This window comes from Peromyscus maniculatus, chromosome 21, assembly GCF_049852395.1.
Source record: "Peromyscus maniculatus bairdii isolate BWxNUB_F1_BW_parent chromosome 21, HU_Pman_BW_mat_3.1, whole genome shotgun sequence".
NCBI lineage: Eukaryota > Metazoa > Chordata > Mammalia > Rodentia > Cricetidae > Peromyscus > Peromyscus maniculatus.
Window position 1 is genome coordinate 51,310,173 of NC_134872.1, and position 144,179 is coordinate 51,454,351.

The 144,179-nt window shown below is 46.6% G+C and overlaps 1 protein-coding gene and 1 long non-coding RNA gene across 2 annotated transcripts; one reads left to right on the top strand and one right to left on the bottom strand.

Moving 5' to 3' along the window:
- Positions 1-1,511: 1,511 nt before the first annotated feature.
- Positions 1,512-99,349, bottom strand: Clic5 (chloride intracellular channel 5). Its single transcript, XM_006991503.4, has 6 exons — positions 98,944-99,349; positions 48,511-48,620; positions 44,230-44,355; positions 37,171-37,277; positions 9,683-9,864; positions 1,512-6,121 (listed from the first exon to the last, which is right to left on the bottom strand). Exons 1-6 carry the CDS (start codon positions 99,004-99,006, stop codon positions 5,954-5,956), a joined length of 756 nt encoding a protein of 251 aa, XP_006991565.1. The 5' UTR covers positions 99,007-99,349; the 3' UTR covers positions 1,512-5,953.
- On the top strand, positions 45,553-48,121 carry LOC143269958 (uncharacterized). Its single transcript, XR_013046769.1, has 3 exons — positions 45,553-45,935; positions 46,723-46,963; positions 47,521-48,121. It is a non-coding gene; the product is annotated as an uncharacterized LOC143269958 (long non-coding RNA).
- Positions 99,350-144,179: the final 44,830 nt, after the last annotated feature.

Consider the following 144,179-nt stretch of genomic DNA (forward strand, 5'->3'; position numbering starts at 1 on the left):
ACACAGTCATTAGTGGGACCTGATGCTTCTGTTCAGTAACTTCTAAGATTCTCAAAGGTTCTTTTCACTGCACAGAGTCCCTACAAGATGGCCAAGACCTTAGCTCATAGGTGGCCTCATCGGAGATCATGTTGGCTTCAGAGACCCTGGGAACCTCAGTCCTGAATCAGTGATGTTCTGCTGAGGCTGGAGGCTTAGAGCTGGAGATGTGATGGGGCTCATGAGAGACAGAAGGGAGATTTGGGAACAAGCAGATTGATAGTTGAACTCACACTGGGCTCTAGCTTTCTGGTCTACCTCTGGTATGACAATGCAGAGTGGAAATGAGAGGTGTGGCTGCTAAGGGTGTAGTGTTTTCCCTCACCCACGTGCTGTCAAAGACCTTACAGTCTGCCTGCTTTAAAAAATGGAATTGCAACAGCTACATCTCAAGCCTTTCGATTCCCTGCTGTTCTCTTCCCACTTCCTCTCCTTCCTCCGTTTTTCCTTCCCCCTTTCCTCTTTTCCTTCTTTGTTCCACCCTCCTTCTTCCCTCTCTCTCTCCCTCCCTCCCTCCCTCCCCCCTCTTTTTCTTTCTTTCTAGCCTGGGGATCAAACCTATGGCATCTTGCACTCTAGGGCTCTACCACAGAGCGGCATCCAGTCCCACCTTTATATTTGTTTGGGGGTTTAATTTTTTAAAAAATGAGTACATTTCATGCGAAAGGAGAGAATCTTTATTTGAAAAAAAAAATAGAGATTTTATGCTGTCATTTAAAACAGCATAACCCCTCCCCTCAAAGAAGTCCAGTGATCTCTTTTGTAATATTTGAAAATAAACCAACTTTATTCAGTCAATACCAATCAAGGCTGGGAAATGCATCTACAGCTGGCTGGAGATAAGAAGAAAACACTCGACAAGGTGTGTACTCCAAGGCATGTTGCGTTTTGTAAGGCTTGAAAGCAAGGCCTGTTCTCGCCACAGTTATGGGTCTCAAGAAAAGTGAGTTACCATCACTTGGAGTGTCTACATAGCATTAATTAGAATTGCTAAATTCGTTAATTCTTCAGCTTATAAAGTGGAAAAACTAGGTGATGAGGGTGGGGGTGGGATGGAAGGGGTGGGGATACAAATGTAAACAGCAGCTGAGCAGTTTGCCTGTTTTTATTTTGTTGTTTTGTTTTGAGACAGGGCCTCACATAGCAGGCTGGCCTCCAACTTACTATGTAGCCGACCTTGAACTTCTGACCCTGCTGCCTCTGCCTCCCTAGCGCTGGGATTACAAGTGTTCACTACCAAGCCTGGTTTCTGCAGTGTGGCAAACTGACCCAGAACTTCATCCATGCTAAGCAAACACTCTACCAACCAAGCCAGATCCTAGCCTGATATTTGCTATAAATCTATTCATAGTTAATGTTGGGCCATCTTTAGCTATATACAAAAATACCATGTCTTCAAAACTGTTTTGCCGAATATCAGATTGATTTTATAGAAAACACAGTTTAACTCAAACCTCATATGGAAACAATGCTTTGTTTATATTTGGTAGTGTATGTGGTGGTGGTAAAGAATAGATCCATTTTTCTTTCAACAACATTAAATAGGATTGTGTAGTTTGACTCATACTTAATAACAAGATGAAAGTGTCTTGAAACTAGGCTGAAAGAGGAATATTGTAAAGGGGGAAGAGAATGCAGTTGTAACTCTGCACAAGCTGTTAGTTTGAGTGGTAGAGAGCAGTAGATACAAGGTCACTGGCCCGTTTGTAGACGGGCCCCCAGGCCAAAATGACAAGATCCCCAGGGTTCTCCCAATGGCAGAATCTGGTGCTTCATAGGCACACTTCTTTCCTTCACATTCCATAAAGACCTTTCTTAATGTCATATAGAGGTATATATAATAGATATGAATATATATGTTACAAATACTTAGGTCTCAAAATATAACCTTTGAGAATCACTGAACTTAGTTTCAACCCCAAGTTAATGTTTCGCGTTTCCAAGCAAGGCCACATTAATTTCCTGACTCATTTTGCAGCTGAGCTGAATGGAGGGGAACCCCAGAAACACCTGCCAGACACCTATTGCTTCCAGAATGATTTTATTGTAGATGCAAACACTTTTAGTGATGGTGAACTCCTACTAGATGGACACACAGCTTCTGCCTTGGCTTCCTTTTTAACAATTTGCCAGGGCCTTTCAGGTTCCTGGGACTCTAAGACATTCAATATCTGTCTGTAGTGGACATGCTCCACTCCACGATGGCTGTCTGTCTGTCTGTCTGCGGAATGCCCACTTCTAAGCACAGGCACTGTCTTTGCTACTGTTGCCTCATCTCACAAGAACCAAGAGGTACCAGAAACACGCCCCAAATCTCACTCTAAGAGCAGCTTCTTGTTGATGAAAAGATCAAGATGCTGTCTGGTCCCACCAGCACCAAAGGACTCCAGGGACAGGGCCATTTACCAGCAAGCTGAAACTAGTTTGGGATTGTTTGGTTGACTGTGTCCTACTCTGCAACTGATTTGTTTGCTGCCAGGAGCCTATCTGAATCCTCCGTTTAAGATGTGAGATATACACACGTCTGTGATCCCGAATTTAGCAATATTTTTTTCTTTTTCAGGGGAATATGCAATGTTCTGGAACAACAAAAAATTCACTTTCTATCTTATTGTGTATAGTTCCTAATACCTTAACAAATGCCTTCTCTCTGGGTCAACCTAAGATGTAGGCAGTTTTAAATAGATAGATACACTCAACTCAGTAATTCTGAGTCTGAATCTAGCTGTCTGTCTTGCCTTCCACTTCACACACACACACACACACACACACACACACACACACACACGGTGGGTAAAGTCACTCTGTATGCTGTGAATGTGTTGCTCTGATTGGTTCATAAATAAAATGCTGATTTGCCAGTAGCCAAGCAGGAAGTATAGGTGGGATAAGCAGACAAGGAGAATTCTGGGAAGAGGAAGGCTGAGTCAGGAGTCGCCAGCAAGACACAGAGGAAGAAAGATGTGAAGGCAGAACTGAGAAAAGGTACCAAGCCATGTGGCTAAACATAAATAAGAATTATGGGTTAAGTTTAGTGTAAGAGCTAGTCAATAGTTAGCCTGAGTTAATGGCCATACAGTTTGTAAATAATATAAGCCTCTGTGTGTTTACTTGGGTCCGAGTGGCTGCAGGACTGAGATTTGTCCTGACCACGGGCCATCAGCTACACACACACACACACACACACACACACACACACACACACACACACGCATGATTGTGTCATGTGACAATCCAAGGTGAGAAATGAAATCGCTCCATCAAAATAGTTTTTCCTTTCTCTGTTATTCAAATGCTTCCTGAGGGACTGGCACTTACCAGAATAACTCCTACCCAGTCTTTGCAGGTAGTGTGCGCTGCAGACCCTTGCACACAGTCTGAGCTGGGGCTTGGAACCTCACCACAGGGTGGCTGCAGATGGTGAACCCTACACATGACAAGGTTAAGGCCAAGGTCCAAAGGAGCTAGAGGCACGGGAGAAGCCGGAGGTGGGAGTGGGGTGCAACCATCATTTACTTTATTGCTCTTTGTATATACCATGACAATTATGCCCTAAGACACTGGTCAGTCTAATTATGATTATCTGATAACATTATGATTATCTGATAACATTAAAATTATTTTTGAATTCAGGTACTTGGAAGAGGTCCCTTCTATAATCTCACCTCTCTTTAAAGGGGTTATGATCAATCCTATAATATCCAACATTGCCTAAATATTGTTATTGATGTAAAACTAACTCAACCACAGGAGGACCTTCTAGAAACAGGATTGACTCAGCTTGAGCTGTTTATTTTTAAAGACTTGCCAATTTCTGGGCTCGGAAGATCACCCGCGGGTCCTGAGTATTCTCCCCTCCCTCTGGGACCCCTCTATATGTATGTATACTGGTAGACTCATCTTCAACATCAGCCCACCTGAAGGACATAGGGATGTGAGCTGCTTGGGGTTCACCCTGCTTGCTTGTGAGATCTGGGAAGGATTCCTGAAAGCAGCAGGGGTTTCCTATTAATTAAACAGCCTTCCGGATGGTTCCAGAAGCTCAGGGAGGCCCATTGGGGGCTCCTCCCTGCAGTAAAAGGGCTGTTCCCTCAGCAGTGCTACACTTCAAACATCCCCCGGGGGCAGCTTGCCGAGAGCCTGTGGAAAGGTTCCTGTAGGGTGGAAATGAATCAACTCATTTTGCGTCTTCAAAGCCCTTTCAGGTTTATAAAATGGCCTAACAGGCAGAGTCCTCTTCCCCAATGGGCTAGGGAGACCTCCGGCTTCCTCCCTCCGCGGATCAATGGCCACGCTTTGCTTTGGCGATCCCTAGAGGCAGGTGGGTCCAGTGACTGTTAGCACGTGTTGATGTTTCTATGGAAAGGACCCCTGCTCCCCACCCTCCAGAGTAATGAGCCAAGTCCAGGGGCTTTCCGGCCCTCAGGAGCCTCGCCCTCCACTGGCAACACAGAAAGCAGGATTGTTGGAGTTGAGGCCCCGCAGATGGATTTCTCCCAGGCGCTCACTAGCTCACTGGTCGAGGAAGAGCTAACGATGAACTCGTTTGTCATAGCGCTTGGTTAGCCTAGGTTCCCATGTTCAGGCCCCATGAGCTTTGTAGGTAAAACACAAAGAGAATGACTAAGGAGAGAAATAACAACTTTAAAAAATACAGACCGTTTTTTTCTTAAAAATCTGATAGAGAGTCTGATAGTGGGAAAATGAGCCCAGGACAGCACATATTCTCCAAATTCAAGTGGTGGCTTCCCTGTCAGAAAGACCCATGGACCTTCTTCCTAAGGCAGCCCTTGATCACACCATTCCCAAAAGAGAATTTCTCTTCCATCAGAGGCTGGGGCTGAAGAAGCCGGGAGCCTGTGCACACCCAGGTGGCAACCCACATCCAGAAGTGACTAGGAAGGGCCTGGAAGACATTTTTTGGCCGATGTTGGAGTCTGCTTTATGGTTGATAGAGTTAGGTAATGAGAGAGAAGGCGGGTCTAAAGGTTTCCTAGGCTACATCAAACGCAAACTTTATCTCCTCCCGTCTCCCCTCCCCCTCCCATCTCTTTCTCCAACCCAAAGCCAGGCATTGAAGAACACAGTCACACCCGTTCATGTGATCTCCGGTGGATGACAGCTCTGAAGTCAGTGCCCCTGTGGCTGTAGACCCTGGCGGGCCTTTTGGCATCAACATTGCTTCCCAGAAGCTCCTCTCCATTTGGGTCACCTCGTCTAGAATTATCGGTCAACTGCCTTTGTGGATGGAGACAGACGGAAAGCTGGGGTCAGTGCTGGCCGGGACATAACTGTATTGCACCAGGTCCCAGCACAGCAGCAAATTGGGGTGCACCCAAGGGGTCCTTACAATATGGCCCTCTGTCAGAAACAAGTGAGCAGCGGGAGCTGCTAGGCTAGGTTCCCAGAGCCACACCCAGTTGAGTCCCTCCCCCCCCCCACTGTCTCCCAATCAAAGCATGGATCACTCCCTAAGGATGAGATGGTCACATGATGATATTTGACTGTGGCCTTTCGGGTACTGAGGAAGAGGGGGGTGGGAGAGAGGCTGACATTGAAGTTGCTGAAGCATCTGAGAAAGCATTATGATATTGGCAGAAGGGACCAGTGGCAATCCCAGGGAAGCTCTCCAAACTGACCCCAGAGACACTGACCCTAGATCTGGCCAGCAGGTGGGAAGATCAGCCGCCGAGTCCCTCCTCTTGCCAGGCTCCTGCGGGCCACGGCAGAAGGATGGCACTAATCTTAGAAGGTAGTAGGCTGGAGTTGAGTTCAGGGGTGCCAGCAAGGTGTGGCCTTATTTTTTTTCCTTTTAAATGTTTCCTCGAGGCAATGAGGAAGAAGTGTCTGGAGAGCTGAAGGCCTTTAGGAGAAGTAGAATTCCTCTGCTGCAGAACTGGCCAGACAGCTAGGCTCAGGATCGGCTGAGGCGCCTGGCGACGTCGGCGTAGGCCAGCTCGATCTCGCTGTCAGCCGCGCAGGTGTTGGTGAACTCGTCCCGTGCATAGGCATTCTTGAGGTACCGCCACAAGCCCGTCATCTCAGCCGGGAGGTCGTAGTTCCGGTATTTCTTAGCCACAATCTGAACAAAGATGACAAGATGGAGTTGGTGTGAAGGCAGGAAACAAATCATTAGGAGGGATTGGAGCCACCATTTCAGGAGTGGCTGTGCCTATCAGGCACATCTGCGTTCAGCACAGCTGGCTAGGAAGGAAAGAGGATGAATCTACTAAGAACTGCTGTGCGCAAGTTTGGCCTGAAGGCATGAACTTGTAATCCAAATACTCACAAGACTGAGGCAGGAGGATCTCAAATTAGATCAACTTTACACAAATTTGTCAGCCTGACACAAACCAGAGTCATCTGGGAGAAGGAACTTCATCTGGTTGCACTGTGGATGTGTCCGTGGGGCCATTCTCTTGATTGTTACTGGATGTTAGAGAGCCCAGCCCACCGTGGGTGGTGCCATCCCTAGGCAGGCGGGCCAGGACTATGTAAGAAAGGTAACTGAGTAAGCCAAGGGGAGCAAGCCAGTAAGTGGTGTTCCTCCTTGGCCTCTGCTTCAGGTCTTGCTGCTCTGACTTCCCTTTACGATGGACTGTGATGTGAAAGTGGAAGCCAAACGGACCCCCAAGTTGCCCTTGGTCTGGTTTTAACAGAGCAACAGAAAAGCGAACTAAAACACATATTCTGGGTTATCTTTATCCACTTGAAAAGAGCAGACATGCAACTAAAGAATCTATATTTGCATTTATATGTGTTATCTCTCTTCCAAGTTGTCCCACGGAGAGCACCGTCCCTGTTGCTGGGCCAGGAAAAGCCCACCCATGGAAGTTTAGACCAGGCTGTCAGTGAGTGTGGGCCACAGCCACTCAGCATCCTGGGATGGGGACAGACTTGACAGGAAGGGATGCAGGAGCGGGGGTGCCCAGAACTCTGGCGTCCCGAGGACCTTCATTGCTTACGCTCTCAATTTGCTGTTTCATATGAAAACAGTTAGCTCCCACCACCCAGATTAAATTTTGGCATCTGAGGCCAAACTGCCTTGGCTCCCCTTCATGCTCTCTGCACCACAGAGTTTTGCCAGGTCCCTGGATCTGATAAGCTGGATCAGCAGAAATCCAAGGAGACAGGAGTCCAGGCCCAGCCTTTGTTCCCTCCTAGGCCATCCTCCCTCTGATCCCCAGCTTCCCAGAGCTAGAAAGCCACTGAACTGTCTCCAAGGACAGGGGATTAACTTGGTCATTAGGGCTGGATGGATCTGAGGCATTTGGAGGATAGTGTAGAAGCCTGAGAGCGCCTTGTGTTTGCCTGCTTTGACAAAGGATGGATGCTTGGGTGAGTTGCCTGTACATGTCGGATAGAGGAGAGAAGGAAGGAAAGAAAGGGGAGCTAGGGAATTTGATCCACACCTCTCCTTTTAGGCACAAGAAAAATGAAATCCTAAAAGATCAAACGACTTGCCCTACTCTGCCCTGCTAGTTGGTGGCAGATGATGAATTAGACTTGGGTCTTCTGATCTTTCCATTATATCACGGTGACACTGTGTGACTGGGTGGGCACCACACATACCTAATGGTTCTGCTTATTCCTCTGGGACAGGAGAAGAAAGCGCAATATGGTGGGTGGGGTGTGTGACGACAATTAATGACTTCAAAGGGACACACTTGGCTGATCCTCCAAGGGATCTTTAGCTTGGCCCTGAGCCTAAAATGTCTTCATATTAAAGTGTTGTATTGGCCTGTGCTAGGAGCGTGTAATCCCCTCCACAGTTTTAGCTCTCATCCAGGACTGTGGGATGCTCACATGTGAATGACCACCTAAGTGACGTCACCACAAGCTGATGTGTTCTCTGATTGGAGGAGAGTATCGCTCAGTACTTCATCTAAAAGGAATAGATATACCCTGAACAATAGGCTCGCCTTCTCCTCATTGAGGGGCAGAAATTACGTGAACATCCTGAAAGACACATAGCAGCTGATCATATTACCTATAAGTTGGTATTTATTAAAGGGCCATCACACTTGGAAAAGGTCCTGTTTTCACAGAGATGATTGGCAGAAGGACATGGTAAGACATGGACAGGGTAAAAACCAGGGACTGTTTGGTCATAAGACCCTATTGTATGTTGCTTTAGTGTCTAGAGCGTGTCTAGAGTCCAGACAGTGAGCATCAAAAAGGATGGGGGTCAGGGTGGACTAAGGAGAGGGTTGACTCAGTAAAGTGTCTGCAAGCATGAGACCCTGAGGGCAGATTCCTAGTGCAACCCACAGACAGAAACAGGTGTGGCTGTGCACACTTAGAATCCTAGTGCTGGGATATGGACACAGGGGGGTCCCTAGAGCTCACTGGTCAGCTAGTCTAACCAAATTGGTGAACTCTGTGTTCACTGAGAGACTCTGCCTTAAAAGAATAAGGTGGAGAGGGATTGAGGAAGATACCCAGTGTTAACATGTAGCCTCCGTGTGCATATACTTAGATGTGTGTATGTGTGCACGTGTGTGCATGTGTGCACGTGTGTGCATGAGCACACACATGCACACGAGAGAGGAAGAGCAAGAGAGAAAGAGAGGTGTCTGTTTACAAAATTTGGGAGAATCCAAATGCTGTCTTCCAATTAGATAGAGGAACAGAACTGACCCATGTTGCTCTGGAGAACGTGCTTGAACTCCATGTAAGGAAGGATGCTTTAAGAATCAGAGCTGTGTGCAACAGTAAGATGGCGGGGGGACGCTCCTCATCACTCAGAAATGTGCCACCTCACTGCACAGAAGACTGTCACAGACACAGCAGGAAGTAGACTAGTGTGGGTTTGGAGGTTGCTTGAGATAACCCCTAAAATTTCCTCTTAAAAACTTCCAGACTGTGACTTTTGTATAGTTAAGGACGGGTGTACATGGTGCAGACGGGCAGTAAGTGCCCTGAGAGCAAGCGGGTACTCTCTGCTCCGCTCCTATGCAGCCTCTGCTCCTTCAGCCAATAGGGAGGGAAAATGACAGCTGGGTACCAGAGGGAGCGTCTACAGAGTCTGCGCAAAGAGATCTATGAGGTCCCACCTAATGCAGGTAGGAATGCATGGTGGGATAACTCCAGGACGAGGCTGTGACGCAACTGTGTGTACAGTGGCATTGCACTAATTATACAGTGAGCCCCTATAGTATAATAAGCAATTTCATGCCTTGCTGAGTCCCACAATAACCCTAGAGATAAACAACATGTGACTATTTCATAAATGAAAAGGAAAGCCCAAGGGCTGGAGAGATGGCTCAGTGGCTAAGAGCACTGGCTGCTCTTCCAGAGGACCCAAATTCAATTCCCAGCATCCACATGATAGCTCACAATCATCTGTAACTCCAGTTCCAGGGAATCTGATACCCTCTTCTGGCCTCCATGGGCATGGGGCACATATGTAGTGTACACGCATACATGTAGGTAAAATATTTTTTTTTCTAATTTAAGAAAATTGAATCTCAGAGAGGCTATTCACCCAGCAAGCAGGGCAGCTGATCTTGGGTCCCTAAAAGATCTGACTTCAGAGCCCAGAGTTGTCTTGGCTCCCAGGAGTTAGTTACTTCCCTTGATTCCTTCTCCCAGTTGGCTGGGCCTGAGATACGGACACTATCCATGCACAGACCTCTCTTACCTTGACCACATGCAGCTTCGGGAGCAGATTGCAGTCGGCCAGGGTCAGCTCATCCCCATCCAGAAACTTGCGCTGAGACCCTTTCTCATCCCCACGGGTGTTGGAATCAATCTCCTCTGGCAGAGGGGTGTTCAAGTAGTCATCCAGCTTCTGCAATGCCTTCGTCAAGCCTCTCTCAAGGGCTGGCATGGAAGAACAAAAGGAGGGTCAACTCCCCTCTCCCAAAACACAGCCGCAGGGACTGCAGAGTGGACCAGGTGGACGCTGAATCACCTGCCATCACTACTCTGCTGTTTCAACACACACAATGGAACCCCTAGTGGCTATGAACATGACTCAATCCGAGTGTACTAAATACCCTAAAAAGGCAAACCGTAGGGCTGGAGAGATGGCCAAATGGTCGCTGCTCTACCAGAACTGGAATTTGTTGCCCAGAACCCCTGCCAGGCAGCTCATGGCCACCAATAACCAGCTTTAGGGAATCTAACATCCTCTTCTGGCCTCTGTAGTTACTTGTGTGTATGCATGCATGTGCACATGCGCGTGCGCGCACACACGTAGAAATGAAATAAATTTGAAAAATTAGCCAAGAAGTAAACACTAGTTATTTCTTTGATTAAAACACCAGCCATTCCTTTAACTGATTAAATTCCTTTTACTTTGATTAAGATGTGTCTTCTATTAAGCAAAGAATTTCAGCAGCCAGAGCACATGCCGAATGTTCACAGAGCTTATCTCCAGCAGGTACATTAGGCAACTGCTATTTTCTTATTTTATCTATTTTTATTTTGTCAATGATTGAAAAAACACACACACTATAATTTTGTAGAAAGGGCTGATTAAGTGATTAAAAATGACACAGAAGTCCTAAGACAGGGCCAGCTTTGTGGTAGCATTAACTCTGACTAACCTAGCTGGAGAAGGGGAGGGGACCTTCAGGGGACAGGGCATAGGAATGAGAGCAGTCCTGTTTAGGGAGACTGGCAGAGGTGCAGTGGGTATCAGAGAGACACTGGAGGTTCATCTAGAGCGGACAGCTCACAGCAGTCCCAAGTGGCCAGGCCACTGCACCGGACAGGAGTGGCCATTGGCAATGTGCATGAAATTCCACTTGCATAGAGACCATCACCTGCCGCAGATGCAACTCAAAGAATGAACACCTAAAGGAAGACGAGATGGCAGAAGATGTTTATATTCCAATCCCAATGAATTAGCAGCTAATTCATCTAGCCACACACGAGCATAGAGCCCCTTAGTCACAGAGAGGTGACGTGGAAACTGGACACCTGAATAGACAGGGTCGCTGCAGAATAGATGGCCGGTTGGTCATTGACCACTGTCCCTGTGACGTCAGCCCTGCTCCTCGACACCCCCAACACCCAGACTCTGTTAGACATTGTGCTCCTGAGATCCCGGGAGTCCAGCTGATCCACATGGCCGCAGATACAAGGGGCATATGGCCATCCAGAGGAGAAACTGTGGGGTCTGCCCTCCTTTTCGTGGTTTCACAGATGTGCCTTCTGTAATTAGCCTCTCCCACGTACCTAACCCACTTTTGTCTGTTCATAGGAGGCCTTTTGTTGGAGACAGTGGAAGGACACCAGTGTGAGACAATGCCGCAGAACACTTCCTGGAATGTTTGGAAACCAGCTAGAGGCTGGCCGTTAGTGTCTCAATCCTCCCTTCTCCCTGGTGTGGCATTTGAACTCGTCTTCATCATCTGCTTTGTGTTTCCAGTTTGAGAGAACAGAGCAAGAGGGCTGGGAAGAATGCTTGAATTCCCTTCAGCGATTGTCTAGACTGCGATGGGATTAGCAGACTATTCAAGGGCTAAGGCAGAGGGTGGGCACTAGACAATACTTATTATGCTTTTCTCCCCAAAGCAATTGGGCTTCGTGCTGGGTTTGTTTGCTTGCTCAAATCCCTGTACTCCTTTCAGTGGCAGAGTAGGGCAAAGACCCAATCACAGCGGGAAAGGGAAAAAATAACACAGTATTCTAGTTTCATTTCTGTCGTCCTGCTACAACATCCTGATACAAGGCCATGTTGGGGAAGAAAGGGTGTATTTGGCACCCTACTAAATTGTAGATCATCTTTGTAGGGAAGTCACAGCTGGCCACACCACATCCATGGTCAAGAGCAGAGTGAAACAAATATTCCCTGGCTGCCATCTTGCCTGCTTGCTCTTTTATGCAGGTTTCCCCTGTCCTGTATAAGTCAGGCAGCTCCCCACACACTCTGCACCCCCCACCGCTGCCTAGGGAATGGTACCACCCACAATAAGCTAAAATCTCTTCATATCAATGGATAATCAATATAATTCCTGGTCAACCCAATCTAAATAAATCCTCAATTGAAACTCTCTTCCTAGGCAATTCTAGGTTGTGGCAAGTTGACATTTAAAAATGACCATGACACATGGTATACTTGCTAAATTTTGGTCGATTGATATCAATCAAGGGATACGAAGGAGTAGGAAAAGGGAAAGTAGACATTCCAAATCCTAACTCCAAATGTCTCTTGGAGAACTTGCTGACCAATAACAATGGATTTTGGCAAATGGATGTGAAGCAATGATGGAGATTTTGGGAGACTAGCTCTGGATGGATTCCAGCTATCTGTCAAATGAGCTCTTGAAATGGAAGGGGTAAAGTTTAATAACAGGTGTAGCTGCATCCGCTCCATTATGACTACAACATGACATACGACATGCACATGCTGAGCGTGCTCACGGCTTGTCGGTAACTTAACCTGCTCCTGTATATTCTTGGTCCAGAGTGTTGAGGTTGCAGTTTGTGTCAGTCATGATAGAAACATGAGATGAGAAACCAGAAAGAAGCCACATGAACTGCAGCTACCCTGGATTAGGATTTGGATTTTGCCTAAATACCTCACTATTGAGGTTATAGCTTCAAGGTCTCTTAACTGAAGAGCCCTCTCCAAGACCTTGGGCATGATTTTTTTTCACATCCCTGTTTAAGCTTATTGAATTAGCATTGGGCACCATAAATCCCACCTGTGCCCCTGGTCCTGGTACCTCTCCATGCTTGGAGGTAGCTCCTCAATGGCATTGAATGACAGTTTCCTCATCTCAGAAATGACAATGAAGATCTCCAGGTTCATGCATGGACCCTTTTAGGCTCACTCAACTCAGTACAGGGAGAGTTCCTGATGTGAGGACCCGGACTGTACCAGATCGGCCATTGCTTACCACTGTTATTTTGTGACTCAGTTTAGCAGCAATCCTTCTATCTGTGTGAATCCTCCCACACTCTCAAATCAGTATATTCTCAAACATTCCAAGATGCAACAGAGAATGTGAGATTCTGAGTAGCCTCAATTCTAAAGTCAAGTCCCATCCCTTGTATATTTAATACATAGCCATAACTATGTCCCCTGTGACTCCCCCGGCATCCTCGTTTGTGACAAACCGTGGAGAAAGAGATGATCAGAGGGAGACAGGGACACTGTACCCACATGCTGAAACACTCCAGGCTAACAGATCAGCAGTGACAGTACCAAGATACTCTCTTGCAGCCTTCTCCCTCCTGCCTGCCGACTCAGTCCTGAAGCCACAGGATTGAATGATTTCTTTTGGCTGATGGCATTTGGATCATGAAACCACTCACAGTGAACTTTCCACTCTGGTAAAATGGATAAAAAGAGATCAGGATGACAGGGGATAGTAGTGTGTGTGTGTGTGTGTGTGTGTGTGTGAGAGAGAGAGAGAGAGAGAGAGAGAGAGAGAGAGAGAGAGAGAGAGAGAGAGAGAGAGAGAGAGAGAGAGAGAAACCCTCAGAGACACAGGCTGGGGTCACAAACCTTAGGCAGGCTACAGCGCCCAGTGACCCATGATGACTAATGTTCCATGACCTTGATGGATACCCAATCTTTTAATTGCTCTGTCCCCCCCCCCCCTCTGCCTCTGCTCCCCATAAAGATTTATTTTGAACTACACACAAATGTGCTGGGTAAAATATGCAATGAGGAAAAAGGGGAAGAGTTCATAAATATTCTCAGGCATATGCAAACAATCTCAAATTTATTTTTCTCTCTCTCTTTTTTTTAAGGAGAGAAAAAAATCCACCCATTCCTTGATCGCTTCCAGATTCATTGAGGTTGCTATTACATAAGAGCCAATATTGTTTTCTCGTCATAGAGAAATAATGAGTTGGAAATGGCAATTTGAGCTAAGAAAATAATATAGTCTTACCAAGGCATGGGGGCTGGATGAGGAACGGGGAGCCAAGATTCTAATCCAGCCTCCAACAAGTTTCTGCAAGCATGGCTCAGCCCTGGTTTGCCAGCATCTGGGCCCAGCATGGGGAATGACCAGAGTGAAGCCAGAAGCACCTCTGGATCTCAGAATTCACACAGAGAGGGGCCAGTGTCCAGGGTGGTCTTTGAGAAGATGGAAAGTAGGTCTGGGCTCAGGAGCTTCGTAGGGTCTCCTGTGTATTTTTCTCTGTCACGTGTACTTGGAGAAGTACACATGTGTTATATACACTCACACAGACACATCCATATAAACATAAAAAAATCTTAAAAAAATAAATCGGGGGAAGAGATGGCTCAGTGGCTACCAGCACTGGCTGCTCTTGCAGAGGACCTGGATTCAAGTCTCAACACCCACACAGGGGCTAAGAAATGCCTATCACTGCAGTTCAGGTGATCCTCTGCCCCTTTCTGCCCTCCCCAGGCGTTGAGTGGGGGGCATAGACATATAGGCAGGCAAAGCACCCATACACATAACATAAAATCTAAATTTTTATTAAAAAAAGGAATCAAAGCCCACTTCTGACAAAGGTCTGCAGCCTAGATGGGTGTCTGTCCAACTATCCCACGGAAGAGAAGAGCGTGGCCGCTGGGTGCTGGCCCCATTCATTGCTCCAGGAAGGACCGTCCCCACAGGAAGGCAACACTCACTGTTTTCTGAAGGGACTCCTGAACCTAGCACTCTCTTGCCTGAACACATGAAGAGCCAAGAACTAGCATTTATTCTCACTGAACAGTTAAGAAAACTGAGTCACAGACATACCCAAGGCATGTCCACTTGGGCTAGGACATACATAGCTAGATTCCTGAAGCATTCAAGCCACTCCAGAGGTATCCATGAACATGTGCTTGGCTTAGTTACTATTTTTTTTTACATGCTTCCTTACAGGATCCCATTCCCTGAGCAATGGGAAAAGGACAATTTATTAATCTATTCTGGATTATAACCTAGTCTGATGTAATGGTCCCTCTGGAGAATTCTCAGTCTCTTTTGCATAGGAATGCTCCGTTTCTCAGACAGGCTGTCTCTCCCTTGCTCTTCTCCCTGCGTCAGTGGAGCTGGGGTGCGAGAGGACGCTCCTGTGACCTTGTGGCCCTGGGTGCGGGTGGGAGCCCATGCAAGTCTTGACTCTTCCTAGCACGACTGTGGAGATGCTGGCCCTAAAGGAAAGTTGTCTGTGGACAAGCAGAGGATTACACGGGTCTCTTAGACACATATCTAGGTGGTTGACTTCCTCTCTCACTTTTCCTTAATCCACCAATCCTCTAGGCTAATGGTTCTCAACCTCCCTAAAGCTACGACCCTTCAATACAGTGCTTCATGTTGTGGTGATCCCCAATCATAAAAGTATTTTCTTTGCTACATCATAACTGTAATTTTGCTACTTTTATGAATTGTATCTGATATGCAGACGGTCTTAGGTGACCCCCATGAAAGGGTTGTTTGACCCCCCCCAAGGGGTCGCAACCCACAGGTTCAGAACTGCTGCTCTAAGCCTCCCTTTCAGTTCTTCTACGTCAAATCGTCTACCAACTCCACAGCAGCAAGCCTCCTCACCCAGGGGCATGAGAAAGGCTGTCTGTACTCTGTGAGCTTTCCAGACAAGGTCCTTGATGGGTGAAAATTTAAAAGAGAGACTAGAATTTAGAAAAATCTCAAGAAAGCAAGTAGCTCTGTTGAATTCCAGAAGTTAAATATCAAATTGCTTTTTCCCTCTTAGAACTCTTGTTTAAAACGGGACTGGAGAGATGGCCCAATGGGCAAGGAGCTTGCCTTGAGTTTGGCTCATCAATAACCGTGCAAAACCAAGGTATGGCAGGCAGCATGTGTCTGTAACCCCACTGCGGCAGGGTGGAGATTAGTGGGTCTCCTGAGACACCTGACCAGGTAACCCAGGGGACACAGTGGAAGGGACTCTGGATCCAAGCATAAAGAGGACCAATAGAAGAAGATAGCCAAGGTTGACCTCTGGTCCCGCCCCCCCCCCCACAAACACTAACAGAGACAGAGAGAAAGAGACAGAGAGAGAACCTTCTTAAAATATTCTAATATCTAGAGATAAATACATATAGCTTTAATTAGAATACACTCAGAAATGTAAAGAAAAGCATATTTTCAAAATATTAGCTCTAATACACAAGCAAAACTTGGTTTTAAAAACTGAGACATTAGATCTCAAAACTTAAATCTCTCTCACTCTGCATGCCACTGTGAGTGCCAAGGGCTGGTCCACTGCCTCTGGGTACCTAGATGGTCTATCACATGCTACCTACTTCTCATATATCTCTGCCTCATTGCAAAAGGGAGCATCGCTTCTTTGTGCCCTGCCTTCCAACAAATTTGAGGACACATTTGCATCCTGCTATTAATGGTTGAGTTTAATTACAATCTCGATGCTTTAAGAGTCATCCAGAATGGTCTAGAAGAAGTTGTCTGGGAGTAAAGACAGAGGCCTTTACATCCTTCCTAAAAAGAAACAGACACCATGCCTGGGCCTGGGCCCAGTGCTGTGTAAGAAAAAGTGAAATGCTGTGGAGAAAGTTTCATGGAGAAAACTGAAATTCCTCCACGAAGGAACCAACACCTAGATACCGAGAAGTACTTGGAGAATTGACAGAAGTTTCTACTTTTCCTCCGAGCTCACGTGGATACAAAAGAAAAGGTACAAATATTCAGCTGCTGTTTGAAGGAGACCCAAGTGGGGGTCTCTAGCCATCATATTGTTGGAGGCAGAATAAAAACAGCCACACCTTGCTGACATTCAAGAGTTAAAAACATAAATGAGATTTTATGAATTAGATAAGGTAATGGAGACAAATAAAATCCAATGAGAAGAACTTGGCATCACCTCTCTGGTACCTGTGGGAGGAAGAAGCTTTTCTTCCCATGTCCTGCCAGTACATGAAGGGAGACAAAGTGGAGAAGCCGTATCGCTGAGAGCCAAGCATTCAGGAATCTGGGGCTGGGGCTTGAACACGGCCCTGAAGAGCTGTGAGGTAAGTGGTGTTGATACCACCACGCCAAGTGCACTTCTGAGGAAGTCAGAGATGCTGTGAGGAGATTTTTAGGTGTTCATCTGCCAGTGTGAGCCCTCCCTGTCCTCAGCATATGGAACCTCACATAAAGGTTTGTATTCATGTACAGGTTCAGGGAATTACCCAGTCAGGTTATCTGAGTGTGGGAGACCACACGGAGGTAAACTATAAGATAGGTAGACTGTGAGGTTTGGGTGCCCACAGGAAGACACAGCAGGTAAAGTGAAGTTGACTCGTGACTTCTCTGTCTCACAGTGAGAGAGCCCCTCACTGGGTCAGAGCTGGTACAGGATTCCAGAAGTCAGAAAGGGCCTTGCTTGGAGGAGTAGTGGCTTCCTTTGTTGTCTCTGGGCCTCTGGTTATGTTCACATATCACGGGTTTCCACAGAGGATAGAGAAAGAGAGCCTGGGTCAAGGGTGTCAGACCAGGCACCAGGCTGCCTTCCGAGGAATGACGACCACAGACGCCAACCCTCCGTGACATGTCACTCACAAGAAACTTGCTGTTACCAATAGATGTTTCCTGGCTGCTGTTGGAGCAACTTCCACATCTGGTGGAGAGTAGGACCTAAGACTTGTGGTCATTATTAGGACTGGAACTGAGCTCATGAGAGGATGGGGATACCGAGTGAACTAGAGGTCAACTCAAGGTAGAAGTTCAGTGGGAAGGAAGACCGAGAACACTAGAACCTCCTGGGCATGAGGAGGGAGAATCCTAGGGACCCTGGAGGATGACACTCACTTTCACACTGGAACCTACCATTGTCTGATCATCTCCTGGGACCATGCTGTCAGTGTTCAGCTTTCTTGAGAATTTGTGCCCAATCTTCCATCAGAACACCACCACTGGACACGACACAGCTGGTCAGCAAGGTGTGTGCCACCAAATCAACCCAGCTCTGGGAGACCCAGGCACACACCTGTGGGGAGCAATCCCCGGGCCTCCATTTCCAGACCCTGGCCGAAATAGAAATGGCAGGAAGACAAGCTGAAGCCAGATGCCATGGCCCTTACACCAGGTCCCCTGCTGCGCCCTGAAGGTGTGGCGGCGGCAGGCTAAGGGAAGAGCCCACAGTTCCTACTGCCAGGGGTGTGTGGTGTTTGCCCCGGAAAGGACTTCAGTCTTGGATGGAAGATAAAATGGTTCCTTACCCCACAGGCAGGATTCGAACCTTGTGACTGTGGTGATTAGGACACTGGACACTATGGGCGCCCTAAAGATTCACAGAGGGAACAGAACACTCGCAGATATGTCTCCAAGGAAGCCAGGGACTTCCATTTAAGGAAATCATTCTCTGGGAAGCTGCTTCCCTGAGCTTTATAAAGGAACCAGTTTTTCAAAAGGAATTTTCCCATTTAGCTCCACAGGTCAATTAATCATTAGCTAAATTAATTACGAGGATAATACCAAACAACACAGGTACACTGTTTTATTTAAAAGATGCGAGCCTTTGGCGATTTTTAGCTGTGTTTAAAGCATTGTTGTAGTGAGGAATTCAGGACAATTTTGGCATGCTGTTCATATGATACATTTTTGAAGGATGATATTGATGATATAGACAAGTTCCAGGTGCAGATATTTTTGTAAATCTCCTCAAAGCCACGGTACATTTGAAGAGGAAAAAAAAAGCCATTTGCTTCTTCAAATTTAGGGTTCCATACGATTTGTACCATGCAAGCTCCCCATGTGATTATCAGTGGGGGAGGAAGGGGAGGAGGGAGAGGGGGCGGCGGTTCATTCTGACGGGATATGTTCCTGATTAGTGGCAAGCACTGACGCCAGCCATGGGACGCTGGCGACCTCTTCTGGCCCGCCCTTGAACAGAGCGACCCTGACTTACTTCAGTAGGACCTTGCGTGTGTTTCCTATTAGGCTTCCCAGAAATAAACGGCTGTAAAATCCATCGTGCTAATAGAAGAAACGACATAAATGCTGACTGAAGCTGTTGATGCTGCCGGTCTCGTTCACGAGGCCGACCGAGTCGGGGAACACCTAAGGGATGAGTACAGCTACTTTACGAAAGGTGGATTTTTAAGCGTGGGGCCACAGATTAGGTTTAGCGTGGATGTTCAAACTTAAGGAGGGAGCTGGTCAGAGGCACTCTAATTCCATTGGTTATCTGCTCCTGTAGAGACCCGGGTTTTGTCTCACCTCTCTCTCACCACAAGCATTCCATGCTTGCTTCATCCTCAAATGGCCACATCTTTAAACAGAGACCTTCTCAGATGTGGGAACAGCCACCCGGTCACCACCCTTGCCTGGGTTGGGTAATTTTGTGAATATTCTACACAGTCTCTTCCAGTTGCCTATGGTCAGTATCCACTGTGTGCTGGCCTTGGTACCCCCTGCTGCCTTGTGGATGCTGGAGTCTGGGTGCGTGGTGGAGTTGAGCCTGCTGAGTGCATTCGGGTAGCACACATGGAAATCGTTCCATGAGGACATGCTGGCTCATGAACTGATTTGATCACCGTTTTCTAAGCATCTTACTCTTGTTTGAAAACCCGGTACCACACGCATTCTTAAACAATGGATAACTTCAAGTGTGGAACACACACAAGTCAAGAGCACAGACCGTGGGGCCGGCTGCTGGGTTGGTGACCCTGGCTCTGCCTTGTACAGGCAGGGGTGGGCTACTTGAAACTCCTGTGCCTCAGTGTCCTCATCTCCAGAGCGGAGATCACAACCTGGTGCACCCCTTCTGCTTGGTGGGCATTGTAATTGAGTCGCTGACTGGCCAGCAGTGTGTGTGTGTGTGTGTGTGTGTGTGTGTGTGTGTGTGTGTGTGTGTCATGGGAGGGTACTGGTGTCTGAGAATCAAGACATGCAGAAAAGCTGATCAAAGATGTGGGGGGGGGAGTGGCTCTCCCTCTGCTGGACAGATGTGCTTGACTCAGTTTCTCCTGGGAAGCCATCCTGGACGAACTCAAGCCCTTCTTACACTTAGTAAGTGACCACTTACTAAGTGTAAGAATGAATGGGGATTCTCATCTGGCCGTGCGTGTGTGCGTGCGTGCGTGCATGCGTGCGTGCGTGCATGTGTGCATGCATGAATGTGTGCGTGCATACCTGTGTACAGGTGCTAATGAAGGCCAGTTGTCAATACTGGGTGTCTTTCTCAGTCAGCCATTTTCTACCTTTTTTTTTTTTTTTTTTTGAGGCAGTGTCTCTCATCTAACCTGGAGCTTACCAACTGGCTAGATTAGCCAGCCATCCAGCCCCAGGAGTTTTCCTCCTCCGCGATGAAATTAGAAGTTTTAAAAGCGTGGGTGCCAGGGATCCGAATTCGGGTGTTTATGTCCACCAAGCAAGTACTCCAGCCTCTGAGCCATCTCCCGCAGTCCTCATCCGATCTGTTCTTTGTAACCCTTCTGCCACAGTCTGGCCTCAATAAGCCTTCCTCCTCCTCCTCACACCATGGGGCAGCCTGCAGGCTGTGACAGCTACTTCCACAGAACTCAGATACACTCCAGCTACACCCACCCTCACAGCCCCACCTGGCCCAGGGCAATTTCCTGGTGCCCCACCTTCCCCTGGGCAGTCGGGTCTGGGGACAGAATCTGCCCAGGGGGTTTTGGATGCATGACTCATAACCAGCGGCTGTGCCTTCCGAAGTTTGAGTTGGGAACACAGAAAATTCTGTTCCCTAAAGTCTAGCAGATTTTGTCAACCCCAAAGAGCATGGGAAATGATGTATCTTTTATGGCATGGCTGGATCAGATCTGTCAACATGGGGTGGGGATTACCTTAACTTGAAAGTGAATGATATGCAAGAATCCACTCGTCCCTTCTTTGTTACTAATAGAAAACAGAACCCATATTCTTCCCCTCTTAGGATAGCAGAGTGCTTGGTCAAAATGACGCACCTTCCCAGACTGCTGTCCTTTCAGGTAGATCTGGCTAATGAGACACAGTAGAAAGTGATCACTGGGCTCCTGGAAAAGACACGTCCACTAGCAAGTTGGAAATTCAGATGTAATGTCTGGAAGGAGAGTGACCGTCTTCACGGAATGAGGACAAAGACACACACTGAGGCCTGGGGAAATGGATCCGTGCATAAGAGAAGGAAAGACAGCAGGCGTTCTGCTCTGGGTTTGTGTGTGTGTGTGTGTGTGTGTGTGTGTGATATTGCACATACCTGCACACTCACAGACTTGTACCATAGAGCATGTGTACCAAATGCAAGCACATGTGCACACACACACACACACACACACACACACACACACACATACACACACACAGAGGCATGCACGCACACACACCACACATACACCCATGCATACACAAAGCTGCAGATCCAAGATGGAGAATCAGGAGCTCTGAGGACCCGAGTCCACCATTTCTTTTGGCCCCACAATATTTGCCTAAAACGCACTGTTCTTTTGACTTCTCGTTACATGAGAAAAGCAAACTCCCACGGAGAAGTAAACATCGAGAACGCTTGGGCCAGGGCACGGTGCACAGTAACCGGCTTCACAGGTCTCGCTGAGTCAAACAGAACAAACATTTGCTTTAGCTACTGTAGGTTATGTTTCTGTTACACATAGCAAAACACACCTTTTATCAATACGAGTAGGTTTTGCAGTATTTTGTTGTTCTATTTTTAATTCTAACACTTCGCACAGCAGCTGGAACTGAATGAATAGTGTGCGTGTGCGTGTGCGTGTGCGTGTGCGTGTGCGTGTGTGTGTGTGTGTATGTGTTTGTAGTATGTAGTATGTGGGGTAGGTATATCCACATATGTGTGCAGTTGTGCACATCCATGTACACACATGCAGAGGCCAGAACAGGATGCTTGGGGGTCCTTCTCTATCGCTTTCTGCTTTATTGCCTTGAGGCAGGGTCTCACACTCCCTTGAGTAGGCAGGCCAGCTGACCAGGAAACTCTCAGAGTCCTCCTGCCTCCACTTCCTAGTGCTTGGGTTCTAGGCACACGCAGCCATGCCTTGCTTTTTCACATGGGTGCTGAGGATATGAACTCAGCATTGGCGAATACTCTAACCTACTACGCCATCTCCCCAGCTCCTGCTGGAACCTGATTGAGCCTCTGGCCCAGGCCAGGGACTGAGGCCACCTCTGGAGTTGGTCATGACTGAGACACACCAGGACTAGCGAAGCACTGTGATTGCTTGAGAACCACGAACCTTACCTCAGGCCCACTGACTCAATATCTACTCCTTTACCCTCCTGGTTGGGACCAGGATGGGAGACTCTGAATCATGAAGGACGGCTGTGCCATAGGTTAGAAAGCAGCCGTCAATGGTGCCGTCACCTCCATGTTAAGAAGACCATAGGTTTACCAAAATCAGGAACCAGGCTGACCCCTGGAGACAACTGAACAGCCTAGGATAAACAAGTTTTACTAAACAGGACTCATGTGCAATTTTTGTCCAGAGGTTCAAAACCATTTTGTCTGTCATCCCTCTGAAAATGCACTGTCCACCTGAAGACGTAGGACAAGGTCATTCAAGGTCACTTTTCAACATGACCAGGCAAACGTGAACTGAACAAGGTCAACTGCTATGGACATGCTAATGTGGAGAGGGAAATCCCAAAGCCTCAACCCTACACAGAGAACTACAGGCAGCTAAGGAATGTTGAGAGAAGGAGAAAGAGTCTTCCCCCGGGAAGAGCACTCCCACTGATTATCCACTACCAAATGGTCAGCCCTGAAAGCATACACACATCCGAGTAACATACAGACGGAACAGGTTATGTTTAGAAACATGTGTACATACATAGACATATATGCTTATAATAGCAATAATTGAAAGAAGAGGCCGTGAATATAAAAAAGAGCAAAGATACATGGGAGGGATTGAAGGGAGGAAAGGGAAGGAGGAATTATAACCTCAAAAATTAAGAGAAGTAGTGTTTTAAGAGCTCCTTTTCAGCCCTGAGGATTCATCCACTCAGGGCCGAGCATGGGCTGCAGCAGGACACAGGGAGAGACTTGACGCGCTGTTTTGGGGACTCACTCTGAATGTGGGCTCCGCACAGATTGTGGGCTGAGATACCAGACTGAATAAACATGAGAAAGTGAGCTGAACATACCCTTTGCTCATCTCGCACGACTTACTCACTGCACGTACAGTGTGACCAGCTGTCCCAATGCGCTGCCACCATGCTGTCCCTGCTGTGCTGGTTCGAGTTAGAAACGTCCCCAGATGGAGCTGTGTGGGGAGTTACGGAACCTAGAGGCAGGACATCCCTGGGCATAGGCTTTGAGGGCTACAGCCTCTCCTTGCTTCCTCTTTGGGCTCTGCTTCCTGTGTGTAGATGAAATTCGATCCTTCTGTCTCCTGCTCCTGCTGCCACGCTTTCCTGGCCATGATGGGCTCTCTCCCTTTGGTACCGTAGGCTGAATACAAGCTCTCTTTCTTAACCTGGTTTTGGTCACGGCGTTTTATCACAGCCACAGGGGACTGACAGGCACAGCGGCTGTGACAGATTGTGCTATTTGATTGCGAGTTAAAATAAATGCTTCCTTCCTCAGGAAGGTTTTGGTCCCAGCGATGAGAGAGAAAAATTAACTAATAGAAATGACTTCCTAAAATGTCCCAGATTCTCCTACCCCAGTTGGCGGACCATGTCTTCAGGCCTCAGAGTGTCCCCTATCCAATCTGTACAGGGTGGGGACAAAATTGACAGGGAGGGTTTATCAGCTGGTGTTCTGGGAAATTCATTTACACCGTGGAAAGATGTGTCTATATCTTGCCTCACCTGCCTAAGGCACCTGATTGGTTTAATAAAGAGTTGAATGGCCAATAGCTAGGCAGGAGTGGATAGGCAGGACTTCCGGAGAGAGAGAGGAACTCTGGGAAAAAGAGATACAAGATTTGCCAGCCAGACATGGAGGGAGTCTGACTGAGATGCAGAATGGAGGAGAGGTTAAGAGCCAAGCGGCAGAACATAGATTAAAAGAAATGGGTTAATTTAAGTGTTAAGAGCTAGTTGGGAACAAGCCTAAGCTAAGGCCAAGCTTTCATAATTAATCATAATAAGTGAATAATAATTATATGTATATAAAATATAATGTATAATGTAGAAAATAATAAAATAAAAATAATAATAATTTATAATGTCTCTGTGTTATTATTTGCGGGCTAGTGGTCCAAAGAAAGTCCAACAAGGAAGACTCACTACAAGCTGGGAGGTTGGCTGAGAGTCTCCACAGTCCACCAGGCTTTCACATCCTGTTATTTTCAGTCACAGCTTTTCCAATGAAGGGGAGAATTCATTCCTCACGTTAACTTCCCCAGAGCCCCTCTCCATGGAGACTCAACGGAAATGTGGGGGAATCTTTGCAGAACACTATCTCCTGATCCTGGATAAGGGCTCATGGACACAGACACCATAAAAATCAACTAAGATTTCCCAAAACGATGTGCACCCCGGAAACGTTTTCATTCGTACCCATGCAGCATTGCTGTGGTCCGGAACCCCTGTGCTCCACAGTCCAGCTGCGTTGCATGGTCCTGGATGTAAGTGAACGGAGGCATAGCTTGCCTTCATTTCATTGAGATCTAATTGACATGATTATTTACAGAGGCATGTGAGGCCTCTGCAGGCACATAAAACCATCAGAACACAGACCACAAATTGTGTGTGTGTGTGTGTGTGTGTGTGTGTGTGTGTGTGTGTGTGTGTGTGTGTGTGTAGGTAGCGAGGGAGAGAGATTAGAGAAACTTATTGGTAGACTGCACAAATTTAAGAGATCTGTCACACAGGACTAGGTAACAGTAGCCACAGGTAAAGGAACATACAAGTTTTGTGTAAATCATTTGTCTAGTGCCCCCTTTCCCCCTAGGTCTTGATCTGAGGCCAGACTAGGCCAGGAGAACTCCCTCTGCCAGACAGCGGGAAATTCCTCCACACGAATGGTGTTGGTGGTCTCCACTCGACTCTAGTCCAGGAGCCCACACAGCAAATGCTCACTAATGAATGAGCCCACCCACGCAGGACCCACCCCTCCTCCCCCTCCTCCCACCAGAGCCAGCCCCATTCAACACCCTCACACCACCGCCGCCGCCGACCACCTTCCTCACGACTACCCAAGGATTCATTTGTTTCCGGAACAAACTTTGTTAAAATTAAAATCACAGAAGCCTCCTCAAGAAGGATCCAAACCAAAGACCCTCTGGAGGGATCGCCTGGGCAGCTCCTGGGAGGTGCCACAGGAAGTCACGGCGGCGCTCTAGCTCTCAGCCTCAAAGACCCTGCACAGAAGAAAAGACTAACGGTGTGGGGCCCGCCAGATCCTGGAGGTGGGCCCACAGTGCTTGGTTGTTTGTTTTTCCTCGCAAGAATGCTAATCAAAGCACAACCTCAACCCAACCAACCAACAAAATACCCGAGCTGGCAAGTGGCGGGCGGGGAATCCAGGGACAGGCAGCCTGGAGGGCCCCTTTTGTGGCAGAGGCGTTTTGGAAGGAGAACTTTGATTGCTTTCTATGGAAGGTCTGGCCACCCAGAAACCCAAAGATAACAGCCTGATGGCAGCCCACCGCAGCCTCCGCTCAGGGCTTCTCTCAGGCTGGAGTCAGTTGTTCTGGGTTGGTACTAAGTCTGGATATCCAGAGGAGGCAGTGAATATTCCCAACGGAATGGACACAGAGTCTCCAAGCCTGCCTGGCCCCGAGAAAGCTGCAGGGCCACTGTGCTTATATTCCCGGTCTCTAATTGTCTCCTTTACCTCTTCACTAGGCCCTGGAAATTAGACGGCTGAGTGCGGACTGGTCACAGCCCCTGAGAAAAGCCAGGCTTCTATACAGGACCCAGGGCAGGAGGGGATGCTGAGGGGGGGAAGAGAAGATATTAAGCACCTTGCTTTTGGAGTACTGAACACACACACACACACACACACACACACACACACACACACACACACACACACTGTGGCGCGCCACATCGTGGGAATCCGAGGGGGGTGGGAAATAAGTCAAGCTGGCCTCTGTCCCCACCAGCAGTGGGCTTTCATGACACTCTGGGGCAGGCATAGGCTCTTTAATATTAGGGGCCCGTTAGTTCAACGCTAATAGCCCTCCCAGGCTGCTCAAATCCTTCCCGGCACTTCTCTGTTTCAGGTTAAAGACCTTTGTAAAGGTTCAGACTCGTGGTGCTGAAGCGGGAGAGAAAAGTGAGAGAGGCTTTGGGGTGCAGCCTGCCAGGGGCCTCTGGGGGTGTGCCAGGCCTCGTAGGTACATCCTTCCCTTAGCATGGGGCACAGATTGTAGAAGGTGGCTCGGAGACCTGGCAAGTGTTTTGGAACCCCCAAGTCAAGACAGAATCTGCAGGACTTCAGGCTTCTCTGGGACCGATTTCTCTCTCTGCCAGAAGAGGGCAGCACGTGCCTCTCTATCAGGGGGAGATGGCCACACAGGGCAGCCTCGGAAACCATTGTGATGGCTGTCGCAGTTAGGTGCTGGGATCTAAGAGCTCCGTGTGTGTGTGTGTGTGTGTGTGTGTGTGTGTGTGTGTGTGTGTGTGTGTGTGTGTGTGTGTGCAGATGTTTGATTGACACAGCACTGCTACAGGAGAAGGCATTTAATCTCCTCACCGACAGGGCTGGACGCAGGGAAATCAAGAGAACACGCTGCTGTAACCGTAGAGTGTTGAGTCGGACATGGACACACTCCACACCCAGACCCCTGCCCACTGCCTGTTAGGTATGCTGTCCTTGTGCCAAGATTGGTTTTTACATTTACATCATTGCAGAGTGTTGGGAGGGAGTGAAAAGGACAATATTTCATGACATGGGAAAGGGTGTGAAGTTAGTATTTCAGGATCCACAGATGAAGGTCACTTAACGCAGCCACACACGCTTGTTTATGGACTGTCTGGGGGCTTGAAGATTCCAAGGGCCTTCCCAAGCAGAGCAGAGTGAGCGTGTGCAGTTTGCCAAATCCACAGTTTCCTATCTGACCCTTCACAGAAAGATCTCATCAGTCTCTGACCTAAGACAAGTGTGCTGCATGATTCCAGGCCGGAGGACACAGGAATGGGGCGGACAGATCATTAGTGCACACAGAAGGGCCAGCGCAGCCATTCCTGAGGAATGAGGCAGTGTTGACCTGGACCTCCTCCTTTCCCACAGGGGAGCTCAGTGGCAAACAGTAGGAAGGGAACCCATCTCACAGAACAGCCTCAGTAAAGGTAGGAATCCGTTTCCACATTGGTGGAATCTAGGATGATGCAGTTGCCCACATTTTTGACATCATGATCTGCAGCTGTTCAGAGACCGTTTAAATAAATGGACCTGAAACAAACACTTCCTGGATGGATTTCAGTATCATGGTATACCGACCTAAATAGCTTCAACCAAGTGCTTCTCATGGTGGGGAGACATGGTTCCTGAACTTAATACGTTCATGCCTATTTCTTATCACTTTGTTTTCAATGAAGGCCATATGTAAACATCTGGTCTTCAATTTGGAAAACATGGTCATTATGGTTTTAATGAATACAGGATGTGTTGGAGGGATTTTCATCAACTTGACAACAACTAGAGATCCCTGGAAAGAGGAAACGATAAACGGGGCACTGTCTCCTATCAGACTCACCTCTGCACATGTCTGTGAGACTTTGTCTTGATTGCCAGGAGGCAGAAGGGGGCCTGGCTCAGTGTAAGCAGTGTCATCCTTGTGCAAGAGGCTGTGACCTTAAGGACACACATCTGCGAATCCACCTTAGGAGCTGTGGCGGTTTGAATAGGAATGGCCCCCGCATAGACTCATGTGCTTGAGGGCGTGGCCCACAGGGAGCACCACTATGGTGTGGCCTTGCTGGAGTAGGTGTTGCGCTGTTGGAGGACGTGTGTCACTGTGGAGGTGAGCTTTGAGGCTTTACATGCCCAAGCTGCTCTCAATGTGGTACACAGTCTTCTTTCTGCTGCCTAGGGGTCAAGATGTACAACTCTCAGCTCCTTCTCCAGCACCAGGTCTGCCTACGGGCCGCCATGCTTCCCGCCATGACGATAATGGACTAAACCTCTGGACTATAAGCCAGCCCCAATTAAGTGTTTCCCTTTATAAGAGTTGCTGTGGTCAGGGTGTCTCTTCACAGCAATAGAAACCCGAACTAAGACAGGAGCTAATGGTGGCTCATGTCTGTAATCCCTCCAGGCACTTGGGAAGCTGAGGCTGGATGGCTGCTCTTGAATTCCAGGTTAGCTTACGCTACATATAGAGCAAGACCCTGTCTCAAAAAATAAAAAGTAAACAAACAGACGGCAGGCAGGTTGCTGGGTTTGCATCCTACACAGAAGGGGCCAGAAAAACGAATGACACAGGCCTGCAGTTGTAGCAAAGCCTCATGGGATGTCCACAGAAACAAGAACAAAAAGAATCAATCAGGTCAGGCTGTGGAGAGAACACAAGTGGCAAGGAGAGGTGGGGAGGGTGCGGCCCACAGGCCGGGGCCCGCATGGAGAGACGACACAGAAAGTGCTAGCTAGCCTGGCCTGGAGTTGCCGCTGCTGCCGGGCAGGAAGGCAGAGCCCAGAAGGCAGAGCCAAAGAACATGGAAACAGCAGCCCCTGGTGTCTGCGGCTCAGGTCAAGAGGAGTTGTTATTCTTCAGGGAGCCTGGGGGCCTGGTCTGTTTTTATCTGCAGGGGAACTAGGTTGCACTGACCAGAAGCCTTGTTTGGCTTCATCTGCTTGGAAGTTTTAAGCCAGGCTGGTGGCCCACCATGCCTGCCTGTCAGGCAAGCAGTCCTGGGTGCTGGTCCTGGCTTAGACACACACACACACACACACACACACACACACGCACACGCACACGCACACGCACACGCAAGCACGCACGCATGCACACCAAGCTCCATTTTATAGTCCGCCTCTGCTCTTTCTCACCTGTTTCTAGTGGATGATGCTTTGCTATGAGGAGCTAACAGGCCTCCTAGAACAAATTTATTATCCATTTAAAATAGAAAAGAAGGCCCCTGAGACAGAGGAACACGGGAGTAGAAACGAGAGAGAAATGGAGACTGGAACAAGGAAGAGAACGGGGTATTCAAATTGGGGAGCGCACAGTCACCCCGGAGATGTGTGGTCAGACAGCCTGAGAAACCCAGTGGGATAAAGCACCATGGCTGTAGACGGCTTATAAAGTCCACACTCAGAGGCTACCACTGGGACCTTTTAACCCTATAGGAGGAAAAGAGAGTGCCCTCTCACCCCATAAGTGGGACCGTTAGGCTCTTGGCTGGCTCTCCCATTTTTGCGGCATGTCTACAAAGACTGGGAACCGAAGATGGTGAATGTGAACCCAGGGAAATAAAACACCAGATCTTTGTCTTAGCCCAATGCATACACATGGCCCATGCCTTGCCAGCTAAAAAGAAAACACAGAGAATCTGACACTCTTTCCCAAAACGAGGATGGTAATTCTGGGCAGGAATGTTAACTGTATCTGAGGGAAACGCGATAGGGTTGGAAGAAATAAAAAGGGACTCTCAAATGAGTTAATAAGAATAGAGAATTAAACATGTGCATTCCATCCCTTGCTAATTGCCTGGAATGCGCCATATGGTAGAAGACATGAAATGTGCCCCAGGAACTGATAGGATTGAAGTGTAAGGGAAAGAGAGATTGTGAAAACGAAGTAAAATGCTGTCTGCTATGCCTAAATTATGGTAAGTAGCTAAGAGGAATTTGTGAAGACCCAGTGATTTGGCAGAGATTTTCAGCTCCGTTCTGATGGCAATTTGTGAGATGAGTGTTCTGAGGGAGAAGCCTGGAGTGTCTTGGGAGATGGCATAGAGTGGAGGAGGGATGTGCTGAGGGCGAGTGTAAAAGAAAGCCCTCCAGGGAAGAGGGGAACCCACAGCAGGACACATGCCTTGCAGTGGGGACAGGTAGGGTTGTCGGGACTACTAACCCTGGCCCCTATCTTGGCCCATCTGGGGTTCCCTATGGCCCGGCAGCATCTCCAAGGAGGGTTCATGGAACGGAGGCGGGAGACAAGGGTTGTTCACAGTGGCACCCAGGTGGTGGTGAGGAGCTGAGCTTCACAGCTCATGGGCTCTGCACTCGGAGAAACAGGGTTTGTGTAGGGATCACAATGGAGAAACGGGATGGCGCAATCAGGCTTTATGATGTCACCCTGCAGCACTGTCAGGATATGATGGAGCATCTAGATGCCACAATTGACACTGGGATGTCACACAGCTCCTGTGTCCTCCTGAAGCCAGGTGGTGAGGGGGTGCTGGTGGAGGGGGGTTGAGGGTATGGCCTCAGAGACAGAAAACAAAGCAATCTGCTTATGCACACTTGACTGAATGTAGAATCTCATGATCTATTCATTAAAAAAAAAAAAAATCCAGGCCACTTGCGAGGCTTGAAGAGAACATTAAGGAAGGGTTGGGAAAGGTTGGAGGCAGAATCTGGTCACAGAAGGCCAAGGGGATCTGGATGCGGCAATGACAGGGACAGGGGGCTGGGCCATAGCAGGTGCCCAACCAAAACACAAAACACACCAGGAGGCGGAGGGTGTGAGATCAGGACCGTGCCAGTGGCAATCTGAGGTGCATACATTTTGGGGAACAGCGAGAACCTTCGGGAAAGGGGGAGACGGGGGAGCTGCGGGGCAACTCAGATGCAAGGAGCGGGTTAAGAACACTTCCTGTCTTTGCAGAGGACTCAGGTTCTGTTCCCAGCATCCTGTGGGGTGATCTCTAACAAGCCATCTGGCTTCCGGGGGCCCCTGCACATACACAACACAGAATTTAAAAAATTCTTAAAGAGAGGAACAAGGCCCGTGCCGGGGCTCAGTGAGGAGGTAAGAGCACCTGCCCGGCAAGCCTGGTGACATGAGTTCAATCCCCAGGCCCAGAGCAAAGGGGGAAGTAGGGGACCAACCCCACGGGGCTGTCCTCTGACCTCGACGCCCACACTGCAGCACGCGCCCTTGCCACTCATAATGTTTTTAAAAGTTAAAAAAAGAAAGGGAGAGATGAAGTTTAAAAAGCAGAGAAAAACCAGTGGGGGAGAGGCCTGCAGACGCTACTTGGGGGTGGGTAGGAAGGAAGATGGAAGGCAGAAGCAGGATTGTCTTAGGTTTCCTACCACAGTGATTATGATTAGCATGTAGTGGGCACACCCTAGATGCCAGGCACGGTGCCAAGGTGTGTATGTGCTTTGACTTAAGAGACACATGAACCCACCACACAAACCGCGGCCATGCGTGTCAGAAGGATTAGCGAGCTCATATCATAGTTTCAGAAACAGCCTTGGAGAGAACACATCTTTCAGGCACAGTTGTTCAGCTGGTTCTGCAGTTCAAACCCAGGTCAGTAACCCCGCATCTGCCTGACTTCTAGCTCCTGGAGACAGCGAGTTCACTAAGAGCAAAGGCTCTCAACTCTCTTGGTAGCTTCAGAACTTAGTTCAGTGTCTGCCACATAAGACATGCTGTTTCAAAAGAGTTCAGAGTAGGTGCTGTGTGTGTGTGTGTGTGTGTGTGTGTGTAGGCCCCAACAGGTGTCTTCTTCTATTGCCTTCCACTCTGTTGACTTGAGGCAGAATCTCCTGCTGACCTGGAAGTTCACCTTTTCCACTAGGCTGGCTGCCCAGCAAGCTCTACAGAGGCCTATCTCTGCTCCCCAAAGCTGGGGTTACAGCCACATGATGCAGCCACGCTCAGCCTTTTACATGGGTGCCGAGGATTTGAACTCAGGTCCGTATCCTTGAAGAGCAAGCACTCTTCCTCCCTGAGCCGTTTCCCCAGTCTCCACGGAATTTTGTTGGCTGGCTAACTGAAAGGGTGAATATACAGATGAATGGCCGATTCTCCTGAGCACCAGCTGCGAGTGTTTCCCACGGATGAGGTGTGGCTTGCAGTAGTCGGGAGATTTGGGATGGGAGCTATGAAAGCCAGCGAGCAAGTGGAGGGGTGATCCACCCTGTTGGACGGTATTTGTAGTGTTGGCTTTTCTCAAGCTTTCTGGGTGACGGAGAAGAACTAGATTACGACCATCGACAGTGTGTCCAGGGGAAGGATGGAGAGAGGGCTCCACTCAAGAGAGAGAAGACGGGGCTGGAAAAAGAGGTAGCTCTGCCGGGAAAGTGTTTCCTGCATAATAATGAGGACTTCCGTTTGATCCCCAGTAGTGGACACCATGGCTTGGAGTGGTGTGGTCTCACTTAGAAGCCAAATGGATTCCTGGAGCTCACTGGACAGCATTCCTAACCAATCAGTGAGTGCGATAACTAACCAGCAAGAGAGGCTGTCTTAACAAGAAACAAGGGGGACACCATCTGAAGAACGACACCTGGCCTCCACATACATGTACACACCTGTGCACACACACACCTTTCTACCTACACATGTGTAACTTCACACACAAGAACACAAAGTTAAAAAAATATTGAAAAACTGAAAATTTTTTCAGAGAAATGACACAGTGAATTAAGAAGAGGTGCCTACCCTCTGAAGTAAGATGTTGGAAACATAGATGCTCAACTGAGGAGCCAGTGAGAAAGAGGGCAAAATGATGGATTTCAGAAAGCCTAGAGCTTCCAGCCTGGAGTCCCAAGAAGACGGAGAGAGCCATGGTCTGTCTCCTGGAGCGTGTGGACTGTGAGCATAGAGCTGGCTCTGGCTTGAGAGTGTGGCTCTGGGCTCCCTTGCAGGAGTGAGGCTATCTCTACGAGGAAGACAGGCCTGCAGAAGCATGGGTCCCTGGCTGGCTGAGCCTAAGGACTTTAGGATCCTGCCTTACCAAAACTGGGTATGGGACAGGAGGAAGGAAAAAAATGAAAGGGAGTGTGGGGCAGTGGGTAGTTACAAGCCTGGGCGACCTCAGTGTGGGGCTGAGAAGAGCAGAGTGTGTGGGGGACAGCTATTGAGAAAGCAGACATGTCTGAGCTTTGAAATGTGCAAGTGAGTGTTAGGAGAAGGAGTCAGAAGGGCAAAGCCCATTACGGGGAAAACCAGGGTGAAACCGAAGAAGAGAAACAATGAAAATTGGAGAGTATTGAGTTCGTAGGAAACCGACACGCGGTATTCTGTGGAAACTGTTGCTTTGGCTTTGGGCATAACAGAACTGTAAATGTGGATAATATGTAAATACCATTTATAATTTAAAAAGTCTGGAAGATTCAAATGAGATAATCTTTCTGAGGGCGCTCTGACAAGGATGGAGGAGGATATTTGTGGTGGAGATGAAAAGACACTAGATGTACAGTCTGAAGAAACAGAATTCAAGAGACAGCCTGCCCAGGGGAAGAGGGAAGTCCCTGGTCCTCTCCTTGGCCTCTGGGCCCTGGGCCAGCAAAGTGTCAATAACTGTTCTTTTCCAGGAAGCTCGGAGGGCTCTGATACTTAATCTTGATGGACAACTTCACTAGATTTAGAATCACCTAGGAAACAGACCTCTGGGTGTGTCTACGAGGGTATTTCCACAGAGGTTTTGGGAGGAAGGAAGGTCCACCCTGATGTGGGTGGCGCCATCCCCTGGGCTGGGTCCTGGATTTAATGAACTGGATAAAAGGAGAAAACAATCCGAGTACATCGGCTTCCACCTGCTTCCTGACTGTGGATACACTGTGAGCACGGCCTTGAGTCCCTGCCCCATGCCTTCCTTCCGAGATAGACTGTACCCTCAAACTGTGAGTCAGCGTGACCCTCCTCCCTTCATTAAAAGCTTCTCTTCTCATCTGTTTGTCACTACAGTCAGAAAATACCTATCACAGGTTGTGTTAGTCTCCTCAGACTTAAAGCAACAAAAGACCACTGGCCGGGTGACTTCAAATTATGGGATATCATCTCTCACAGTTCAGGAAGACAGAACATTCCAGATTAAATGTCAACCTTTGCTTTGCTCTTTCTGTTTCTGGAAAGCCTTGGCTGTGTCTGTGCCTGTGTCTGTGGCTGTGGCTGTGTCTGTGGCTGTGTCTGTGGTCATGGCCGTGGCTGTGGCTGTAGCTCTGGCTGTGGCCATGGCTATGCCTGTGGCTGCATGACTCCACTGTCAGATTCTGTCTTCATGTGATCCTCTTACCCCTCATCTCTGTGTCCTCTTTTTATGAGGACAACAGCCATTGGATTTACTCATGAGTGTAGGATGAACTCATTTTGAGATCCTAATCTCATCTACAAAGACCTCATTTCCAAATAAGGCCATATTACGAGGGTCCAGCTGGACAGGTGCATGTAACTTTAGGAGGGGGCATTATTCAATGAACTAAAGGATCCAAACTGTAATGAAGCAAGATCATCAAGTATGCTTAAAATATTTTCCACAAATGTTTTACAATCTTTCGTCTAAGCTGTTAACACCCACTGTGCAGGATACATAGACAAGGAACTTCCCTTAAGCATTCAGGATGGTGAAACCCGGGAGGGAATTAGCATAGGGAGGATATCAAGGTCAAGGTCAGCAAGCAAGGCAACAGTTATCCAAAATGGGGCCCAGGGCCCTACAGGTCCCCCTTTTACTAATAAATGAGCTTCTGACTTAGGATGCATGGGACGTCAGCAGGTCACCTTACCCATCATGGAGGCACCTGCTCAGGCCACACAGGCACTCTGTCTTAGGTTGGAGAGCGCCCCCTAGGCATTACCCATCTCTGAATGCTCTTTATCATACAGGCTTAATCGTGTGTGAGCTGCAGAGATAACCGCTGCCAAAGATCTCAAAGTGGTGCTGGGCTTGCAATCTGTGTGTTCAACACAGAAAAGACCAACAGAAGTCCTAACCCACCCACAGTCGGTAGGCTAAAGGCAACTGAACCATTCCCTTCCTTAATGAGCCTTACTGCAAATTTGAGTCCTTGTAAGATGGTATCCCAAAAGCAAATGGAACTTGAGTTTATAAATTTATAATTTCCAAAGCCAATTGAAATGTATATAACTATTGAATTAAATTTATCATGCCCAATAGAATGAAAGATTAATTAACTGTGGTAGCTACTTTTGCTGCCAGGGTAAAACATCTGTAGCGAACTTCTGCCCTCCAGGGTTCTCCCATTGTGCTGTAAGCCTGTATTTAAGACCTCCTCCCTCCTTCAATAAATGGCATTCAGCATTAAAAAAATGCAACAATTAAATGAAGGGATGATCAACTTAAAAAAAAAAAAAAAAGAAGCCAGGTGGTGGTCCATGCCTTTAATCTCAGCACTCTGGAGGCAGAAGCAGGAGGATCTTTGTGAGTTCATGGCCAGCCTGGTTTACAGAGTGAGTTCTAGGACAGCCAGGGCTGTTACACAGAGAAATCCTGTCTTGAAAAACCAAAAAAAAAAAAAAAAAAGGAGTTCTCTTCATTGGCTTTCTGTTTAGGCTGTTACTTTTGGGGGAGGAGGGGTCAAGGGGAGGAATTGCCACAGAAGCCTTCCATGTCTCTCTCTCTCAGCTGTGTATCTGCAGTCATCGATATCACTTAAAAGGTAGCTTCTTGGCTTCTTGGGGCTGGAGAGATGGCTCAGAGGTTAAGAGCCCTGACTGTTCTTCCAGAGGTCCTGAGTTCAATTCCCAGCAACCACATGGTGGCTCACAACCATCCGTAATGAGATCTGGCGCCCTCTTCTGGCCTGCAGGCATATATGCAGGCAGAATACTGTATAGTTAATAAATAAATTAATCTAAAAAATATATTTTCCACATACTGTCTTCTGTCCTCCAAAGATTTCTCTCTTATGGTGCCTCTCAATGTCCTTCTAGCAGCTGTCCTTGTCCACGGGGGAAAACCAAAGACACACAGACTGGCACTGCAGGTTCTGGCCTCTTTTCTCAGTGTCTGGCCTTAGCCTTTGCCCACCTTCCCGACCTCCTGCACACTGTGACCTTAGCTCTAGATGAAATCCTTCTAGAAACTTCCTCAGAGGATGGACTCCTACTACAGGCACCTTCAAAGACATTGTTTTTCCTCTTGCTATCCCATGAATCAGCTCTTTCCACTCCCTTTAATTAAACCGTACTATGGCATCTGTCTTCAAATTTGGCTGTGTGTGACCTGGAGCCCTTTCTCCTATACCAACAGGCACCGGAGGCTGTGGGCACAGAGCGACCTGGCACCTGACAGTCTTGACTTTCTGCCAGTGGACTGTGTTCTCAAACTGTGAGCCAATTAATCCTTCCTGGACTTCCCCTACCTTCCTCCCATCCTGAACTCTGTCATGAATCTCTTTGAACCTCCAGGTTCAAACCAAGATCCCAGTAGCTGTAACAGGAGTATCCCCTTCCTACTATGCTGGTTCTGTTCTCACTATGCACTATTTCTTCTCTCATGGGTACTCAGAGACACCCCCTGATCTGAACTCCAAGAGTACCCAGTATATTCCTGTGCTTCACTGTGCATCACTGACTGTTTCATTCATGAAACACCCTATGGTGTTTCCTCTGCTTGGGTTGGTACTGGGTCCCAGGGATCTAGCTCTCTCTCTCTCTCTCTCTCTCTCTCTCTCTCTCTCTCTCTCTCTCTCTCTCTCTCTCTCTCTCTCTCTCCCTCTCTCCCTGGTCAAGGGAATGCTCTTCTTTACCTCTTTCCTTTAAGGGTCTCACAGCCACTCCTCAGGTCCCACACAGACACCTCAGAAATCTTTAAAGGATGCTCCTGAATGGGGGAGTGAAATTTCCATGAGCTTACATGTGGTGCACTCAGACCCCTCTGACAGGGCATCACAGGAGAAGCAGGTCCTAGAGTTGCAGCCAGTGCCAGGAAGGAAGGGCTGTGTAGAGGAGAGAGCTGGACTTTCCAAAGTCCTTCCCTAGACTCCCCACATTCATAATTGCGAAGAGAATTAGGTCCGTAGGGTTCACCAAATTTTGACCCTCATTGCCCAATGCATGTTTCCTGTCAGCCCCAGAAAAGCTTTTCTGGGACTATAAAGAAGTGGAAAGTTGTGTCCCATTGTGAACACAGGTGGAGTCATATGTCTGGGGAAAACACAGAACACCAAGAACCCTTCCAGGCCATGCCTTCTGCTGTGTGATAAGGTAGTTTCCGAAGCGAGCTACACCCCTGCCTCTGAGTCAGCAATGGCACGCTCTTGTTTCTCCTACAATGCAGGCAGCAAGTTCTGGGCCCTCCCTTCTGAGTCAGGAGGATGAGTGCAGATGAGAAAAAGCAGCATTGGTTCCAGGAGCTTCCCTGGCCTGGTGGTGTGACATGGCCATGAGCAAGCCAAAGAGGCACCGCTTGGCATGATGCAGGCCCTGGCCGGAGGGTCACTCACCCGCATTGTTCTGCTGCTTGGTGTTCTTGATGTAGGCTGAGAATTTGGAGAAGATGTCGATGCCCGCAGTGTTGGACTCCCGGTGTTTCGCAGCCAGTTTGGGGTACCTGGAAGGGAAGGCACGGTGTTCTATGAAACTGTGAGAAGAGGGGTTTTCAGTAACAAGCCCTTTGGCATCGCGGGGGGGGGGGGGGGGGCAGCATTCTCTTTCCTGGCTGAAAGCTACCATCTTCTGGGGTTTTGTAGTCATCCTACAGGAAGGGTGGGCACTCAGCCCTCAATCAAAATAAAGGAAATCAGAGGCCAGAGAGGTACTGAGGGACTCAACCAGAGTGACTCAGCCTGTTGGGCAAGGAACCAGAATGCCATCCGTAGGCCTTTTCCTGGAACCACCACCAATGGCACACAGTGACACAGGGCTGGCCTCTGTGTCAGGTGAGGGTCCCTGCTGTTTCCCCCCAGCTCATGAAAATGTCCATCTGGTGTCAGGCCTACCACCGCCATTCTAGCTGTCCAGAGCTAGCAAATGCCCAACTCATTTCTCCAAAGGAAGAGTGCCCCCTGTATGCTTCTAAAATGCCATTCTGGTGCTTGTCACCTGTGTGTGGTAATAAGAACTTAACCCGCCTCTGCCCAAAGGTCATGTGTTTTTTATCACTTGGATTTGCAAGTGTGCGTGGAGATTTACAAGGATCCCCCACTCCGTCCCTTACACTCTTTCTCATTTTGAAGTTAAAAAAAAAAGATACAAGAGATAGGGCCAGGCTTGGGGTCCTTGGCATTGAGACGGACTGAGGAGGGAAGCTCACCTGTGTGGGAATCCTTGGACTCAACCCAGCACCGTCATCACACGGGTGATGCTCATTTTTAATAAAGAACGAAACAGAAACAAAACCCAGCCATTCTTTTCACAAAGCCGTTATGTAGATGGCCAGTCAGAAGTGGGCAGAGACGGAGGCAAGTGGACACTTACATTAACTATAAGCACAGGTCTTTGTGATCTGGAGTGAACAGTTTTACTGTATGCTTCTGGTTGCTTTGTTTATTAAGCAAAATTCTTTTGTTCAGATTCTATATTTTCAACCAAAGGAGTCTTTAAAAAACCATTTGCTGTGGGGTTGGGGAGATAGTTCAGTCGGTAAAGACGGCGAGTTCAAGGCCTGAATTTGACCCCCAGAATATATGTCAGAAGGCGAGGGTGGCAGTATGCTTGTTACCCCAGTTCTGGAAAGCTGGGGATCTCTGGAGTTCTCTGGTCAGCCAGGAGAGATCCAGACAAAAGAGAAGGTAGCGCTTGAGAGATGACACCCAAATTGGCCTTGGCCTCCATACACACATGCACACATGTGTGCATACACCTGCATGTGTGTGCAAACACACACAAATCGTTTGTCATCATTCTTCCATTCCTTTGTTCTTTGATGATCTCATTAACTAGGACTGTCCTGCTCCCGGGGCCATGGCAGGTTAAATGTCAGAGACACTGCCCTTGGAAAAGTCCTCAGGACCAGGCAGGTGTAGAAGGACCCACTGCTCCCATTTTATAGCAAAGGCTGTTGGAGGCCCAAGGAAAAGGATCATTTAAGGCCCTGAGAATCGTTCAGGACCCATAAGAAGCTAGTTTTGTGACTGTAAAGCGGTGTCCTTCCTGTTTGGTGCTCTGACGACAGGGAAAACTCACTTGCACTGAGTGGCAGCTCTGTGCTGGGCGTGGTCCTAAGCCTCATGGAAGGAACTGTGCCTAACATGAATAAGAGCCAGCTTGATCTGGGGCCCCCCATCTCTGCTTCCCGAGTGCTGGTGTCAAAGGTGCTTCCGTGTCTGCCTGGCTTTGGAGTGGGTCCTGAGGCTCTAGACTTTGGAACTCACACTCGTGTGAGTGTCTCTTCTTCTCCATGATCCCTGTGTCCTCACCTCACCAAGCCCTCACCTAGAGGCTAGTTAACAGCTCTGAATATTCTGACCCTTGACTGAGCATCTGGTTGTCATGTCCATGCTTTTTAAGAATAAGAGCCCTGTGGCTGGGTGGTGGTGGCACACACCTTTAATCCCAGCACTCGGGAGGCAGAGGCAGGTGAATCTCTGTGAGTTCGAGGCCAGCCTGGTCTACAAAGTGAGTTCCAGGACAGCCAGGGCTACAGAGAGAAACCCTGATGTCTGGCAGTCTAGCTTCTTTATTAAAATCCATCTCTCCTGCAGTCGGTGGTTTAAGACCTAAGGTCACGAGTTGTACTTAGGATTGTACCCAAGACAGCCACGGACCAGGCATGAATTTGGCGTCTCACTATTTATCATTGAATGAGCTCTTCTTGTAAAGCATTGAGCTATGCAGTAATGTCGTCTACACTAGCCCTGTGAGAGCACCTTCATGGGCCTCCATTTATAGATCTGGATGCGTGTAGCGATTTCCACCAAACCAAAACCATCCCTTCCTGGAGTATGGAGGGAATCATGTAAGATTTCAGAAGCTCAGGGAGTCACATGATCCACAAGGCTCCTCTCTAAGGCTCCCATGGGGAAGAGGAAGTTCTTCCGTGGAGCTGGGTTCAAGTTGTACAGGAGTTTAGGAATGTTGTGGTCACCCAGCAGTGATTTCGTAAGCACTTACCATGCTGGGGTTCATCCTTGAGTTGCCCATGATCCTGTAAGTCTCCCTAGTGAATGGATTGGTTTGCCCAGTTGGACTTGGGTGGAGTCATTTCACGGTCTATTGTGGTGCCCTCCTTGAACTGAACAGAAATTTGTTCATGTTGCTTTGCAAAATATCACATAGTGCTTGGGAATCAAAATTAGAGAAGTGTTTTTCTGTCTGTTCTGTTTTAAATGTTCCTGTAGCAGCAAATGTGCATACTTACTAAGGATCCATGGGCTTTTCTACATTTCCCAGTGGGTTACACTGTGGTCATGTGACTAGATTCTAGCCAATGGAACCGGGTGGAGTAGAGTGATGTAACTCCTCATGGCTCCGGCCCTTGAAAGCAATGTGTGTGGCCCTCTTTTTCCTTATCTCTGCTGAAGCCACCTTGGAGGCTGTGTAGATGTGGCTACAAGGTGGAAGAGGGCCACACCATCCACTGAGACTCTGCTTAGGTGGCAAACGCTGTAGTCCTAATAAGCCACTGCACCTCATGTTACTACACGAGAGCACGACATAGACATAGCAGCATAGACATGAAACCAAGTCACAGGCTCCAGAACTCACATTCAAGCCCTGCAGCATCCTATGGGAGCCTCTGAAGCTGTGTCTCTACCTCTCAGAGGGACAGGAGAACACAATCCCACTCTTTTGCTGCAAGGGATCTATCTATCTATCTATCTATCTATCTATCTATCTATCTATCTATCTATCAACAAAACAATGTACTCACAGTGCCTCGATTTGGAGCCTTATTAATACTCAGTGCATGCCTGCCACCTGACTGATGGTGTGGCACACCATGTGACCAGCTGACTGATGGCCTGGCACACCATTTAACCACCTGACTGGTGGTGTGACATGTTCAGCCTCCTGATTCTATGCTTTCCTTCTTTAATTGTGTGTGTGTGTGTGTGTGTGTGTGTGTGTGTGTGTGTGTGTAAGAGAGAGAGAGATGTGCATGTATGTATCTATGTTTTTATGTTTGGCCTGTGTGGATATGTGTGTGCATGCATAGGGAGCCCGAGATTGATGTCTGGAATCATCTTCCATTACAGTGAATTTCCATCTTACTCTCATGTGTTCACGCAGGGTCTCTCAGTCAAACCCAGAGCTCCCCAGTATGACTAATCTAGCTAGCCAGCTTGCTCTGGGGGACCCCCTGCCTCTGCTTTCCAAGGAGAGAATTACGGGCAGCCAGCTTTGCCCGCCCGCCGGACGGTTAAGTGAGTTTCTAAACTCTTGTCTTCAGGCTTGCAAGACAAACACTCAGTGCTGAGCCATCTCACTGACCCCTTCACCCCCTGAATTCTTATCCCAATTTCTACCCACTACGATTATTTGAAAACAGTCAGTTCTAGGAAAGTCCGCTATGAGAGTCATGCAGGCACAGGTTAGGGCCGGAAGGGATCTTGGAGGACATAGAGTGTCACCCCTTCATTTCCAAGATGATGACACCAGGAGGGAGAGAGCCTTGCCTAAAGCCACACAGGATGTACACCTGGTTGCTAGGCAGCAATGCTTCTCAGTTCTGCATCCTGGACACTCTGGCTATGGGATGGAGACCACAGGCAAGGGCCAGGTATGCCTCAATAATAACTCTCCATGAGCTCCTGTACTTTTCCCCTCAGCATTAACTGAATCGGTCCACAGAAAGGAGGGATGTTAGTCTCATTTAGAAACTAGGTTTCTTCATCGTGACACCAAATTGCTCCGTGGAACCAAATGAAATTTTATTTTTAAAGTGTTGGAGTATTTGTATGCGATTTCCTCTCCTTTAGGAAACAAAACTAAGGGAGAAAAGTCTTGGCTCTCTGGCAGTTTTCACAAACAGCAGCATGATGAAAAACACATGGCTCCGCAGCATCAGGAAACAGGGAGTTTTGCTGCCCCCTGGAGAAGCAGAAGGCCAGACAACAGAATGGCATGGGCCTCTGGGTGCAAGCCACCCCACCTGCCTGCCCAAGTTAGTGGGGAGGTTGGCCAAGCTGCTGGCTTGAGGGCAGACTGGCAGGACGCTGAGCTGAAAACTGAGGCACAGGCTTGGTGATATTTACTGGCCGGCAAGTGTGGCCCCTGCCCCAACCTGATGGCACAGAGGCGTAGACGGACCCTGGATGATCTTGTCACTAAGGTCCTTACTTTAAGAGGCCTCTGGAGGAGTTCACTTATCGACCTCGAGGACCTACTGCCTAGATAGGCATATCACTGGCACGGCAGGAATGCCCTTCACCACACCTCCTACACTTAACTGAAGTCCAGAAAAGGCCTGGGTGGGACGCAGCACTCTCAGCACCCATAGCATGGGTGAGCAGCAGGGAGAGGCTGGAATGGTCGCGCCCAACACTGCTAGGTCCTGCTAGAACTGTTGAAACTTTACAACCTGATTTAAAAAAAAAAAAAAAAAAGACAATGAATCTGATAATGACCTTCTTCAGGAAGAATGTTCAAAAAATGTACATAATCCCAGGGTCTTTGTGCCCCTTGTGGACATTGGCTGAGGTGGTGAGAGCCAGGTGTCTTGGCTAACCTGACTGTGAAGAACCAGGATGGCAACTGTCTGAGTGGGGACGTATTCTTTCATGGAGGAGGCCTGAAGCCAAGCACAGAGATGGGATGGGTAAGGTGACACGAATGTCCCCTGGCAGAGGGAGAAGCCTATCCCACCTATCAGCATGACAGAAAACCATGTGGACATGTCCTCCTTGGCAGACTGGGTGGAAGACATTCCTGCACGGAAGGATTTGTTCCAAGGAGACAGGATCAACCTCCCCAGGCGATGTCTGGACCTCACATGAGTTACTGAAAACAGTTATGCATGTGGGATTTTTGAGCAGCGCAAACAGCAAATGAGGTTGAGTCCCAGGGGAGCAAGAAAGAGGAGTCGGCCCCTTCAGGACACTTCCACCCTAGTAGCTGGCTGGCGTTCTGTTCACAGACATCTGCGGCTTCTGGCTGTGGCCTGCTGGGTGTTGTGTGTGGCTGCACTAATTGAACTAATGCCCTTATTGAAAGTCTATACCCAGCCGCTTCCAACGGGCTGCAGGCAGCTTCCCCTTCAGTGTGAAAACAGCGAGCTGTCCTAGCGTGGTGACATAGGATGTCCCTAAGGGAGGCCGTGCCCTCGCTCAGGGCTTCATCAGAGCACCACAGAGAGGAGCAATTTCCCAACTGTAAGGTATCATCAGTTGCCGTGGGCTATCCCACGGTGCTACTATAAAAACATGAGGGTAAGGATAAGCCCTCCTCCCTGGTCCCAGGGCTGATGAGAGGATGACATGATTCGGAGAGTGTGGTGCCTGACACACGGGAACTACATACGCTGACAGGTAAACACAACTTCGGGAAACACAGAGGGGGGTGGGTGGTCCCACTCCACTGCCCTTACCAGTCTCCTGGCTCCCCTCCCTTGGCCGAGCCTTTCTTTCCATCTTGCCTGAACCGCTACCAGTTAGCGCCCCCCACCCCACCTGACTCTGAACCTATAGCCTTTTTGTTATGGAGGTTTTCATTTTAGACAAGATTCCCACGAACCCCAGCTAGTCTTGAACTTCCTGCGCTCCCAAGAGTGACTTCAAAGCCTCCTGCCTCTACCTCCCGAGGGCTGAGAATACAGGCGTGTGCCAACACACTTGGTGTGTGTGTAGCTAGGGATTGAACTCAGCGCTTCTCGAGTGCCAGATAAGCACCCGCCAACTGAGTTATGTCCTTGGCCCTTCACACCACTTCCTTTCCCAGCCCCCAGGGCAAGTCTTAGAGCTGAATGTCCAAGGTGTTTGCTGGAGATCTTCCCTCGGCTACCCTGAGTCCACGCTGAGTTCTGTAAGCAGGGCCAGGTTTCAAACAATGAGGTATGATTGCTTTAATCTCTGATTACAGTATTCTCCAAAGAATGAGCCTAGGCTCCGACATCTTTTAGACTGTGTCTCTTCTCTCCTCTTGGATAAGTAGCAGCTAATCTGCCCCTGGGAGGTCTTTCAGCTCTGGCACCTGCCTGTCCCAGTCAGTATTTGTCTGTTTACCTGTGACTTGGTCAGACTTGTGACTCCTGGTGTGGTTTCAGGAGCCAGCTGTCCCTTTCCTGGTCTGCTGTCATTACATCACCTTTCATCTCACCTCTGAAGATGAGGGAGTCTACCCCATCTCGAGTTTTTCCAGGTATGGTGAGCTAGAGTCAGGAAAACAGGCCCAATGGATGAAGAAGAGCTAATGATCTCCCCAGAGCCCCTAAAGTCCCTCTGTGTAGGAATTGACTGGCAATACCTCCTGGCATCTGGCCTTAGTGGACCCACTTTGAGATTGGCATTCCACACTGCTGAAAAGGGGAGGGCCCTGCTCCAAAGTGACGGAGCCCCTTTGGGAATCTGCCTTCCCACAGCTACCCCTCTCCCTTCCCATAGCTCTGCAAAGAATCAGTTCATTACTTCTCAGGGGTTAAGGTCTCCTCCAGGAACTCTTCTATCTTGTTGACATCAGTCTTCACATCCCCGTTGAAGGTCAGGAAGGGCGGATGCGCTCCAGGAGCGAGGTTGTGCAGGTCAGCTGGCTTTCTGTAGAGAGAGTGAGATTTAGGGGATGGCGGGAGCCAGGGGCCCTCCTGTTCTGAGATGCCTTTAACTCCAGTCTGGCGCTAATCAGCATGCCCATAGCATAACCAGGTTTGTGGTAAGGGGGGATAAGACAGTAGAAGCTGCATTGAGCTCTGCAGGCCTATGATGTGACACAGAAAACTCATCTGGGGGAAGGAAATGGCAGAGGGACCTCACAAGATGATGCTGAACACAACCGGAAAAATCTGGAGGGAATCATGGTGACTGTAAATTAGTTCCCTGCTTTAACTGTGCGGGGGCTGTGCTTCTAAGCCCTGCCTCACCAATCAGTCTAACGAAACACACAATTCCAGGCTCGGCAAATCAACACCCTGGGGCTGAAGAGCCGGCTCGGCGGTTAAGGACACACCGGGCCATCCTGAGGAACTGATGCCCTCTTCTGGCCTCTTCACGTAGTGCACACACAAAGTAAACACACATGGAAGTAAAACACTCGTACATGTAAAATAAAATTTTAAATAAAAAAAAAACAATGATTTTAGCTGTGAAAATAGAGTTCAAAAGTTGGCCTGATATTGATAAAAACTCCAACCCAATTATGAAAGTTTTGAGCTTTCCACTGCATGTGGGAGAGGAGGAGGTAGCTGTCCTACTGGTAACCTGTTAATCCACCAGAGTTCACCTTTGCTGTTTTTAATCTTAATTTGAGCACAAAATGTTCTTAAAATATGACTATTATGATTTTAATCTTACTAATTTTTATTAGTTGTTTTGTGAAGTATTTTTAAAACTCTGTTCAATATATGTCACTTTCAAATCTCCCAAGTCAGAAATGGAATCTTTTAAAACAAACTTTGAGAGCATTCAGATAATAAATGATCAATTTCCCAGGAATTAGAGTCTCATTCTTCTAACAGGACCTGAGTAAATGCAGCCTGTGCGTGGGGAAGCTGATCCCTTTTGCCACCGGTTTTCACGGTCCCTCAGAAAAGAGAACACAGGCCCATCACCCCAACTAGACGGTGAGCTGAGGCAGGAAGATCTCACGTTCAAGGCCAGCCTGGGCTCCAGGGTGAATTCAAGGTTTAGTCCGTGCAACTTAGCAAGACACCGTATCAAAGCAGAAAGCGCCAAGAGAGAGCTGGGATTCCGACAGAGCGTGAGCCTAGTACGTGCGAAGGCCTGGGGCTCATTTCCTACTTCCTCACCCCAAAACAGTGAAGAAAGAAGGCCTCTGGGTATGGTGCTCACAGTCACAACCAGGTGTCAGTGAACCCCACTGCCTTGGAGGCACACAGTGGGGACAGGGAGGTGCTGAAGTTGCCCCACGATCCAGAGAGGCACAGATGTTGGAGAAGAGTCTGGCAAATGTGGAACACACGTCCAGCGGGTGAACAAGTAACCGACTGAACTTTCTGGACTCTGCCCTCAGTAGTGCCTGGTGTGGACCCCGTTGGTGCTGGACAGCCTACTGACAGCCACCAAGGAGTACCTTTGGTGACAGCGACAAGGGGGACCTGACTCTGTTCCTGCCAGTGATGTGGTGTGCTTCTGCAACGTCTCCTGCCAGGCTGTCAAAGGTGAGAGCAAGGATGGATGAGGGAGGGGAACAGAGAGTGGGGGACCAGAGGGCGGCACTGGGGAGGGAGGGAGGGGCTGATGGCAGCAGTCTCTGGGCCCGGGAAGTATCCACTGCCCTGTGTGTTCTCTGAGTTCGCAACATTCCTGTGGACACTGGCGCAGAAAATACGAGATGGAGGCATTGTAAGACGTCAACAAGAGGGGCAGAGGCGTCTGTAATGAGACAAATTCCTGACCTAATCAGTTAGGGAGGGGACAAGAAGAATTTCAATGACATGCTGCTCCCATGTCACTCCCAACAGGCCGCTCTCCAGACTCACTCTGTGACACTTGGAACGCAGACGACTGAGACTCCAAGTATTTTTAAAATCTAATTTACTTAGAGCCTTTGTTGACTCTGTGTGTGTCCCTCCCCTCCCATAAAGAGAGGACATTCTTTGCCGGTTCCTCCTGTTTAGCAGCTGACACTGACAAGGAAGGAAGTCCTCACTGGCTTTATTTTTGAGCAGTTACTGTGGCTTAAAGATACAGCGATCTGTTGATAGGGTGGTGGTGTGGTTTTGTTTCTGGGATACTGAATACACTTTGACTGCTGGATTCTGACACCGTGGGGACATGCCCCTCTGCCTTCTGAAGCTTAGTTGGGCGTTGTCCAAAGATTGCTGGCCAGTCACACTCCTTCTCTAGGTGTAGACCTCTTATTAGCACTTAGAATTGAAATTCCAGAATTGCGTATTTCCAGATCTGATTTGTAAATTATTTCATGTGCCTCTTTTTGTTCTTTAGCTCCTTGGATTGACAGTGACATAGGGACAGGAACATTGCTAAGATGTAACATTACTGCTGGGTTTCAAGTTCATGCAGTAGGCCAAGTAGAACCCCAAACATAAAGGCATGACCTTTTTAACCCCTCAACAGCATTCCAATGGATTATGAAGGCATTGCTTTTTAATCATCATTGGACAGATAAAGAAACTGAGGCTCAGAAAAGTTCAAGATCACTCAGCCAATCAACGGTGATACCAGAGTAAGAGATCATTTTTCCTAGAAATTAGAATATATGTGCATGTAGATGGTACTGTAAGCTATGATGGTGCTACTCACACGGCCTGGCTCAGAGAGGTGTTGGCAGGACCAGGTCTGGTAATGTGAGAGAGAGAGTCAGAGGCATCCCTAAGATGTGGGAGGGACTCCCTTCCCCAGCATGAGCTCCAGCTGGAAACTCCAGAGAGCTCCACAGGTGAGAATCTAAGGACTCTGGTCTCTGTGGAAGCAAGCTCCTCCCCAGGCTCTGGAGTCGGCTCTTTTCAGTTGTTACAGACATGAGCTGCATGGCAGACACATGTTCCCTTATTGCACTAAAACTAGGATCTTAGTAGGAGCCTTTTTCTAGCTGGGCACGTGGGGCAGGTCACCTTGGTGGGTCAGTGTCAGCTTTTCTGTATAATATGGAGTCATGGACTTTCCCTTATGAATTAGTACAGGATTTTGCACAGGAAAGCCCTCCATGCTTATAAAGCACTGGGACTGTGGATGATGCTATAACTGTGTGAAATGTTAAATAATGATTATGCCTAATCCCAGATAATAGGAGCTAGGTGAGTTTAAAGGGAGGCCACTCCGGAGAGTGATGGGGTACAGAGACCTTACCAAGGAATTGGGGCTGAAGTTGAGCCTGGAGGTGGGTACTCTGCAGTTCTGAAGAGAGGAGGAAGAGAAGCCTGTCTACACGGAAGAAACCTCCCAGCTGGGAGCAAGAGCAGCCAGAGGTAGGCCAGCAGCCTACAGGCTGATGGGACACAGTGAGAAGCAGTGAGAGAACTGTAAAAAGCATAGACTGTTTGGGATGCTTTTCCACTCTGGGCAGAGGGATGCTGTAAAGGTTTTCTGGGCACTGGTAGCCCCAGTGGAGTAAGAAGCCTGTTAGGATTCAAGACTTCTAGTCAGAGGACCGGGACTATAGCTCAGTGGTAGAGCACTTGAATAGTATGCACGAGACTCCAAGTTTGGGCATCAGCACAATAAATAAATACGAATAAAATAATACTCTGAAGCTCAAATGAACAGACACAATCAAGCCATTTCTTTCCTTTCAGGACCTCTACATGCAGGTCTCTGGTCTAGAACCCTCACACTGTGGATTCTGAGAGTGAAGGTAAAGGATCAGCAATGGCCTGGATTCCAATTCCCTGAGCACTCAGTTGTCACTCCTCCAGTCCCACCAGGGTCCCACAAATGCAATGTCTGTGCTGTTGTAATAAGTATTGTGCTTTTAGATGCCTGTGCCCATCTTTGAGACCTACTCTCATTGAGTGGCCATATGCTTTCTTTCTTCTTCTTTTTCTTCTTCTTCTTGCTAATCAGTTCTCGACAGTCCTGGTAGTGAAGCACAGCCCCAAGGGAGGTCCTGACTTTTTCAACCTTCTTTGTGCCCTGGTCTCTGGGAACAGTTGTGGGCAATGGGATGGAATCCATCAGAGGCTGCCTGGAGCCAGAAGATGGCACTGGCTTCCTCTCATCCCACCTGAATCTTCCCTGTGCTGGGTGCTCCCTCATGAAGATACGGTCCTTTACCTTTTCAGGTCCACAGTGGTGACATTGAACACGACTCCTTTCAGCCAGAGGATCATGAAGAGACGCTGAGAGAAAGGACAGTTGCCAATGCTTTCCCCATCAATTCCAGCCTGGAAAAGAGAAGGGGCAGATGCCTGAGGCCCAGGGTACAGAGAAACAAAAAAGAACATGGACGCTAAGGAGCAGACTCTGGGCTTACAGCCACATTCCAGCTGACTTTAGGAACCCGTTGTATCAATCTCTGTTTCCCTAACATCTGTGTAGAGCAATGCCTTGTACCTTCCATGGTCCTCATAAATGCTGAACTGGAGTTTCCAAGATGAGATGCTCTAGAATCAGAGCCTTTGGAAACTGCTGAACCTTGACATCAGGTTAAAACCAAGACCTGCAGCCACCAGAGAGTCTGACACATGCAATATTCTGTACATCCATATAATCAGCTGGTCTATGCTTGGACATCCCCATGGACCAGAAAGCTGCCCATTCTGAGGATGCTCCAGTTACACCTGCATGATTTGTGCTCATCCAAAATACATTCTTCTGTTGTTTTGGTCCTTGTGATAGGGACAGAAGGGATTGATAGCAATGCCTTTGCATTCTAGATCATAAAGGTGTATTTATACTCCACCTTCTTATACGTCTACCTTGTAGAAGGGACTCTGCCTGTACATGTTATGATAGCTTAGCACACACCATGTTAATGATTTGTTTGTTCAGAGTTACCCCCTTTGTGAGGCCAGAAGCCCATGAAGGAATACAAGATTGATTCCAGCAGAAACCACCAACCTGACTCAGTGTTTCAAGAAATGCCTGAACCTAAATATCCACAAAATGAAGGAAGAATGCAAAGGCTGAGGAGAGAGGCACAGACATTGAGTCTCAGGAGTGTGGCTGACCACCTGACCAGAGTGATGTGACTGAATTTCAGAATGACTGATGGCCTTTGCTCCGCCCCTTTCTCCCTTTCCATCTGCTGGCTGGAGACGAGCTAGAAGAGAGACTCAGAGGGTGCTGATATATTGCCTTTAGAGACTATGAGCTCTGTAGATAAAACTCAAGTAACAAGGAATGTGGGCTCTGGGGCTCTTGCTCCTTAAGGATGTCACAAGGACAGAACCTTGGGCTGTGATTCCACCTCCTTCAGCCTGGATAATCACCAAAAGCGGCACTTTAATCTCTATGGCACTTAGCTTTGGCTAGTATACGTCCAGTCCCTTTTATTCAACAAACACATATTGGTGCTTAGTGGTATGTTAAGGGTGATGGGGGAAACTGCCCTGAAGAGTTTTATTAAAAAATGTGTGTGAGCTGGGCAGTGGTGGCGCATGCCTTTAATCCTAGCACTGTGGAGGCAGAAACAGGCAGATCTCTGTGAGTATGAGGCCAGCCTAGTTTATAGAGTGAGTTCCAGGATAGCCAGGGCTACACAGAGAAACCCTGTCTCAAAAAACAAAACAAAAAACAAACAACAAAGTGTGTGTATGTGTGTGTGTGTGTGTGTGTGTGTGTGTGTGTGTGTGTGTGTGTGTGTGTGAGCACCGGTGGAGGCCAGAAGAGGACATTAGATTCTTGGAGCATGAGTTACAGAGAGCTATGAGCTGTCCTGTGTGGGTGCTTGGAACTAAGCTCAGTCTTCTGGAAGAGCGGCAACTGATCTTAATTACTGAGCTATCTCTCTAGCACCAGATGAAGCTGATGTTTAATCTTTTTTTTTTTTTTATTTTCAGGAGTTTTATTTATGTGTACATGTGCCTGTCTGGGTGGATATGCCCATGTGAGTGCATGCACCCACGGTGTATGTGAGTGTCTATGGAGGCTGGAAGAGAGCATCAGAGCCGCTGGAGCTGGAGTTCCAGGCGCCTGTGAGCTGTTGGAGATGGGCATCGGGATCTGAACGAGGTCCTCTGAAAAAGCAGCAACAAGGACTCTTAACCACTGAGCTGTTGGTCTAGCCCCAGGGAGGGTTTTCAAATGCATTCCCTCTGAGAGCACGTGGCCTTCAGCAGGGTGGGTCGGGGTTGACGGACTGTCTGCAACAAGAGCAACAGCACTGAGTGCTGGCATTTCTCCCACCCACCCCTCTCATGGTCCTCCTCAACAGAGCGACCAACAGGCAAGTTTACCTCCACCCCGAGGGGACTTCAGAGAACTGAGCTGTATGGAGCACTCATTCCCAACAAACGAGAACAGACAGGAGAGGCTGGCAAGCTGGTCTCTGTGTGACTGATTTCCAGTGGTTCTTGCCCCTTCCTCAACATGGCACTCTGAGGAAGAATTTTCCTACAGACTCCAGTCTCTGATGTTGACTTCTCTGGAGCTCTCTCCCCTAGTAGCCGGGCACAGAACTCTGCAGGCAGCAAAGACCCTTAGGATTTCTCCCAAAGCTAGAAACCATGCAAATAACATCCAGGAACAAGGACTATTTTGATGTTTTGGGTCTTTTTTCCATTTTCATGTGGTGTGTGTGGTGTGTGTATACATGTGTTGCATACTTAATGTGTGTAGGGATACATACATATACATGCATGTGGAGACCCGAGGTTGATGTCTGTCAGGAATCATCTTTGATCACTCTTCCACCTTATTTATTGAGACAGGCTCTCTCAATCAAACCCAAGGCTCACCGATATGGCTAGTCTTGCTAGCCAGCTTTTTCCAGCAATCCTGTCTTTGCCTTCCAGAGCTTCCAGAGCTGGTATGCCGCCATGCCCGCCCACCCACCTGGCATTTTTGTAAGTTCTATGGCTCTAAACTTCAGGCCTCAGGCTTACAAAGCCAGCACGTTAACAGTGGACTGCCTCCCCACAGCAAGGTTTTTCTTTTAAGAGCAGAAAAAGTGCCTTTCCAAAGTGCAGCCTTCCTTTTATTTCCCTCTGAAGTCTGCACAGCTGTGGTGCCCAGATGCCAGGCATGGATGCATCCTCTCATGATTAGAGCATGATCAACTATTCCTGGCTGATGTCTACCTTGCAAAGATTGAGAACCCAGCAGAGGGCCCCATGTATCACAGAAAACTGAAGCCTTTGACAGCTTTGGTTGGGAATATTTACTATGTCTTTTACCTTCTTAACCACACCAAGAGCTCCCATCACTATCCAGGTCTCACTTTCTCCCTTGGGTCCATCCCCAGGGCCCAAGACAGCCTGGGCCACTACCACCAGAAAGGGCACCTGACACAGAACTAAAAGTCCCACAACACATTCATCACAGTCCAGTGCAAACGTGTCTATCATGTTCAGTCCCTGAGAATTCCCCACACAGCACCCAGCAGGTCCATATCTCCACCCCAAGGGCAGCTATATGTAGGTGACAATGGACATGCATTTAAAACTTGTTCTGGAACCAACATCCGAGTACCGTCATCTATTTTCCTCTTGTGCTGATGGGAGCATGAGGAACTGAATGAGAGACAAAGAGAACACTGGATTTCGCCTGGGTTCTGTGGTGCTTGCTATAATTCCAGCAGGATAGAGAGGTCGGGGTTAACCTGGGCTTCTTAGGGGGTTCACAGCCAGCCTCTACATGCTAAGATCCTATCCCAGTAAATTTATTTATTATTTATTTTTCAATTAGTTGTGTGCATGTTTGTGTGTATGTGTGTATGTCACAGTGCATGTGTGAAGGTCAGAAGGCAACTTATGATGAGTAGGTTCTCTCTTTCCACCACATGGATCCTGAGCATCAGGTTGTCAGACTTAGTGGCAGGCATTTGACCAGCTGAGCTTTCTTACCACCACCACCACCACCAACACCCCCCCCCCCCCCCCCCCCCCCCCCCCCCGCATACACACACATACACACACTAAATTTTTAGAAAGGAATTCTTGGCTGGCAAGAATCTCATAATATAATAATTGTCATGTTAATAACAATGATGATGGTCTGTTTTATCAGGCACCAGGGTCCAAAAGATTTACATCTATTACCAACCAATTTATTTGCTCCCCGTGAGAAGTCTGCAAAATGGCATCTTTCCAACCCGTTACAGATTGGAAACTGAAACACAGAGAAACCGTCCACCTGGCCAGTGTTCCCATTACGGTAAGGCCAGGATTGAGCCCAGTGGTCTGCCTCCTGATTTGGTTCTCTTAACACTTTTCTGAGAGTCCTTAGGCCCAGCCACATTATGGTCTCCCAGAGTCCCAGGACCTGTGCAGTGAAATGAATTAGGCATGGGCACCCCCCTCTAGTCCTTCTGTGTTAGCCATGCCAATGCAGGGAGTGCTGTGTTTTGTAGGTCCTTGTGGTTTCTACACGTATTAGTAATGTCTTAAATTAGGATCTAATGAACAAAAGTTGCTTCTGTGGTCTGCTGTGGGATGTCCTGTATGTTGTGAATATATGTTGCTATGATTTATTGATAAATAAAACACTGATTGGCCAGTAGCCAGGCAGGAAGTATAGGCAGGACTAGCAAAGAGGAGAATTGGGGGAACAGGAAGGGAGAATGGAGGAGATGGTGTCAGCCACCATGATGAGGAGCAGGATGAAAAGTACCGGTAAGCCACGAGCCATGTGGCAAAGTATAGATGAATAGAAATGGGTTAATTTAAGATAGAAGAACTAGATAACAAGAAGCCTGCCACAGCCATACCAGTTGTAAGCAATATAAGTCTCTGTGTGTTTACTCGGTTGGGTCTGAGTGGCTGCGGGACTGGCAGGTGAGAGAGATTTGTCCTGACCGTGGGCCAGGCAAGACTGGAGAAAACTTCAGCTACAGTGGTCTAGATGAGAAATGTCTCCCATAGGCTCATGTGTTGAACACTTGGTCCCCAGCTGGGGGCGCTGTTTGGGAAGGTCGTGGAGCCTTGAGGAGAGGGAGCTTGCTGGGTCACTGGAGGGGAAGACTTCAGGTTTTATAGACCAGCCCCACCTCCTGTCTGCTTCCTGCTTCCTGTCTACCAAGATGTGAGAAGATGGGGGGGGGGGTGTCACTGCACTAGTCACTTGCCTCCCAACCACGATGGACTGTGTTCCCTCCAACTGTGAGCCACACAAACCCGTCCTTCTTTAGGCTGTTTTCGGCAGATATGTTGTCATGGCAACAAGGAAAGTAACTACTACAGCTGACAAGAACCCATCAAAGTGGTCAGGATTCTGCTGGTTTGCTCTCACAACCCTGCAGCCCACTGTCCGTTTTCTCTTTTCTCATCAGCTCTGTGGTTCTGATCAGCCATTTAAGAAATGAGCTGATGTGGCAAGTTTGTGGTGCTGACTCAAAGCAGATAAGGTTCTGTACCTTTAAGTGTGAGGTCTCTGATCCAAAGGGTTCTGGTGGGAAAGGGTGCAGATGTGGTATGCTAGGCTGAGTACTGTTGTCCCAAATAATCTCTATCTGAAACCAAAGAATGGGCCTTATGGGAAATAGACTTTGCAGACTCAATCAAGTTTAACCTTAAATTCTCTGCCTCCTCCTCCTCTTCTTCCTCCCCATCCTCTTCCTCCTCTTCTCACCTTCTTCTTCCTCCTCCTCTTTCTTCTTTCTCTTCCTCTTCCTCCTCTTTCTCCTCTCCCTCTTCTTTCTCCTCCTTTTCCTTCTCTTCTTCCTCCTCTTTATTCTATTCGTCCTCCTTTTACTTTTCCTCTTTAAACTCAAATTGGGAACAGAATATCTAAGCCCTGCAGGTTTATATGTGACTAAATGATGATGCACATGGGATTCACTTTATGGTTAGAGTTGATGTCATTACAAGCACAGACCATGGGCACTCAGAAGAGCTCCTGAGATGTCCTTGTTTATAGAATTCTAGGCCTTAGTCAAGAGTCAACAAGCCCCTGTGTGGTGGCACAAAAGCTCCACAATGCCCTGGGTTCAGGGGGTTGCGTGTGGAGCAATCTCTCGATCCAGAGGGCAAACACAGGAGGAACCATAGCCAGGCTTCGGCTGGAGGAAGGGGCTCATGCTGTGCTGGCGGATGGCACATTTACAAGCAGGTTCACGTCTGTTCTCTCAGAAGCCATTATGCTGCTGTCCAGAGAAACATGCTGCAACTAAACCCTTTTAAAAGGAGTCCAAACGTCAAAGACTGGAAGGGAGTGGGACACTGAAGTCTTTGTGTTTTCTCAACATCCGGGAACTGCTGTCACAAATATTTAAGGGCCCTCCATGCTGTTCACTAGACCCAATTATAGCTCTCAATGCTTGGATTAAAAAAGATCAAGCTGGAATTCCTCCACCTCAGAAACACGCCAAAACACAGGAAATGAAAAAGTGATAAAAACCTACATCCCCAAGTGGACAGAACTCCTTTTGGGGTGGGCTTAATTTGAAGAAGTCGTCTCGCTTGAGTTTCCTGTGGCCATCCAGTTCCTAACAGAGGAAGCTTGCTTTCCTCTTAATTAGGGCATGCCCAGAAGGTTCCCTTTCCCCTCTTGTTATACATTTTGTTATTGCAAAATGGTACCAAAACTAGTTCTAAAATTGGTCATGATGCCATTTCTCTTATATCCATGAATGGAATCTCTAGTTTCCAGAATTTACATACCAAACAAAGGCATCTTGACATGAAACCATTTTTTTTTCCTGCTAGGTTTGGCCTTTGAGATGCTGGGATAGCTGAGATTCTTCGGTTATTGACATCCTCCTGTCTGCTCTGTTGGTCCTAATGTTGAGCTTGGGTCTTGGATCTTAATAGTCTGGACAGACTTTAGAGAAATCACAGAATCTGTCATCCTCCTCCTAAGCGGAGTTTAGCTAAGTGCTTCTCAACCCCAGATTCACAGACATGACATATTAAAAGCTCATGACACTGAGATCAAATCAGAGTCATGAGATTTATTGAAAGTCCCTAAGTCTGGGACTTTCTAGAAAAATCTGTGCAGAACCAGTATTTAAGAATAAGTCAATAAAGCAGGCTTGCAGCACTTGGAATTTCCATCCTAGTACTTATTAAAAATGTGGTGTCTGGGCTCCTCTCTTGGATGTGCGATTTAATTTGCCTGGCTTAGACATCATCAGTTCTGACTCTCAGAGCTCCTGGGGTTTCCAGGGACCGACAACTGCTCACTGGGAGATGTTCAGCAGAACCATGTAAGGAGATTATTTGAAACACAAATGAACAAAGAAATAAAAGAACTCACTGGAGGGAGGATCAGAGACCCTGCATCTGGAACATGGGTGACAAGTTGGCCTGGACATCGCAGTACCTGGACATTGCCTCTCTCGGCTCTTCTCAATTCCTCCTTTTTTTTTTTTTTCTAGACAGGGTTTCTCTGTAGTTTTGGTGCCTATCCTGGATCTCACTCTGTAGACCAGGCTGGCCTTGAACTCACAGAGATCCGCCTGGCTCTGCCTCTCGAGTGCTGGGATTAAAGGCATGCACCACTGCTGCCCAGCCGATTCCTGCTTTCTTAAGTGGCCACTCCTTCCCTTCTGCCTCTACTCCACTTCTGGGCTGCTCCCCTTCACTTTCTGATTAGTCGCTTTTCTGTGGCTGTGATGAAACACCATGACCATGGTCACTTACAGAAGGACTTTACTGGGGTTCATCTTACCCAGGATAAGTTACAGTACCCTGTGAAGAGTGAATGTTATCTACCATCCATAGATTGTACCTAACTGGAGACGATTTTGCGTTGGTACTGAGAGCAGACCCAGGGAAAGGACTTGTTGGCCAAGAGTAGCAAAGGGAGTTAGAGGCCCATGGTGGCATGAAGAGGGTCCCCAGGAGACACAGGATACAGAAGATGGCAGCCAATTCTCTGTGGCTTTGTTTGTGTCTCCAGTGGGGTCCTCGGACTGGAAGGAAGAAGTACAGGAGAATTCTGTGATTCTCACACACTCACCCGCTTACAATTCTTGGCATGCACACATGGATGATGCAGCCTGGGTCCTGTGTTCATACTGTCACTGATTCCTGTTGTCAGTCTTACCTACCACTTCATGTATATAGCTTCTCTTATCCCCCAAAGTCCATACCAAGTACATGGCTACCCACAAACCTTTCTGGTGGGCTCTTCCATGTTCCCACTCCAGCCCTGTTCCATCATCAACACATGTAGTGATACTTCATTTGTGCTGAAATGTGATATTTTATTTGTATGTTAATAAAGTTTGCCTGGAAATCAGGTCAGCGAGCCATAAACAGAAGTCAGGCAATGGTAGCCCACGTCCTTAATCCGATCACAGGGCAGGCAGTGTCTCTGTGTGGTCAAGGACACAGCCAAGCATAGTGACACAAGCCTTTAATCCCAGTACCAACCATAGAGACCTGGAGGTCTGTATAGACAGGCAGTGAAGAAGAAGTCATGTGGCTGGGCTTACAGCCAATGAGAAAGTAGAACAGGAAGGCAATAAAAACACAGGTTAGACAGGAAGAAGCTCTCTCTTAGGAAGCGACGGTGGCGAGGTGGTAAGATAAGGTAGTCGTGGCTCTTTCCTATTTCTCTGATCTCTTCGGCTATTACTCCTGTGTTTGGCTCTGTGTTTCTTATTTAATAAGACTGTTTAGTAATTTGTCTACAAACACACTGTGCTCACCTTTGCCCTTTGTCTGCATTGGGTTCCAGTTCCTCAAGAAAGGAGTGTGTCTTGTCCATCACTGTACTCTCAGGCTTTGTTTCCAAAGTGGCCCTGGGTATAGACACACACTAGGCTATTCAGATCCACCCTGATTGAGGGCCCAGTTTGCTGCATAGGGTTGAGGACTCAGTACCCTGGACTGCCAAGAGACTCAACAACAGGACTTTGTGGGGACCGTCTATCTTAAAGGAAGTCAAATCTTAAGCCCTTACTAAAGAAAATGTCATGGCCTGTGACGGCGCTTACCATTAGAGAGTTTGTCTAGCGGCTAGGAATTTGGGTCTAGTCACAGTTCTCAGTCACGCTCTGGGATGACCACCAAGCAGCAATATTTCCACAGAGGTATAACCGTAAAAAGGGCATCAGAAAACCAAGTGCTTGGGCATTGCATGCGGCCACACTGGCTCGAGTTTCTCCAGCTGTTGTGCAGATGTGCCCTCTGCTCCCAGAATGACTCAAAGTAGTGTGGTCCTCCACAGCCTGTGTAGGCATGGGTTGTAAACCGCACAGCATGGGTGCCGGGAACCTCTGCGTGGTCCTCTGCAAAAGCAGCAAGTGCTCTCAGCTGCTGAGCCACCCTCCAACCCATCCCTTTGCACTGCAGTCTAAGCCAACTGAACCGGAGGGATTCTATGACTTTTCACTCTAAACCCCCTCTTTCCCAGATATACCCCCCCCCCATTTCCTCTTAAGAAAAAAGCAGGTCTCCAAGAGACAACAGCCGGACAGGAAAAAATAAGATACAATAAGACAAGGCAAAAGCCCTCATGATCAGTGCTGGCCAAGGCAACCCATAGGAGGAAAAGAGTCTCAAGAGTGGACAAGAGTCAGAGACACACCTGCTCCCCCGTTAGGGGTCTCATAAGATCACCACGCTAGCAGTCATAGCACACATGCAGAGGACCTGGTGCAGACCCACGCAGGCCCGGTGCCTGATGTTTCAGTCTGTGAGCCCATGTGAGCCCATGTGAGTCCATGTGAGCCCATGTGAGCCCATGTGAGCCCATGTGAGCCCATGTGAGCCCATGTGAGCCCTGCTTCATTGATTCAACAGCCCATGTTCTCCTGCTGTCCCCCATCCCCTCTGACTCCGACAGTGTTTCCCCGTCCTTCTCCTCCTCCTCCAGATTCCCTGATCTCCAAGGGCTGCTTTGGGGGTTTGGTGTTTGGTTTGGTTTGATTTTGGTTTTTATTAGGTTTTTCTTTTGAGACTCTCACTACGCAGTTCAGCCCTGTGGGACAGGGGACTGAGGAGATGGCGCACCAGATAAACTGTTTACACGCCAACCTAAGGACTAGAGTTCAGATCACTCCGAGCCCACATGGAAGCCTGGTAAAGGTGGTGGTTACCTGTAATGCCAGCACTCAAGAGGGGCCCCTGTGGCAAGCTGGATAGCTAGACTAGCTGGGATGCATGAGCTCCAGGTTCAGTAGTTCAGTGAGAGACCCTCACTCAACCAATAAAGTACAAGACACCCAACACTGACCTCAGGCTCCACAGGCACACATGTGCATGACTACCTGCCCCTAGATGTGGCACACACACACACACACACACATACACCACACACACACACACACACACACACACACACACATACACACACACACACACATACACACACACACACACACACACAGGAACATATCACACAAACACATTCATAAATGAAAGGAAGGCTGAGGCTCAGTCCCCAGGACAACAAAAAACCGAAACCAGCCCTGTCGGTAAAGACTTGTTCTAAGGGCTCATATCTTCTGCTTTTCTAAGACAATCCCTCGGCTCCGGGCCCTGAGGCCTGGCCAGCTATTCACTCAAGGAGACTCGGTTTCACTTCATTTTCTACCTTGAAAAGAATTCACTCTGAACTTGCACCTGACTGTTACAGGGTCAAGCTCGGGGCTGAGGTGTAATCGACAAAGAGTCTGTCTTTTGTTCTTGTCCGGGCAAAAGAGGAAAGGAGAGCCTTTTCCAAATGGCAGGCTAAAGCAGGAAATGTCCTAGTCATTGTATTCCCATAAAAAACACAAGCCTACTCCAAGAATTACGCAGCACACACAATCACCCAGGACACCACAGTCTAAAAGGAAGGGGATCAGAGCAGGGGAGTTTTCTAAGACCCACCAATATTGATAAAAGCCACTTGAAGCTATGAGATAGATACCTGTGCTTTTTCCGATTTCTGACTGGCACGTGTTGGCCCTGTTCGCGCTGCAAGATAAATGTGCCCTAAGTAAGTTGTTGCTTGGGTCTGGCCTTGCACTTCCTTGCTTATGACAAGGGACATGTCAGGACTGCCCTCTACACAGTGTGTGTCGTGAAGTCATTGTCCATGGTGAAATTAGAAGGGAGCACAACTTAGGAGTCGTCCTAGGAAGTTCTCCACCTGGTGTCTCAGACAAAAGCTGTAAGTGGCCGTTATAAAGATTCAAAACAGGCTGAGGAAATAGCTCCGTTGGTAAAGCGTGTGCCTAGTAATCAAGAAGACCTGAGTTCAAGTTTCCGAATCCACACTTAAGAGGGCTGGGTGTTCCCCATCTCCTGGGTCCTTTTTGTAAATGTAAGGATTTGGTATGCTGCTTCCAGCATATTCCATCTCACACACTCTATAAAACCTTATTCTGGTATGTGCTCTGTTCTAGCTTGCTTTCCTGTTGCTGTGATAAATAGTGACAAAAACTGACTTCAGGAGGAGAGGGTTATTTGGCTTACAGATGACAGTCCATCATCCAGGGAAAACAACGGAGGAACGTAGAGGCAGGATCTGAAGCAGAGATCACAGAGGAGCGCTGCTTTCCGGCTTCCTTCTCTTGTCTTCCTTATACAACCTAGGCCCACCTGCCTAGGGATGATACCACCCACAGTGGGCTGGAATTCCCCACACCAATCAACAATGAAGAAAATGCCCCACACCCCACAGACAAGCCCGTCTGATGAACATAGTTCCTCAGTTGAGATTCCCTCTTTGTAGGTATGTGTAGGTTTCTGTCAAGTTGACAAAAACTATGACAGCCTCCCGGTAGAAACATTCACAGAGTGGATCCCTCCCGTGAGCCATTTGGGCTGTCAGAGAATGTGCAAATGCATTTGCAGCCCTAACAGAAACCATCCAGCTCAAAGGTTTCTGTAAGGGTTGCTCATCATCAAATCAGATCACGTATGCATGTTTCCATCTTGTTTAAAAGGACCAAGTGTAGTAACTGTACCAGTTTGTGAGAAACTATACTACAGCCATCTGGTCCCCACCCTTCAAGCCCTCTGAGCTCTTTGTAAGCCAGGACAAACCCAAATCACTTTACTTGAAAGAAGTAGCTAAGGAAGGAAGCTGGCTATTGTTGGGCTATGTTTAGAACAGATGATACTGAGATGACCTTCAAGATTTCATAGCACCCAGATCCTATGTTTAAGATCAGCCCTTTCCGAGGATATTTTGATAAAAGAACAGCAAAGAACTTCCAACTTGTGCCTCATCTCCCGAGTGTTTGAAGAGGCTCCCTGAAGTATGATCTAGAGAGTGCTGAGACACCAGCTGGGATCAGTGGAAAAGAGCAGGATTTGGTGATTACAAGGTTTTATTTATAGCACTGGCCTTCCATGGGGTCCACCCAGACAGTCCTGCACAGAGACGGCTCTGCTGCGCAGCTGGGAGGAGGGTGAGACCAGACTCCAGCAAAGGCACAATTTCTCCTTGTCTTTCTAGTTAGCCCAGACTATGCCTTTACTGGGCTTCCTTTCTCTGTGTCTTAAGGCAGATCCGGTTTGATTCTTCTCTTCTCAGTTGATGACATGCTTCAGGGTCAGGCATATCCTCTCTAGTTGTTCAAAAAGGCAGCCAGCATGCAAAGATCACAGCGTCAGAGAGATCATGGGCCAACAAGAAACCAAGCCTTGGGATCAGATTTAAGAGCATGTGCCATTACCCGGGGCCTTTACTTCATCGTACTTATAGCTAGATCTTCTCTCTGCCTGCTCACCTGAGAAATATTTCTTTTTAAATGGTTTGAATTGGCCTTGACATTCCCACTCCCCTTGTGTAATTAATTGGTGATGGTAACAGCTGCCCATGGTGCCCCAAGTTCTCTGAGAAGGTAGTGTGATTGCCAGAATCCTAAAAGGGTGAGCTACAGTCATTACATAACTAGCCTCCCTATCAACAGAATGGCATTGTAGCTAGAATACAACGTCCTACAGCTTGACAGTCCCCGTAGGAAAATGAACACAGTCGTACGTCCCACCCCACCCAGCCTCTCAGCTGAATCCTGTTGACAGCTTGCTCTCTCTCCCTGGAGCCCACAGTAACAGTCCTCTTTGGAGGGAATTCTAGGTTGCCTCTAGCCTTGCTACTTCAAGTTTCTCCTCATACAATATCAGCAATATCAGCTCCTGGAGTTTCTTAGAAAGGCAGGTACTCAAGTCTATTTTGTGCCTACTAAATCTAAGCATGTCAACCAAGGTCTCCAGGTGATGGATGCCTGTGAGTGTTTCTAAAGACAGAACCTCAGAAGTTCGGGAGACAGACTTCATCCAGGGATACCAAGCTTCACTCCTTTTAGTTAAAAAGTAAATCTTTACACATCTGGATTTCATATAACTCCTGTTTGGGGGGAAATAAATCTCCACTCTTGTGTAGAGTAATCTGGCCCTGGTAGGTTCTCAAAATGTCAGTGAATCTCAGCCAAATTTCCATACCTCATGCAGGGGAGGAGCCTGCTCACAGAGACAATGGTGCCGGGGGCTGAAAGCAAACACTGAAGTTGCAACCGGAGAACTGGTTCAATTATTCATTGAAATTCCAGGACTTGGCCTATCTGTCAGAAGCCAGCCGTGCTGAGCATCCCAGAGAGTGTTCATCCCGAGCAAGCTCCACCCCACACCTGCAGAGGTCACCGGCCTCTTTACCAGTGGGACCAGGCAGATGTTGGGCCCTTGTCTGGTGGGTGAAATTGTGCAAATCTGATGTGTGCTGGTTTGGGAATGAGTTTCTGTGAAGGTGTCACGCCGACAGCCCCCGCGGTCCATCACTATACAGCATGGTGGCTTGCCAGACTTCTCGTCTACAAGCCCCATTTCAGAAAAACAAGAGTGCCGAAGTATCACAGCTAACTCATTTTTGTCTCGAGCATCCTCTGTCCTAGGATGTCAGTTTGTATAAGGAAGAACACGATTTTCTTTGCCAACCAACACCCATATATCCATATCCAAGATTAATTAAACCCTCTATATAAATTTTTCTTACATCATCATTTGATCCTCAAATGCAGTATACTATAAACATCATGTCCCTTAATGACAGACCAGTGATTATGATCTCATAGAGACATGTGACAGAATAACACACAGCTATTAAATCAGAATGAGATGTAGTTTTATGTATGATTCTGGAGGGAGCTTCATGGTCAGGGAAAAAGGCAAGTCACAAAGGAACATGAATGGTGTGATGACTTTTTTATTTTAAAATAGGGCCCTGCGTGTGTTCGTGAGTGTGTGGGGGTGAGAGCAAGGTAGTTCCACATGCTGATAACATGTTTCCTCTTCCTCCTTCTCTTCCTCCTTTCCCTTTCTTCTCTTCCTCCTCCTTTTCTTCCTCCACTTCCCAGTCCCCTTTTTCTTTTGAGACAGACCATCATGTAGCCCAGGCTGGCCTTGAATTCACTATGTAGCCAGTGATAACCTTGTAACCTTGAACTTCTGATCCTCCTGCCTCCAGCTCCCAAGTGGTAGAATTACAGACATGTGCCACATGTCCAGTTGTACACTATACTGAGGATCAAATCCCAGGTTTTGTGTGAGCACTTGCTAGTTAAGCATGCTCCCAACTGAGCTATGGTGCCAGCCCCTACATCAGCACCATGAAGAGGGCGACCGAAGGGCTGTGGAAACAGAGCCCTGGCTCTTGCCGTTGGTGTAGATGTGGCTTCAGGCAGGAAAATATCTGAAACTCTTAGGAGCAGCTTTATTTCAAGACCCCAGATACTTTGGAGTGTAAAAAACTAAATACTCCGCAGATTAGAGAAATGGTTTGATAAAATAGAAGGAACTGAGGAGTAATGAGCTCTTAAAATGATGCCATGTGGCTTTTATTTGTTATTACACATGAAATTATATTATACTTGTGTATATTATGCATGCAATAGAAACACATGCATTTCTGCCAAAGTTAAGTGCAAATTGGGTGAGGTCACCAGGGAATGTCCAGAGTATATGAAGATGGCACTCATAGCAATGTTCTCATTGTCCATTATATGTTCAAGTGGTGCACCTAGGACAGATGACCATTCGCTTTTGTCTGGGTCCCTGCCAATCTTAAATATACACATATGTGTATGCATGTATGTATGTGTACATATATGAACGTGTTTTTATGTGTATCTGAGTTTATAGTGATACTGTTTATTTTAAAATTATCTTCCAAGTTTCAATGAATCTAAGTATCTCAAATCACAAAAAAAATAAGCCACCATTTTAACCATCCATCTTCTAGCTGCAAGCACTACACCCTGGGGTCACCTCAGGTGGGACCTTCATCTCCCTCACTATGACATGCAGGTACAGTACCTGATGTCTGTCACCTGGAAAGTGGACAACGAAACCAGAGGGTGTTGCTGTATTGAGTCAGTTCATGATAGGAGTTATCAGTGAGTGAATGGCCGGCCCATCTCTCTATGTTGTACAGGTGGAGGACCAGGCCCTGAACTTCACAAAAGAACTGACAAGAGTCAAAATGCAGGGTCTTTCTAGAAATGGGAGCTGCTCGTCTTTGGAGCTGACTCTGGCATCACTCAGAGCGACAGCAAGGCTCTAAACAACCACGGGAAGATGAACATTTTAGCGATAATAGTCCCAACACTATAGGTGTTCTTCAACTTAACATGGTTTGACTTAAATGAGTTTTGGGCTTTATGGTGGTTAGAAGCTGTACCCACATGACATTTCTGTTTCCATTTTAGTACAGCATTCCATAAGTTACATGAGGTACTTGATATTTATTGTGACACAGGCTTTCTATTAAATGGTTCTGCCCCACCTTAGGTTAATATGACTACTGTCTTAGTTAGGGTTTCTGCTGCTGTGAAGAGACACCATGACCATGGCAACTCTCACAAAGGAAAACGTTTAATTGTGGTGGCTCACTTACACTTCAGAGGTTCAGTCCATTATTATCATGGTGGGAAGCATGGCAGCATGCAGGCAGATGTGGTGCTGGGGCTGAGAGTCCTGACATCTTGATTCAAAGATAACCGGAAGTGAACTGTCTCACTGGGTATGCCTTGATCATATATGAGACCTCAAATCCCACCCCTACAGTGACACACTTCCTCCAACAAGACCACACCTACCCCAAGAAGGCCACATTTTCTAATAGTGCTACTACTCCCTTTGGGGGCCATTTTCTTTCAAACCACCACAAGTTCTGAGCACACTAAAGGTCAGCTAAGCTAAGCTGTGATAGGACATTCAATAGCTTAGGTCTATTAAATGCACTTTGATCTATAGTAGATTCAGGGTCCTAATTCAAGGGGAGTGGGACCAGTAGTAACGGGGAGTCCCAGCATGTCCACAGGAACAGTTATCACTGTTTGTGATATTGGGGAGCTATTCTGTTGTTTTCACCATTCCCCTCTGGACTTATTTTTCTCTGCTTGTTTGATTGTTACACATACAAGATGACTTATCAGGGTGCCCCAGAAGAGGGTCATGCTAGGACTATCAAGGTTAACAGGGGGAAAGTCTGGCAAACTGGGATGAGTTAGTCACCCTATGTGATAGTTAACCTTAACTGCCAATGCATTTAAGGTCACCTAGGAGTCAGTCCAAGCTGGAGCATGCCTGTGATAGATCCAGTGGATAAGGGTCCTGAACTCAATAATAGAAAGAATGTGAGCTAAGTACTAGCATTCTCCTCTCTCTGCTTCCTGACTGCATGGGAAGGGAGTGAACTTTCTCACTCCCCTCTGATCACAGTGAGAACCATCCCATCACCATGTTTTTCCAGCCATGATGGACTGGAGCCCTCACACCATGAGCCATAATAAACCCTTCCTTTCTTCAATTGTTCTGTTGGGGACTTTGTCAGAGCAACAAGAAAATCAACTGTAGAGCCAAATGTATGTGTTTACATTTCTACATCCAAAAAGGACTCAAGGAAGTGTTTAAACAAGGATGCTTACATTTAGTAGACTCATTACACAATGCCTACCCACAGGATATAGCTTGTTATATCCAGAGCATCCTCGAAGATTGTCTTTTATTGGTTCAAGTCTGGTGCCACTCAGTAGTAATAATTACTCCAAACTCTTCAAATATTTGATTGGCTAATGGGCATTATGATGGATCAGAACTGGGAGTTCTCCTCACATAATTAGAATACATCAGAGGCAACTTATCAGGGAAACAACAATAACTGGCCATGGCATGTTCTTGATTATTTTTAGGGCTGGATTGCATGTATATGCTGTGCAATACAGGTATCATAGTCCCATATTTATTTGAACTTTCACTAGTAAACAGAAAATACATTTTTAAATGCTCCAGCAACATATCAAAAGAGAAAATCACTTTCTTTCATGACTTTGTCATTTTCAAAGAAGCTAGTTGATAACCCATAATAAATATTTACAATAGATAAATATTTACTCCAAGTAAACATGTTGGGCATTTGTTTGAAACTCGTGATTAACAAGCATTATATAAACATCTCTGTTCTTTGTGTTGAGCTTCTGACCTCCTGGATTTTGTGTCTTTCTTTCTTTTCTTTTTTTTTCTTTTTTCTTTTTTTGGTTTTTTAAGACAGGGTTTCTCTCTGTTTTTTTGGTGACTCTCTTGGATCTCGCTCTGTAGACCAGGCTGGCCTCGAACTCACAGAGGTCTGCCTGGCTGTGCCTCCCGAGTGCTGAGATTAAAGGCGTGCGCCACCACTGACTGGCATATGTCGTTCTTTCCTATGACAGTATTTCCAGACTCTTACAAAGGATCACCATTCTCATTTTCTCAAACACTACAGATATATGTAATGGTTAGCAACTGTTCTTGATTTGTGATCATTGTAATGATCCAAAATGTTATGTGACCTTTTTAAAAGATGGTTTTATGATTTATTTTTATTTATGACTCTGCATATGGGTATGTGTGTAGGTATGTGCACATGCAGGTACATGCCCACAGAAGCAAGAAGAGGACGTTGGAGTTGGAGTTACAGGAGGTTGTGAGCCCCTGGATGTGGGTGCTGGGAACTGAACTTCAGTCCTCTGGAAAAACAGCAAGTTCCCTTAACCCCCGAGACAGCCCTCCATCCACCCCACGGCCTTCTGACAAAGATTTCTTCCTTGTTTCCACTCCCCAGATAAGCAGCTTGGCTAACTTCCTTCTGTCACTTGTAAAATGAAAAATAAAACAGACATAATGGAAAGTCTCAGATGGTTGGTTCTTCGGCTCTTTTGAGCCATCCTCTGAATCCTGCAAGGACCTTCCACAGATAAGAACATAAATTCAAACTCCTCCTGCTGACCCTCAGGACTCCCCACTGTCTCTTCCTGGTTGGTGGGTAGACCCAATTCAGGCCCTCTTCCTTTGGTCCCCTCATCCCCCCTCAGACAGGGGTCAGATCTGCTGTCTGCTCTTTTGACTACAGTGACACTCTCCTTTGGATTCTCTTTTCTCTCCATCTCTGTTTTCAAGCACCCACTCAGATTCCATCTGCCCTGGAAAGCCTCCACTGACCTCTTGTATAAGAAGTAGTTACTATGTAATCATTTTTAACTTATTTGCATGACAAATATTGTTCCACGATGTACTAGATATTGTTAAAGAATCAAGGAATGCCCACCGAGTTCCAGCTCCAAACTCACCCTACAGTTTGCCACCATATTGATGTTCTCCTCGCCAACAGCATGAACAGGCAAAAGACACCAGTGAGCCCCTGGGGTTTTCCACTTGGTGGCCTCAGCATCTGGGGCCAGTTCCTGGCTTTCTGTTGCTCAGCTGTGAACTAGCAATGACATGTGGTGCCTACATCATAAAGTTGGGGCCAGAAACGAGTAAGGCCATTCATGCCAAGCCTTTAATGATAGCTGATAGCACAAAATAAGCACGGAATAAAAAATTATGGTCTCACACCTGTTCTCATATGCCTATCAGGTGTGTGTGTGTGTGCGCACGCACACACACATACACGCATTATCTGCTTGTCATTCTATGATTTTCACATTTAAGGACAGAGAGTTGGGTCTCTACTACTGGATGATAAAATAGTCCCCTCCCAAATTGGGAGTTGGTCCATCATGGGTGATTTCTGAGCAAGCCTTGAAAGATTTTAAATAAAATTATGAATGGATTTCTCACATGTTTTAATGAAATTTATGGGAAATCTTGAAAACATCCATTCTCCAATATTTTTGATACTTTCTAAAGCCGCACATGGTGGCACATGCTTGTAACGCCAGCCCCGCATCAGGAGGCAGAAGCAGTTGGGTCCCTGAGGCTTGCTGGAAAACCAGCCTACCACATTGATGAGTTCCAGGTTACCAAGGTTACCCTGTGACCCCTACATGCAAGTACACAAACATGTGCATACATGTGTGTAAACAAACAAGTGCACACACACGAACATGCGCATGTACATAAACACATATACACAAAACTTTTATAAGCCATGTTCAAGAATTTTTTAAAACACAAGAAGTCTGGGGTGGAACCTGAGAATTAGCATTTCTTTTAAAATTATAATTATTATTAGAGAGAAGGATCTTGGGGAGAGGCAAGCCACAACCCATGGGGCAGCCAAATGACAACTTTATGGATTGACTGACTCCTGAGTTTGGTCCCAGGAATCGAACTCAGGTCTTCAGATTTGTACAGCATGAACTTTCATCTGCGGAGCCATCTCACTGGCCACAGAACTGACATTTCTAGGAGGCTCTGGGTGATGCTGATACAGTGGTCATCTCCTCAGGTTCCTCCTTCAAGGACCTCTGTCCTAGGTACCAGAGGCTGAGAAAATTCTGAAGACTGTGAATCAGCCTTCCAAAAGAGTTCAACCCTCTGTTCTGAGGGAAATCCACAATAAAAAAGGGTAAACCCAGAGTCACGTTAGGTTTTAATTCTGAGATTTTAATTCTGGTTATCTACTCACTGAAATATGACCTTGAACATGCCATCCACCTCCTCTGGGCCTTGGCTCCCCTCGTGATTCATAGTGGGAGAATAAGAATAGTCATTTCATATCTGACCTGAGATATGAGGACCCAGGACAAATGGAAAGTATCACATGTACTGACTGGAAATGTTTCAGAGGGAGGGAAGGGGACATTTCTTCCTCCTCTCATCCAAAATGACTCCTTGAATAATAGATTCTCTAAGCAAGTCACATTCTTCCCTTTTCCTTGGTCACTGTTGAGTGTCTCAATGACTCAGGTAGAGGAGTGGAGACCCTGGTTGACTCAAGACCATAAGGCAGCCTTCAATCCAGAGCCAGTTTCTGGGAAGTGCCATTTAGGGGAGGTCTGCTATGGGCCATGTGGGACTGCACACTGTTCTAGCCTCTGCCTTGCCCTGGATGGCATTGTTTCTAATAGCCAAAAGTTTCCACAAAGCAAGACTTCCACCAGTGAAAATCATCCTCCCTAAATTGTGTTTTAGGATTTCTTTTCTTTTTAATTATGTGTATGTGTGTCTGTATCTGTGTCTATGTATGAGTTTGTGTGTATCTGTGAAGGCCAGAAGAGAGCATTGGATCCCCTGGAACTGGAGTTACAGATAGTTGTGAGCCACCATGTGGGTGGTGGGAACTGAACTCAAGTACTCTACAAGTGCTCTCTATCCACTGGGAAATCTTTCCAGCTCCAAATATTACATTATGCTTCAAAATAATTCAGTGATTAAGATTTTTTTTGTCCTTCAAGAAATGAGATATCATCTACTCTGAGAATTCTGTAACTATTTGCTTTCTCCATTTCCCCCTTGCTAAGAAGTTCAAAATCACTTTTTGATTATTTCAGTAGCTCTGACACTTTCTACTTTTTTCTACTTCATTTTGCATATTCACTAGATGAGGGAAAAGCTCTCTTGTCTTATATAATTTCTAAGATTTCTAACACTAAACATTCTAGAAGCAAAAGAAAGAGAGAAGAAAATGAACACACACACACACACACAATGAGCTTCTAAATAGTTGAAAAAGAAATATATTTTCTCTGAACCTTTTGATATTTAACAAGGAAAACTTAAACACTGAGCAAGCATGATTCCACATTTATCAGAGGCCATGGGATGTGTCCTGTTCCTCTCCTGTAAATGGTGAGCCTTCAGCGAGACACAGTGCAGATTCCCTGATAATGGACTCTAGAGGGACCATGACAAAGTCGGAGTAAAATGATGCACTTACACATTGCTATTCAGCTCTGGTGAGTGTCAGCCAAGGTGCTAGCCACAGTGAGTGTCTTAGTCAGGGTTTCTATTGCTGTGAATAGACACCCATGACCACAGCAACTCTTACACAGGAAAACATTTCATTGGGGCTAGCTTACAGTTGAGAGCTTTAGTCCATATTCATTATGGAAGGTGGTATGCAGGCAGACATGGTGCTGGAGAAGGAGCTGAGAGTTCTGCATCTTGATCCACAGGCAACAAGAAGTGAACTGTCTCATTGGGTATGGCTTGAGATCTCAAAGCCCACCTCCACAGTGACATACTTCTTCCAACAAGACCACACCTACTCTACAAAGCCATACCTCCTAATGGTGATACTCTCTATGAGCCAAGAATTCAAGCTCATGAGTCTATGGGGGCATAGCTATTCAAAATATCATGGTGAGGTCAGAAAGAAGCTATGTTTGTTGAAACACAAAGAATCAAGGGTGATGCTGAGGCTTTGATCAATGTCAATGCCAAGATGGTAAATGGGACATGTGAGTCTGGCACTTGGGAAGGGTTGGGTGTAAGACAAAATGGTGTGGGATCCCACCCCAGCAAGAAACCACACAGGAGTTATTATTATTGTCCTGACTCGAGTCTATCAATTAGGGTTACTTAGGACAGGTGTTTCTTGTTCTTGTTCTCGGGAAACTGAGTCCTCAAGAACTGAACTAATTCATTTCTAGTTATCTTAATGAGTGAGTTAACAGAATATATACATGTGTGTGTGTGTGTGTGTGTGTGTGTGTAGTGTGTATAACTATATAATGTAAATATAATATAATATATACATTATAGAACATTCATGCATATACTATGCATCATTTCAACTCATGATTCCTATCTCACAAGGAGACAAAAGCCTGGGTCAGCTCTGTGAGTTTCCAATTGCATGGCCTCTCAGATGAATGGTACATCAGTGATGTCAAAATTATCTTCTAGTACCGACTGGCACTTTAACCTCTATTCTGGGAATCAGTCTCAGTGACATTTGGAACCTGTAAGCACTGAAAGAAATGATGGATCCAAAAATGGAATAAGCTTTGGTGAGAGGTTAGAAATGATTCAAATATACCATCAATTACTGAGGCTGCATGCCCATGTTTACAGGCTGCACAGAGGAAAAGTAAAAAAAAAAAAAAAAAGCCTGGAAAATGGAATACCAAATAAAACAGAACATCTGGGCTCTTTTCAGCTTATGCTCAATGAGAGTCCATAATTCTCAACAGATCTGTGAAATCTTGACCTTAACCAGGAGACCTTTTTACAACCTGGTATCAGCAGATCTAAAACCCATGCAGAGCACAGAAAGGAAGTGTGTGTGTGTGGAGGGGGGTGGTCTGGGTTAATTATTACTAGCAAACCATAGAAATTCATATATTTGGGGATGCCACACACATGGGGCTATGAAGATGCCATTGACAGACTAATGTTCCTGAAAGTTCTCCCAAGACAGAAGTCCAGACAAAAGAGGATAAAGAGGGAAATCTAGAGTGGAGAGAGAAAGTATGGGGGAAAGAAGAGAGAGCCTGGCCCCTCTGGAAGCTGTGAGCTGTTTGTTCAGTGTGGTTGTCCCTGGACAGTGAGGCAGGAAATGAAAAGGTGGACCGACTCAGCAAGCAGGAGAGGGGCTGATCACAAAGCCACTCTGTTCACCCAGAGCGTAAGCTTCACTGTTGAATCTTACACGTTGAAACGGTCAGGCGGGAATCTACCATCGCCGTCATGGGAACAACAATGAGAGATCGAGATGAACATACTTGGCATTCTTGCTAACGTCTTCCGTGGCTTTCTGTAAACAGCAGGCTCTCCCAGAGAATGTTTCTGGAAGCATTCTTCAGTGCAGCCATGAAGTGGCTCCTTCCTAGCCAGCAGGGCGGGAGATCTTGTTTGCTATGGGCTTCCTCTATTTCCTCTTTGCTCTGGACTCTAGGAGGCTGATGGTGGGGACATCATCAGATGAGCCTCCTGCTTTCTGGCTGATGTGACGGATGATGTGACAGATCAGTGAGGGGAACCAGAACAGCTCTGGAGCCCTTAGGAGCAAGAAGCTGAAGTACCCATTGATGTGGCTCTCTACCTGTAATGGGTCACTCTGCATTGGCTGCATCACTTGCCCTTGGGATTGATTTGTTTGTGTCTTTTATAATGATTGTGACAGTTAATATTGACTGCCAACTTGACAGGATCTAGCGTTACCATAGAGACAAACCTCTTGGTATGTCTGTGAGAGAGTTTGTAAGTGAAGTTAACTGAGGTGGAAAGACACAGCCCATGTGCTGAGCAAAGAGGAGAAAAGGATCGGAGCCAAAACATTCAGAGAAGAGATGGGAAAGAGACCAGAAAAACGTGGGTCTGTTTTCTGGGGGGCAGTTTAAACACTCTGCGGGAGTGGTCTTGAGTATTTCTTGGGGAGGAGTCATGTTTGGTGGGCTTTTTGAGATAAGGCAGGGCTTGGGGAGAGAGAGAGGTGGGGGAGGGGGCTGAGGTGGAGCTTTTACTAATAGTGAAACACTAATAGTGTGAGGTCCTTAGTCCTTGAGAGCCTACTGGGGTCAATGAAGCTAGGAGGTTCTTTCTGGCTTTTCCAGCTGCTCATTCACCAGGCAGAGGCCCAAGAAGATGTACTCGCCACTGCCCTGCCGTCCTCCATGGCTCAAGCCCAGGGAATAGTATGACCAAGCTCAATATAACCAAGCTTGTGAAAGGACAGATGACCCTGACGAACTGTTCGTGCTACACTCCAGGATGGCTTTAACCTGAGTCATTTTCCGTGAACTACTCATATGTAGGACGAGTAGGGAGTTGTGTCTCCTGAAAGTCAGTGTGGTTCTTGTGTTGTCCATGAAACAAGAGACCAGTTTCTACTCTTCCACTGGCAGTCAGCGGGAGATGCTGAGAATAGGAACATGAGCCGTTCATCCCGTGGTCTCCACCCAAGCACGTGACTCCATTAACCAAGCTGGTGAATGGAGATCCCTGCACAACGTTGGCCTCCTGAGACGCTGGTTGATCTCAGGACTCTATTAAAACTTTTCATGATAGCTGCCTTGGCAGGAGTCACTGCTTATGTTTTAGAACTTAACATACAACGTTATCTTCTGCTGTCCTTGGCTGCTAATAGGTGCTCCCACATCTGTCTCTTCTGCCAAGCTACTGGGTCCTCTGAAGAAAGGAACATATTGTTTTGGTGCCTGTCCTCACTCTGTAGCCCAGGCTAGCCTTGAACTCACAGAGATCTGCCGGCCTCTGCCTCCCGAGTGCTGGGATTAAACGCATGCGCCACCACCGCCACGCCAGCACGCAACCACAGTCTTAAGTGGTTGCTTTGGTCTGCTTAGGCTGCTATAACAAAGTTTCACAGACTGATGTGACTTAACAATGATCCTCTCATGTTCAAGATGTGTTCATTCTATCCCAATGCCACCGCAAAGCCTTAACTCATCTTTGAAGCCCAAAGTCTCTTGAAGTTGACACCTAAGTCAGGTAAGCGGGTGTCTGAGGTGCGGTTCTTCCCGAGTGTGTACTCCTTCCCAGCTCTGAGCCTGTGATAGCAGACAGGCTATGTGCTTCCAAAACACAGCATATGGTAGGTGCTCCCAAGGGGGAGCAGGAAGGAAGAGAGTCCTGAACAAGTGTGAAGTAGACAGAACCAAGGGGTCATGGGATGAGGCGTGAAATCCCTCCTATGTATCAGGCCTCCAGGCCAATCAGAAAGCAGTTGGGTACCCCCCACTGTCATGCCACTATGGCACCAGTGGACACGTCCTGCCCGGCAGTCTGGCATTGCAGTGTGCAGGGACCAGTACTGACTTGGGAGGAGATAAGTTGTGGGAGGATTTAGGGAGAGTTGGAGGAGGGAAATGTGCTTATAAGGTCCTATTTCATTATATAAATGTATGAAGTTCTCAATAATAAGGAACATTTTAAGTTTTGAAAACATGTTTTGATTTGATTCCCTCCCTTCTGAGCCCACTGGAGTTGTGGTTTTCAGGGGGGTGGGTGTCCCATTCCCAATTAGACTGAGGTCCTGGCTCCTACCTGTGACTCCGAGAATGCCCCTCCCCAATAGTTCACAGGTTGACCCATCCTAAGAGCTCAGATCAGAGGCCTGGTATGTTGAAGGTGAGGCAATGGCTCTATTCTTTGCAGTCATGATCTCCTTCTAGCTCCCTTTAGCATCCTCAGAAGTGGTATGCTCTGCAAATATACTAGGGTTTAGCTGCTGTGGGCTCTTGACATTACTTCTGTGAAGAAGGGATCGCTGCAGCTAACAAAAGTCAGGCAGTGTTGCATTCTAACTAATGTAAAAGCATTAATTAAGAAAACAAGCAATGATATAAAAAATCCTCGGTTCAGATGTAAGTCAGCGGCGGTCAACTCGGCATTCACCATGGTTCCAAGTCTCACCTCACTGTGAACCAAGGTCTTGGGTGGCACTTTTACAACACCACATAGTTGATGTCAGCAAAGGGATCAGATAGTACAGTTTAATCTCAATGGGAATGCTTTAAAAAGCTATCCTTTTGTCTGCTCTTTTTCTATTCTGAAAGAGGTGTATGAACGGACAGAGCGCCGGGCCAGCCACGTCTACCCTTGTCTGGACTATTCCTCTTCCTCATTACCCACAGACTTCGGCTGACCCTATTCCCACTACTTCTGAGCATTGATGACTTAGTCCACTCCATGTTGCTACAGCAGAATACTTGAACTCCTGAGGCAACAGCCAAAGGATCAGCCCTGGGCTGGTTTGAGGAACAACATCCACAGGCGGCTAGTGTTTAACTCTGGGCTTAGATCCTGGAGTATGGCTGTGTGTAGGCTAACAGGCACTCAGTTCATGTCATGAATTCTCTCCATGGACATCTCCACCCGCAGGCCTGTCTGTGTTTGTGGGAGAGGAGTTTAGAGTGGGGGCTTGCATTAAAGCCCCATGCACAAGACACAGCTCCTTCTGTGAACTGCCGAGCCTGGGGTCAGAATGACTCCCTCCCTGAAATGCTCCTCCACCTGTAAAGGAGGGTCACGTGGACAGACTGTTAGGAATTTAGCTTATGTAGTTGTCAAAACATTCTCTACAGGCTACGGTATGTTTTACAAATATGGGTGCTGTCAAGATCCAACCCAAGAGGGCCATGCTGCACTCCTCTGAAAACCTGGCCCACAGTTTCCCTGCAGGTGACTCCGGTGTCCTGAGATTATTTTTTTTAAGTGGTTTCCACTCATGTTTCAGTCACTAGTTCCCATTCCACTCATGAGTCACCAAGTTAAAGAGGCAGCAACCGACATATCTACCTACCAAAAGCAAACAACAACAAAATAACCCTTCGTCTTAACTGTTTCCTTTCCTTTGTCCTTTAGAAAAGCACGACCCACAAGTCACCAGTGGAGCCAGGCATGACAGGAGACGACAGGCTCCTCACCTAAATTCCAGCAACTACACCAGACTCGCCATGCCTGCAGGTGAGCTTGCTATAGCAACAACAGAAAGGATTAGTAATATCCAGCCTTCCAAGTAAGCTATAAGTAAACACGCTTAAAAACCAAAGCCTGTTATATATAAGGAAGTCCATACTCTCTCAAGCCTGCAAGATTGCTGTGGTGATATCGTGTTCCCCAATATATCGTGCTCACTAATAAATTTATCTGGGGTCAGAGAACAGAACAGCCACTAGACAGACATAGAGGCCAGAAAATGGTGGCATTCACAACTTGAATCCTAGCCTTCTGGAGGCAGAGATCCATTTGGATCTTCGTGAGTTCAAAGCCACACTGGAAACAGCCAGGCATGGTGACTCATGCCTTTAATCCCAGGAAGTGATGGCAGAAAGGTATATAAGGCATGAGGACCAGGAACTAGAGCAGATTAAGCTTTTCAGGCTTTCGAGAAGCAGTTCAGCTGAGACCCATTTAGATGAGGACACAGAGGCTTCCAGTGTGGGGAAACAGGATCAGCTGAGGAAATGGCAAGGTGAGGTTAGCTGTGGCTTGTTCTGCTTCTCTGATCTTCCAGCATTCACTCCAATAACTGGCACCGGGTTTGTTCTTATTAATAAGACCATTTAAGATTCATGCTACAGATTACTCACTGGGTACTTCCCACCAAATCGAATGACTTGCTTGTGATCTCTGGGCCCCACATGGTGGAAGAGGAGAACCAGCTCCTTCAGGTTGTCCTCTGACCAGTTGTTGGCCTTGAAGAAGGAAGCTGCTGCGGTGTGAGCTGTCTACGGAGAGGGCCATGTGACAGGGAGCTGTGGGTAGCCTCCAAGGGGCAAAAGGCATCGGTCTTAGACGTCTCAGGAGTGAATTCTATCCTGAACCACCAGAGTGTAGAGGGGTACCCAGAGTTCCAGGTAAGCATTAAGCCCTGGCAGATCTAGTGATTGCAGCCCATGAAGCAATGATTGAGCACAGGACTCAGCTTAGTTTAGATTTCAATTCTATTTCTTTCCATAAAAGGTTGCAAAGATACTCCAAATCAAAACAACGTATATTCATAACAAAAATAATTGGGACTCGAGAGATGGCTCAGTGCTGAACAGCGTTTGCTGCTCTTGCAGAGGACCTAAGTTCTGTTTCCAGCATTCCAGTTAGGCAGCTTATAACTGTAATTCCAGCTCCAGGAGATCAGACGCCCTCTTCTGGTCTCTAAGGGTACCTACAAGAACATGCATATACCCACACACAGACATACACACATATACATAATTTTTCTTCAGTCTTTAAAAAAATAATTAATTGTAACAACTAAAGGCCCAAGGGTAATAAAAATTGTTCTCAGTCCTATGGAGCAAATGCCAAACTTCTCTGTCTTGGGTTTAAAAAGCCTCCGGATTTGGTTACATGCAGAACTAATATTGGATCTGGGCCCATCGTTCAAGTATGAAACTACTGGTGCTGGCTGGGTCCCAGCTGCTGTGGAGCACCCTGACCATCACACTGGAGGGACTCTCTGGGTTTCTCAAAGTTCCACATGAAGAAGTTGATGGCAGGGGCAGGTAGGAGGCATGGTCTCTAGACCTTGTCTCAGGATCACAGCAGATGCCAACTGTCATGTAATTTGGCTGCTATCTATAATGACCAAATCACCAAGCATGGTTGTACCCTCTCCCTGAGCATAGCCCAAGCGCACATCTCCATGGCCTCTGCCCACACCTTCCCTTTCATGCTCACTACTCCCTTCAACCGGATGCCCCTCCTCCTCACCCCCCAAGCACTCCAGCTGACCCCATTCCTGCCAGTCCTGGGACACTGAGTACTGATGTCTTCGTTCACTCTCTGTTGCTGTACCAGAATACCGTGAGGCTGAGTGATTTATAAAGATGGGAGTTTATTTTTCTCACAATTCTGGGGTCAAGTTCAAACATGCCAAGGAATTCTGGTGAGGGAAATGCTGTTTCCAAGGTGGAGTTTGGTGTGTTGACCATTGAGCCAAAGGCAGAAAGGCTGAATTTGAATCCTGTTCATTAGAAAGGTACCCGCAAGGACTAACAACTCTCAAAGGGTCCACTTCCTCATACAACCACACCAGCAACACCTGCCTCTTCAAAAGAGATTTATTTTATTTTTAAGTGTGTGTGTGTGTGTGTGTGTGTGTGTGTGTGTGTGTGTGTGTGTAGAGATAGTCGGATTCCCTGGTGTTGGAGATTCAGGTGGGGGTGAGCCGCTTGACAGGTGTAACTGGGAACAGAACTCGGGTGGTCTGTAAGAGCAGCAAGCACTCTGCACTCTTAACCACGGACCCAGATCTCCAGTCCCAACACCTGAGGTCTTGAGGGGTACAGTCAAGAAGCAGCAGCTGGCAACTTCACTTCCCTAAGGCTGACTTGCCCAGTGAGTTCTCGGGGAATGTACTTTACAAGACGGGGATTAAATGGTAAAGGTGTAGGTGACGCTCGGGCGGAGTTACAGGTGCAGAGAAACAGTGTTGGGACCTGTGTGTGTCACCAGCCTGACCTTTCCAAGGCTCTGTCCCAAAGCCAGATGTCTATGAAGCACTTCCCCAGCTCCTCAGCTTGAAGTGGCAGCCTCCTGTCTGCACCCCACATTTGCTCCCGTGGCCTCCATCTTGGCTCCTGCTGCGTTCTGCTGAACAGCAAGAGACCTGTGTGGAAGTCTGGTCAGATCAAGGGCAGATATTCTGATTCATTTTTGTCATATCTGAGTCTAGCACAGCCACGGCCTGGGACGTTGAAAGTGCTCAGAGAATTTTTGTTGACTTAAGATAAAGTGCTGAAAAGCTGGGTGTGGCTGAGCGGGCTGTAATTCCAGCACTGAGTCAGTAGAGATAAGAGGATTCCTCGGACTGGCCAGCCTGTCTAGTTGAATCTGTGAGCTGGAGGTTTCCTGAGAGAACCTGTCTCAAAACATGAGGTGGAGGATGACCAAGGAAAACAGTGTCAATCTCTGGCTTACACACACACACACACACACACACACACACACACACACACACACACACACCAGCATACACATGTACATACAGGAGTGTACCCAAACACCCAGGAACATGTATGCACATGCACCACACAAACACACACACACACACACACACACACACACACACACACACACAAACACAATGAAATCCTGAGACTTGTGTTTCTTGAAGGAATAAAGCAGAAGGTTTTTAAGAGCCAGAATAATACCAGGAAGTCTGCTGTGAAACAGAGGCTCCTAGAAATGACTGCGTAAACAAGAGAGAACAATGACATCAGTGGACATACTGAAATGGAAGGGGGAAATTTCGCCGTGTTCCACCCATAAACCAAGAACTACAAGTACCTAATGACCAATGGGAGAATTGGCCTCTCCCTGAGATGAGCCCTCCTATTGGTTGTCCAATAGAGAGTGGTCAGTCCCCGAAACAAGTATGAGCAAACAGCAAAACCAGACTCAGCCGGTTGCATTTATGCATTTGTGCATACACATACACACGTGTGTATGCATGTTACAATAAAAATCAAAGAAAAAGAGTCTATCAACTTGAGAGTGTGGGGTGGACATGGGAGGGAGGAAAGGGATGGAATTCTATTTCAATTATTTTATTTTGTTTTTTTTGTTTTTCAAGACAGAGTTTCTCTGTGTCACGGTCTTGGCTGTCCTGGAAGATCACTCTGTAGATCAGGCTGGCCTCGAACTCACAGAGATCTGCCTGCCTGTGTCTCCCGAGTGCTGGGATTAAAGCCTATGCCACCAAGCCTGGCATCAATTAAAAATATTTTTAAAGCCAGGCAGTGGTGGCACATGCCTTTAATCCCAGCACTAGGGAGGCAGAGCCAGGCAGATCTCTGTGAGTTCGAGGCCAGCCTGGGCTACAAAGCGAGTTCCAGGACAGGCTCCAAAGCTACACAGAGAAACCCCGTCTCAAATATATATATATATATATATATATATATATATATATATATATATATATATATATATATATATATATATCAAGAAATGCTGCAGAGCTTTGTAGACAAGATAACAGGGATGTGTGCAAAGATAAACAGTAAGATTCCATATGAACTGTGCCCTCCCCAAGCCAGGCCCTGTCTTCAGCACTTTGTGTACACTGTCATAGTCTTTCCAACGACTCTGTGAGGGGGCCTGACACAGCCCATTGACTGTCTACATGCCTCATGGAGAGTGATGTCACCACACTCAGTGACCGTGTCCTTCATCTAGTGTCCTGTGCCTCACACAGGGTCGCTGCTCAGAATACGTGGAGGGCTCACAGAATAACGCCATCATTATGACGCTTCCCTCACACCATCCCTTCTTCAGAACCCGGTCTCTGTTCACCATCTTCCCTGGCCCCAAACTCACTCTAGATGTTTCCCTCATATTGAATTATGAAAGTACAAGCCTGTAAGGGGTAACTGTCCCATTCAGGAAAAAAAAAAAAGAGAGTTTCTTTTGCATTCCTGCAGCCATGGACATATACAAACATCGTACTGTAGACCAGAATTCTACTAACTGTAATGGAGCAGGGTGTAAAGAACATGCATGTGCCAATCAGAAAGGGGCTTGTTTGAAACAAAATCTGGAGGGGTTTTCTGAAAGAGAAGAGGAAGAGGAGGAGGAAGACCTTCCAAGCCAAGAACTGGTGTCAGGAGGCCGGGGCTACTGCACACAGACCTGGTCCAATGGCCGTAGCAGGCAAGCTTTTTTCCACTCTGGAGCTCCTGCTCTCCTGGGTAGAGCTGGGGAGGTTGTGATGTGATCCCCAGCAGGCTACGATGCCCAGTGGTTTGGATCCTTGGTGAGTTATGCCATTAATGGACAGTTTGGAAGAATTGAGCATCATAGTGCCATTTGGAAGAAATATGAAAGCTCGGACACCCCCAGCCCAGACGTTCTGAGCTTGCTGCTTCTGAGTAAGAACCAGCATGTCATTAGCTGAAGGGTTTGAGGTTCCCCATAAGGCAGAATACTGTATCATGGTAACCACAGTCAGCAGAGGATCTGCATAAGTTGGAAGAGGATAATGAGTGCAAAGAATTCACCACTGGTGTTTGGCAGGCTGGTTAAATAGAGATATTAATTGACACTGTGGTTTTTTAAGAAACACTTTTTTTTTTTTTGGTTTTTCGAGACAGGGTTTCTCTGTGTAGCTTTGTGCCTTTCCTGGAACTCACTTTGGAGACCAGGCTGGCCTCGAACTCACAGAGATCCGCCTGGCTCTGCCTCCCGAGTGCTGGGATTAAAGGCGTGCGCCACCACCGCCCGGCTTAAGAAACACTTTTAAAACATAGATTTTAATTTTATATTATAAGTAGGCACCTCAGCCATTTGTCTCAGGGTTTGAGACTTCACAATAGTCTTTGTGCATATAGCCTATTTCCAGAAAGGTTTTAAGAGTACTCAAACTGGGGCTGGAGAGATGGCTTTGTGGTTAAGAACACTGGCCACTCTTCCAGAGGACCCAGGTTCTAGTCCCAGCACCCTCATGGCAGCTCACACACTTCTGTAACTCCAGTCTGGAGAATCCGATGCCCTCTTCTGGCCTCCACGGGTACTGAATGCATATAGTGCACAAATATGCACTCAGATAAACCATTGACACACACATAAAATGAAAAGAACAAATGAGTACTAAAAGGTGGTAATGCATTAGTAGGAAAATATATCTTATAATCTTTGGAACATCTGCTGGACCTCACAGTCAAAGTTAATAAAACAACTTGAGGTTGCTTGATACATAAATAAGACTGCTATCCTACTGTGTACTTAGCCTGTTTCTTTAACCTCCCTTTAAGAGGCCAATGCAACAACCTTACTTGCCTTGAATTTCACATATAATCAACTTTTACAATTTAAGCTAATGCATAGCTATAATATTAAGTTATGTTCTCATCCATGCTCCTAACCCACAAATAAATCATGTGTGTATATTATGGGAATAAATATGCTTGGGATCAGCAAATACAGCTTGAAAGTGATCTTACACAATGAACATCTGCCATAAATGCTGAGAACAAAATACAGATGTTTCTTGACAAACAGTGATATTTGTTATACTGTTCGTTATCTGGTCAGTGACGGCAGTTGCTGTCGTGACTTCATCCCTTATAACACTCTGTTAAAGATTTCTGTGGAGTGTCCCGTTCCTTCTCTGTGTGATGCTTTCTGTTGGGGACATACACAGGGACATATAGATACAGGGACAGGGACAGACTAGGGCTAGGAATCCCAGGACAGAATCAGGTTTGGGATGACAGACACAGGGACAGGGACAGACTCATAAGACAGCATCCAGACAGGCACAGATTCATACTAATACAGACAGATAGGAAACAATGAAAGACATAGGAAAAGTAGAGACTTAAATCTGGGCTTGCTCTTGGTTAAATTGCACCAAGGGGAAGTGCTTTATAATTTATTTTTCTTAATGTGACACTGAAAAGTTTTGAGTACTCTGAGGTATTATTAATATGTTCAAAGTGACATACTCAAGCTCAAAATAAGGTAGAGTCATAGCAAAAGCAGTGAGTAAGCAGAAAGATGGACACAGGTCAATAGAGTAGCAATGACAGAAAAAAATGTATCATGGATTCCAGAGAAGTCATTGCAAGCCCCCTTTGCCCCCAGTTCAAGCCAACCACTACCGTTCAACAACACAAAATTATACACATCTCCATGTTCCATCCCTAACCTGATTCTGTCCTGGGATTCCTAGCCCAGGGACCCTGGTCTCCATCTTTGGACACCATGGGATACACTAGAAGACCACACACATAGGAGACTCTTGGTAGACAGCTGGTGAGGTAAACTATTGCCTGAGCTCATTTCTAGCAAGCAGCCTTTCCAGAAGATATGGCAAAAGCAGACTGTGCCTGGAGACCGTGTGAGACGTGAATGTCTGTGAGTCAAACCGAGAATGGCAGTTCACAGGTACACACAGAACCAAACTGTAAATAGGTTCTTGAGAGTGAAAGCAAACGCTTCATGGGAGGGTTTCAACTGCAGACAAGATTGGAAGGGCTACTGAAATCTGTCCTGTCGAGTTACCAATTTAATTTTCTCGATGGACCTAGCATGTGTTCACACATAAAAGATAATAGGTGTGTGTGTGGTGTGTGTGTGTACTGACGCACATGAATATGAACATGTCAGAATAGCAGTTCTAATTCTACACCAGCATTTCCCACCTTTATTCACATCTTGTAAATAACTTTTGAAGGCTTCCTCCTAACCTCCCTCATGACAATTCAAGACCATAGATGTAGTAGATATCCATTTGTGCTTGGGATGTGTACTTGTAATTTCAACATAAAATAGTGAGTTTTTAATCTCACAAGAATAAATTTTATTCACTGTGAGATAATGTTTCCCCTCCCTAAGAAGACCACGGTATCTGTGCAGCTGTCCACATCTGTACGTCACACCCAGGGATGCTAGCTGGAAGAGGACCACGGCATCTTGGAGGAGCCCCTACTGTTAACAGTTGTCTTAGAGAGCAGCTCTGGTCTTTCAAGCAGTCCCTTGCCTGAAACATGGAGGCAGCTGGAAGGCTGGATGGCTCCAGCCAGTTCCTCAGCTCAGTGGGCATGACCTGCTCTCCAGATCTCAGGAGACATTTCTACGAGGCCATGTGAGCAGAAAACATGGTAATTTATAAGAGGGAACTTTCTGTAATTCTTATTTTTTACACTGTCATTGCAAAGTATGAGGTATGTACATTCTTAAATTTTTTAATTGAAAAAAAAATTCATGCAATATATTTTTGATTATATTCTGTCTCCTTCCCCTACTGCAGACAGAAGTCATTTTGGATGAAAGAGAATCATATACTCATTTAACATTTTCTAGCTCTCGTCATCAGGATGGGCAAAGTTTTGTCAATCAAGTGATCGGTCTCTGAGAGATTCACTGAGCATCTCAGAAATACTCAGCTCTGTGCAAACTTATGGGGGTGTGGACATAAAAGTCAGTGGTCCCGCCTTGCCATGTCTTCCAGCCTGTGACAGAAAGCAGAGAGCAGAAGACTTCAACTCCTGCATCAACTGCATTGATGAGGGGGTGCAGGAGAGAAGGCCCCTCCCTTGATCCTTCAAGTACCCATGGCTCTGTGGGAGCACGTCATTTGAGCCTTGACAGAAGTCTTCACATAGTGCATGCACTTTCTGTTTGTACTTTACAGCGAAGACCTAAAAGAAGGGGAAGATTAAAGCCCTGGGCTTGTGGAAATTGATTTCCTAGTCAGTGGGACATGTACCCCAGGCCAAGTGGGTCTAAATGCAGATTCCTTCTACAGCAAGCCCCTGCGCTCATTCATCCAGCCATTGATTCTGTACAGTCACTGATGCAGGATATATCCATGCACGTAAACTAGGATTTGTAAGTAATAGAGTATGGAAGACATCAAAAAATGTTCCATTTATACTTTTAATAATGACAGGGGATCCTTATTTGCAAACCACAGGTGGAACCCTAGCTGTTTTGAACAGAAAAGAAATGGATCTCGATGACTAATTCATGGTTCCTGTGTTGGAGATACTAGACCTAAGATGTGTTGGTGGTGATGGCTGGTGACAAATGTCCACTGTAAATGTCAGTATTTAATTGAGTTGAAAATACTCCCAACATATAAACACATAAATAATGGGTAAAACTGCCTCTTTATTATAAATTGTTGACCCCCGAAAAAAATTTCTGTCAAACCATAATGTATCACACTGCTGAAAAAGGTCTTTCAGTATGAAAAAATTACTTGCATGCCCCCGTATGTAGATGCACAGTGAAACTGACTTATATGAACTTGAACCAGTGTAAGTCAACAAAATCCAACGACTTTAAGTGGATTCTTCAAATTTATACACTTTGAATTGAGGCCAGCATGCAGCAGGGCCAGGAACGTGGTTCCAATCTGTTTCATAGTTGAAACATTCCCCAGAGAGGTCAAGTGTCTTGGTCAAGGATACAGGGAAGTCAAGGACAGAAACCACCCCAACTGTTTACCATTAAGAAAAGGTGACCTCATAGGACAACAGTGTCATTTCTCAAGAAGTCTGCCTTCTGGGACAATTGTCTGAGGCCCTACAGATGGGCATGGCTCTTTGGATGGCTTGCCCTCTCACCTGGGCTGTACACTGGTCTGGAGCTGAGGGAATCTTTGATTTTTTTCATTGCTGTATCCGTTCAAGGACATGGTACACCTTCCCTCTGTCAGGTAGCTACGTCCTGCCACAAAACTATCAGGGTGCTAACCAGACACACAGCACATGTCAGCAATGTGTGGCCTGGTAGATGCCAGATCAACCAGTAAATAGCACAGGGATCATTTGCCAAAGGAGTAGCCCAAGTGGTGGTAGACTTACAGAAGTACTGGTCCATGTACACTCTAACACTCAGACTACAACCTCAGAAACCTTGTTATGAGCCTGGTCATATACCTATACCTCCTCCTGTGTGAATATCTCATCACATGGAGAAAAGGGTATTAACAGCCTGAATTCACACAGAAACATTTCTAAGAAATTCAGAATACTCCACCTCATTGTTAACTCCGAAGTTGCCTCATCATTCTTGGGGCTTAATGGAAAAGTGACAGGCAGACCTGGCCACTGCCCCCTGAAAGCGTCAGCTCTCTCATACCATGACAGCAAAGACCGTGTCCACAGCTCTGGCCACCATACCACACTCAATTCAAATTTGGTTGTATATAGTCCACACGATTCCAGTTGGGATGCTAAGTCAAAGGTCAGCCCATGGTGATACTATAATAAAGTATTATTAGAATACAGGTGTGTCCATTAATTTGCATGTTGTCTGTGGCTGTTCTCATGTTGACAGAACTGGGCACCTCATGCCTGTGACAGAGACAGTGGTATCGTGCAAAGCTTAAAATATTTGCCATGAGACCTTTTATAAAGGAACATTTGCTGCCCTGACTTGGGCTGTAAGAGCTTAGCCTCTTCACCAAGTATTTTGTAAATCCTTTTGGAATCTCTCAAAGGGCCCCAGATGATTCTCAGTACACTGGAGAATAAAATAATCAACTATCAGAGCTAAAAGGGACCTCAGACAGCAGCAATTCATTCAATTCCTTTATTTTAGAGACGAAGGCACACAAGCTACGCGCTCCTACCAACAAAATGGCAGGAAGCCAAGCCCCACTCCCCACAAATAGAAGTGTCCCGAGCTCCACTGTCACGCCCCATTACTTGAACCATTGTTGAATGTGTAAGATGTGAAGATATGCATGCAAAGGTATGATAGCAATACCAATTATTGAGCAAAGGATGTGTGCCAAGCAGTATGTAACTATAGGCTTTCAAGTCTCAGACTTCAAATCTCAAGAGAAAAATATATACTCTGGGAGAGTTGGGTTTAATTGTTAGCTGGACACAACCTAGCGTCACCTCGAAAGAGAATCTTAGTGACAGATTGTCTGCAATGGGTTAGCTTGTAGGGGACTGTCTCAATTTAGTTCATTGATGTAGGATGACTCAATCCACTGTGGAAGCACCATTCCCCAGGCAGAGGGTCCTGAATTGTATAAGTGCAGAGAAATCGAGCTGAATACAAGTAAGTGAGTGCGCATGTATGCTTGTGACTGTGGATGTGATATGACTAGCTGTCTGGAGTTCCTGCCTTGACCTCCCCACAATGATGGACTGTAACCTGGAACTGGAAACTTAAATAAAGTCCCCCTTTTCTCCCCCAGCTGCTTTTGGCCAGTGTATTTTATCATAGCAACAGAAATCAAACTAGAATACTCCAATAAAATTTAGATGTAGATCCTATATAGTATGTGTGTGTTTGTATCCATATGAAACAAACACACATGTAATACATATGCAATAATTAAATGATAGTGGGCACACTTCTTTGTAGGAAGCAGCCAGCATGAGGAGAGGATCCATCCAATATGAGATGCTGAAGTCACCAGTTTAGACAATTACTGTCCTGTTGGCTTGAAGCATCATCAGCAACAAGCATACTGGGAAGGAGCATGGTGTGAGCAATCTTTATCCCACCCCGTTTCTACCTCCTGCAAGCCATGCCTCCCCTACAGCCCAGGCCTCCCATCAAGCAGATGACCCTGCTAAGCACTGCCTCTCCTCCACTAAACTATGTACTCACTTTTTCAAGCTAAGTGCTTGCCAGCCAGGAGCTATTTGTCTCCTTCTCTGAAGTGAAAGGCGCCTCACCTGTGTTAGAGGGAATCCCGGCACACGTTTCTCAAGAGCATAGGCCCGTATAAACTTCACATTATCCTCTAGGGGGACCCAAGGTGGCAAGGACTCCAGGGGCCGGTCCATGGTCTTCTCTAGCCGTATTCTTTTGGGGAAAGGAGTGCCAGAAGAAGTTTCTAGGACCGTGATGGGGTGAAGAAGCTGAGGTCACTTCCTCATCTGCCCTGGAAGCAGGTCTGTTGGGAAAGAGCTGCCTATGAGTCATGCAGGGAGCTCCAGGGCTACAGCTTTTGTGAGGTGCCAGCGAACTCCTTAACTTTTCTCCCCCTCACAGGAATCGTGCCAGACCGATCAGATCCTTGGAGGTGTGACTCAGCTGATTGTGTACTTGCCTGACATGCATAAGTCGCTGCCTGGACTCTGATAACCAGCACCCCATAAACCAGGCATGCCACGTATGTCTATGATCCCAGCACTCAGCAAATAAAGGCAGGGGAATCCAGAGTTCAAGGTCATCCTTAGCTACATAGAGAGTTTGACACAAACCTGGGATAATTTGTCTCAAAACAACAACATACAAGCAACAGCAAAAGCCGTAAAGTATGAGAATGAGGAAGGGTCACACGACTCCCCACTTGGCTATACTCTCCCTACAAGAAAAACCTGACTGATGTCGTTGAGACAACCAGCAACAGGCTGGTGCCTCCTTTAGTTTCTGAGCCACATCCCGAAGACATCGTGGATGTCAACGTTTCTGTTCTGACTGACATGTCTGGAGTCTGGCCCTTCCTTGCTTGCCTGTGGTATTCTCAGGGCATTTACTCACTGACAAGTGTTAGGAAGCACTGGTGTACATCGGGGGGAGAGGGGCCTTCCGCTGCACCACAAACAAGCCATCTATCTCCATGACAACCTCCCAAAATGGGACTCATAAGAGCCAGTAACCGGGACAAGGGTTTCCTTCCTCTCATTCCAGGTAATTGGCTTGCTGCCAGGCACCGCTGGCTGCACCTTTCCTCTCCTCGGTTTGTGTTGTTTTGTGTTGAATTCTTGGTTCTTCCTCCCTTACCACTGACCAATGATGGACGGAAGTGGAAAACATTACCGTAAGGCCCATCGAGCTTAGCTCAGGGAGACCGACAACACCAAACATGGGTGACCATGACCGTGACACTAAGGGAACGTCCCTGTGCATACTGCAGGGGTCTCTTCAGCTGCATCAGGGTCAGGTGAGCCATGGTCAGATAATCAAACACCCTCCCCCCTTAAAATAGCACTTTTACTAAGCAGATCTGAATTTTAAACCTAAGTCTCAATTGCTCAGGGATGCCTTGTGATTTGCTATGTTATCAACATCTGCATTTCCTTCAAAAATTCAAATGTTGAAACTTCATGGTGAAGGTGATAGTATTCAGGGGTAGGGACTCGGGGAGGTGGTTAGGTCAGGAGAGAGCCGCCAGGGATTTCCCGTCCTATCAGTTGAGAATGCAACTCCAAGGTAGCATTTATGAACCAAAAAGCAGGTCCTCACCAGACATCTAACCTGCCAGTACCTTCCCCTTGAACTTCCAACCCTCAGTACTAAGCAATACAGTTCTCTTGTTTATAAAATATCCAGTCCATAATCTCCATTACAACTCTTACTTATTAGCTCCATCTGCCTTCCCACCATGCCCTACATTCACTCTCTTGGCTCCAGCCAAGCAGAGGTCTTACTTCTTAGAGGACACAGCCTGGCATTTCTTGACTCCAAGCCTTCATTCACACAGCACCCAGAGTGTTCTATTTATCCCCATTCCGACTTCTCATCACTTTACCAACTCGTCCTGTGTCCCATCCCTCCCTCCTTGTTAACGCACCGTCCTTATTTCTTCCCACCTTCTCCATGTGCCCTCCTATGGGGAACGCGTTTCTTCAACAATCGCTCTAAGGAGGAGTTCAAATCCACAGCCCTGACCCTGACCACCCTGGTTCTTGACTCTGGTTTTCAAGCACTAACACCAAGGTTTAAACACAGTTTCCCCGCCCATGCTTCAAATGAAACATTTTTGAAGTCGTGTCATTTTTCATGACCAACAACTCTCTTCCTCGGAGCCTCCATTTAACTGTAAAGTCAGAGTGTTTCAGTATGAAAAGGAGCCTTAAAGCTCATTGAACCGATCTCCACTCAGGGCATTCGGTGCACTGACTCAGTGCTGTTGGCCACGCTGGCCAAGCACAGTAGGGTTATCACCATTCCAGTATGAGAACTCATCTGTCCAGAAATGAATGAATTCACCATGTCACCATGAGGCTTTGGTGTTCCTTACATGCCACACAGGCTTCTTCCAGGCACTCTTCTACACTTTCCCACAGTACCCTCTGCCATTCCAATCTGCTTGGGTATGGAAAGATTTCTAACAGGACTTGTGCGGGGTCCCACCTGCCTCAAGGCTCTCCTGACACTCCTGTGGCCACAGTAGGCATGAGAATAGTGGGCATGGCCATGGTGGGCATGGGCATGGTGGGCATAGGCATAGTGGGTGTGGCCATGGTGGGCATGGGCATAGTGGGCATGGGCATGGTGGGCATAGGCATAGTGGGCGTGGCCATGGTGGGCATGGGCATAGTGGGCGTGGCCATGGTGGGCATGCTCACAACAGCAATGGCCAAACAGCAGCTACTAATTTTTTTCCTTCCATCCATACAGCACACACTCACTCCAAAATATCCGACTGAAACTGTCTGCTCAGAGAGGGCCACACTAGATGACTTCTGGATAGTGTTGTCCTAGTTAGGGTTTCTATTGCTGTGAAGAGACACTATGACCACGGTAACTCTCATAAAGAAAACATTCAATTGGGGTGGCTCGCTCACAGTTCTGCAGTTCAGTTCATCATCACCATGACGGGACATGGCAGAGTGCAGGCAGACATGGTGCTGGAGCTGGAGCTGAGAGTCCTACATCTTGCAGGCAATGGGTCTGTCTGTCTGGGCATGACTTGAGCATATATGAGACCTCAAAGCCCACGTCCACAGTGACACACTTTCTCCTATAAGACCACACCTACTCCAACAAGGCCACACCTCCTAAGAGTACTGCTTCCTTCGGGGGCCATTTTCTTTCAAACCACCACAGGTATAAATGGAAAATGATATTTTATGGTTGCTGATCCCATTGCATAGAAGAGCAGATCACATGTGGTAGAGCAGGACCAGGATCCAGATCTGTCCCTGAGTTTATCACACAACATAGCAGATAAGCCTTTCTAACCATGGACTGCAGGCAGACAGCGCTAGTGACTTCCATCCCTTACAAGGGAGCGCTATCATACACGATTCCCTCTTCTTGTTGTGTGTGGCTTATTTCCAACAGCTGTCCCGTTGCAGATCCTGTTCCTGGCAGACAGCCCTGGACAGCCCTGGGTCCTGAACTTCACCCTGCTTTCCTACTCCCAGGGACCTGAGAATCCTCACTTGTGACCATGCCTCAAGGTTCACTGCCGGGTTTACTTCCTCTCAGATTAGTTTTGGGGTCCTTCAATGATGCCACCCTGGTCCGTTCATCCGCACCCCTCATCTTGCATTCTGCCACATCCTGCGGTGTGTGCGCATTTCACCTCCCTTGCGGCATGCTCTTGGACTGCTGCAATCCCATTTGTTTTGGACTTCTCCCTCATCTCCCTTCAGCGTTCAGAGTCTGGCACAGGGTGGTGCTCCGTAACCATCTGCGCTAACCACTTCGTCCGTCCTCTGAAATCCCCCAGAAGCCCCAACTCCTCAAGTTCTTTCTGTAGCTCATATCCCCCACTTGCCCGGCTTTTAAAGTTGCTTGTCACTCTTGTATTACTAAGAAAAATCACAAGAGAACAAGAGCAGATAGAAAAAAAGGTCAAAGCATTCCTCCCTTTCCTGGTTTAGCTGAGGCCAATGTGGGATGCTTCACACTAATGAGCGTGTTTGCCTTTAGCCTCCTCCATCCTGTAAAATGCATGCTTTAGCAGGTCCCGGCTCTCATTCTTTCCTTCTGATCTCCCATGGGCTCAGTTAGTTCCTTTCACTTGGGTTTGAGCCAGTGGTTCTTTGTCTTTGGTGAACCCCAGAGTGACTTCAGGGGAACTGTGTGAAGATACAGTTGGCTGGGTCTCTCTCCTCAACCTCCCTAAAACTAAACCTATAGGGAGAAGAATTGAGGAAGACCACGTGAAGATCTGTAGAGGTGTCCATACATCCAGGGCTGAGACCCTCTGCCCTCACCATTGTTTACCAGGACCACAACAATAAGTAAAATCCAGGCTCTTCCTGTGCCAACAACAGTGCTATAGAGTACTTCTACAGGCTGGTTACTCTTCCTGTGCCAACAACAGTGCTATGGGGCACTTCTACAGGCTGGGTACTCTTCCTGTGCCAACAACAGTGCTATGGGGCATCTACAGGCTGGGTACTCTTCCTGTACCAACAGTGCTATGGGGCATCTATAGGCTGGGTACTCTTCCTGTACCAACAAGAGAGCTATGGGGCATCTACAGGCTGGGTACTCTTCCTGTGCCAACAACAGTGCTATGGGGCATCTACAGGCTGGGTACTCTTCCTGTACCAACAAGAGAGCTATGGGGCATCTACAGGCTGGGTACTCTTCCTGTGCCAACAACAGTGCTATGAGGTACTTCTACAGGCTGGAGCCCCTTCTTTTTAAAATGAAAGGCTCATCTCAGTTCTGATAGCAATTCTTATTTGTCCTTAAATAACTTCATATCTTGGAACTCAAAATGTCTTTCGAGGAAATACATACATAGCTTCCCCAGAGGCTGGCAGAGATGTCTCTTCAGTATGTAGAGCAGACTCCTTCTGAATTCCTGGATGGTGAAAAACCTTTTACACACCCACACCTTTGAGAAGCTCATGTGTATTTGTGTTGCCTCCCAGAGCCTCTACACCAATGCAGGGCTTAGAAGTCATTGGAAGGGGGTCGGGGGGATGCAAAGATGAAACCACAGACCTCCAAAAACAAAGGGCCTAGACTCTGAAGTCGTCTTCTCACCCAAGGGTCAACACCACAGACAATTCTCACGTGAGGCTGGGAGACTCTTCCCGGAGCCAAGAGACAGGAAAAGGAACAGAGCCCTGCGATCCCACCTTCACGGGAAGCAGCTGTGAGGAAACTTTGTTGGATGTTGGAGCAATTGGCAGGAAGAGTCAACTTCCAGAGTCAATGGTGGATGTACTGTGTCGCATCTGTACTGTGGTGACAACAACCCCACCCTTTAGGCAATGGTCTCTGGTTGGTGAAACATCAGCCTAGTCAGAGACTGGGATCCGAGGACGGCTGTCCTAAGGGCCAGCTGCCCTTGGTCTATGTCACAGCTATGGCAAGGAGACAAGGGGGTGACACTAAGCTATGACTTGCCGTGCTGTCTGAGGGAAGGGGGTTTAAAGTCTGGGTCTTCTCTAGTTGCCTTACACAGGGTCTGCAGAGGTGGCCCCAGTCACACACCCAAATTCAAACGCAGCAGACCAAACCCATCAAATATGTACTGCTGTCACGTGCACTGTACTAGTTGGAAGGGAGGAAGGAAAGAAGGAAGGAAAAGAACAGAAAGAAGGGAGGGAGGAAGAAAACTATGGCCTATGATGTCAACCAAATTGCCACAACCTCTGCAGCCAGACCACCACAGCCTGACACTGTCACACTTCCCTGCGACTATAGACTTAGCACCCGGCCTCTCAAGGAGAAGCAAAACCAAAAGCTTTCAACCTAACTACTTGTCTATCTGCATAGACTCTGACCCCAACTGGGGAGAGCCAGCAGACACCCAAAGAGAGAGTACAGATCAGCAGGAAAGCAGGAGCTGATGCCACTGATTCTGGATTTCTGTCCCTGAAGAGCTATGGGCACCCCACACCCTGCCATAGCACCTGAGATGAGCACCATTCAACCTTGAATACCTGGAGAGGAAGCAGCGATGGTACACACAGATGCTGAGTATTGGGATATTGAGAGTAGATCATGATGCCTGCCAGACAGCCAGGTGGGCTGCCCACAGACCGTCTTCTCCCTCTCTGGTGCCCTAGACCCAACCCCTCAGTCTTCTTCCTAGAGCTGCAACAGACCATCAGCCACAGCTTCTCTTCCCTCCTGCCCACATCTCCTGTGGATCCCACAGACTCTTCCCTCTTTGCCTCCCTTCCCCCATTTTTCACTGTACCCCAGCCTCCAACACCAGCAGGCATGCCCTGTGAACATATAAGCTGAGCAGGCCAGTAAACAGACAACATGCAGCCATCACACTCTCTGAAAATTCAGAGAGGAAACAGAAACCAATGAGTAAAACATCCACCCAACAAAGACAAACCCAGAAATCAGCACCTAGACTTATAATCATCTCAAACCAGATGCCTAGACACCAGCATAAAAACACAATCAATACCAGCCAGGGCAGGATGTCTCCACCAGAACCCAACTATGCTGTCCCAGCAGGCCCTGAATATTCCAACATAGCTGAAGACAAGAAAAAGACCTTATACCAGCTGTATGACTTGGGGTGGGTGGGAATTAATAAGTCCTTTGAAGAAATCCAGGAATACAAACAGTTGAAGAAAATGGATAAAACTGTTCAAGACTTGAAAATGGAAATAGAAGCAATAAAGAAAAGATGACCTGAGGGAATTGTGGAAGCAAAAAATTTAGGAATTGGATCAGGAACTACAGAGGCAAGCTTTACCAACAGAATGCAAGAGATTGAAGAGAAAACCTCAGGTGTTGAAGATAAGATAGAAGAAACAGATATATCAGTCAAAGAAAGTGTTAAATTTGAAAAATTCCTGGCACAAATCATCCAGAAAATCTGCGACACTATGAAAAGACCAAACCTAGGAATAATAGGAATAGAGGAAGGAGAAGAATTCCAGCTAAAATGTTTAGAAAATATTTTCAACAAAATTACAGAAGAAAAATTTCCTAACCTAAAGAAGAAGATGCCTATAAAGGTACAAGAAGCTTACAGAACACCAAATAGATTGGACCAGAAAAGAAAGTCCCTCACTACATAATAATTGAAACACTAAACATACTGAATAAAGGAAAAATATTAAAAGCTGCAAGGGAAAATCCAAGTAGCACATAAAGGCAGGCCTATTAGAATTACACCCAAGTTCTCAATGGAGACTCCAAAAGCCAGAAGGGCCTGGACAGATGTGCTACAGACTCTAAGAGACCACAGATGCCAGCCCAGACTACTATAAATCCACCAAGATGGCATTTCAATTATTAACATCTATGCCCCAAATACACGACACCCAAGTTTGTAAAGAAACGCTACTACAGCTTAAATCCCATATTGACCTTCGTGCACTGATAGTGGAAGACTTCAATACCCCATTCTCACCAGTGGACAGGTCAACCAGACAAAAACGAAACAGAAATACTGGAGCTAACGGAAGTTATAAACCAAATGGACCTAACAGATATCTACAGAACATTTCTCCTCAGTGCCTCATGAAACTTTCTCCAAAATTGACCACGTACTTGGACACATAGCAAATCTCAACACATACAAGAAAACTGAAATAACCCCCTGCATCCTATCAGACCACCACAGATTAAAGCTGGATTTCAACAACAACAGAAACAGCAGAAAGCTTACAAACTCAAGGAAACTGACCAACTCTCTACTGAGGGAAAAATGAGTCAAGACATAAAAAAAGAAAGAAATGAAAGACTTTCTAAATTCCATGAACATGAATGCACAGCACACCCAGACTTATGGGCAACAATGAGAGCAGTGCTAAGAAGAAGTTCATAGCACTAAGTGCCTGCATAAGAAATATAATAATAATAGTGGGTAAGATCTCATGCTAGCAACCTAACAGCATACCTGAAAGCTCTCGAACAAAAAGAAGTTAGCACAGCCAAGAGGAGACAAGAAACCATCAAATTGAGGGATGAAATCAAAATAGAAACAAAGAGAACAACACAGAGAACCAATGAAACGGAGTTGGTTCTTTGAGAAAATCAACAAGATAGACAAACCCTAATCAAGAGATAAAGTGGAGAATGATCAAGGAAGACACCTCTGACCTCCACTTGCATGTGCACACATGTGCATATGCACCAACATACATGCATACATGCATGCACATATCCATGCAAACATATACCTATACCACAAACACAGCTGTGCACATGTGTACATACATACACACATATACACATACACATATGCACACACATGGCTGAGGAGACAGTTCAACGAGTAAGCATGCTTGATGCACAAATATGAAGATCTGAGTTCAAATCCCCAGAACCCATAGGTAATCTCCTGCCTCTGTTACCCCAACACTGCCTCTGAGGATGGAGACAACAGGATCATCCCATTACTGGGGCCCGATGTTTACCATCCCGACTCCAAGGTCACTGAGGGAACCTGTTTCAAGGCAAAAAAGGGAAAGAGTGACAGAGCAGAACATCTGATGTCCTGCTCTGGCCTCCAAGTGTGTGAGCATGTGCACCACATACACCACACACACACACACACACACACACACACACACACACACACACACACACATCTCATGAAATAGCTTATGCTTTGGTGAGCTGCCTGAAAGGACCAGGCTGTCAGAGCAACACAGCAGCTGATATCTACGTAGGGAACACCATGAGACTCCATCCTGCCTGTTCTGGAAACCAGGTGACCACGTTATGTGCCTCATGACTTAACTGATGCCCTGTTCCACTGTCAGAGATTTTGGGGTCACCAGGAAAGAAAACAACTAGTCATTTGCATCCAGAACATCACACCACATGCACATCGTGTGGAGGACTATTTGGCTAGCCATATTCATGCATGGACTGTTCTAGAGTTCTGTCGAGAGAATCACTAACCAGCCCAGCAGCAATTGTTGATTGAGTCTCACTTTCTATCCACAGCCCTCCTGACCACAATACCCCCAGTTTACTAGACAGTCAGGATTTTAACACACACGATTTTAGTGTACAGAAGCTGCCTGCCCTGCACCCATCTGGCTCTCCATAAGGCCTGCACACTGGAGTCACCTCAGGGTAGCATTGAAAAGACTGCTCTGGGCTCTGACCTTGGGGACTGATGTCATCAGCCCGGGGGAATATCCTGGCTCCAGAGCCTTTCACTTTCCCTAAATGACTTGCCCGTGTACCCAGGCTTAAGAATCCATAGCTTCTGCTGATCGCCCTAGTCTCAGGAAATGACTGCAGGAGACTTGTCCACCACGATGCTTTCTCTTTGGTAGCTCTCTGTACCTGGGACCTAGGGTGCGGTCAGGAGTGGAGGGAGGTCTTGATGCAGCCTGCTCAGAACGTCCTGTTTGTCCTCTCAAACTGCTTTCTGTTTCGCTTTTTGTTCCCTTGCTCTTTACTCTTTCCTTCGCCATATTCATTGCCTTCTCTAACCCAGTACCTGCCCTCCCTTCATGATCAAAGTCCAAGCTCCAGATGATCTCATCCATTCTCAAAATATCCCTGCAAGTGAGGAGGGAGCCAGGCCCAGGCTCTCCAAAGGAAATAGGGGACACAAAAATCTAGTGACACTCTATTTGCCATACAACCTACAGGAAGGTGGAAAGTAAGACATTTGGAGCTATCTCCAGCTCACAACGCACTTTCGCCTGTCTGCTCCCATGGAATTTTCACAGCAAGTTGGTGGTGACTGCATTTGCTTAACCAGAGTACCACACATCCACACAATCCTGCTCACATCTATTCTCCCAGTCTAAGCACCACACACAGTTCCCTTCGCTCTCCAAGTATCTTGCTTTGGACAACAATGAGTTGTTATTATTTTTATCATCATTGCTATTAGTTATAAACACGTGGGGCTAAAGAAGAGGCCACAGAAGACTACGGGAGTGGAGTAATTTGTTCATAGTTCATTAGAGGCAGAGAGATGACTTGGGTGCAGGTTTTGTGTGACGTCGGGAGCCTAACTTGCCAGAATAAAGTATCAGGGGCTGACGATGAAACTCAGTTGGTTGAGTGCTGGCTCAGCAGTCATGAAATCCTGGGTTCCATCCTCAGTTCCAAGTATGCTGGGCATGGTGGTGCATTCTTAGCATTCGGAAGATGAAGGCAGGAGGATGAGGAGCTCAAGGCCATCTTTAGGTACTTAGGGAATTCAAGGCCAGCCTGGGCTACAGGATATGCAGGTAAATAAATAGTGTAAGGACTGACATATTGGTGTTTAGGGAAAGACGGTATATATGGAGTATAAAGTGCCAGAACTGAGTACTGAATATGAATGCTGTTCGAGGTCTACTTAAGAGCATTTCACACACCTTCCCTGAGCACAGGATTGCTCAATAGTATCATGACATTAATCCCTTGGGTATTAAAGCCTTGGGTATTGAAAGGGAGCAAACCACAGTTCACCAAGTGCTGTGACTGAACGGATCACAAGGTCCCGTGAGTCATGATGAACTGTTTTCTTCCTTTTACACAAGAGCGAAATAATCTTCATGAATAAGGATGTGAGGACTCAATGAGATAATCTCTCACTGTGCTTCACATGACCTAGGATGCTGCCATTTATCACTACTCTGGCTATTCTTATCACTGCAGTAGAAACAGATGAGACTATTGAGTGCATGGAAGGAGAACAACTCTGAACCTCACTGAGCGGTAGTGGAGACCGGCAGACTCAGTGTTAGGCTGAGTTGGGGCGGGGGTTCCTTCACAGGCCCTTTAAAATGACCAACGGGGCTCCAGGTGAGGCCTTCTCTATGTGAGTTACTTCAAAGGACCCAACCCACCCTCTCCTTCACCTCTGCTACCCAACACCAGACCCCCAGAGGCATTCTTTCTGTGGGGACCCAGGAGAGAAACTTCAGATTTAGGGAAAGTTTGATTCTGCAAACCGGGTACCTGCTCCCCCAAAATGACATCACTGGAGGCATGCCCATTCTAGACTCAAGCCTGTTTGTTTTTGTTCTCTGGAACAGGGTTTCTCTGTGTAGCCCTGGCTGTCTTGGAACTCACTCTGGAGACCAGGTTGGCTTTGAACTGAGAGATCCGCCTGCCTCTGCCTCCCGAGTGCTGGGACTAAAGGTGTGTGCCACCACCACCCGGCTGATCCAGCTCTTGTGTATACTCTGTAACTGTAACAGTAACCAGAAGCTCACAAATGAGGAAGGGGATCAAAACAGCTCTGCCATCAATCTGGTCTTAAGGCCACCACGGGCTGCTTGGCTCTCACTAATTGCTTCTCTTTAGAGAAAGAGCAGATGACAGCACAGATATTCTAGAATTCTCTGGTGGCTACTTGAGCTGTGGAGTAAGCTTTTTTATATAAATAGACAAAATCTCTGAATGCTGCCAACATGAAATTCCAAAGACACAGGTAGAATTGGTCTCTACGTCTGGTACCAGGGCAAAGGGCTCCTTTGGCTCAAAAGAACCAATGTGTGTTTGAAATTTCTCTCAGGCAACCCGACACCTTGAAGTCCCTACTCCCAGGGAATCCGAGCAAGTCCAAGAATGGCTCTCTTAAGGAAAGCGGCAAGGCTTTGTGAAAGCTGGGTCCATTCACCCTTCCGGCTGTGGGCCTGGGCGCCGGGGCTCAGGGCACCCGACGTGGCTCCTCCTGGCCCCGTTCTGTCCAGCCTGGGAGGTCATAGGGTCTTGTTACCTAGGTTGGCTAGCACACCTAAAACTGCCTAAAGGGGATCTAGATCACTTTGTAGACAGAAAAAACAAGTTGTAACAGATTTTATATACATTAGATATTCGATATGTATGGAATAGTGTGTGTGTGTGTGTGTGTGTGTGTGTGTGTGTGTGTGTGTGTTTCAAAGATGTCAACGAAGTAAAGGTGTGTTCAGGTTTACACAAACCTAAAACTTTCTGCTGAAGTCTATTCAGCTGGCTTGGAACCGAGTGATTCCAGCAAATTAACAACTTTAGGCTTCCAGGTTATATGCATGCCCTTTAAACACCAAGTGTGTTCTCAGCACTTTATTCTAGGAAAATTGCACTGGGTTTTATTCCCCTTTGTGAAGTCTAGGTAATCAGGCAGCGGAGCCCTCCCCCTCCCCCAAGTCCTGGCGACTCAGCACGCCCAGAGGCTGCTTTCCTCCCGCCTCAGGTTTCCAGGTTTCTGCTTCTGCGGTGTCCGCAAGGAGGGCTGATCAAATGTTTCTGCCTACGCCCCGCAAGCCGGGCCTCGTTCTTCTCCAGCAGCTTGTAAAAGAAATACAGCCGCTGTCTCGCTCCAGCCACTGCTCACGGGGCGCCCAAGGAGCAGAGGGCTTAATTTGGTTCTGCAAGACGCTGCTGCTTTGCAGCCTTGAGTCGGGTTGACTGGCAGGTCCCCTGGTTACCTGAGCCTTCCCTGCAGAGTCATAATGACAGCGACAATAACAGCGGGGGAACCGGGTGTTCCTTTTCTCCCCTCCAAGCCACAAAGCAAGAAAATAGCTTTGTGACCTTCACTTTTATTTTAGTACATCTGAATAAAAGGAGGGGTGCTAGGAAATGCTTCTTGTTTTGCCAAAGATCATTTTTTCTCAATGCTCTTCCTTCTCTCACCCTTCCGTCCCTCCTCCTTCCTCTACAGTAGAAGAAAAGTTTACTGGTCCAGCCAGGTTCTCCTGTCCCAATAACTGGGGACATCCTCCAAGATCAGCCCACATCACCGCGTCCCTCGGAGCTCGGAATCCACGGGGGTGACCTGTCCTACCGTGTTTGACAGACTGCAAGTCAGCTCTCCATCCTCCCGGGAACCCTTTGCTGAAAAGCCCTCTGCAAGGGCAGGACGCTGGGCTGCGCTCCCCAGGGAGGGTCCCGAGTCCCAGAGGGATCTGCGCCCTGACACTTGAGATCACGACAGGGCCAGCACGGAGAGAGGCCCGCGATGTCGACCTACCTTCACGAAGAGCTCGATCTCGGGGTCCCTATCGTCCCCATTAGCTGTCGCCGAGTCCGTCATGCCGTCGGCGCCCCGGGCCGCGGTCCCAGGCCGGAGAGGCGCCACCTCTGCAGCGCTTCGGGCTCCTGTTCACAGTGGAAACCTCTCTTCTGCGCAGTGTTCAAATTTTTTTTTTAAAGACCACCTATTTCTTATCAGTTTCCCCAAACAAGGACAGTGATGCCTGAGAGATCAGCGTCCCAGGTGTCACACGGAAAGAGCCGACTCTGGGAGCCAGCAGGGGGCTAAAGGGAAAAGCGAGCTATGGGATTGACAACAGGTCCCGGGAGCAACAAGTGCCTGGCTGCTGGGAGGTGTCACAGGATCCGCGACTGTCAGCGATCCCGCGCCGCCGCCGCCGGTGCGCCCAAAATAGACCGCGGCCGCGGGGCGGGGTCAGTCCGGGCGGGGACTTGGGGGTGGAGGACGACACCATGGGAGCTGGGCATCACCCTCAAGACCCCTCAGTGCCCCAGGCTCAGACAGAACTGGCTAAGTCAGTCCCCAAAGGCCAAGAGGACATCTTGCCGGGGGTAATGAGGAGCAGAGAGAGAATGGGGGACAAGAGGAAGAGGTAGAGAGTCTGTGGCTTTAGAGATTTTTAAATTTTTATGTTTTTCAATAAAGCAGTTCAGCTAGCCCAAGTTACTCTGCTACCAAAATTGTGCACTTGAAAGGCGGGCAGAGTTTCCTGGAGAAAAGGAAAGGAGAAGATCCTGAACTCGCAGCTTTTGCCATCTTTGCACGGAGCAAACAGAGAAGGGGTGGGGCGGGAGCCTGTGAGAGGCAGAAAGGTGAGCCAGCAGGGTCCGCAGGGTCAGGGGGACTTGAGCCCGGATCTGTGGCTTTCAACTTTATGGGCCCCCCCTTATCCCTTGCATCGTTTATTTTCCTCTGCTTTCTATACTTTTCTCTCTCTCTCTCCCTCCCTCCTCCCCTCTCCCTCTTTTCCCCTCTTCCCCCTACACAACACACACACACACACACACACACACACACACACACACACACACACACACCACACACACACACACACACATCATGCAGCCCAGGCTGGCCTTGGCCTTGAATTCCTCATCCTCCTGCCTCTAACCTCCCCAATTGCTGGTTACAGGTGCACGCCACTACCACCAGCTTCTCTTTGTTGTTGTTGTTTGTTTGTTTGGGTTTTGTGTGTGTGTGTGTGAGTGTGTGAGAGAGAGAGAGAGAGAGAGAGAGAGAGAGAGAGAGAGAGAGAGAGAGAGAGAGAAGAGAGAGAGAGAGAGCTATGATACAGAGAGGGAAAATATTCATACCCTAGGTATACAGCTCAACGTATTTTCACCATCGGTTACCAACACCAGATGAAGGAATAAAATGTTAGCAACACCACCAGAAGTTCTTGCTCTTTTTTCCCCCTGCTTCTCCCCGGCCAGGGTAACCATTGTGCAGACTTGAAATAGTCTAAAGGTGAGAGTTAGGGTCAATAGGTTGACGTTAGTGACCCTGCTTGCTTTCCACCATAAGGACAATGGACACGCTGCCCTTGGATGTATAGTTGGGAGGGGAGTTGCTGAATCACAGATATGCAGGTGTTCTTGGTAAACATTGTCCTTCCCTACCTTTCATTTCTTTTTAGAGGTAGTTGGGGGCTGGGGAGATGCTCAGTGTGCAAAGCTCTTGCCAGGCAAGCTGGAGGCCTTGAGTCCAGTGCCACAGCAGCTCTGTAACCATTGGGCAGCCTTGGTGGCCTGCCTCTGTTCTCAGTGCCCTGGGGGTGGAGACCAAGCTTGCTGGCTGAGCAGACTCTCTGGGTTCAGGTGAAAGACATTGCCTTGGTATAAGATAGAGAGCCATCAAGGAGGACACTGGGTGTCTTCATCTTTACAAATGGTGTTGTTAGCCTGATTTATAAGTGGAGAAACTGAGGCATGGAGGACTTAAGAAACTTGACTCCAGTTATCAGTCTAGGAGCTGGGCGAGTCAGAATTTGAATACAGATAAATGCCTCTCAACTACTCACCTAACTGCTTTTCTCGAACAGCCCGAACTAAACTGAGGGAGATAAAGATCAGGTCCCAGTCAATGGAAATCACGACCCACTTCAGTGAAGCTGTCGTGGAAAGTAACCTCAAGGTTGCCACACGAACTAGGCAGATGGAGGGTTTGGGTCTGAGTTTGGAACTGAACTGCCTCCCAGCAGAGCATGTCCTAAACACCTGGCCCAGCCATGGCACTGTTGGAACCTCTAAGAGGTGGGGTCTAGAAGGAGAAGGCAGTTGGGTCACTGCCGCCATGCCCCTAATGGGAGTTGTCTTTGATGTGAGGAGACACCAGGACCAAGTGGTGTCTTTAGAAAGCACTTCTTTAGGGCCTTGCTTACAGTTTTGGAGGGTGAGTTCATGACGTCATGGCAGGGAGCTCGGCAGCAGGCAGGCGTGGTGCTGGAGTAGTAGCTAAGAGCTCACATGTCATCCACGAGTTGCAGGCAGAGAGAAATCAAGACTGGGCCTGGCATAGGCTTCAGCAACCTCAAAGCCTATCCCCAGGAACAGGCCACACCTCCTACAACAGGGCCACACCTCCTAATCCTTCCCAAAGCAACTCTACCAATTCACATTTAAACATGCGACCCATTCTCATTCAAACTACCACAGGAGTTAAAGAACCATGCCAGCCCCTTCCTTTTCACTATGTAAGAGGTAAAAGCCTCTCTCCACACAAGTTCCTGCCATTTCATACAGCATTACCACAGGCCCTAAACAATGAGGCCAGTTGATTGTGGACAATAGAACCTCTAAAACTGAACCCAAATAAACCTTTCTTCTTTTTAAGTAGATTATCTCAGGTGTTTTGTTATGGTAGAAAAAGTAGACTAGCACAGAGAGGCTCCATGGGACAGATTGCCACGAGACTTCTTAGCACAGTGGGGAAAGGAAGAAGGAAAGGCTACACACAGCCCAGGTTAATTTGGCTAAAACTTCCTGTCATATTTCTCATAGGTAGGTGGAGAAGAGGACAATGTGGTATGGCCACCATTCAGGGACTCCAAGCTCAGGCATCCCCTTCTCACTGAAGAAAGCACCACGTGGCCAACACGCAACCCTTTGGGCACTTAATCAGGGTGAGGTTCAATTTCTCAACTCCTTCTTGCTTTCAGCCTTCCATCACCCAAGCCTTTAGACAAGCAGTCACCTTCACAGCTGAAACTCTGCATCTATGATGACGTACTCCAGGGAAGGGCCAAGGTTACAACGGGGTCTGGGGCCTTCGCTGTGTGTGGCCGACTCATACCTTCTGTGCACTGGAGTGTGGGGGATGTTTTTAGTATCACTATAGCAAAATGCAAACAAAATTGTAGAGGTAAAAGCCTTGGGAGATCTTTTTAATGAAAAGTCCTTTATAGGAACTTTAGATCATGCTCTTGCCTAGGATCCAAGCAATATGTGAGATGATCTTTCTAAATCTCAAACCTGGTACAGCTCACCTGCTCTTTATTGGACATGTTGGAAAACAGAACATTTCTGCTTATTAAAATTTCTAGAAAACATTACCTGTTTGGACAGCCCTCCAAATAATTCATAGTTTAAATACAATAAACCTTCATATCTATCTGCTCTTTATGTGTATGTGTGGGTGTGTGCCACTTGAGTGTAGGTGCACGTGGAAGCTAGAAAAGAGAGTCAGATTCTTTGGAGCTGGAGTTAAGTGAGATTGTAAGCTACCTGACATGGGTGCTGGGAACCAAACCCAGGTCCTCCAGAAGAGCAGGAAGTGCTCTTAACTGCTGAATGGTTTCTCCAGCCCCCTGCTTTTGCATACAGTTTTAATATTAACTCCATAGTATGGTTGCTATAAAGGCTTTATTTTTATACTCAACTGTTGTGGAATATTACTTTAACTATGTAAAGGTGTGTGGCATTTGTTTAATTATGTAAAGATGTGTTGCTGTCTTACCTTGCCTGCCTAAGGCACCTGATTAGTCTAATGAAAAGCTGAACGACCAATAGCCAGGCAGTAGAGGGATAGGTGGGGCTGGTGGGAAGAGAGAATAAGTAGAAGGAGGAATCTAGATCTCAAGAGAAGAGAATGAGGGAGAGAGGGAGATGCCTGGGACCAGACAGACAGACATGGAGTAAGACATACAGAATGAAAGAAAGATAAAAAGCCTTGAGGCAAAACGCAGATGAAGAGAAACAGGTGAAGTTATAAAAGCTAGTGGTAGAAGCATAAGCTAAGGCTGAGCATTCATAACTAATATTATGTCTCTATGCCATGATTTGGAGCTGGTCGGTGGCCCAAGAGAAATCCTGCTACCCCCAACACTGCCACAGGATAATTGCTTAGAGTCAAGTGTAGCTTTGCCCAGCAGAAAGCACATTACTTCTCATGTTAGCCCACATCATTACCAACTCAGCACAAATTTTAGATTAGTCTTTATCAGGAAAGAACTGCAAAAATGCTTTTAGGGTTCACTTTGCCAGCACACACGCTAAAATTGGAACTAGAGAGACGAGCTTACCATGGCCCAGGAAATGCTGGCATGTGGGTCTGTATAATACCTGTGTTCTTGTATGACTACTGAAGGGAAAAAATACAACATATCTGATAGGGAGGTTGATATATTTAAGTTCATTACTATGAGAAATGCAACATAAAGAACAGATGTTAAAGGGATTTGTGTAACTGTACAGTTCATATAATTCAATTGAAATGCTAAAGTGTTTGCCATAAATATAAGAAAAGTTAGGTAGTCCTACTGTAACTCCCAAATAAAGACCTGTATTTTATACAAAGAGTTACAGTAGAAAAGCAGATAGGGACTAGAGAGATGGCTCAGCAGTTCAGAGTGTATACTGTTCCTCCAGAGGACTGGCGTTCAACTCTCCCCATCCACATCCTGTGGCTCACAACCCACTTCAGCTCCAGCTCCAGGGGCTCTGATGCCCTCTGGCCTTTGGAGCACCTGCACACATGTGCACAACATCCATCAACAGATGTACACACAATTCAAAATAAACCTTTTAGAAATTCAGAGAGAGAAGCCAGAGAAATAGCTTGGAGATTTAGAGCACTTACGGCTCTAGCAGGGGACCTGAGCTTGATTCCCAGCACATACATGGTGACTCACAACTATCCATATGTTGGGTGTGCATTCATACACATAATATAAATCAGATAGGAACTATAGAAACTAGTAGTAATTTACATGCCTGCCTCCATTAGTACTTGAAGTAAATGTAGATGATCTAATCATGATAATTAAAGGATAAAAATTTTCAGATTAAAGAAAATGACAATGATAATGAAGTCCCAGTTATATAAGGTTATAGAACCCACTGCAAGCAGAGTGATATCAATAAGTTTGAAGTACAAAGAGGGAAAATCCACCCATACCATGCAAACACTGATAAGAAGAAAGCTAGAGGCTCTATCACTGTCAACCAAGATCGACTGTGCAGCAAAGACCTTGTTAGAGATAATGGAGATAGTACTTCACAGTGGGAGTTATCTCACAAAGAAGACACAAAACCAGACTGGGCATAGTGGTACATATATGCAATAATAGCATTCGGGGAGGCTGAGGCAGGAAGGTCAGGAATTCAAGGCCAACTCTGACTACTCAGTGAGTTCAAGGCCAGCCTGGAATAAACGTGTGTGTGTGTGTGTGTGTGTGTGTGTGTGTGTGTGTGTGTGTGTGTGTGTGTGTGTGTGTGTATGTGTGTGTGTGTAAAAGAGAGAACCTTAAACATATATATTATGGATGATATCAACAGAGCCTCAATTACAACGAAGTAAAAGCTGATGAATCAGAACCGAGACAGTGACAGGGACACACTTGCAGTCAGAAATTCAAGTCTCCCTCTTATTAAGTGTTAAGTGACAGTTCAGGAAGAAAAACAGCAGCCATCTCTTCAGTGAGGGCACACAGAGACCTAACAACACTGTCTGCCAACTTCACGTGGTTAACATGAAGTTAACATGAAGGGCTATCCTGGGCAACAGTCACCAGAATGTACGTTATTCTCAAGTTTGCAAGAAAACATCACCAAAAGGCCATATTGTGGTCACAGAAAAAACTCAAATTTAACATGAAAGCATGTCTTATGACCATAATAGAGTCAATTAGATTGATGTCAGAAAGGCATGCCCACTCCCCCAAAATCAAATATTTGGAAATTAAGCAACATAATGAAAGAAATTCATTGACCAACAGAGAAGCCTTGAGGATAACTGGAAAATAACTTGAGCTGGGTTGAAATGAACATACATAATATGGAAATTTGTAGGATGCAGCTGTCATGCTCACTGGAGGAAAAGTGATACGATAGGAGAGAATAAAGGAATCAAATCAGTGATCCAAGAGTCTACCTCAAAAACTAGAGAAGGAAGAGCTACCTGTACACAAAGTAGCTAAAGGAGCAAAAGATCATTGCAACATCAGAACTGATTGAAAAGACAGAGAAAAAAATAGTAGGATGTGTTTTTAAAAAGATTTTGTAAAAAAGAAAAAAAATCCACCAAGCTGATTACTCACAACCAACTAGATTTTATCAAGAAAAAGAGAAAAGGTATGTTACCAAAATCAGGTATGAAAGATGGGATCATCAAGCACCACTCCATAGATGTGAGAATACAGAAATGCTGGAAGAGCCTGCTTATGAATTATGTATACTACTTCCACCACCTCCACAAGTTGTATGAAGTCTTGAAAGACAAAAACTGACAAACTCACTCAAGGAAAAGTGGCTCACCTGACAGGCCCTCTGCCTGTTAAATGTATCTGATTCATCCTTGGGAACCCTTCAACAAGCCGACAGCAGAAGACCTGGAAGCCTCGGGTGTTCCAATAACAAATTCCACCAAACATTTAAGATAGAGTAACACCAGTTCTCTCCATCTCGTTCAGAAATGGAAGAGGGGCAATCAGAAGACTCGTCAGAATGTGTCAGGAATCCTCACAACTCTAAGACAAGTGAACAACCTATGCTTTAAAAAATAATAGGCAAAACATACAGACAGACACTTTACCAAAGGTCTAAACATGAAAATACACTTAGTGTTATTTCATGAAGCTATACAGGTTAAGAGAGAGATGCTGCAATGTGCCTATTAGAAAGGCTGACGCCTGCACTTCTGAAAACCCTGCGAGCTAGCACGAGGCAGCTACAGCTTCTCCAGCCTTTCTGCAGAGAGCAGTTTAGAAACTTCATATGACGTCAAGCCCAAGCTTTCTGTGTCTTACCACTTCCTGGGCATGATTCTAGAGAAATGAAAATCCCTGTTGATCTAAAATGTTGAACATGAATGTTGACACGGTATTGTTTATAATGATCCCAAACTGGAAACAATGGCTAAATGAATCAACCAATTGTGATACACACAAACAATGGCATACCAGTTAGCAGTTAAAAAAAAAAAAGAGCTCCTGAGAGGTGTACACATGCATAAATTTGAACTTGACAATGCTAAGTGAAAGGCTGGGCTCAAAAAGTTCCCCTTTGTATAGCTTTGCTTGCAGGACATTCTAGGGAAGAAAAACATGTAGGGTTGGAGAGACCAGTGGCTGGTTGGGGGAAGGGTTGATTGCAAAGAGGTGTTGGGAAAGAGTTTTCTATGGTGCTAAAACCAATATCCTGTCTGTCCTGGTGGTCACAAACATCTCTGCATGTGTTAAAAATATACAGAACTGCATGCCCCCAAAATGAATGTTGTCTTGTAAAATTGAAAATTATCAAGGTTGTAAAATAATTTCAAAAACTATCAAGCCAGGGCTAGGAATACAGTTTGGTCAGTAACACGTCTGTCATGTAAGCACAACAACCTGAGCTTGATGTCTGTAACACACGTAACATTTTAAAAGGCCAGGCATGGTGGCATGTGCTTGGATTCCCTGTTCTCAAAGGTGGAAACAGAGGAATCCCTGGAACTTGTAGGCTGCCCAGCTTTGCCTAAGTGGCAATAAACAGAAATTACCCAAGGTGGAAGGCTCCTGAGGAATAGAACCCAAGTTGACATGTGAGCCTATACAAACATTCACATGATCTACACACACACACACACACACACACACACACACACACACACACACCCCACAAAATATATATGAAGCCACCATTTTGATTTCATATCCTCCATTCCATGCACCCTTTGCCCCAAATTTCATCACACCATTAACTTCAGAATTGCAAAACAAACCCTGGAAACAGAAAGCAAAACAAGACACACAGTAAGGAAAGTAGCTCATAGCTGTGAGCCCTTAAAAAGATAAAAATGTTAAAAGGAATAGACATGCTCCCAAAATATGCTGGCCGAGTAAAGATCCCCCTTCCATAAAAGGAAAAATGGCTGTAGTAGAGAGGAGAGATGTCCCAGGCAACACAAAAAAACAAGGTAAATGTTAAATCCAGGAGCTCCATGTCTGGTCTCTGGGGCACACGGTGCCATGATGTGCACTCCTATGAACTAAACGCAGCTAGGAGACCCATGCCACAGCATGAATGTGGGTCTACTTGAGATGTCCTCCATCAGACTAATACATCCGGTTCCTCATTGAGCTCATCCTTCCCCGGAGCCTCAGGGAACACACAGCGTACACAAGTTCTTTGCATCAATGTAACAGGAATGGCCTCTTGTCTAGCCCTCTGGAATTCCCCTTCCCCTCTCAAATCTCAAATCATTTTAGCAGTCCAGCATTCCAATCAGCATTCTAGTTTTCTGAGTGCCTGCCAGAATCAGTACCAAGCTTCGCTTACAGCATCCTCCACTTTTCCAAGCTGGTATCCCTATCCTTTTCCATATTCCTTCTACAGACCAGTGAGTTCCAAAGGCTTCAGAACCAATGGTCAGAAATCATCAATAACAGAACTCCACAGGCCCCATCAACAGCAGGACTCCGCCTCTCTAGTAATCCCTCTTATCACTCTGACAAAACATCTGAGAAGAACGACTCCAGGGAGGAACAATTTATTGATTCATTTGTTACTTATTTTGGTTTGGGGAGACAGAGTCTCAGGTACCCCAGCTGACCTCAAACTTACTGTTCAACTAAGGGTGAACTCGAACTCCTGGCCCTCCTGCTTTGGCCCTCTGGATGCTGGGATCACAAGTATGTGTTTGGGATCACAGGCTTTATTTGGGATTTTAGTTCCTGAGATTTCAGTCAGTCCTTCGTGATGTGTTTATGATCAATATGCCAACATTAAAGGAATCAACTGATCAATATATAACTGAAACCTCTCTTATCCACAGCTTCTCCCCGTTTGGGTCCTACCCTTCCACAGGTGAAGCAAACATCACAGTGTGACATTTTTATAAATTCTAATTTGAACTAAAACATGAAAAAGGTTATGTAATAAAAATGGTAGTTAACATTTGCTGGATTCTGCCGGGTACTGGGAGTTCTGAATCCCTTACTAGCTTGCATCATCTCTGTAATAGGCCAGTGACTGGATGTTATTAGTCCCATTTCACAAATGAGGAAGCCAAGCCTGGGAGAGGCTGGAGAACTTGTTTGAAAATAACTATACACAGCAGAGCTGATCCTCCTTCCAACTATCTCCATCATTAAAGCCCAGAACATCAGCAACACTTCCCCGGGTACACAGAAGAGGAAACACCCAGACTGGGTGGGATGCAGCCGGAGATTCGACGAGGCTTGTAGGCGTAGTGATGCGGTCAGTGCGTGGCTGGCCTTGCTTACGGAGTAGATAGGTTCAAGGAGTCTGGAATTCTGCTTAAGAGATACACAGAGAAGAACTGGAAAAAACAAACAAACAGACAAAACAAGGAACTTAGGGGCCCTGTGATGGCACACACGGATTCAAAAATACCCAACCTTAGGAAAGGAAACCATGGAAGCCAAAAGCAAGCAAAAGAAGAACTGAGATCAAGTTCTGCGGTATCAACATTTGGGGCAGAATTTACTGAACCGCTGATTCTTTTCACTTAATAGTCAAGTTCTTCCTTTAGCTCCGGAAAGACCTTAATACAGCTGCTTCACAGGTGTGTCTTGGAAGGGATCCAAGACAATTACACGTAACATTAAAATCAAAACCCAACAGCGTAACTGTCGTCTCCTGTTATTCTGTCCTGCACATCTGAGTTTCTTTTGGCCAATAGGGCCAGCATGTGAATGAGCAGTCTTTAATAACTCAAAGGGCCTGGGTTCAATCCCAACATCTCAACAACAAAAAAAGATGAAAAGCAAAGCAAAGAGTAGCTCAAAGAGGGTGTGGAGATTGGAAGGAATAAGACATCGAGGACTGTGGGATGGGCATCAGTTCCAATCCATCATGGTGGTAGACCATATTTCCTAAGAAGGAGGCAAATGCCCCTGGCCACACAGATAAGTTTCAGAGGAGCAGTAACTGACGGTCTCTAGCTTCTCCGGCTTCCACACCATCTCCATCACTGCCCATGAGGTTTCACCTTCAAACGTGAGCAGGTGGCTCATGTGGCCAGTTCTGGGACTTCCATCGGGAACTGGTTTGAGATCATTTTTCCTTCTGCTGGCCTAATAGAGAGAGTGGAACAGGACTAAAAAGCTGCGACTCCGTCTTGTCCCCACAAGGCCAGGCTGACCGAGGGCAACACCAACGGAAAACAATGGTTGAGATGTGGGGGCACAAGAGATGTGGAGAACCCAAGTGCTCCTGTGCCTTTGAGTGACTGCATCTCGAGGTGCCTGAGACTTGAAATCTCTAGACTTTTCTTTCCTAATCGATCAACAAGATTTTTTTTTTTTTTTTGGCTCAGATACCTCACACTTCCTGATACTCACAGTTGGAGGTTTACATCAGAGTCAGAACTTACAGAGAATAGAGAGGACTTTGGTTTGAAATGGTCTCTGTGGTAAAAAGGAGCCCCGAGGTCCTGTTACCAGGTGGGCATGAGTCAACAGCACAGTGATACACTGAAAAAATGGGCCACATCCTGGTAATGGAAACTAATGTTCTTAAAGTTCCGGATTCTCATAAAAATTCCAAGCTGTCTTTGGAGATTCTTCAAATAAAAAATGAAAGTGAAAATGTGTTCAGAAACTGCCAGAATTCCAGAGAAAAACGATGTGTATGGAGCTATGGTGATTACAGGTAGTTGAAGAATAGAATAATCAAACCATAAAATAATATTTTATGACTTGATTTATTTTTCAGCAGACAGAGCACCTTATAATAAGTATAATGAAAATGATACTGAACTGGGACTGAGAAACACCAAAGACTTTTGAGACCTGGAATGCGGCCATCCTGCCTCTCTGAGCTTCGTTTCCTTTATCTACAAAATGGGGGTAGGAGACCAGAGTTAGTCAATTCCCAACTGTCAGAGTCCTTCCAAGGACTTCTAGGAACACCTTTATATTCATGTCTATTTCCTTTCCTCCCCCTCCCCAATTATCTCTTTACTTAGACATTTCTTTCCATTTAGAATTCCTTAGAAAGAAAAGAAACACTGGCATGTTCTGTTCCCTCGTGGTGGTGAGGCAGATACAGAAAATGCAATGGTACGTGGAGGACGTAAGCAGAGAAAGGCTCTGGCCAACGTGTCACTGGGGAAATAGCTTTGATTCTGTTTTGTCACATACTTTACACACCTGTGCAATTTTGAAATGAATTTCCAGGAAGATTACTCATGCCTCCGGGACTTCGGAACATTTTACCTTGAATTACCTACATTTCCTTTTTCTAGAAAGAAGGCAGAAAACATCTCAGCTATCTCAGTTGGGCTTGAAATTCAAAGTTTCCTGGATGGGTGCTCTATGTCATGACCAGTGCTCAATGCTGGAGCTCAATGTATGTAGGGTATTGAAAGCCTGCCAGCAATGAGCTCACAGGGCCCCAAACACACACCAGCATGCTCCCAGTGTGAACTCCGAGCTAGCTGAGTAGATGTGATACATTTTTAGGAGATCACAGAAATGGAGGCCAGGGTCCTGAGAAAGGAGGCTCCTTCGTCATCTGTGTCCATTACTGGAAGATGAGGTAGTCATGGGTGGTGGAGCAGCCATGTCACAGACGGGTTCCCTTGCATTGAGATGTGGATTGTGAAATTATCTGACTCACATTCACTCATTGCTGCTGACCTATTAACCACCACGTACAATCGGCGACACGGGGACCCATTGAGAAATGAAGCGGTTGTGGCTAGCCACATCCAGTGCACAGTGAGTCTCGACAATCTCCATTGTGGGGGGCAGGACAAACACCTGAGGACAAAGTGTGTTAAAACCTAGTGAGGGAGTCTAGGGGGCGGATCCCCATGAGGGAGAGGAGGGCAGCTACTGTGCAGTGAGGTCCGTGGGGCAGGCCTCAAAGAGGAAGAGAAGCCAGTCATTTGAAGACTGCAGGGAAACGAGGTGGGAACCGCATGTGTGAGGGAGCTGGGGTGGGAGGAAGCATTTCACGGTGGAACAACTAGAGGACCGGCTTTCGCTCCTTCACTCTCTCCCTACGGGATTTACGTGGCGGGGTCATGTTTGCACCCTTTCCTGGGTAACTATATCCTATGCAGCCTTTGTGATTTCAATACATCCTTAGACAGAAATCTGTCCAGTAATTTTCATTCAGTGGGAAAGTTCCAGCATAAAGCAGAAGTGATGATTATACTGACTATATGCCCACTTTTCATCTAATCATTTAGAGGAAAGACTTTCTGTACTGCCGTATAACTATTTCTAGTGTGTTTTCAGTCAAATACACCTTGCAAAAAACTGTCTTGCAGTCTTTAGGGAGATAGCTCAGTGAATCAAAGCACTTGGCATACAACACTGATGGCTGGAGTTTGGACACAGACCCCTGTAAACTATCGGATGTGGCGGTTTGGACCTGTATCCCAGGGCTCCTGCAGTGAGATGGGAGACAGGAGAATAACCAGGAAGCTTACAGGCCAGCTGCCTGGAGAATGTGACAAAGAGACAGACAAAGGAGAGATTTCCTCAAGGTCAAGGAAGCAAAGATGGACTCCCAGAAGTCCTCCGACCAATGCAGGTGTGTCCTGTGGTACATGGGTACCCACACCCACACCCTGTCGCAAACCCAGAGAGAGAGAGATTGTTTTAAAATTTTAAGCTTGCACTTTAGCCCTGATGACAAAATTCTTCTGTGACACCTTTGCAGTGTGTTTTTTAATCTACGGATCCATCACACTGGGTTCTGTTCAACAGCTGTATGGACACCGCTGGCCCAGACTCACCCCTGTCAAAGGCTGACTTTGAATCTCAGCGATTTCGTGTTATTTTAACGTTTCATTGAAGTCAGCTTGAACTGAAGTCTTTTCCTCCACCCTTCCTCTCTTACTGCCTCATTATCCAAACACTGGAACTCTTTCCCTTTCCCATAAGCACAGAGTCGGGCAATTACAGCAGTGGACACAAGACTTTGTGCCCTCAGTAGAAAGTTCTCAGCACCAAGGACCGCAGGGTCAGATGATGCTGTAGGTCCTGCCTCACTCCCAGGCATCTGCTCCATGGGAGGAGACGTGGAATTGAAGGTCAGAGGGATGGAGAACGGCCACACCAAAGTGGTCTGGATGACATCACCAGTCAACACCAGCTCCTCCCTTGCTCCTTGTCAGCTAATCATGGAGGTGCTGTGTGTCTGTCCATGTGAGTTCCAACCTACATGCCCTCCACTTCCTCCGGGAAGGCTGAAGGTGGCCTGAGCCATTCTCCATATGATGGCCATTCATGTTGGGGTGAACAAAAACTAAGACAGTTTTGTCAATCAACAAACAGAGTGCAGAGATGGCTCAATGGTTAAAAGCATTTGCTGCTCTTGCAGAGGACCCAAGTTAGGTTCCCAGCACCCACACAGTAGCTCACCTGTAACTCCACAGTCAATGGATCTAACACCCTCTCCGCTCTTTGCTGGTACCCATACTCACACAAGTCACAGACACATAGTGAAAATAAATCTTAAAATAAGCAGGCAAACAAACAAACAGAAGCAGTACTGACCCATTGCTTGGAGATAAAATAGGGGAATGCTAGAGAGGGAATGTGCCTGCTCATCACATGCTATGCGTAGTTACTCCTCCTCATCTGTCTCTACTTAAAGATCATTCCTATGTCTCTCTCCGCTGGCTAAGTATAGATGCCTCTAACATGGTGTGTATACCTCTGATTCTTGGGGAGATTGTTTTTATTGTAGTTTTAGGCTGACAGAAAACTTGAGCAGGAAGTGCCGAGCTTTCATACACCCTCTGCATACACCCCTCTCCCAGGTACCCAGCCTCCCTCCCCAAGAACAGTGCATTGTGTTTGCAGTGAGAGCCTGCATTAACATGGAGCATTCACCGAAATTTCATAGTTCACATCACAGCCCACTCTTGGCATGGCACATCTGAAGATTTATTGTTTAGTTTTATCCATATGCATAGGTGGTGATTTGAAAAAAAGGTGTCCACCCTAGCCTCAGGTATTTGGGCGCTTGGGTCCAGTTGGTGGCACTACTGGGAAAGCTATAGAAAGATGTAACCCTCCTGAGGAAGTACATCACTGGAGGTGGACTCTGGTAATTCATAGCCGGGTCCCACTTCCTGTTTGCTCTCTCTGCTTCATGCATGCTGCTGAAGACGTGATGTCTCAGCTTTCTGCTCCTGCTTCTGGGCCTGCCATCTGCTGTCATGTCGCCCTGCCATGGTGGACTCTTAGCCATCTGGAACCATAGCCAAGAAAAACTCTTTCATGAGTTGCTTTTGGTCATGGAATTTTGTAACAGCAATGGAAAAGTAACAAACACATCACTATGTGTATCTTCATGAGTGTGCTGGTACCCATGGAGACCAGAAGAAGGCATTTGATCCCCTGGAGCTGGAGTTACAGGTGGTCTTGACCCACTCAGTGTGGGTTCTGGAATCTAATCTTAGGTCCTCTGCAAGAGCATTCTTAACTGACAGCTCTCTCTCTCTCTCTCTCTCTCTCTCTCTCTCTCTCTCTCTCTCTCTCTCTCTCTCTCTCTCTCAGCCCCTTGGTATTGCACATTCTAATTTGGGGCAAACTTACAACGGTATTACCTCCCATTAGAACACTATTGCCTCCCATTAGAACACCTCACAGAGCATTTCTGACGCTATTAACATCCTCATCTTTCCCTCCTCCTAGCCCCAGGCAATCACTGACCTTTTTCCTGTCTCCACAGATGGTTTTGCCTCTTCCAGAGGGTTAGAAACTAGAATGTACTGCATGTGGCCTTTTCTGACTGGTGCCTTCCACTAACTGATACGAATTGAAGGCTCTTGGAATCTTTTCACCTGCAGCAAGCACCCAGTAGGCAATTGTGGAACATATGGTCAGAGCCATGGATGGGAGGTGCTCACTGCACAGTTCTGTTGTACAATTCTGTTGTCAACTGTTTATTGAGGCTTTCTAGGTGTGGCCCAGGTACCAAGCACCTTTAAACAATAACACTGTTTGCATAGGGTTTCTACCACTGTGATCACGACAGCTGTCCTGACAGCTAGATGGACTGATACTGTTTTCATTGCACCCATTTTAACAGATACAAAATCATCTCTCCAAGTCCCCTAGACTAGAAAGATGAAGAGGTAGGCCTGCCCTGTGAACCCCTGGTGTGCATTATGCTTTGTCATTTACAATGCCTCCCCTAAAGCCAAACCCTGACTCACTTGACCTGTAAAAAACTTAACAAAATGTAAATTCATGCTCACACAGGACAGGTGAGAGCTGACAGAGGCTCTTTCTCATTATGATTAGCTGATATAAGAGACGATCCACGCACTCTTGGCCTTGACCTTGCAGCCTGTACCAGCATGTCCCACTGCAAGCAAACCTCTGCTAGGTGGAGAACTGAGCTGTACCCAGGGAAGAAAACGTGAACACCTGACCACCATGTAGCTCATTGTCCTTCAACCGTAAACATGGTACTTCTGGATTCCTCCAGCTCCTGGTGGGGATTGCAAGGGCTCTGGAGGTCCAGGCTGAATTTCACTTCAGATCTGCAGTTATGATGGGGCCTCTAGTGGACAGGGACTTACCCTGGGAGTTATGGCTGCTTGTGGGTGAGTTATGAAGGAAGTTAATGTGATTTCTGCTTGAAACCCAGTACCTCTTGTATCCATCTACTTGTTTCAGATTTTCATTCTGTCTTAGTTACTCTACTGGGGGCCTGATGCTAGCAGTCATGCTGTCTGGTGAGTTGTCCCTTTGGTGTTTCAGGTTCCCAAGGTCAACATTGGTTCACAGTTCGACACTCACAGCCTTCCTGCCCAAATCCTCTCCATGACCTGAATTTTCTTTCCCAGTCAATGACATCATCCAGTCATTCAAACAGGAAGCAAAGCCGATGATTTACGCAATTCATTCATCACCCTCCAATTTTCTGTTTGAAATCCATCCATTCTTGTTGTTCCCGAGCCTCTGCTTTGCAGAAGTATGGGCCACCCAGCGGGTCCTCACGTTCCAGCGTCCCCTGGGAGCTGGATCCACGCTCTATCCCCCTGTCTGTACTGACCTCTCAGAGGTCCTTCCCGGGGTCATTTTCCAGCTCACACTTTTTCACTCTCACTCTTTGCCGCAGTCCACACAAAAGCATCTCAGACAATGGAAAAGGGGAGAGAGTTGGAAACGGTGACATTCAGGGACACCCGCTTCCTACTTCACATTGGTTTGGCTAAAAATTCAGTTCTATTGGCCTCAGGCAATATAAGCTCTCATTACTGAAGAAGCCTGTTCCAATGCCACTCTCTTCAGAGCTCTCCTTGAGGGTCGGGTCATCCCAGGTTTTGTTATTCTGAAACACTGGCTTTAAAGAAGAGATCATTGATGTTATGAATTTGGATAACAGCTGCTAAATTTGCTGTATCCAAACCTAAATTTCATAGGTAGAGGCAAACTGGTGAGAGAGAGTTCACTAAAATCACATTCATATTCTTTTCTTTCTTTCTTTCTTCCTTTTTTTTTTTTTCCAAGACAGGGTTTCTCTGTGTAGCCATGGCTGTCCTAGAACTTTTAGACCAGGTTGGCCTTGAACTCACATAGATCCACCTGCCTCTGTCTCCCAAGTGCTGGGATTAAAGGTGTGCACCACCACCTCTCAGCCACATTCATGTTCTAAGGTAGGGGTAAAATTACAGGGCTGTACACTGTACATTGAGCAATGAAATGTCACCTGCCAGCCTAACCTAATCAGCAAACTCCAAAACAGTAAGAGTGCCTGTCTCCAAAACAAGATGGAAGAGCTGGAGAGGTGGTTCAGTGGTTACGAACCTCTACTTAGGCAGAGCCTGGAGTTCAGTTCCTGCACTCAAGTCAAGTAACTCCAGCTCCAGGGAACACAATGCCCTCTTCTGGACTCCATGAGTGTCTGTGCTCATGTGTGCACATGTCATACACAGAATTACGCCATTAAAAAGAAAAGAAATCTTTAAAAAATGAAATAAAAATAAGTGGATGGCTTCTGAGGAACAACATTCAAGATTATCTGTAGCTGAGGTTTTCCTGTGTCCTACCCAGTCCACAGCCACTCAAACCCAAGTAAACACACAGAGGTTTATATTATTTAAACTGCTTGGCCATTAGCTCAGGCCTACCACTGACTAGCTCTTACACTTAAATTAACCCATAATTCTTATTTATGTTTAGCCACGTGGCTTGGTACCTTTTCTCAGTTCTGCCTTCACATCTTGCTTCCTCTGTGTCTGGCAGGCGACTCCTGACTCTGCCTTCCTGTTCCCAGAATTCTCCTCTCTCTTTGTCCTGCCTGTACTTCCTGCCTGGCTATTGGCCAATCAGCACTTTATTTATTAACCAATCAGAGCCACACATTCACAGCATACAGAGTGATATCCACAGCAATTATCCTCCAGCCTACACACATGCCCACCAAATGTTCACATGGACAGACAGACAGACACACACACACACACACACACACACACACACACACACACACACGTGAATATGCACCCCCACACAAAAACAATTACTAGGTGGCCTATAAAGATATCAGTTCATATTACAGAGACTGTATTGAATCCACACTGTAATAAATTTTGGTCAAAACAAAAATGTTGATCACAAACAACAACAACAACAACACATAGTAGCATCAGTAGATCATTTCTATGACAGAAAGAAACAAGTAGTTCTGATTCCCGAGCAAATAATTAGACATAAAATATATATGTTAGCAGGGCAGTGAAATGGAGCCTGATGATCTGAGTTGGATGCTTGGGACCCCATGGTAGAAAGAGAGGATCAACTTCTACCAAGTTGTCCTCTGACCTCCACATATGACATGGCATGTGCACACACATACACACATAAATAAAACCATTTTGAATACAAGTTAGAATATAAACAATTACAATAATAAAATAATATAAAAATAAGTATAAGGAAGTTATAAGATCCTTATATATAAGTTATATATAAGATCACGTGTTGGGAAAGTTTTAAAGACAGCCTTAGTTTTAACGAACAGAGCATTGACTCGTTAGCTGAGGTTAAGTAAGAGTCAACTCATTCAAAATGAAATCATAGGAAGTCACTGGCAAGTGTGCCCACGAGGAAATGTGGACAATACACCACCACATGGAAAAGCGCTCAGTTTTGCTAGCTAGCAGAACAAGAACAAGAGAACTTTTAACACTACCACAAACCAATTGAACAAGTCCGTGGTTAAAACTATGTACTGCTCTTTCAGAGGACCCAAGTTCAATCCTCAGCTCCCACATCAGGCAGCTCACAACTGCCTATAACTCTGCCTCAGGGGAAATCTGATGCCTCTGGTCTCCATGAGCATGTGCAGTCATGTACACAGACCCAGACATGCACAGAACTACCAAAGAAAATAAATCTTAGAAAAAAAAAATAACATGGGGTGGGGGGAAGCTCGCTTGGTGGAACTCTTGCCTAGCATGCAGGAAGTCCTGGGTTTGGTTCTAGTATCCTGTAAACTGAGCGGTGATTCAGCCCACAGTCTTAGCAACGTGTGTGTGTGTGTGTGTGTGTGTGTGTGTGTGTGTGTGTGTGTGTGTGTGAAGGCAGGAGGATCAGACATATACAATTGGGCTGGAGAAAGAACTTAGTGTCTGCTGTGTGAGCATGAAGTCCTGAATCCAGATCCCCAGCATTCACGTTAAAAAGCAGGGTGCTACAGAGAGCATGGGCGGCCGTACAGATTTGGGGCACAGAGACAATCTAGCCACATCAACAAGTTCTTGGTTCTGTAAGAGACCCTGTCTCAAAAAACCCAGGGTGGACAGACGAGGAGCCCCCAAGGCCACAACCCTCCCTGAGGCGCTGCTGCCAGCTGATGGCCACTGGGGAAAGGAAAATCACTTATCTTTGGGTGGTAGCCTCTGCCAGGTTGCCAGTGCCTATTGGATGACCTTATAGACATGTACTCGAGGTGGCATCAATTAGATGCAGTGGATTATTTTTTCAGAAAGAGGATTTGAACCTGGAAGGGAGATACATTGGTGAAGGGGGTCAGGGAAGCTAGAGAGAGAGAGAGGGAGAGAGAGAGAGAGAGAGAGAGAGAGAGAGAGAGAGAGAGAGAGAGAATGGGAGGCACATAGTGGGGATGAAATTGAGGGTGACACTTGATAGTAACCACTGACCTCTGCATGTATATATACAACCATGCACATACACACAACAATAATAATATAAATATTGTTATTACAACTATAAATAAATGTAGAGTAAATGGGAAAAACAGAGTGCTAAGAGCTCAATACTCCTGATCACACAGCTTGTTGCTGTCCTTTCGAGAAAGCACCCCTAGTAAAGCATGGCAGCAAATGTAATATGCTGCTGCCCACATTTGACACAGAATTGAACTCTGGGGTAATATGCATCAGGAAAACTGCCTCCAAATGAAGAATGGTCTGGAAATAATATAGGAACCTTATTTTTAGCAGGGAACAATCCAAAGCTCCAACAATAGGGAAATGACTAAGCCAATTATGATTGGTGAAGATGATGGACTCAGGTCAAGCAGCTGTTCACGCAAAACACAAGGAACTGTGCGTATGAAAAATCCATGCTTGAACAACATCGCAAAACCAGATGCTCATGTAGTGTGTGCTGCTGTGGGATGTGCTCTATGCTGTGAATGTGTTGCTCTGATTGGTTAATAAATAAAGTGCTGATTGGCCAAGTAGCCAGGCAGGAAGTATAGGTGGGACAAAGAGAGAGGAGAATTCTGGGAAGTGGAAGGCTGAGGGAGGACTTGCTGCCAGCCTCTGCCTTGAGGAGCAGGATGTAAAGCACCAGTAAGCCACGAGCCACGTGGCAAGGTATAGATTTATAGAAATGGGTTAATTTGAGATATAAGAGCTAGAGAGCAAGAAGCCTGAGCCATTAGGCCAAACAGTTTAAATAATATTAGTGTCTGTGTGTTTATTTGAGTCTGAGTGGCTGCTGACCCCAGGCAGGACTGGAGATAGCTCCAGCTACAGTGTGTTTGTCCTTTGAATGGAGAATAGGAGAGACTATAAATGCACACCTATAGGACTTCACAGAACGCTTCCTTAGAGCTGGGTTCTTCATCAGCACATACATGCACAATGGACCCATGAGCTCAGGAAGTGTCATGGCTGAACTTCAAGCTGTAACTCCCTACAGAGACCTGGTCCGCACCTGACACTCATTGAAAGGGGCCAGCATCCACTCTTTCCCTGGAGTCCGTTACAACCCACCCTTTGTGTCCCACCCCAGTTCCTTACTCCTCATTTTTCCGCACAGTGGATAGAAAAAAGTTTCAAAACCAAAGCTGCTTACTAGCCGCTGCTGCTGATAACCAAACAAAAATCCTAAGCACCCAGTGGTATCAGTTACAGTGTAGATCTCCTCAAATGTGAGTTAGTGCATGGGTGTCTAATGGGAAGGTCACTGGGATTGCTATGTTTTGAATTTGGTACAGCTACTTGATTTTCTACACCTCTCTCCTGGTTAGCTTTCTGTTGCTGTGGTAACCACCATGACCAAAAGAACACTGGGAAGGAAAGGGTTTGTTTGGTTTGCACTTCCATGTCATAGCCCACCAATGAGGGAAGCCAAGGCAAGAACCCGAGGCAGGAATCCGGAGGCAAGAACAGAAGTAGTGACCGTGGAGGGGGGCTGCTCACTCGCTGCTCCCCGGGGCTTGCTCTGCCTGCTTTCTTATACCGCCCAGTAGATCACCAAACCAGCACTCCGATGTCAGATTTATAACAGATACAGATAAATCTGCCCAATGGATGGAAATTATTGGAAAATTTCCCACTGTGCTTCTCCCAACCCCCATCAATCATTAATCAAGAAAATGCCCCAAAAGCATGCCCACAGGGCAACCTGAGGGAACCAATTCCTCAGATCAGGTGCCCTCTTCCCAGATGACTCTAGTTTGCCTCTATTTGACAAAAACTAACCATTACGACCTCCATTTTCTTCAGTTGCAAAGTGGGACTAACAATAGTACTCTATTTGGTTGTTACAAGGGTCAAATGAGGTGACTGGGTGGGTCATGCCAGTGCCTGCCTGCCGGGCAGTAAGTTAGTATTTATATTTTATTGAATATCATCATTGCTTACTATCACACCTTTTCTTTCAGAAAGTGCCCAATGCTCTCAATTTGAAATGAAAGTACCAGGTTTCAGGTTTCATTATCTATATGATAAAAGGCACAGACTGGATGAGTTGCCACTTTCTGTGATGCATGCAGAAGAAAATGAAGCTGTTTTATTGATGTTTTTGTGTTATGTCAAGGAAATTAAGAAACTTAAAAAAAGTAAAATGTGCTTTTAAGAAAGACTTTTTATTAATACTTATTAAATAATGAGTCGATAAATACTGAAGTTTACTTTGTTTAAATGTTCTGAATAGTTTTATAAATGTCCTGGTGAAACATAAAAGGTTGTACTTCTTGTAGGTAGAGGGATTACTCAGTGGTTAAAAGCACTTGATTTTCTTGCAGAGGACCTGTGTTCAGTTTCCAGAACCCACATGGTGGTTCTCATCTGCCTCCTGTCCCTCCAACTCCAGGGAATAGGACACCCTTTTCTGACTCTATGGACACCAGGCATCCATGTGTGGTATACACATGTACATGCTAGCATTCACATATACATAAAATACATGTTTTTCAAAGGCTATTTTCCAGCAAAAAGTGGTACCACCTTTGAAATAAATAATGAATGTTCTACCAAGTAGGATTTAATATTTCCCCAGTAATTTTCCACATGACTTGGATTTCTATACTTGTATAATTTTATAGGGCCTTTGTATTGGTGTTACTTTCTCGTAGTATTTTAATTTTCCCAGATAAACTCATTGAAATTCCCATCAAGTCAGAGCAAATCTGTACCTCCGGCCTTAGGGCCTCCCAGGAAGCTCAGTGGTGGTCATTTCTTCTCCCCAGAACAGTCAAGGCTCTGAAAAACACTAGGGGGCATGATTTTCTTGATGTGGCTCCTGCTCTGCCCTCTGAGTGGAAAAAGGGAAAGGAACAATAAAAGGGAAGTAGGTACATCATAAACAAAACAGACCATGTGTTTTAGCAAAAATATAGACTGTGCTCCTGAGCCCATGGTGGACAAGAGTGTTCAATCTAGGTTTCTAATTGCCAGACAGGAATGCGGAACTCCAAAGAGGCGAGGCCCTTGGTTGAGGTCACTTTGTATACATTATTGGTAAGACAAAGCTGGAGTTCAGAACACAGCCAGCCACTAAGCCCCGCCTTCCTTGTGTGACAGGTAAAACACGGAACCAACAAGCTGGAAAGCCAAGGCACACATTTCTGGAAACACGTTCTCTGATGCTCATAGTGTGTGAGCAGGTAGTGGGATGGGTGAGGGTGTTTGTGTGTGCACGTGGAGGCCAAAGGTTGACTTTGGGTGTCTTCCTCGATTGTCTCCACCTTTTTTTTTTTTTTTTTTTTTTTGCGGGGGATAGGGGTGGGGAGGCAGTCTTTACTGAATCTGGAGCTCATGATTCAGCTAGGGAGGCTGGCCAATGAGCTCCAGGGATTCCCCTGTCTCCAGTCCTTCTCCACCCCACTGCAGCTAGAGTTTTCCTGCCTTGCCCACAGTCAGGACAAATCTTTGTCACCCGCCAGTCCCACAGCCGCTCAGACCCAACCAAGTAAACACAGAGACTTATATTGCTTATAAACTGTATGGCCATGACAGGCTTCTTACTAACTGTTCTTATAGCTTAAATTAATCCATTTCCACAAATCTATACCCTGCCACACAGCTCGTGGCTTACCAGCATCTTTTCATGCTGCTTGTCAGGGTGGCTCCTGGCAGTGACTCCTTCTGCCTTCCTGTTCTTTCTTTTCTCCTCTCTGTTAGTCCTGCCTAGACTTCCTGCCTAGCCATGGGCCAATCAGGTTTTATTGACCAATCAGAGCAATTTGCCATACAGACCATTCCCACAGCACAGCCAAGTGCAGACCATCTCAGACACCTGCACTCAGGCCCGTGGTACTAATCATCCTCTATGCGGACCTGCTGGGTAAAGCCTCCAGGAACCCGAGAACGGGCTCCCACAGGACATACAGAACATCCCACAGCACCCCACCCCCACCGGTGTTGGATTTCAGGTGTGTGCTTCTGCAGCTGGCTTTAAGGCGACGCTGGCGTTCCGAACCCAGGTCCTCACTCCAGCACATCAAGCACTTAACTGAGCCCCTCTCACTGCCTTCCATCCTTGTTTTTGTTTCCAAGGACCAAGAGATCTGCCGGGCAAGCTGAAGTGTATTTTTAAACTCTATACAACACAGAGATGCTACCCAATGACTCTGCCTAGGCCGCGGTATAACGCCTTTGTCTCGGCACGGTCAGAATTGGTTGTAGAACCTCGAGGCAACGGAGATGGTGGGACTATGACAGTGATGATGGGGTCCCTGTGTGCTGAGTACTCATGCGCTCGTGCTAGGTACTTACTTACCTACGGTTTTCATTTAAAATCTGAAACGGTAACTTCCTAAGGTGTGCGTCACCTTATCCACATTTGTAGGTGAGAACAGTGACGGCTAGAAGTTTCAAGGTTCCTCAGATTCACACATCCAGTAAGGAACGTTGTGGTGAAACCAGATGGATGTTTTATATTTTATTCACCATTTTCCCAAATACCTCTTATCTATAGCCAATAAGATAGAAAAGAACTTACGGTCTGAGATGGCAGAAACACAGCCGCTATTTGGAACTAATTTGGGGCTTTGGGGCTGGTGATCAAATGAGGCAAGTCCCTACTAAGCTAGAGCCCTGTTCTCTTCGTAAATATAAGTAGGGGAAGTGCTTCAAAGTTGATGGATCATCGTGGCACTCAGCAGAGGCTGAGGTTAAATCCACTTCAAGGTACCAGTCCAGCAGCCCGAGCGAAGATGCTGAGCTGCAGACGACAAGAGTGAGCTGGCCCATTCTCCGATACCTCTTTTTCTTCCCAAGCACAGTCCTTTCACCTGGTTGTGTCTCCATTTTCCAGTATGGAAAGCAATAGGAAGTGTGAAACACCACACAGGTGATGATGGAGATGCTGTCTGTCTAGAACCCGCAAGAGGCACCCGCCTCCTCACTATCCTGTGCTCAAGCGAGTGGCATCCATCCTCCAGTTCACAGTTGTATGGATGTAGGCTCAGCCCGCTGCATGCAGTGTCCCATGCTGAGCACTCTGGGGGAGATGTGACAGTTGACATTCATTGTCAAGCTGAGTGGACTCGGAGCCACGCCTCTGGGCATGTCTATGAAGGTGCCCATGAATGGCTGACCCCAGAGAGGCTTCACTGAGGAGGGGAAGCCCACCTTGAATGTGGGTAGCTCTGTCCCATGGCTTGGGGCTACAAACTGGACAGAAAGAGGGAAGGGGCGTGCCAGCCAGCATGGACTCTTAGTTTATTTTCCTGCTGCTGTGATAAAGTATTCTGGCAAAAGCAACTTAATGGAGAAGGGGTTTATTTTTAGCTCACAGTTCAAGTGTGTCATGGTGGGGAAAATCAAAGCATCAAGATCTGGAAGCAACTGGCCATACGGCATCCAGAGTCAGGAAACAGAAAGAGATGGACGCAGGCTTGCTACTGCTTCTCGGCTCACTTTACCCAGTCCTGGATGCCCTGCCAGGGAATGGCCTGGCCCACAGTTAAGATCAGTTACTGCAATCAAGATAGCCCCTCACAGTCTATTAGGGTTGTCTAACAGGCTAACCTTATAGACATAATCCCTCACAGGTGTTTCCAGCAGACATATCACCAATTGGTTGTGTGTATACTCATGTGTGCATGCACATCTGGGGACCAGTGGGGGGTCTTCATCTTTTGATTCTAATCCTTTTTTTTTCAATTTAAAACTTTATGAAAATATAATGTACAGGTACTGTATTTACGTAATAGCTACCTCTCCCTCTTCCCATTCCAACTCTTCCCATGTCTCCCCAATTCTCTCCAAAATTCATGATCTCTCCTTCTTTAGTGATGCACAGATCTATGTACGCGTATGTATAAATACAGCCTACTGATTCCATTCAGCATTGCTCATGTGTATACACGCCTGGAAGTGGGTGCTTGGTCCACTCCTGAGTGGTCACTCTTCCTTGATTTTTGAGGAAAGGTTTCTTGAGTCACCTTGGTGACCTAGATACTGTCATGTTGACAATGAGCACTAACTACCAGACTATGAGCATCATGTGATCAGTGGCTTCCTACACCAGCCATCACGTCTTCTTAGTCACAATGGACTGTATCTCTTCAAATCTGGAGCCAAAATATATCCCTCCTCCCTTACACAGTGTCTTATCATGGATTTGGTCACCATCCCCAGGGAAATAGCGCAGCGGATGAGTCAAAACACGTTACCCTCTTCGATGAGCTTGTGTGGGAGAAAAGACCCCAGTAGCTATAGTGCTGGGATCGAATGTGTGTGAACAGGAGGTGTTTTTCTGGAACACAAAAGCAGGCCTTATCAGCATGGCTGTCATGCCCAGACTGATGCTTAAAGGTTCTTGCAAAATGAATTTACTGGGACTTAGAGTTGGACACAGGATCCCTGGCTGCAGTCGGAGTCTTTTGGAAACCCTTATGAAAATAACCATGTCAAAGCATGGACACATGGACACCACAGTCTTGTAGCAGCTGCCTTTTCAGGAGCTGGGCTCAGGGAATGTGCAGAGAGGAGAGTATGGGAAGGGGAAAGCAGGACGTAGAGTCCGGGGACCCATGGCTCCTGAAGGACGATATTAGACCTCCTCACATAGTTTACAGCAGGCCTGTCCAGACACTCCCAAACTTGGGGGATTTCCTGCTGTATATTTGGATTCTTCTGCTTTCAGTGTGGTGAGCTTTCAACATACCTGTTAGCAGGGTTGAAAAATCATCCAACCACGAAAACCAGATGCAGAGCTCCTAAGTCCTTGGAAGGCACCTGAGACTGACTGACGGATGCTGTACTTGGGGACTTCATCCCCTCAGTTTCCACAGAGCCTCTGGCGCCTCACATTTGCTCACCTGGGGCAGCAAGGGAGGCTGGGGGCTCTACCCTGCTCTCCTCTGAGAGTCAAATGCCCTGCTGCATTTTTAATGCCACCCCAAGACTGTGCCAAGTTTCCAGAAAGTCTGCCAGAGTTAGTTGCCTCGTGTTCATAGGCATTTCCAAGGCTCAGAAAATAAACAAGTGTGAGTCAGTATTCTGCATCTTATATTTTTAGAGAAGATCAGCATCTAGAATGTGCCACCTGGTCCAACATTCTGAAAGTTCTTTTTCATGCCATGATCACAGCCACATTATTATTCTTTTTTTCCCCCTTCCTTTCCTTCCTTCCGCTGGATATGTGGGAACCGCCTGCGCCAGGGGACATGACTCATCAGACTGTTCCACAGTGAGTTTGACCTCAGGAGGTACTCACAGAGGCCAGAGCCCCTGGCCCATCCTCCATGGTGCTGGGGACCAAGAAGCCAAAGTCTCCTGGGCAACCAGATGATCACCCTGAAAATGCCCTCAATTGTGGAATCTTTTGTGGAGGTTTGTCTAGCGTCTTCTAGTGTAGGGGTTCCCCTGCTTACTAAAGAAGACACTTGAACTGAAGGCACTAAGCCAAATGAAAAAAAAATCTGTTACTAAAATTCAAGGTCATTTTATCTTTCTTTTAAAAAAAATACAAACCTATATCTACTCATTAAATCCAGAAAATAATTATTAATTGTATAAAAACTTGACTGTAGAGAGATATAAAAAAGAAAAAAATGACAAACACCTATAAGATCATCATGGAAATATCACCCCTTCTAACAGTTTGATATATTCATTACCTATATGTGTTTTTTGTTACTTCCTATATTTAAAATTATCAAATGTATATGTATTACTAACTGTTCTGTATGTGTGTATGCATGTGTGTAGACATAAGTACATTTGTGTATATGTGTGTGCATTCACATGTAGACACAGGTGCACTTGTGTATATGTGTGTGTGCATACATGTGTGTAGACACAAGTGCATTTGAGCATCTGTGTGTGTGTGTGTGTGTGTGTGTGTGTGTATAATGTGTGTAGACACAGGAATATGTGTCTGTAGAGATCAGAGGTAGTTTCTACTAACTGCTCTCCACCTTGGTTTTTTTGTTTGTTTGTTTGTTTGTTTTTTATGTAAGGTCTCTCACTGAATCTGTGACTCACTGGCTGCCTAGACTGGCTAGCCAGCAGAATCCAGGAAGTCTCTCTCTGCCTCCCAGCAGCAAGGTGACAGGCACAAGGTCCCCTGGCTTGACTTTGGTGTGTTTTTCTGTTGCTTTGTTTGCCTCATTTAGATTTTTCTTGGAGGACGTTAGTGCCCTTTCCTGTGCAGTGAAAACCTTCTCCAAGGTTAACTTCTCTTCCCACACCCATGATGCTATCTCATCCCCCCTTACTTTAAAAATTGTGGGCATGTCTAGGTGACATATTTGTGTGTACATGGCCGTGTACGTGTGCATGTGGGTGTGCCCACAGGTGTGGAGGCCAGAGGTCCAAGTCAGTGTCATCCTCCATCATTCTCCACTTCACTTTTTGTTTTGATTTCAAACAAGTTCCCTCAGTGAACCTGCCGTTCATCATTCTGTCTGTTTGGGCTGGCAAGCAAGCTCTAGGAGTCCATCTCTGCCTCCGCAGCCCTGTTACCCCGGTATGTGCCCGCACACCCAGCATTTTCATGGGTGTTGGGATCTGAACTCAGGTCCCCATGTGGCAAACACTAAACCAGCTGAGCCACCTCCCCAATCCCTCACCCTCCTTACTTGAAGACCTTCCCGAGTCCAGGTAAAATTTCCGGCAGGAGAAGCTCACACTCCACCTGGGTAGACACTGAAGAGGCATAGGCTGGCCACAGGCTTGACTGACAGAGCAGAGAGGAAGTGACTGGAAGCCTTTTCAAGAGCCTGCACACTACTTCCTGTTCTGTAGTGAGACAGTCTCTTTGACTTAGTGGAACCCCGTGTGGTCCATTCAGTGTGGCCCCCCCAAGGCCCACCTGGCATGTGTGTTCCCTTTCAGCTGGGTTTACCCCATTTGGGACAGAGTCCATTCAGAGCAGTTGTAGCGACCTTCTGTTTATAGCAGGTCTTTCCTCAAATAGAAGCATGTGACATCAAATTCCAACACACAAAATGTTTGTTCCTAAAAACAGCAGGATTCTTACTATGTCCCCAGAAATTATAGAGGCCAAGAGGGTTCAGTCTTATTCGGTTAACTACTTCATAATTATGGAAAAAAATGTCATCTGTGCTCTCATAAGTGATTAGTCTAGGGAGAAGTTGGAACCCTCTGACCATCAAAGAGGATTTCACTGTGATACAGATCTTACAATCCAGATTTCAAGTATTTGCACACTTTCTTTTGGTATGGTAAATGCCTTAGAGTTTCTATTGCTGTTAAGAGACACCATGACCACAGTGACTCTTACAAAGGGCACTATTTCATCGGGGCTGGCTTACAGGTTCAGAGGGTTAGTCCATTATTGTCATGGCGGGAAGCATAGCAGTGTGCAGGCAGACGTGGTAAAAGAGGAGCCAAGAATTCTACATCTCGATCGGCAGGCAGCAGGAAGAGAGAGAGCATGAAAGACACTGGGCCTGGCTTGGGCATCTGAAACCTCCAAGCGCACCCCTAGTGATCCACTTCCTCCACCAAGGCCACGTGTCCTAATATTTTCAAACGGATCCGCTCCCTATGACCCTGTGGGGGCCATTTTCATTTCAACCACCACAGCAAACATAAACATAAGCTGTTTGAGATGTGATGGGTTCCGACCAATGTCTCTTTCCACTAGGGGTCTCCATTTTGCTTCCTTTAGATCAGGTGGCTCTGGAGCAGCTTTGGGAATTTAGGAGACATCATTGAATGGGACACTAAATTAGAGAGACAGTTTAGACTTAAAGAGATACATGTTTGTAGCCCTAAGTCGTTTTTGATAACAGCTATATTATTGCAATTGCAGAGAACTGGCTTCCGGTAATAAAGCCCGCATTTGTTGTGTTAACTCAGCTCAGGTTGTGACACCAAGGTTAAAGGTCATAGGTCATATCAAAATATAAATACAATTGATAACAACAGTGTCAGCAGTATGTGGGTAATAAAGAAAGGTCAATATTTGAAATACACATAGAGAGATTCTGGTCTGTGGGAAGTGCAAACATAACTGGCTTGTATTCTAATTATCAATAATAAACTCAAATTTGTTGCCTAGAGGTGGTGAAGGAAGTGTGTCTTCATCCTTTCCATCATAAAAGGACTTTCCAATTACCATCAAATAAAGAGGCAAAATGTCATATAAAAAATTAAAAATCTGAGAGTACAGAAGTATTGCAGATACTAGGTATTGAATACCATTGTGGCTTCTCTGGATTTTTTTTTTTTTTTAAGTCTAGCATCCGATGACTTTTAACAAATCTGTAATTTGTTTTGATTTTTTTATTCCAAATGCATAATGACCTCAGCAGCTAATTTTGTGTTCCAATAGGCTTCAGGTCCCTCAGACCTGCCCCTGACACAGCTGCCCTCTCCCCTAGGCAGGGGAACTTGGTCAATCCTGACTCTCCTTCATCTGCCCAGCTTCTCCCTCTCTCCACCTGCCTCCTGGCCTCTCCTTCCTCCTGGCCTCCCCTGCCCTTGCCGGCAGTAAATGGGCCCCTGTGTCCCCATCTCATTGGCTCCTGCCACTCTGCTTCATGCAGCCACTGTCTTTCAGGTCCCTGCTCATCTCTTGTTCCATTTCCCTGGCCCAGCTTCTGACCCTGAGGCCTTGTCAGAGCTGTGAACCTCCTCCTAGTCAGGACGAGGGTCTAGACTGTGGGAACCAATCAGAACAGGTTCCCCAGTGGTGATTAGAGAAGATGCCACTCATCTGGGGTGGGGGTAGGTGACTCAGAGCCTGGGGTGTTGGGTCATTGTGGTATACCATGGTGGCTTGGCATCAGAAGGCAGGGTCCAGCCCCTGGGGATGGCAGGGGAAATGGGTTCTGTCTAATAGACAACCCATGCTAAAGGTCATTCCGAGTCTAATTTGAGCATTCAAATTTGAGAATATGAAAACCAGAATGGTCAGAGAAAGAAACAAAGGCCCTGGCTGTTTGGGACTTTGCTCAAGGCATCTCCTCTGTGTGGCTCCCAACTTCCTATGAGAGAGAGAACAGCAAAGACACCATTTCACCAAGGCTGCTTTGCTTTGCAAACGACCTTGAGACGAGCTCAGCTCCACCGGAAAGGCTTCAGGGAGAAAGGATAGGCCATGTCATTCACAGCCACCCATTCCCCATCCTTGGACGATGAGTGGCCTTTGACCTTTAATGAGCATTTTTAACCAATGTCCAAACATAACATCTCCCGGGTCTTGAGCAGCAGAAGGGTGGGTGACAGAGAGACAAGAATCACAGAAGGTCACATGAATCCCCGAGACTCTTCCCTCACTTCCACAAGAACTTTAGTTCTCCCTCTCACCATGCTCTCTCCCCATTATTATTTCTACGGACAGGGAAGTGAGTATCCTACGAGATGGTGAAAGTCGCCAGTCCCTGACGTGTCCTGCAGAGAGGTTTAAATTGGTTCACAGTAAGCAGAATGACTCAAAGGTCAAAGTGTGGGCTTTAGAGACCAACAAGGCCAGGATGAGCCCCTTTTCCACACAGCCTTTGGATCCAAGCAGGAACTATAGAAATCTCACTGCAGGATTCTGCAGAATTTGTTTCAACAAAGCATGAAGCCACTAAGAACGTCCCTTATGTAGAAAAAACAAAGACTTATGTAGACTAGGGTTTTTATGTCCCTTCGATTTCAGTAGGCTATGCCAACAGCTGCCAGCAGGAACCTTAGGATGCAGCAATTGCAGTACGGGCCGTGTTAGGCTTAGTGCTTCCCGAGGAGAAATACCAAGTCAAAGAAGGTTCCAGGTTTCTCGACAGTTCTCTGACACTTCCACAGGTTGTTATGCACCATGAGTCTCTAAGAAGAAGGGGAAGCAAGGTAATGTTTTCAAATTTCATTAGGTATGGAACTCTGTGTGTGTGTGTGTGTGTGTGTGTGTGTGTGTGTGTGTGTGTGTGCATACACACATATGGGTCTGTCTTTCGGTGTCCGTGTGTCTATGCCTGTGTCTGTGTGTAGTATCCCAAGGGATCTGTGCTTGACAGACTATAGTTTCATATGTAATCACTGACCTTAGCATACAAGAGAATTCACCATGCCTACTGCCCTTTTCTGTCCTCAGTGGCAAGCATTTAGGACCACTTGGATGCCTTTGGGCTGTTTACTAAATACCAAGGGTCTCTCTCCACCCTCTCATGTTCCTCTGAGTCCTTGGAGCTATGCCCTTCTGCAAAGCCATCAAAGACACTCAGCTCAGAGGATAGTTACCACCTCTGCAATCAAGGGCATAACATCCTCTGCATGGTGGCATACCAGGCCGCTGTTATAGCCATGCCTTGTGCTTTGGTTCTGGCTATTTGGATCAAGTGGATTTTCCAATATAAATAAAATGGGAAGGCTTTAAAAAAAAGATCTTTTAATGGGAAATCAAGACCATATACCATTTGTCCAAACACAAAATAAACTTGGCCTCCTGAGATGTTTGGCCACATCATTTCACAACTGTTACTAATGGGAGACCAGACCCACTAATTGCTCAAATGTAATTATCCCACATCAGGGCTGAGTTACGAATAGATGCCAAGCCAATTTGCTGCTCTATAAAAGTTAGCTGTTCCAGCACTAATAGATGCTCTGGCTACCCAAACCAACATATTATTTCAATACCAAGTAAAAGTTGTTGCTAGGGAAATGGGTGTTTTCTCCTCTGGTCCTTTGCCACAAAAAGACGATTCACTGGCTCTGGGGCCCAGTGACAAACACACAGCAGACCCCTTTATATCTTGTAGGCTTCGTTGTTTGATTTGATTTTTGTTCTGTGAGACGTAGCCTCAGTATATATCTGTGCTATCCTGCATCTTGATGGCCTCGAGTTAACAGATCCACCTGCCTCTGCCTTCCAGAGTGCTGGGATCAAAGGTATAGGCCACCAAACCCTGCAATTTTAAGGTCAGGGAATGGCCTTCAGGGATGGGAGATGGCCCAGGCAACACAGTGTTTGCCATCAGATTCCTAGAACTCACATAAAAAGTCAGGAACGGAAGTAGGCATCTCTTATCCTAGTGCTAGCAAGGTGGGGGTGGGTAGAGCCCTGGATCTCTCTGGCACACTAGCCTGCCTAGATGGCTGGGTTCATTGAGATTCTAAGTCAGAAAAAAAAAGATGAAGAGTGACAGAGGAAGACACCAGACATCAACCTCTGGCCTCCATGTGCACGCCCCTGCACACACATTCACACTTGCACATCTAGGCATTCACCCACACACACAAGAATAGAATCAGTCTTCCATATCCTAACAGATTCTGCACCTTGTGATCAGGTATGAAGTGTATATTCCAAAGTACACTAAGGATAATGAAAAATGAGAGATAAGATGCAAGAGATGAGTAATGGCTTTCTAAAGAGTCTTCTCTCTCGTTCTCCCCCTGTCTCTGTCTCTCTGTCTTTGTCTCTGTCTCTGTCTCTGTCTCTGTCTCTCTCTCTCTCTCTCTCTCTCTCTCTCTCTCTCTCTCGATGTATGTATGTATGTATGTATGTATGTGTATCCCCATATCCGCTAAGGATATGTGAAGTGACTAGGAAGAATTTCTGAAGTAATTACTGAGAAAACGATTTCATCTAGTCACCAACAGGCCCTTTCTCTGAATGTCTAGACCACTCGACTGAACCATGCAGTTTCGAATCCTCAGCCTTCCTCTAGTGTTTATGCTTACCCTCCCACAACACTCATAAGCCCTTCAGGTGGGAATCCATCTCTACTTGGGATGCCCCAGCCCTGAGGCTGTAATCAGTCAACACTTGAGGCTCAGAAAACGTGGGCTGGGTTGGGTTGTGTTGACCAAATCCTTGATGACCTCCTTGCTAGCTCTGTCTCAGAACAAAACAACAATCACAAAAACTAATCAACTTTATTGTGTGTTCAAACCACAGGTCATTATTTTGTGGGGCTTTCTTGGGAGGAGGGGAGATGAGAATGTAGTGTTAGAATGCAGTTCTTCTCTCTCCCATATAAGGACAGACACCCCATTAAAACACGATGAGTCAACAGATACTTCCCCGGGCTGCATCTCTTTCCTGGGGAAGTGAGTTACATCAAGGCAAGTGTTGGTGGACACACACTCCCCTCTCAACCCCTCTGCCCCCTGTGGGGAAATGTGAAACCCCCCAGACTCAGAAAGGTGTAAGGCAAGATCCCAGGCTTTGCCCTGATTTATTCTCTTCAGATCCCCCTGGGCTGCACAAGAGCCTGTCTCAAAAGGGCACAGTCCTCCTGTGAGGTTTCAGGTAAGATCTCAAGAGGAACACTCAGGTGGATTACCGGGGAGCAAGGAGCTTATTCAAAAGTTACGAATGCTGTGGAGGGAGCTGGTGGGTCCACAACATTAGTAACTCTCTAATAAGCTCTCATGTAGCTCAGGCTGGCCTTGAACTTGCCATGTAGCTAATGACGACTTTGAACTTCTGCCTGTGCTTTCCAAGTGCCAGGATTACAGGAGTGCACCTCGATGAGTATTTTAATTTTGATCTTCAGTGGCATATGTCAAAAAAGGATGTTTTTATTTTGATATTTAAATGAGATCTAGTGCCTTTTTAAATTTTATTTTACATAATATACTGCTTTGGCAATGCTAAACCTCAGTCAAATATTTTTTAAAGGAAAGAGAGGGGCTGGAGAGATGACTCAGCAGTTAAGGGCACTGGCTGCTCTTCCAGAGGTCCTGAGTTCAATTCCCAGCACCCACATGGCAGCTCCTAACCATCTATAATGGGGTCTGATGCCCTCTTCTGGTCTGCAGGCATACATGAATAAATAAAAAAGGAAAGAGCAGGTAGCTTCCCCATGTTGCAGATAACAGGACATAAACACCAGCAGCTACATTAAGCCTCATCTGAGCCTTGACACTTTCCACGGGGGCTACCTAAGCAGAGTTCCTGCACTGAAGAAATCTGCTACACGGATAACGTGGTATTTAGGCCCCTTGACTCTCTTCCCTTTGTGTATGCTTTTAGATGATAGTCAGTGTTCTTCACTGCAATCCTTATGTGATACAGGTAAATCAAGGCAGTATTTATGTGTGTGTCTTGGTACGCTACTGAGATTTCCCTGGGGGGAAGAATTCTTGTGGTCGTGTAGCTGGGAACCATTCCACACCACACCCTCTGCTTGACGGTTCTGCTGATTAAAGGCGCAGCTGGCTTGATGTCGAGAGCTCTGTTTAAACACTTTAAAGGCCCCGGTTCCCCCAGGGATTTAGAGGACTCTCTTCATGCCTGGTTGGTAAGAGCCCCCCTCCACACGTCTTCCGAGCCTGCGGAGGTGAACAGAGAAAGTGATGGGGACCCCACAGTAGGAGCAATGCAGACATGCTTCTGGGGTGTCGAGGGCTCTGGGAGCGTGTTAACTGGTGACCCGGGATGGAAAACACAGTAGTCCAGGGAATCCCAGGGGTCTCTGGGAGGAGGGGGAGGGGCTCTGCCCCTAGAGAAGCAGGGAGAGGATCTGCCCCTGGACAAGAGGGAGAGGGAAGGGTTCTACCCCTGAACTGGAAGGAGAGGGAGGGACTCCGCCCTGGACTGGGGAGAGGGAGGGACTCTGTCCTGAACTGGGGGGAGAGGGAGGGACTCTGCCCTGGACTGGGGAGAGGGAGGGACTCTGCCCTGGACTGGGGAGAGAGAGGACTCTGCCCCTGGAAGAGCTGTACTTTGGAGTTGGCCTTCCATCACGGATTCTGAACTCAGGTGAAGGGATTTACTCACAGAAAAGGCCGCCTTTGGGGAATGGCTCCCTGAGAAAAGCGCTTTCTACCCAAGGATAGGAGCCTGACAATGTGAGCTGGGTTCTCAGAGCCTGTCTAAAGGTGGAAGGAGAGAACCACCAACACCACCAAGTTGTCCTCGGACCTCTACAAACTACAGTAATAATAAAGTTTAAAAACAAGAAAAGAAAACCTGTCTGAGAAGCACCATGCTGGACAGCGGCGATCGCTACCGCTCAGCTTTGCACAGCTCCCAGGAGGCCTGGCATTGACCCCAGCCTCCAAAGGGAAGATCGGGCAAGTTAAGATCAGAGTACAGATGTGACAGCATATGGACCTCCCTCTCTGGCTCACCCTAAAGAAAGATGGCTGGTCTAGAGCTTCCCAATTTCTTTTCCTAGAAACCTGATATGGGAAGTGTGGGGAAGGAACTAGTTATTAAAATGAAGACAAGCTACAGATCAGAGAGCAGATTTGGAAAATGCAGAGAAGAAATTCTCCCAGATCCTAGCAGGGGGAGGGAACAGAGGTGAGAGAGAGGACTGGAGAGATGGCTCAGTGGTAAGAGCACTGTCGCGTTAACAGGAAGACCCATGTTCAAATCCACAACATCCACATCAGAGCAGCCATGAATGGCAGTGCCAGGCTCTAACGTTGGTGCTGTAGGATCGCAGACAGGAGGATAGCTGGGACTTACCAGCTGCTTCTCTAGCCCCAGGCAGAGTGAGAGACCCTGTCCCAAAGGATTAAGAGGAGAGTGATAGGGTAGGACACATGGATACCTTTGCATGAATACAGGCCTTGTACACCCACACACGTACATATGTGCACACACACAACAAAAATAAGTACATATGTATGAGAAATAACCACAGACAGGCTAGTACAGAAGGGACAACATCCATGTGCTAGGCAGAAGAGAAAGAGAGGCTGGAGGAGAGCGGGGTGACAGACACAACACGCTGACACTCAGCACACTGGTGTCAGACCCTGCCCTGGCCATGTCGCCGTCCTGGAACTGGCTGACATCCTACAGGGCCAAAAGACCTCCAGCCAAACCCCTGCCCCTGCTGAACGGAAACGAAACAGGAAGGAAGCGGCCAGGAGAAGTGCTGCTCAGGTGTGGAGAGCGGCGGTCTCTCTCACACAGAGACAGGCTCACGGCATGCTCCTTGCTAAGGGACCCACAAAGGAGAACCTTCCCGGTGGGCCCGGGATGGGGCCCAGCCTCACGCTGCTCCTCCATAAAAACAAGGGCTTCCCCTCAGATGACCCCCAACGTCTGTTGTGATGTTAAGAGGTGGCCTTCCCTCCCGCCCAGGAAATCCACTTTAATGGGAAGCAGAGCAAGTGGGTTTCGGGAACTCATCATATCCCATGGAGTGTTGCGAATATCAGGCCACACTTTGTCACCCTCTGCCTTGCTTCCCTTGGCAAACTGCTCTCTCTTGCTTCTCTGGGAGCTGGGGTTTTATACCATGTCTATTTTTAGAAGTGGTGCGCAGTGGCTGCTGGGGCCAGCTACTTCAGCAGGCTGAAGAGGACTTTACCCTGGGAGAGGCGTTCCGTGGTATGACCTCGTCCTGAAGAACTCGCTAATTGAGATTGTTTGGTTTACAACCTCTAAGAACTAGATAGCACTGCATGAGATAGATCAAGATACCATGTGGTGTGCTGGTCAGTCCGTGAGAAAAGCGGTGGAAAGTGATTGGGCCTGAGGATGGGCAGATTCCATTCAGACTTTTTTTTTTTTTTTTTCTGAGATAAATAAAGAAGATGGTGCATGGAAGATCTGTCCGGAGGTAGGTCAGTCATGATGCTCCACATACTGATTTTCATGAAACCCCCCTAGAGTCTGTGCAACCACGTGGTTGGTTAAACTAGGGACCTCCCAGCACTCGGGAAAACCTTCCGCCGTGCAAAGAGGGACATTTTAGCAGTGTTTGCATTTCTTTTCCCTACCCAAGATAAGAAGGGCAATGCTGTTAAGCCCACTAGAGCTAAAATCATCCTTCCCCAGCACACCTTAGCTTTATAACTTCTTGGTGTAAGCCCTTATGGCTCCCTGCTATACTACAGACCGAACACACTTGAAATGTTCCTTACTATTGAACACTTCCATAATCTAGCTCAATCTGAATATGGTTTTATTTGTCCAATGTCTCCACTTTCCGTCCCCTGATTTACCACCCAAACTATAGTATACAATGTTCCCCCTTAATGGGTACTACTCAGGGCTGGAGAGACTCAGGCTTCAGCCTTTAAGAGTGGGGTTAGGTTGTTCATAGCTGCTTGTAACTCCAGCTCCAGGGACTCTGTTGCCCCCTCCTGGCCTCTTCAAGCAATTGCACTCACATGCACATACTCCCATAAACACACGTGCACATTTACATCATTTAAAATAAAAACACAAATGTTAATGGGGCTGGAGAGATGACTCAAGCTTCAGGACACTGACTGGTCATCCAGAGGACAGAGGTTCAATCCTTAGCACCCGTATGGCTCACAACTATCTGTAATTCCAGTTTCAGGGATCTGACACTCTCTTCTGGCCTCTAGGGGCACTGCATGTACAAGGTGTACAGATAAACACACTGGCCAAATATCCACACACACAAAGTAATTTATTTAAGAATTTTAAAAAAGGGCTGGAGAGATGGCTCAGAGGTTAAGAGCACTGCTTGCTCTTCCAAAGGTCCTGAGTTCAATTCCCAGCAACCACATGGTGGCTCACAACCATCTGTAATGAAATCTGGTGCCCTCTTCTGGCCTGCGAGGATACGTGCAGACAGAACAATGTATACATGATAAATAAATAAATCTTAAAAAAAAAAAAAAAATTAAAAAAAAATCACTATCAACAAAAAGAAAGAAAGACAAGAAAGGAAGAGACCAGAGAACTCAGTTTCTGTTTTCCACAGCAAAAAGGTGGCTGCCACAAGCCATCTCGTTGTGCCATTGTGTGAAAGCCTTTATTCCCTGCTGTGAGGCTATCTATACTTTTGAAGTTCAGAATTCTCTTCTGGATGGAGCCTTATCAGACATAAAATTTGCAAGTCTCATGGCCAAGAGGGACAGGGAGTTCCAAGACTCCCTGCACCTCGCCCCAAAGCCACAGAACTCGCTAACAACTGGTATGGGAATGGAGACTCTTCAGTGGAGTTCCCTACGCGATGGGCACAGAGCTCCAGGCAAGCTTCAGCTTTTCTGAATCATCCATCACTCCTGCCGGGGTGGGCTTTACAGGGAGGCAGCTGCCTTTGAGTCAACAGACTCCTGTAAAGAACCCCAGTCAATGAATTGGTTCACTAATGTAGACAAACAAACGCACCAGGAATCATTTGTCGTTACGTCCTATGCTCCCTATATTGGATGGATAAATATTTGTTCATGTCTCCTCAGAAAAAAAAATTATAAAGCATTCCACAGTATCCTCTCTTCTGAACTAGTCCTGCTTACACCCCCTTTAAAATTCCCTGCCCATATGTCTGTCTACAGAGCAAATCAGCCCCGATAGTCCCAGGCACATAGTGTTGAGGGCAACGCCCTCCCTACTCTCCCAAACACTAGATCTTCCCTGGCTAATGTTGTCTGAATTCACATGATCTTCTGCATACAACCGGGTACCACATCCCTGAAGTTCCTCCTCCAGAACAGTCTTCACCACCACCCTCACTGGGCTGTTTCATGACATCTTATGGGAGTTGCAGCCCTTGGCACACCCTGCCTGTGGTAGCTGAGGCCCTCACCCACCTGCTTCCACCCTCTTGTTATATCTGGGATACTTGTGTGTGTGGATGGAATCAACCTCATCCTGTTTCACCTTTGGTGATTCCCTTGGCACACAAGGGAAAGTATACCATCTTTCAGCTGGCACCCAGAAGTTTGCTCCCATTGTCCAAGTTGATCTTCAGGGTCATCTACTCTCTGTCCTTTCCAACACATTTAGAACTATTTGCTGATCCTAAACACCCTTCATTTATTGCAGTCTTCTGTTTTCCCTCCTTCTCTGCCTCTCCAGCTGGGTGTCTCTATGGCATTCATTTCCCGGACTTCCTACTTCTTCCTGAGAAATCAATCACCCCCTTTCCACACACCATCACTTTTTACTCTTTTGTTCAATGGAACAGGTTGTCCCTTGCCTTGCTTATATTGGTAATTCTTGCAAGTGCCTTGTGTATTTTGTGTGTGTGCTTATGTGGGAGGGGTATGTATGCACACAAATGGACACACGTGTGGAGACAGGAGGTGAGCCTCAGGCATTGCCCCTGGGGGGGCCACCCACCATGTTTTTTAAGTTAGAATCTCTCACTGAGTTCTAGGGCTATCTAGTAGGCTAGGCTGGCCCCAGAGATTCTCCCATCCCCACCTCCCCTACACTGGGATTACAAGATGACACCATCTCATCCAGATTCTAACATGGATGCTGGGGATGAAACGTGGTGCCTCCTGCTTGTGTGGTAAGCACTTGATCACTGGTTCTGGTTTTGTTTTTGTTGCTGTGATAAAACACCCTAACCCAAAGCAACTTAGGCATGAAAGGGTTCATTTGGCTATTGACTATTGACTATTGACTTGAAGTCAAGACAGGCAGCCCATCAAGCTACCGACTGCGTCACATCCACAGTCAAGGAGAAGCATGTATACACCCGCTGCCTTCTTACTTGTTTGGTTCAGGACCTCCTGCTTAGGGAATGGTGTTGCCCACAGTGGTCTCCTCTCTTACATCAAGTAATAATCAAGACAATCCCCCACAGATACGCCACTGGCTAACCTGAACTTCGTAATTCTTGAAGTTCTCTTCTTAGGTGATTATAGGTTGTGGCAAAGTAACATTTAGACTAAATAGTACAGTGGGTTGCCGTCTCAGCCCCTCTTACAGATTTTTCAACTTCAGTAACCCAACAAAATACTTGGCACACAACAGATACTCAATTTTAATAACTTGGAGATATAAATTTGAAATTAAAATTGTTTGCGCCCCACTTTTGCAGCTCACCCTGTTTGCTCTCCACTGGTGCTGCTGCTCCCGTGTAGTCCCACTGTGTCGTATGTTCTAGAACCCATTCCTCCCACAGCGCTAGAGTCAACTTTTAAGTCATTCCCCAGGGTAGTCGTTCCTCCTGAGCCAGCTGGTCAGAGTCTCACAGGAAGGACCCCGCCTTTCCATTCCCATTCTGCCTCTCACCCTGCGAGCACGTGAGGTACAGAGTACAGACACAGTAAAGATTTATTGACCTGCTGATTGGAGATTCACAAAGAGGAACCTTGCAGAGAACAGGAGCTCGGCCAGAGACGCGCTCTTGCAGCTGTAAAATGTTTATTGTGGAGTAAGGATTCCCTGTACTCACAAGGGAACTGTTGAAACATCACTTTCGTGTTTTCTGGGTATGCGTAACACCCTCGTCCTAGCCTAGGCAGCCTGCCCTGCTTTAATTGGTAAATTTATGTTTTGCTATTATCCAACATCTTTTTAAATTCCGGTCAATGAAACTGAGGCCTCACACATGCGAGGTACACTATATCACTGGGCTACAATCCCGGCCCATTTTTCACTCTTTGAGTTGCCTAAGCTGGGTTGAACTCAACCTGTAGCCCAGGCTGGCCTTAACCTTATAATCCTTCTGCCTCCATCTTTCTATTGGCTGAAATTACAGGTCTTTGCCACCATGCCCTGCTACCTCCCAATGATTCTTTATTAACATTGACTACCCCGTAAGTCCTTGGACTGAGAAAAAAATGTGGTAAACTGTGTCTGCACTTGGCTCTGGTGGCTAGAGGGTTAACACCTTACCCCTCAGTTTCTGCAGCATTGACAGCCCTGTGCCTCAGAGACAGTCTCAGTGGGCCAGTGGATGCAGATGGCTTGACTGTGATTTGCAAGCGCCCATTATTGCTGCAGAGCTTTGCCTAAGTGGGTATCATCTAAAACCAACCTGTTCACACAAATGGACACCATAGGCATTGCTTATAGAGTTGAATGGTTCACATCAGCACTTTATTTTGTGTGCATGAGCACTCTTCCATCTCGTTAAACCTAGCCACTCTGCCTCCTGCTTTCAGGCAAGAATAAAATCCTTGGGAAAAAGCCTATAGCCACATAAACTGACAGATCTTCATGGCAGAGCTGACCTCAGGTCTGGCGACCCTATGACAGCAGCAGCCTATGACATACTCTGCGTTGACAGACAAGTTCCTTGTCTGCCCTTCCCAAAGTGGTCACACTCGAACTACGGCCCGTGGGATTGAAGAACTGACTGTTTTGTTTTGTTTTAACTAAATGACACAGAAACAGCTGCATGTGACTTGTGGCTGTCATTTGGAATAAAGTAGCTCTGGAAGAATGGAGCCGGTTTCTAGAGAGTTGCTACATAAATATTAAAACTCTACCCACTGCATTCTTCCCTTTCTCGCCACCACAGAAGAGCAGAATAAACGGCATTTCTGCAGCCACCGGCCAGTGAACCAGAGGCAGTTCCTCCAGTTATGCACTCCCACCTTCCATATTTACCTTAGGTGTGAGCGTTGAAACCTTGGAACGTTAGGTGTTGGCTAAACAATGCATTATTCTCTTATTTACTTCAGCGGTTGCCATGTGACTGTGGCCCGCAAGCCCTCTCAAGCACAAGAGACCTGCTCCTTATTGTTGATGCAAAGGCTCATTCAAGGAGGAGAAAGAATGGAACTACAAAGCACAAGGGGGGCGGGGGGGGGGGGGCGGGGCATGGCTTGCAGATGGCTGATATTTGCCACTACAAAAATGAATAGATCACTTAGTTTCAGGTAAAAACAAACAAAAAAAAAATACATGCTATCCTCAGGGAAGTCTTACATTTCTTTATCTTTGAATGTGTGAGATACATGTGTATATGCATGTTTTTACATGCTCCTGTGTGTGAGTGGGGGCCTGTGCATGTCATGGTATGCACATGGCGGGCAGATGTCAGTCCTCAGCTCCTGCCTTCCTTGAGGCAGGGTCTCTTGCTGTTCCTTGCTGTGTACACTAAGCTGGCTGGCTGATGGCTTCTAGGTTTCTCCTATCTCACTTCTGGGTTTCTCCCAATCTCAGTAGGACTGAGATTACAGACATGCAGCACCGTGTCTGGCTTTAGGTAAGTTCTAGAGAGCCAAACTCCAGTCTTCATGATCGAGTGGCAAGGACTTTACTCACAAGGCATCTCCATAACCCCTGTCTCATGTTTTTGAAGGGATGTCTTCCATTTAGGAGCAGAGCTGCCAATCAAGGTGGTTTCCCCATGCACACATTAGAATTCATACACAAGTAGATTCTGACAGACACTGGGTATGGGAATATAGCTTGCCAGTAGGATTTCACCTTGGCAGAAATAACCACTTTCCTTGTGGTTTCCCAAAGGAAGGAAACAGCATCACCAGAGGCTTCAATGGTAAGAGATTAACAGATGAGATATAGTATTTATGATTTGATCAGTGAATAATTAGCTAGGACATGCTGAGAACTCAAAGTACAAGATAAAGATTTTGCAAATGACAGCACACCTTTAAAAGAATAAGGATCAGAAAGGAACCTCGCATCAGCAAAAAATATTTGCTGAAGCTGCCATTCACAAAATAATGCCAGAACGATTGGGTTTTCATCCCACTGGACTCTGTGATTGCACAGGAGATTTCAATTCAAACTTAAAGGAAGGAGAAACAGCTAAAAAGAAATGGAGACCTAAAACTCACTCAAGACAATCTCGCTTCTAGTCAGGAGGGAAGAAATCAGATTTCAACATTGCTGCTGAAAAATTACATACAACAATTTTCAGATACTGATAACAGGCACTATAGGACCAATGTACAGTCTACCAGTCTCTGTGTTGAGTGAACAATGGCCTTTGGAATTTGAGCAGGCTGAGGCAGCTGGAATTTTCGGTAGACAATAGACAGGCAGTCAGATAGATAGATAGATAAGTAGATAGATGCATGGATAGAGAGATAAATAGGTAGGTAGATAGATAGATAGATAGATAGATAGATAGATAGATAGATAGATAGATAGATAGATAGATAGATAGATAGAGAAAGCTGAGAGAGATAGAGAGATGAGATAGATAGATAGATAGATAGATAGATAGATAGATAGATAGATAGATAGATAGATAGATAGATAGATGATAGATAGATAGATAGAGACAGATCTGATAGATAGATAGATAGATAGATAGATAGATAGATAGATAGATAGATAGAGACAGATCGGATAGAGACAGATCTGATAGATAGATAGATAGATAGATAGATAGATAGATAGATATCAGATAGATAGATAGATAGATAGATAGAAAGATAGATAGATAGATAGATAGATAGATAGATAGATAGATAGATAGATAGATAGATAGATAGTACAAGGGCCTGCCTACCACAGATAGACCCTCTTAACTCTTTGGCTAAGTCCAGACTGGCAGTGCTCCTTTGCAGACACTATCAAATATCGGTGAAGAACTGAAACGAGCAGGAGAAACCACCCCAGGCCCCCACACTGCACTGGTGAGGGTCTGTCTTTCCAGTGTAGAGTAAGAGAGGACCTAGTACACGTGCCTAGGGTAGAATCCTCACAGGACACAGCTCCATAAATGTGACCAAAATAGCTAGAGAAATCTGTGCCAATTATTTAACTTGCAATAGAGAATGAGGCCTGGTCCTCTTTAAAGGAATACAACAAAACACAGCACCCAACATTGTATCTGGAAGCCAAAAGACACTCGATATGCCTGCAATTAGCTAGATGCAGCTCATGATGGGTGTGGAGAGGGCAGTCAACCAATAAAAACTCATAAGTCAATCAAATGATCAAAGTAGCATAGAAGAACAATAAAACGACTCCATAAATATACATATATGCTTACAAGGAAGCATGGACCCGATAAAGACAGACTTAACAAGAAATTCAACAACTCACACAAACAACCAATAACTTGAAAACCACAAATATGATCAAACTCACAGATAAAGAAAGTGACGATCTAGACGACCCTGAGTCTGTTACATACACCAGTTTGTAAAAGGAAAGAAAATATTCCCACAAAAAAATCTCTAATGGAAGATCCTTCTACTGGTAATTCTATCAAGCTCTTAAGGAAAGAATAGTAACAATTACATTAAAATCTATCTCACAAAAAGAGATGGCACAATCCAACTCATTTCTGTAAGGAAACCAGACAAAGAAAGGTAGATAAAGCTACAGACCAATATCCTTCATGAACAGGTTTGCAAAAGACTTCAACAAAATTATAATAAATCAACTCTAGAAGTCATAAAAAATAATAATACACAGTGCAGAAAGGCTACCTCAAGGATGGCTTAAACATTTGAGAATGAATTAATGTATCTCATGATAAAAAGAAGAAAGAGGGGCTGGAGAAGTGACTCGGGGGCTAAGAGCTGGTACTACTTCTGCAGAGAACCTGAGTTCAGTTTCCAGCATCCACAGTGCGTGGCTCACAACCACCTGTAACTCCAGCTTGAGGGCCTCTGACGCTCTCTTCTGGCTTCCAATGGTACTGCACTCATATGCACAACTCCCCCCATACACATATATATGCACATAATTAAAAATTAAAAATAAAATATTAATGAAGTAAAGAAAAATTGAGAGATTAAGGAAAGAAGAAATGCAGGAAGAAAAACAAAACCAGGTTTTGTGCCAAACATGAGGGGAAATATAGGCTTAAAGCTATACAGTTCCTGAAAAAAAGCTAGGAAGAAAATCTTAGTGACTCCGAGTTAAACAAACCTCTCTAAATAACGATGCACAAGTCCCTGTTGGCATACGGATTCTGTGCTCTGGCAGTGGCTGGAGTCCATCACCGGAATGTTTTGAGCCCATTATAACTGCACCTGGTGGGGCTGCCTTTGAGGGATGTTTAGATCCTGAAGGCAGC

What these genes read in the sequence shown, in the direction of transcription:
- Clic5 (XM_006991503.4), bottom strand. Translation starts at nt 99,006, where the DNA reads ATGACGGACTCGGCGACAGCTAATGGGGACGATAGGGACCCCGAGATC. An exon ending in AGATCGAGCTCTTCGTGAAG is followed by an intron (nt 48,621 to 98,943) that starts GTAGGTCGACAT and finishes TCTCTTTTCCAG; the next exon opens with GCTGGAATTGATGGGGAAAG. An exon ending in GAGACCTTAACCCCTGAGAA is followed by an intron (nt 37,278 to 44,229) that starts GTAATGAACTGA and finishes CTTCCCTTCCAG; the next exon opens with GTACCCCAAACTGGCTGCGA.